General features: G+C 35.8%; 1 protein-coding gene across 4 annotated transcripts; it reads right to left on the reverse strand.

The window, feature by feature from the left end:
* Positions 1-16,795: 16,795 nt before the first annotated feature.
* On the reverse strand, positions 16,796-112,005 carry IBTK (inhibitor of Bruton tyrosine kinase). 4 transcript variants are annotated; one of them, XM_044387095.3, is made up of 30 exons: positions 111,906-112,005; positions 102,689-103,393; positions 97,555-97,651; positions 96,268-96,392; positions 91,032-91,142; positions 89,099-89,269; positions 85,718-85,835; positions 85,453-85,633; positions 83,309-83,432; positions 81,313-81,490; positions 78,441-78,615; positions 76,647-77,246; positions 75,434-75,520; positions 74,526-74,608; positions 74,403-74,440; positions 73,862-73,958; positions 66,537-66,638; positions 63,647-63,764; positions 60,473-60,533; positions 59,792-59,913; positions 58,384-58,496; positions 54,195-54,346; positions 53,411-53,446; positions 52,672-52,835; positions 51,287-51,379; positions 50,669-50,812; positions 28,051-28,200; positions 19,577-19,648; positions 19,039-19,171; positions 16,796-18,080 (listed from the first exon to the last, which is right to left on the reverse strand). In XM_044387095.3, the coding sequence occupies exons 2-30, from the start codon at positions 103,007-103,009 to the stop codon at positions 17,949-17,951; spliced, it is 4,098 nt and encodes a 1,365-aa protein (XP_044243030.1). In that variant the 5' UTR covers positions 103,010-103,393; positions 111,906-112,005; the 3' UTR covers positions 16,796-17,948. The 4 variants fall into 4 exon arrangements, with proteins under 4 accessions (XP_044243030.1, XP_044243029.1, XP_026362790.1 ...); XM_044387094.3 differs by having other exon boundaries at positions 78,441-78,618; XM_026507005.4 differs by lacking the exon at positions 53,411-53,446.
* Between the last annotated feature and the right edge of the window lie 32,174 nt (positions 112,006-144,179).

Consider the following 144,179-nt stretch of genomic DNA (forward strand, 5'->3'; position numbering starts at 1 on the left):
GAAATCTTAGAGCATGTAATCTTTCAAGATTGATTTTTTCCACTAAGCCTAAGACCTTTGAGGTCTATCCAGGCTGTTGCTTTTATCGACACTTCCTTCCTTTGTCTTACAGTATTGCATCGTACGGATGTACGAGTTTGTTCGGTTGAATGCGGGATAAGGAGGGATTATTGCTGCCATCTTGGAGACAAGTTACACCGTTCTGTAGGTAGTGAGTAAAATGCTGGCACAAAGACTGAGAACTCTTCACCCACAATGTAGATCGGGGTTGAAGATTTAAGTTGCTTCCAGTATTTTGTTGTTATAAAGTTACTATGAATATTTGTATACAGGTTTTGTGTGAACGTAAGTGTTCCTTTCTCTAGGATAAATGCCCGAGGGTGCAACCTGCTAAGCGCAGGTTTAGTTTCACGAGAAACTGCCAAACTGTCTTCCAGAGAGGCTGTACCATTTTACATGTCCACCAGCTAATGAGGCCCAGTTTCTCCACATCCTCCCCACTAGCAATTGGCGTTATCACTAGTTTTCATTTAAGCTGTTGTAGTAGCTGTGTGATGGTCTCTCACTGTGGCTTTAATTGGCACTTTTCTAATGGCTGACGTTGAAGTGGTTTCATGTGCTTATTTGCTCTCCGCATCTTCCCTATGGTGAAGGAATCTCTGTATCTTTTGCGTATGTTAGAATTCATTTTTCAGATGTCATTCCTTACTCTAGATGCAGCCTGTAGCTTGTCTTTCATCCTCTTAACAGGGTCTTTCCCAGCACACAAGTTTTAAAATATCTTGACTTATTTGATTGTCATGCTTTTGACAACCTAAGAACTTTACATATTTTTAGAGAAACTAAGAATATATATTTGTATGTGCTTGAATCTGCATAAAGGAACTGGAAAAACACCTAATCTTATTAAAGTGTGGGCATTTGAAAGTGGGAACTGGAGGATGTAGGCAGGGATAGGAGATGTGACTTTTCATATTCAAGTTTTTAACTCTATGAGAATATTATTAAAAATGGAGCATGAGCTTTGGGATAAGATCAGTTTCAATACAGGCTCCACAGATTAGCTGTTAAGAGTTTGGAAAGTAATTTATTACTTTAGTTTTCTCATCTGTAAAATTAAATGTAAAAATAGGCATAGTATCAGTCATTTTAATGAAGATTAAATAAGATTATGTGAAAATAGTTTAATAGTGAACCAATTATGAGATGGAATAATGAATCATAAACCAAAGTAAAATTTATATTTAATATAAAATAGTTCATTTTTTTCCTATTGCTTCATAGCTATCTTTTTTCTAATTTTTAAAAAAAATTTTATTATGTTAGTCAGCATACAGTACATCCTTAGTTTTTGATGTAATGGTCCATGATTCATTGCGTATAACACCCAGTGCACCATGCAATATGTGCCCTCCTTACTACCCACCACCGGCCTCTCCCAGTCCCCCACCCCCTCCCCTCTCCCCTCTGAAGCCCCCAGTTTGTTTCATAGTTATCTTTGGTGACGTACTGCTCAGTTTTTCTAGGCTTTGTATATTCTGCTGAGGAACGACAGTAGTTGCATTTGTGGACTCTGCTCCAGTTAATGCTGTTTTGATAAGTAAGCATTTTTTATTTGTGCTTATAATAAGCTATGTTCTTTACATGAACTAGCAATCTCTAATCCTCTCATTAAGTAGAAATTTTTATTCTAAATGAATAGGTGAAAACTCAGGGCTCAGAGAGGTGAAGTAACTTGGTAGTTTGTCTAATTCCAGAGCTTTTTAACTAACTTTGGCACGCCTGGTCAGCTCAGTCAGTTAAGTGTCCCAACTCTTGATCTCAGCTCAGGTCTTGATGGCAGGGTCGTGAATTTAAGCCCCACATTGGACTCCACAATGGACATGGAGCCTACTTTAAAAAAAACAAAAAACCCAAACAGCTTATATCTAACTTTGATGCCAGTATAATCCAGAATATTATCCATAGAACTCCAATCCCTTAAGGATATTGTTTAAGGGGCGCCTCGGTGGCACAGCAGTTAAGCATCTGCCTTCGGCTCAGGGCGTGATCCCGGCATTCTGGGATCGAGCCCCACATCAGGCTCCTCCGCTATGAGCCTGCTTCTTCCTCTCCCACTCCCCCTGCTTGTGTTCCCTCTCTCGTTGGCTGTCTCTATCTCTGTCAAATAAATAAATGAAATCTTTAAAAAAAAAAAAGTCATTGGTTAAATGAATGTAGTATAAATTTTAAAATAAGGTCTGTTGAAAAATTCCCTTCTTGCGAGTGCATTGCATAATCACAAATTAAAAGTTCCGAGGCATCCTATAGTCTTAAGCCCAGCATTTCCCAAGGTAACTTTACCACAGGACTTTTAAGAAATATATAGCATTATTAGAACTGCTCAGAATTAACATTCCATGGAAACATTTTAGGGAGCCCACACTGAACATAAATACTGCCCTATTTTAAAATGCTTGATAATTCTGTAAACGAATTCTAATATGGTTTCACAAGAACTCCATAGATTGTTCACTTACATGGCATTATAGCATCTTACCAATGAAAATAATAATCCTGTGGCAAACTTAATGAAATATATATGCTTCGGATTTAGGAAGAAAACCCCAGAAGAGTTTTACCAACAACTCTGAGGGCAAATGGTATTAAAGGAGAACATAAATCTCCTTCCTGATAAGCCTGTGACTTTTCACCTTGAATGGTGTACTATTCTGAAAACTTCAAGATAAGCTCATGTTGAGGGCTCTATCTAACTAATGCAAAATAATTGTTTAACATACAAAGAATAAATTTATTTTCTTTAATCTCAGTCACTACCTTTAATTCTGGTCCTTGTTACCTATCTCTCCTTACAGGCTCGTAGAAACATACGATCAGCCCAAATGTCTGTCCCTAGATAGGAGGGAATGTACTTGCTAGTCCCTGTCCTTGAATTCTTCTACCTTCTGTACCATAGTTATTTAAACAAATGCTTGGTAATGAGTGTGATGTTGATGGTGATGGTTTTAGATACATGGTTATAGATATGCATCTAACATAAAATCATATTAAATGCCTCTTTTTCCTAAAAGTTTTCCATGTCTAGTGATGGCGAAATGAGTCAAATACACTATTTTATTACTTACTAGACGGGTCACTGCTATGTTATTCTTGAAAGGCAAGAGAAAATTCGTCTTTTCATTTCAGCTTACTGTTATTTCCATTTCAGTTTTTATTGATAAGTGCAATTAGTAATTTTTTTCAGAAACTTCAAAAAAATTTTAGAAGCTTTAGAGACCTTAAATGACTTAATTGAAACCAGTGACATATGTAGCAAATAGAACTTTAGAGATAAAACATTTATAAATTCATTTTCTCTAAAAATTAATTTAAAATGACAAGTTTTACTTCCTCTAAATATTATGCAAGAAGTGAAGAATTGAGTTACAATAACACAATACTTTAATTATTTTTAATAGAACCACATGTAATTTCTACCAAGAGAATACTACAAAAGTCTAAACTAAGACATTTAATAGTGTCAGGCATAAGTTGTATATGAATTGAACTTAATTATGATGCCTTTATTTTCTATCTTATTAAATACTTTTTTTCAGTGAGGGTGGACATTACTACTTCCTCTTTGTCCTAAAGTATACAAAATACACTTTTGTAATATTCCAGAACATATTGTTCCACAGAATTTTAAGACTCACTCTTTAAAGTAAGCTATACACTATAGTGGAGCAAAATTTAGCTTGATTTGATGTTTATGACTTGATTTTTTAAAAAATTTTTATTTTACCTTCTTTCTTTTAAGCTTGCTTATTTGGCTCACAATAAGATGAAAACAGAAAAATAAATTGATGAATGTACTTTGTGTAATTCTATTTAAAAACATTTATCCACTTTAAACGTTACCCAAGTAGCAACTGTAGGAGTGCTCATACAGAATACAAAAAACTCTCACACTTCCAATCCTTAAGCTTACGATTTTGATGCAATTCACAACTAAAAATTCTAAATATGCCATCTGTTTCTATGAACCTGAAAGATAGTGCCTCATTTGGCTTTTATTACATTAAACATGAAAATTTGGAATTTTGAGCTTATGGTTACCTGCAAAAAAGCTCTAATTTCTAATTTTGGAATACTTTTAAGATTCACATGTTCTTAAAATACAAACCTCAAAATGATGATTCCAAAGAATCATCTAAGGCTGAAATGGAACACGAAATTAAAACCAATTTTTAAAATGTTTAGCTTTAATAAAAACCAACCCCAAGTATCGATAAACTTTAACTGACTTTGTTAACTTTCTGCTTTGGAGTTACTTTCTTTACTGACCCATAGTCCGTATAGGAAGAGCCAGCAATTAACATGTTTATTAGAAAGGGGTTTGACGGGGCGCCTGGGTGGCGCAGTCGTTAAGTGTCTGCCTTCGCTCAGGGCGTGATCCCGGTGCTCTGGGATGGAGCCCCACATCAAGCCCCACATCGAGCCCCACATCGAGCCCCACATCGGGCTCCACATCAGGCTCCTCCGCTGGGAGCCTGCCTCTTCCTCTCCCACTCTCCGTGCTTGTATTCCCTCTCTTGCTGTCTTTATCAAATAAATAAATAAAATCTTTCAAAAAAAAAAAAAGAAAGGGGTTTGAATATTCAAATATGCTTATCTACTACTCTATCTCTATGATATATTTTGGTAATTTATCAGAATACAGAATTTACTTGTCTCTTTGTGTCATTTATATATCACAATAGGATTCAAAATCTTTTGCTTTAACAAGTCTAAAAAACACTCTGAAACAAGATTTAATATATATAATCTAAATGCTTCCAACACAGATTTTGCCTTAAAATATTTGATAGATAAAGCAAATGAAGATAGATGCTTTACAGTGTACATTTTCTGAGACTGAAGCTTATTTTTGAAGGAAACTTGGCTGAATAATTAGAGCTTTCATGTTAACCAAGTTCAGGGGACTTGCTGTATAGTCTCAAATTTTAAGATTAAACACAAGGTAAATCAATATTTATACTGAGCAAGAATTATGTCTGGTTTTTTTTTTCTATAAAGCCATCAATCTAATAGATTTTTGAGTTTATAATTTCACAATTTTTAAATTATTATATACTTGCAGAGCTTAGAAGTCAAGCCGTGCTAAAAAAAAAAAAAAAAAAAGTGTCAAAATAGTTGCTCCCAGTTGCTCTCAAACGCAATCTCTGTCAGCTCTTTCACCTGTTTTTTCTTTATTTCAATCAACTTCTTAAACCACTTCACTGAGGTCTGACAGGTAAAAAGCTGTCCATATTTAATGTATACGACTTGATGAGTTCGGTTTTAAGTGTATACCCACGAAGCCATCACCACCTTCACCACCATCAAGGTCATAGATAGATCCTTCACCTCCCAAAGTTTCTTCCTTGCCCTTTATTAGTAGTAGTAATGCATGTGTGATAAAAATACAAGATCTGTTTTGGCAAATTTTAAGTATAAAATCGACAGTGTTAGTTATAGGTGGTACGCAGTGCGGATCTCCAGAACTTATTTATACACAGTGTTCTGGCCCTTCTGGGCCAACTAGGGAAGGAGCACAGTCACACATAATCACCACAAGGGAAGTGAGGCCATGCTTTGTGGGCTGCGACGTGGAGGGGTCTTGTGGAACCGATGAGCTGATGAGATGCTAGCGTGAGGTCAGCCTGCTGATACTGAATTGGCTTGGGCCGTAAGAACAAAGCACCACACTGAAGTCTACTGAAAGCTGAAGTCATCAGTTAATGCACAATTCCTGAAACTCATCAAAGTGGAAAATCAAATCTACTTTGGGAAATTAGAATATTGTGAGCAACTCAGGATAGATGTATTGGACCCAAAAGAGGTCAAACCAGAACCAGGTAAAGGGGAAAATCTACAGAGAACTAGAGATTTTCTGTAGTCATAATCAAGTAATAAAAGTGGAGTCCATTCTTCTGCTTGAAGTTTGATGGGATCCATACACATTCTGTCATCCTTTACTGAGATTCAGTGTTAAGGATAACTCCTGGTTTGGTCAAAGATGAAGTTTGTGTTTGCTTCTTGTTTTTCTTGTTACTTAGAGGTGATTTTCAAGAAGAGGCTGGAGATGTCTTTTCTCTGTCATCTTACAACTGGAAGTCTTACTGTACACTAAATTGTGCCTCCAAAGTCTCTTTAAATAAAAAAAAAAAATTACATCACCTCCAAATCTTTTTTATCTCATGTGCACATGAAAGGACTAGATGTTTCCTTAATTTTTAGCCTAACTTTAAAAGAATACATTTGCCATCAATTTCAAATGCCATCTGTTTTAAAAGAAGTCTATTTATAGGATTTTATTTTTTAGGAGCTCCAAGTACATCCTAAATTGAATGCCACAGCTAAAGAAATTTATAAGTATTTTGGAAAATATTTGTACTATAAATTCATATTCACAAGTTTAAATGCAATTCAGTTCTTCATTTTCTGAAAATTAAACTCAAGTAAAAGTCCATATGCACACAATTAGTATAAAGGATGGGTAGAGGGAGAGCCTGTAAAACAAAACACCTTATTACTTAGGAAATGATGATCTGTCTTGGATATCTGAAAATGAGTTTGGCTCTATAATTCTCCCCACACAGTTTTAATCTACAGTTTAACTTTTATTTTCTAACAGAGAATGTAACTAGAAAAAAAATTAATTCAGGTATAATTGACTTATATTAGTTTCAGGTATGCAACATAATTGTTATTTGTATATATTGCAAAATTATCACTGCAATAAGTCTAGTTAGCATCCATCACCATATATCATTAGTAATTTTTTTTCTTCTTGAGGTAACTTTTAAGATCTACACACTTAGCTGTGTCCAAATTTGCAATACAGTATTAGTAACTATAGTCCCCAAGCTGTACATTACATCTCCATGACTTACTTATAGCTGGAAGTTTGTACCATTTGAACCCCTTCACTCATTCTGTCCACCCTTCACTCCCCGCCTCTAGCAATTGTCAATCTGTTCTATCTATGAGCTTAGGGTGTGTGTGTGTGTGTGTGTGTGTGTGTATTAGTATAATAATACATAATAGTATAGTATATAGTATAGTATAATAATAGTATATAATACTGTATAATAGTTTATATAATAGTAATAATAGTGTAATGTATATTTAGTATAATAGCATATATCATATAATTTATATGATATACATTATATAAAATATTTCAAGATTTCACATATATTTTAAGATTTCATATATATGTGAGATCATATGGTACTTGCCTTTCCTGACTTATTTTACTAGCATAATGCCCTCCAGATCCAACCATGTTGTAGCAAAAGGCCAGATCTCACCTCTTTCCGTGTGTGTATATATATGTATGTGTGTATCACAATTTTTTAGCCATTCATCCATCAACGGATATTTAGGTTGTTCCCATATCTTGGCTACTATAGAATAATGCTGCAATGAACATGGGGGTGCATATCTTCCAGTGTGTTTGTTTTTTTTAGAAAAGCACCGAGATGTGTAATTGCTGGATCATATGGTAGTTCTATTTCTAATTTTTTGAGGAACCTCCATACTGTTTTCCATAGTGGCTGTACCAATTTATATTCCTACCAACAATGCACAGGGGTTCCCTTTTCTCCACATTCTTGCCAATACTTATTTCTTTGTTATTGTTGTTTTTAAAGATTTTATTTGTGAGAGAGAGCGAGCACACAAGCAGGGGAAGCGGTAGGCAGAGGGAGAAGCAGGCTCCCCCCTGAGCAAGGAGTCCTACGCGAGACTCGATCCCAGGACCCTGGGGTAGTGACCTGAGCCAAAAGCAGATGCTTAACCAGCTGAGCCACCCAGGCATCTCTTTGTTGTTGTTGTTAGCAGCCATTCTGATAGGTCTGAGTGATATCTCCTTGTAGCTTTGATTGCATTTCCCTGATGACCAGTGATGTTAAGCACCTCTCATATGTCTGTTGGCCATCTTTATGTCTTTGGAAAAATATCTATTCAGCTCTTCCCATTTTTAAATGTTTTTTTTTTTTTTTTGCTATTGTATGGGATTTTTAAACTTTTTTTTAAATTCAAAGTATAATTAACCTACAGTGTTATATTAGTTTCAGGTGTACAATATAATTCAATTCTATACATTACTTGGTGCTCATCACAGTAAGTGTACTCTTAATCCCCTTCACCTGTTTCAACTATCCCCCAACCCACCTCCCTGCCACCCCCCCACCCGGCAGCCACCAATTTGTTCTCTATATTTAAGAGGGGTTTTTTGTTCTTTTTTTTTCTTTGTTTCTTAAATTACACGAGTGAAATCATATAGTATTTTTCTTTGTAATTCCTTTCATTTAGCATTTTCCCCTCTAGATCCATCCATGTTGTGGCAAATGGCAAGATCTCATTCTTTTTTTATGGCTGTGTAATATTCCATTGCATGTATATGTGTGTGCGTGTGTATACTACCTCTTCTTTATCCACCTATTGATGGACACTTGGATTGCTTCTATTATCTTGGCTATTGTAAATAATGCTGAAATAAACATAGGGGTGCATATGACTTTTTGAATGAGCGTTCTCATTTTCTTTGGGTAAATACTCCATAGTGGAATTACTGGATCCTATGGTAATTCTGTTTTTCATTTTTTGAAGAACATCAAACTATTTTCTACAGTGGCCGTACCAACTTGCATTCCCACCAACAGTGCACAAGGTTTCCTTTTTCTCCACATCCTCACCAACACTTGTTATTTCTTGTATTTTTATTTTAGCCATTCTGACATGTATGACATGTTTCATTGTGATTTTGATTTGTGTTTCCCCAATGATTAGTTTTGTCGGGCATCTTTTCATGTTTGTTGAGTTTCAGGAGTTCTTTATATATTTTGAGTATTAGCTCATTTGCAAATATTTTCTCCCATTTGGTAGGTTGCCTTTTCATTTTATTGGTGACCTCCTTTGCTGTGCAGAAGCTTTTTAGTTTGATGTCCCATTTGTTTGTTTTGTTTCCTTTGCTTTTGTTGTCAAATATGAAAAATCCTTGCCAGGACTAATGTCAGAGTTTACCACCTATTTTTTCTTTTAGTAGTTTTATGGCTTCAGGTCTTTATTCAAGTCTTCAATCCATTTTGAATTAAATTTTATACATGGTGTATAATTTTTCCAACACAATTTGTTGAAGAGACTCTCCTTTCCCCATTGTATATTCTTGATGCCTTTGTTGTAAATTAATGTATGGGTTTATTTCTGGGCTCTCTATTCTGTTTCATTGATCTATATGTCTTTTTTTTATGGCAATACCATGCTGTTTTGATTACTATAGCTTTGTAATAGAGTTTGAAATCAGGAAATGTGATGCTTCTAGCTTTTTTGTTTTTTTGTTTTCCTCTGAAGAGTGCTTTTGCTATTCAGAGTCATACACATTTCAGAACTGTTCTATTTTTGTGAAAAATGCCATTGGAATTTTTATAAGGATTCCTTTGGGTAGTATGGCCATTTTAACAACATTAATTCTTCCAGTCCATGAGTACAGAACATCTATTTATTTATGTCTTCTTCAGCTTCTTTCATCAATATTTTATAGTTCTGTGTACGGATCTTTCACCTCCTTGGTTGAATTTATTCCTAGGTATTTTATTCTTTTTGGTGCAACTGTATATGGATCATTTTAATTTCTCTGATAGTTCATTATTAGTGTATACAAACAAAACGGATTTTTGTGTGTTTATTTTGTATCCTGCAACTTTACTGAATTCATTTATTAGTTCTAACAGTTTTTTGGTGGATTCTTCAGGGTTTTCTATGTATAGTGTCATGTTATCTGCAGGTAGTGACAGTTTTACTTATTTCTTTCCAATCTGGATGCATTTTATTTCTTTTCCTGCCAAAATGCTCTGGCTAGGACTTCCAATATTATGTTAAATAAAAATGGCAAGAGTGACCATCTTGTTTCTTATCTTTCAGCTTTTCACAGCTGAGCACAATGTTAGCTGTGGGCTTCTTGCATATGGCCTTTATTACATTGAGGTATATCTCCACTATATCCAATTTGTTGAGTTTTTATCATAAATTGGTGCTGCATATTGTCAAAGCTTTTTCTGCATCTATTAAAGATGGTCCTTCCCTTTGTTAATGTGGTGTATCACACTGTTTTACAGATACTGAACCATCCCTGAAATAAATGCCACTTGATCATAGCGTATGATCCTTTTAGTGCATTGTTGAATATGATTTGCTAATATTTTATTGAAGACTTTGCATCAATATTCTTTGGGGATATAGGCCTGTAATTTTAGTTTCTTGTGGTGTGCTTTTCTCGTTTTGGTATTAGGGTGATGTGGTCTTGTGAAATGAGTTTGGAAGTGTTCCCTCTTTTATTTTTTGGAAGACTTGGATAAGGATTGGTGTTAATTCTCCTTTAAATCTTTGGTAGAATTCATCAGTAAAGCTGTCTGGTCCTGCACTTCTGTTTCTTGGGAGGTTTTTGATTGCCAATTCAATCTCCGGAATAGGAATTAGTCTGTTCAGGTTTCTATTTATTCAGTCTTGGTAGGTTGTGTGTTTCTAGGAATTTATCCATTTCTTACAGGTTTTCAAATTTGTTGGTGTATAATTGTTCATAGTAACGTATGGATCCTTTTTATTTCCGTGGTCTTAGTTGTAACATCCCTTTCATTCTAATTTTGTGTCCTCTTTTTTTTTCCTTGGGGGGGGTCTTGCTAAAGGTTTGTCAGTTTTATTTACCTTTTCAAAAAGCAGCTTGGTTTCATTGATACATGTGTCTTTTAGTTTCTGTTTCATTTATTTCCATTCTAATCTTTATTTCCTTCCTACAACTAATTTTGGACTTCATTTGTTCTTCCTTCTCCAGTTTCTTGAGGTATAAAGTTAGGTTGAGATTTTTTTTGTTTCTTTTTTGAAAGGCATTTATTGCTATGAATTTCCCTCTTAGAACCACCTTTGCTGCATCCTCTAAGTTTTATTATGTTGTATTTCTATTATCATTTTTCCCAAGGTATGTTTTTATTTTTCTTTTCATTTGTTCTTTGACCCATTGGTTGTTCAGTACCATGTTGTTTAATCTCCACATTATTTCTGAATTTTCCAGTTTTCTTCCTGTGATTGATTTTAGTTTATACCATTGTGGTCAGAAATGATGCTTGATATGATTTCAATCTTCTTAAATTTATTAAGACCTGTTTTGTGGCCTAACTTATGATCTATCCTGGAGAATGCTCCATGTGCACTTGAGAAGAATGTGTATTCTGTTGTTTCTGGATGGAATGTTCAGTGTGTAACTGTTAAGTCCATCTGGTTTAACACTTTTTCTAAGTACCTTATTTCCTTATTGATTTCCTCTCTGGATGATCTTTGGAAAAACTATTATTTTCTTTATAACAAGTTATAATTAGGACTAGTGCATTTTAAGGCACCTAAGGAAATTAAACATCTTTTTAAAACTGTACTAAATATTTGAGATTTAAAGGAATTGTAAGCAATTTGTAAATATTCCCCTGTTGCTATTAATAAAAAGCCCTCCATTTGGCGGTAAAATTTAAGCTTTTAAATTTATATAGCAAGTATGTTTTCCATTTTCTTCCAGTTACTGGCCTTCTCTGTGCTATGAAAAGTAGATTATCAAACCAAGCATATCTTTTTTTTTTTTAACCTCAAAATATCTTCTGTACCATGTTTTTTTAAACTTTAGCATGCATCAGAATCCCCTGGAGAGCCTGTTAAAACACAGACTGCAGGGTTCCACTCCAAGTTTCAGATTCGGTAGAACTGGAGTAGAGCTCAGTAATTTGCATTTCGCGCAAGTTCCCAGTAATTTTGATCTTAATCCGGAGACCAAAATGAGAACCACTGATCTATGATTATACTCAATTACTCCCCTTCAGTTTAAGAGAAATAAATAGCACTTCTCTCCAAAAAATTTTACTTTGTACTGTTGATTCCATCTTCATCTTTGTTAATATCTGTAATTATTCCCTCTATTCCCAGCTCTCCAATCTCTGTATGTACTGACTTCCTTTCTGCCTTCTTGATGAGTAGACTTCCATTTTTAAAAACACAAAAAACAAGTGTGCCATCTAACTACCGTTTTTGTCTCTCATGCATTTACCTGTTCACTGACAAATTTCTAGATATCCTTGAACCAAAACCTCTACATCCTCTTTTCTTTGGTACTTGGATCATCTCTGAATCAATTAAGAGTCCCAGTAGGGAAGAGGTAGCACTCTCAACTTGGATAAATTATTAATAAACTATAAAAGTGTGGGCAGGACATAGGAAAACTACAATGGATACTGCAGTAACCTGAGCTAGAAACAATGAGATGATCCTTTGTCATTCCTAGATCTGAGTGAGTGAGAGGAAGTAACACTTAACAGAATCTGGAGAGAATGGTCCATGGGAAGCAAGTTGCCTGATAGGAGCTATGACCTTCTGGTGAGGAGTGTAGACCATAGCAATACCATGGAGGTAGGAGACGGGGGCCAGGGGGAGGTTCAGTGTCTCTCCTCTTCTCAATATGCCAATATTATGCTAGTTGCTCCAAACTGCCTACAGTAACCAGAAGCCAGAAGGAAAATGAGCTAGTTGATAAAATTCTTGAGTTCAGCCTCACCACACAGGATAGTGGAGAGAAAAATAGAGAATGGATCTGAGGTCAAATAGATGATATCCAGCACAGTCCATACCTTTTGATCTTCAGCCTCTATTCTTGTCCTTTATTTAGGTAACAATTTCTGCTCTCAATACAGAAAACAAAATTCTATAAGCTGCCATTTCATAAGATGATGTCAATTCAATATTCTTCTTATGAACACATGGAATAATCTCTAAGATTCTACATATGTTAGATGATAAAATACGTCTCGATAAATTTAAAAGGATCAAAACAATACTAAATAGGTTCTCCAAATTTAACAAAATTAAACACAGAAATAAACAAAAGGATACTTAGAGAAATTCCCAAATATTTTGAAATTAAACAATATACTTTTAAATAATCCATGGTTCAAAAAAAGCAATCAAAAGGAAATTAAAAAATATTTTGAACTGAATGAATGAAAATGAAAACACAACATATACAAATTTATGGAATGCAGGTAAAGCAGTGCTAAATGGTAAATTTATAGCTTTAAATACCTATATTTGGAAAAAAGCTCTTAAATCAATAATCTAGATTTAAACATCTAGAAAAAGAACAGTAAAAGCTAAAGCAAGCAGAAAACAAGAAATAATGAAGATCAGGGTTAAAACCAATGGGAAAAAAATAGGGGAAACTATCAATGAACCCCAAAGTTGATTCTTTGAATAGATCGACAAAATTACTATGGTCAAGGGAAAAAGAGAGAGAAAACACAGACCCAAAATCAAGAATGAAAGTGGAGACCTCACCACCAATCTTACAGAGATTAAAGGGATTAGAAATACTGTGAAGAACTTTATGCCAACAAACTAGACAATTTAGATAAAGTCCTAGACACCTAAATGATTGAAACTGACTCAAGAAGACATTTAAAAAATCTCAGCCTGCAACCTATAGAGAAAATGAAAGAAACTGAATTAATAAAGATTTTCGCACAAAGACAAGCCCACATCCAGATGGCTTCAGTTGTTAATGCTAGCAAACATTTAAAGAATAATACCAATTATTTATAAACAGTTCCAGAAAAGAGGAGGAATACTTGTCAACTCATTCTACAAGGCCGTTATTACACTGATCCTAAGCCAGAAAAACATAACAAAAGAAGAGAAAACCACAGACCAATATCTCTCATGAATTATAGAAGCCAAAGTCTTCAAGTATTAACAAATCAAATCCAGTACTTCTTTTGGGTCAATTTCTTGACTTACTGGTAAATCACTGAGCTGAATATTTTTGTCTTTCAAACTTATCTGCGTTATGGTTCAAGATTTTAAATAAAACACATAAAAGAAAGAAAGGAATGGTTAGTCTGTGCTTTCAGAATATAAATTTAGTGAAAGATAAAGGCTAATAGGAAAACAGAAGTAATGGCAGAATATGACAAGTACCCTATTATAAGGCATAAAATGCTAAGAGGAATTGGGAACTCAGTCGATCCATGTATACTACTGTTTTTTTCTTTTGAGACACTATGGGGAGGAAAAAAAAAACAGGAAAAAGTTCATGAAGGAAATAGAATTTGGGTTGCCTTAATCATGGATAAAGAGAATTTCAATAGGTGAAGAGAAAGAAAAATTTAGGGAGAGATCTGCATGAACAAAGCAAAATCTGTTTGGGAGAACTATCAGGTCAAGTTTGGCTCTCCCACCACATGTAGAATTGGGGGGAAAAAAATCACTTGAAGGCCAAACCAAGGAAATATGAACTTACTCAAACTGCAGAGGGAGTAACTTAAGGTTTAAGTTTTCAAAGTACGGACAAGACATATGCTTTGGGGCTATTAGCTTGGGAATTAACAAGTTTAATGGATTGGACCAGGCAGATGGAAAAAAGGGAGAGCAGCTGTGAGACTAAAGAAGTGGTTCTTAACCATGTTCTCAACCTTTCAGGAGGTAGTGAGATCAAAACCATTTTCATAAGTTGTCATTTGCCATTTTCTATCTCAGTCTCTCAAGTTTCCAGATATTATATAACAAGTGACAATGCAACACATTGATTGCAGAAGCAGCTAGGAGACTCTAGGAGTCCTCTATTAACCCACACAGCAAAGACCTAAACCTGAAATGCTGAGTTATATGGTTTTATATATAAAAATATAAAATGATCCCAATCTTAATTTTGTTTTATAAAACAGTTACATTTTCATTAAAAATGTTATTTAACATATGATGGTTTATGATTTTTTATAGGAACTGAATTTTTATAGTTCTAATTTTGAAAACATTAAATACAAATAGATGTAACACATATAAACAAAAGCTCTTTGGAGTTCTCAATATTTTTTTTATCAGTATAAACCTTTGGTCCTAAGACCAAAAGGTCTGAGAACTTTTGGAAAGAAAAAAGGACTTAAAACACAGTACTAGTAATGAGAATGAAATGGAAAAGTAATGATAGGAGTAGGAGAACCAGTAGATGTGGGGGCAAATGGGGAAAGAGATACAGTAGAATCCAAAAGTTCAGCCCAAATGATTTAGAAGAATGACAAAATAAGAGATAAGGAAATAAAATAGATCAGGAAGTTTTGGGGGTTATCAAGAATTCAGTTTTGACACAAATGAAATGCCAGCCAAGCAGCCAAGTAGAGAGACATATAAAAAATTAAATAAAGACTAAGATGCAGTTTGATGGTTATGTGTGTAGGAATGACCAGGTTGTTCTGGTATCTTACATAATTGAGCATCACTGCAAGCAAAAAAGATACACATAAGCAGTACCGTAAATCTTGGATCACTTGTCCCCAATTCTTTGGTGGAAGGTTGTTGTAGTTTCTTCTGAAAAGCTCTCTTAAATGGACAATTCGGGAAGCTTCTGGTTACATTTATCTTTTCTAAGTGCTTTTTATACGTTCTCAGTTTTGGTTAAATTGCTATAGACAATTAGCAATTTCTAAGAGGCACGGCTCTAGGGGAATCATACTGAAAAGACAGACTTCATTCTCATTAGTCACTTTCTCTGGAGTTCACTTTTTTTTTTTTTTTAATAAAATGAAGACAATATGCAAGGTTAATCTATTAGGCTTCTTCAGATCTAAATTTTCTGAAACCGCTATTAACACCCTTATCATGAGCAAACACATACACTCCAACCTCCAAAAAGAGTTACAGAACAAACCTAGATATTCACTAGAAATCTCAACTGTCTGTCATTCCTATATAATATAAAGTAGGAATCTCTTAAACTTGTTTTAAAAGCCACTTCTTTTGAACTTTAAGAGAGGTCCTAAACCCTATTATTTTGTCAAAAAATTAACTTTTACTTAACTGGTAGACTTGTCAATTTTGCAAGTTTTCAGGATATTCTTATTTTACACCTCCACCTCCACCAACCATCACCTCTCCAGGCTGAAGAGTTCTAGGACTGTTATATCTTAAAAACCTCTTCACTCCCCTGATCCTTTAAATTGACAATTTCTAGACTGTTATCAATTCTACTAAGTCTTGAAGTCAAGGAATTAAAGATGAATTAATTATTACTGGCAGAATAATACTGTTGGGGGGGGGAGCACCCCATCACTTTCCTGGGCTTTTTGGTGGTAAAGTATTAGGTTACTATCTTCATGGAATTGTTTATGAAAAGTTACAGTGTATAGCATGCTTATCTTTCATTTTACTAGGAAAGAATTCTTTTTGTTTCCCAATGAAATTTTATATAACACCTCGCTATATAAAATGGGCCACAAAGTACAACACTCTAATGGAGGTTAGTAAAGGTCTAAAGCCCCACAGACTCAGTCAGCCCTTCTCCCTCTCTTCACATCCTATCCAACAAAGGCTCTTTAGGGTGCTTCCCAGGCAACATAGAGTGCACTGTGAAAACCATCACTTGATAGCATCTTCAAATGTTAAAGATGCCAATATGCATTAAGAATCAAAGCTTCATATGAAATAAAGCAATTACTTCAGAAGGCCTCTTTACTGCAATTTCAATAAAACATAAAATCCATTTCTTCTCAATTTAGTTAAACATAATTTAAAACCTATCACAGATGCATCTTAGGAAAAATGACTTTTTTAAGCAGTGGAGGAATGAAGACACAGCATCAATGCAAACAATACTGGCTATAATACAGATCAGGAGGAATAATTAGTAATTCCCTCTGTGGTAGATGTCAATATAGTATAAGATATCAAAGACACATTAACAGTAAAATGGATCAAGATTATTTTTTATTGCACATTTGCTTACAAATTTGCTGTGTTAGGTAGAGTTAAACTTAACTCAAGTATTAAGTTAGTTTCAGCCATATTTCCATCACCTGAATTATAGCAGTGAATTGCCTATATATTCCCCTAGAATTATGTTTCAGAAACTAGACATTAACCTTCCCAATCTGTCTCATTTATTGGAGCACAGATTTAACATTTGTTTTTTAAAAATTTAACCACTCAGAACCAAATAGCATACTGTAAAGAAAACAATGTTTATGTCTATTCATGTAACTCAGCATCAGAGAACTTCTGATTACATACTATTGTAAAGGGTCTTCGAAACTATTCAATTCTTGTATGGATAATTAAGCATTTATTTTGGAAAATTTTAATATTTTGAGAAATTGATTCTTTCTCTAATCAGGCTTTTATAAGGTCTCCCCTCCCCACCAAAAAACAACACACAATGACTCCAAATTTAAAAAAGGAACCATATCTTGGACTAAGCTTCAGAATAGTATTCACATTCTCTTTTCACCGTACTCCGTAGTTTAATGTAAAATGGGCTGTACAAATTGAAATAATATGGTATTTGAGCAGTTCACGATTTAAATAGACCTGGAACATTGATGGCCTGATCAAAAGAGACACAAGAATGAAAACAACTACTACTGCAAACACAAAATTTTGGCCATTAATGGATCAGAAGTAATGGCTGATGCTCCTACTTTAAGCTCATCAATATCATATATATTTAAAAAAAAAAAGTGACAACAGATATTTGACAAAATCTTCTAAATTATTTATCCCAAATTCTCAAATGGAAAGTTATTTTTAATGCCTTACTCTTAAATTTTATACTTCAATCAGTCATGTTTTCCTTTGCAGACTGTTCAAAAGAAATAATTCTACTTAAACTTTTGACCTAGTAAGTTTCCTCTCACACATTTTTACATAAAAAGTGACTAAAATCACAATTCTGTGGCATTTGTTTTTAATCATTTAAACATTATATACCTAAACTGCCCTAAAGAAATTAGATCCTTTCTTATTCTAGCTAGAATGATGTTATCAAATTTGTAAGACCTCTTTTCCATAGCTCTTCTTTAGAACAATCATGATTTATGAAAAATGCATTTCAACTCCACAGCAAATCAGCATCCATGCTTATTCCACATAGGTACTGCTAGTGGTCCCTGTGGTGTCCTTTCAACAATGACAAACTCATCAGGGTTGCCAAATGCCTCATAGAAAACCAATAAATCCTGTATCGCACGCTCTTCAATCTGAAAATTAGGTGAAAAAAAATTGCTTTAATCTTTTAGCAAGATTACATTAGCTTTCCAATTTCCTTTTGTGGAAGTACCACTTTCTATGAATACAATGCAGCAGAATTAAATTAGGTATCTTGCTAGTCCCTCAGCAAGTAGAAGGCTTAAGGCCTGAAGAAGAATAATCAGATACCCACCCTCCCTTAAATTTTAATCTTGAGCAGAAGGAAAAAACCCCTGAAAATAGTTGTTGGTATCCATTTATTCCAATAACTTCAGTGAGATACTTTCTGCTCTACAAGTCTTCTAACTCTTCAGGGCAACGGTGGGTCTTATCTGTTTCCAAGCCTGGCTCCCTGGTCTTTCACCTAAATCTGTGGAATTTTAATATCCCCCTAATAATTTCTCTTTTCCATAAGTTAGCCAAAGTTGGTATCTGTGGCTTACAATCTAAGAACACTTACTGATACAGAAGCACTAGATAATGCCAAGTTCATTATTGATTACTTTTACTCTAATATACATATATATTTAGAGAGAGCATGTACGAGTGTGGCAGGAGGGGGAGAAGAAGAATCTTAAGCAAGCTCCACTCCCCAGTGTGGAGCCAGAAAGGGGGCTCGAGCTTATGAGCCTGAGATCATGACCTGACCCGAAATCAAGAGTCACATGCTTAAAGGACTGAGCCACCCAGGTGCCCCTATTGATCACTTTTAAACACTAAAATGGTCTAAAGCACCACCAGTGCTTAAAAAAAAAAAAAAAAAAATTACCCTTGTGACAATTTATTTGTTCTAAATTAATTATCCTGAATTCCTTCAATTAATACTATTGAGTGCCTCAGTTTAATTTTATATTAGACTTTAACATGATAAATATATGCACCTTTGTGATGAAGATAAACATAATTTTCTTAAGATGAAATGTAGTGTAATTCTTCTCTAAATTAAGACCATAAGGGCACATTACTTACCTGAATCAAAGCCAAGGGTTTTTCTCGACTTCTGATAAGAGCTGCTTCCTGCTGTAGCTCTTCTTCTACAATAGATGCAAAAGTGACTGGCGCTACCGTGGAAGGAGCAGTCAATGAAGAAGACAGCCAGGGACTGAAAGAATAGTAACAATGAGTTCTCATTCATCTTCCCAAATTTTTGCATATAAATTCTCTAAAATATACCTCAACAGTGTTACATTTTTATCCCAGTAACCTGCAATATAAAGGGAACTTGGAAACTTTTGCATTCTCTTTACAGAATGGTAAGGTAAGAAACAGAGGAAAGGAGAGCTAATATTTTATTTGGATCACTGCTAGAGAGAAAACTAGAAAACACCGAAAGGCTGGATGGAGCAGAAATTATATAACCAAACAGAAAGGTAACTCAAACTGCGGAGCAGACTGTAGTCAGAAAACCCATTCTATTCAATATACTACTCTCAATTTTTAATATTATCTTTCACTGCTAGACAATAGCTTAGCTTTGGAGGCTCCAAAGCTAATCAATTAGCCTTACTTGTGACTGTCTAGAAGTGATAAATCTGAAATATGGTTGCCTTCTGGTCCTGGGGTACCATGAGTGGAGCATCTGCAAAACAAATGCCAAAACTTGAGATTAAAACTTCTAATATTAGTAAAACTGTTTATTAATAGAAATACAGAGGAATAATTGTAAGTGCTGACTCAGGATACAACTTAACGCGTGGAGTCAGACTTACCTTTAAAATTGTAAGTAAAAAAAATCTATAGGGGCACCTGGGTGGCTCAGTCGGTTAAGCATCTGCCGTCAGCTCTGGTGATGATCTAAGGGTCCTAGGATCAAGCTCGGCATCGGGCTCACTGCTCAGTGGGGAGTCTGCTTCTCCCCCTCCCTGTGCCCCTCCCCCCATTTGTGTGTGCACGCATGTTCTTTCTCTCAAATAAAAATCTTTTTAAAAAAATCTATAGGCAGTTATAAAATCCTGTGTATAAAATACCATAGAGGAAGATCTTGCAAGAAATGGTCTATTTTTTCTAATAACATTCATATAACCACTTACTATTATCAAACATACATTAGGAAATACAGAAAACTTTGTAAATAAAGTTTTACAGTAATAGTTTATGGATAAAAGTGAAAAATTAGCACTAAGTTTCAAAATACATATAAACCAGACAATTAGCAGCTAAATTTTGTGAGCAACTAATATAGTACATAGTTTGATAAACCAGGAATTATAGCATGGAAATATAAGATATGATTTCTATGTTCTATGAACTCACAAAATGAGGAAACGATATGTGACGTATAGGAGAAAATAATTTAAGACACTATCTAACAAGGACTATAAATCAAAAAAGATTTGGTCATTAGGCCTCATGGAGACATCAGTAAAAGAGGTACAGGATGAGGGGTAGCAAGTACTCTTGTAGGGGAAAAAATTAGAGACTGGCCTAATTGTGGAATTTGACAGCTAGAAAGATACCTAGAGATTGTCTGGATTAATGAAATGCCCTCTTTCAGGAATGAGCAATCTTAGCCCTAGGCAGGTCGAACAGAAGTCAGAGAATGAACAAACAGGGTCTAAATATTGACTTCCTGATTCATTCATGGATCATTTGTAGAGTTAGTAGGTATGTGTAGCACCATGGTGCTGAGAACCAGGCTGATTAAAACTCTATCCCTTCAGGAGGGAAAACGGAAGGGGGAAAATCAGAGAGGGAGATGAACCATGAGAGACTATGGACTCTGGGAAACAAACAGGGTTTCAGAGGGGAGGAGGGTAGGGGGATGGGGTAGCCGGGTGATGGGTATTGAGGAAGGCACGTGTTGTGAATGAGCACTGGGTATTATAAGCAAGTAATGAATCACTGAATGCTACATCAAAAACACTGGCTAACTGAACATTAAAAACAAAAAAATTCAGTCCCTTCCCCACTAAAAACTCTGAGAGATTTAAAAATCTATTTATAAACAATGATAAAACAATGTGAGATAAAACAATTGATACTTGTACCACTTTGCACAAAGTGGTATGGATTCACAGGAGAAATTGACATGAGGGTACATGCTGTTGGCTTCACTGAAGAAATGACATTAAAGCTGAGGAGAGTGGCACGAAATAGGGTTTCTGGTTGTACTAATATATGGAATGGTTAAAGACTTTGGTGGCTTAAGTAAAGATAGGCTGTTCTTTTCAATAAATAGAATGATAGGATTAAGAGTTTGGAAGAGATTAAAAGTGAAACAAAGTTAAAATGAACCAGTAGGGCCAGAGTACAAAATGCACTGAAAGCTAAAACATTTAGAACTGATGTATGGGCAAATAAATTTACTGGCAGTATTTTTATATATATTATCTCATTTAATATTTACAATACTCTATAAAGAAAGCATGTATTATCTCCATTACAGTGATTAGGAAATTTAGACTCAAAGAATACTATATATAATTGCCTGACTCTCAAGTTGGGAAGTAGCAGAAACAGAACCCAAAGCAGGTCTTTTTCACTCAGAGTACAGTATGTTTTCCATTATCACAAACCTGCCTTTGTTTTTATTATTCCCCTTAGTTTACAATACATTCCACTACAAATGTCTTATTCTGTAAGGACTGGCTCAAATATCACCTTCTCTCTGCTCCTCTAGCACTTCAACTACTATAGCTTCCCACACTGTGTTGTTATTGTTTACACATCTGTCTTAACTGCCAGACTAGGCTCTCAAGGTACAGCACTGTGCCTCATTCATGTGTCCAATACAACACCTGGAACACAGCTGTTTGTAAAAACTGAATTAAAGAATAAATAACAGAATCAGAAAGCCAAAGGATTTTAAGTATGAGATAAAAGCAGATTTTTTTTTTAAGTTCCTTATTCCTTTGAATTACTGATAACTTTATTCTTCTAGATGTTAGGTCCTGAATGAAGTGAAGGTAGGTATAGTTATAAGTTCTCAGTTTTAAGTTCCAGGACTTGAAATCTACTAGATGCTTGACCTATGACGTCCAAATTAAGAGAAGTCTCCAGGATGAAGTAGAAGACTTCTAGCCAGGAGAAAAATGAAGCTAAGAAGATGAACTAGAAAGCTACTAGAATAAATGTTACAAGATGACGAAAGAAGGAAAGGAGAGACAGAAAAAAGGAAAGGAGAGAGAGAGTGAGAAAGGAAAATGAAAGGAAGGAAAGAAGGAAAGGGAAGGAAGGAAGAGAGAGAAAGAGAGAGAGAGAGAAAAGAGAAGATCCAAAAGTCAGCCCAAGGCTAGAAATCAGAGGCTTTCTAGGGCACTAAAGCATAACATGGAATAAACACAAATGACTTGAGTGGTGTTCAAAAATCCCTCTGGTGTCTGGGATTGGCCAAAAGTGTTTGACACACTTTCAAAGAAATGGAAAAATATTGTAGAATCAATTATTTAATTAAGCAGCAGCAGCTACAAGCTGTTTGTGAAAATAGTACAGTACTGGCTAAAACAAACTGAGTATCAGGACTAAAGTATCTTATATAGGCCTTGTTAAATCAAAAGTTAAGCAATCAGAGCTTAAGTATAACAACTTACCTGGATAACATTTTATAATTTATAAAGTACTTCCAATATATATTATCAGATATAAACCTCATCATAAACTTGCATGATAGACATTATTGTTCTTATTTCATATGTCATGAATCTGGTTCAGAAAGGTTCACAGAGGGGCTACTGTGTTAGACTGAAACTCAAATCGGTTTTGTAAGATTGTAATCCCAGAAGTCCTTCCACTAATGATTCTTCAGTGGATAATCTCATTAATTATAAATTTATCCAAACCACCAAAAGTCCATGAAAATTTCAACTCAGAATGAAGCAAAACTGTTAAATTTGATTAAACAAATATCAAGGGGCGCCTGGGTGGCTCAGTCGTTAAGCGGCTGCCTTCGGCTCAGGGCGTGATCCCGGCGTTCTGGGATCAAGCCCCACATCAGGCTCCTCTAATGGGAGCCTGCTTCTTTCTCTCCCACTCCCCCTGCTTGTGTTCCCTCTCTCGCTGGCTGTCTCTCTCTCTGTCAAAAAAAAAAAAAAAAAATCTTAAAAAAAAAATCAAAAACACGCTAAGCTTTCAGATAATGAATGCAGCATTTTTAAGCTGTAGGTATTTGCAACACAGAAACAGACATCTCAATAGACGATCTGTACAAAATTTTGCCTTCTGAAAATAAAAGCAACATTAAAAGGATGGCTAAAATAAAATATTTTTTCAGGGATTTTTGTTCAAACTGAACGTTAATCTTACCAAATTTAGACTTTGAGAATAACTAAATTACTTCTTACTCATATTGTTGACTTTTAATTTTTTTGAGTTCTGTATTAGCTTAATTACAAAGATTTTTATATAAGTTTAGAGCTGATATAATAATTTTCGTCTTACAAGTAATTTTCCTTACCGATAAGAAACACAAGATCAGTTTCTGCCCAGAATTACATAAAGGGGTATTTAAGTGGAAGGAGATGAAAGAAAACACAAGAAAAAATGAAAAAGAACACGTAAGTAACAATAAACACATAAATTCCACAAATCCCTCTTTTCTGCATTTTAACATCCCCAAATAACATTGCCATTCCTGGATTTCCCTAGCCTTGGGGAGAAAAAAAATCACATTTTCTACAATTAAAACAAGAATATATGATTTGAGGAATTTCCTAAGATGAACTCCATTACACATGCCACACAAATTCCCTGAAGGACCATAGCATTTGTCTTCCAGCTGTAATTCTCACTATTACCTGTATAATACTGTATAATATTACACTATTACCTGTATAAAATAAACTGTATAATGTATACTATTAGACACTCCTTTACAATTTCCAAACCAGTATAACAGCAGAAGCCACTTTGCCCAATTAAGAGCCTTGATGTTATAGCACACTCTAGTGATCAACTATGAAACCACAGATCTTCAATATTTTATGACAGACTTCTCCAAAGAAAATAAGAAAATTTCAATCTACAGTGTTAATATTTAAAATACAAAAATATTACGAAAATGAACTTCATGTTCATACCTTACAATTTACACACCTAAAGCATACAATATTACTTACTCATTAGAAACAAAGGTTACCTGAAACAGCTACAATTTTATCTCATTTATTCGTCTTGTTCTCACTGAGCACCTACTACATGCTAGAAAATATTCTAAGCATTGGTAATTCAGTGAGAAGCAGAGATCAATCTCTCACTGAGACAACTTTCCTCTCCTATGCTTTCATTGAACATATAGGTAGCTACACAGACATTAAAATACTTGCAGCTGAAAACACTAAACAAAGAATCACACTAATAACTGTGAAAAATACGATGAGTGCAAAGTGCTATGGGAGCATATCATAGAAAACTGACCCAGTAAGGGAAATCTGACTTCTCCAGAGAATATGACTGAATAGAGACTGAAAGAAGAATCAGAGTCAACTAGTCAAAGGGTAGGTAAGTGGCAAGAAGTAAACGGCATTTGAGAAACTGAGAGGAAGAACAAGATAATGAGAATCCAGAGATGTTAAAAGAGAAAGATAAGAGATTGGAAGAAAACAGACTATGTAGGCATAGTACCCTCTAGGTCTATCCATGTTCTCACAAATGGCAAGATCGAATTTTTCTTTATGACTAAGTAATATTCCATTACACACACACACACACACACACACACACACACACACACACACATCTTCTTTATCCATTAATCTATTGATGGATACTTATGTTGCTTCCGTATCTTGGCTATCGGGAAAAAAATGATGCAATAAATATAGGGGTGCATATATCTTTTTTAATTCATGTTTTTTCTTTGGGTAAATCAGGAAGAAAATATCAGGAAGAATTCTGGAAGAAAAATCAGGAAGAATGAGCTGTTTTGTGTTTTTGTTTGATTTTGATTTTATGAAAGGGGTTTGAGGAAAACACTGTTCGGTTTTAGGCAAGGTATTTCTGAACATTCAAGTAGGATGGAGATACCAAGAAGACAGCTGAGTAAGTCTGAAGCTCAGAAGATAGTTGTGGGCAGGCAATATTTGAGTCTTTAGTGTATAGCTGATAACTGAAAATAGAAGCTCATGAAATGGTGTAGAAATAATATAAAGTAAAATGAGAAGATGACCTGTAATTGAACTTCAAGTAGAATGAGTCATATAAAAAGTTCATGGTTTTGGCAATATGGAGGTCACTGCTGAACTTAGCCTGAACTGTTTCAGTTTAGTAATGGGACTGGAAGCCAGACTGGATTAAGAAGTGATTGGGAGCTGACAGCTCTTTTGAGAAATTTGGCTGTGAAGGGATTAGGGGATTGGTAATGATAAGACAACTGTTAGAAGAAAGTGTGGGGGATGACTGAGGGATTCATTACCTCACCCACACCACATGAGAGAGATCTAAGCATATACAAAACCAGATGGGAGGTATCCACCTAAAAGGATAAGGCTGAATATCCACAAGAAAAGAGAGGGATAATTAATAGCTTAAGGCTTTTAAAGTGGAAAGGAGTAAAGATACCAGCACAGATATAAATATTAACCAGAGATAGGAAAAATAACTCTTCCAGTGCAAAACAAGAAAGGAAAAATAATGAAAAAAAATAGAGGCAGATTTATGTGTTTCACAGTAAGAAAATAAGGAAGTTACATGTCTATTTAAAAGCCTGGTCTAGATCACTCATCACACAACTTGCAAAAACCAGTGGTATTCTTCTGTTTCTCTTATATCAATAAAAAGACTACACTATATTCAATTTTTAAAAATATTGTGATAGACGCAGGATCATTACAAGTATAACAACCAATTTTTTAAAAAATTTCTAAAAAACTTTGGAATAAAAAAACGTATTGAGATGTACAAATAATGACTTTTTAAAATATGTTTAGAATTATGTACATAATAGACACATTTATGAAATAAATACATAAATGCATGTGTATGCATACAGTGGCGCTCAAATGTAGTTGAAAATAAACATTTTTACTGTGAGAATTTAACAACACTTAAAAGCCTACCTGTCACTTAGGAATGGAATAAAATGCCCTTCCCTCAACATCTTTAAGAATACAACTTACAAAATACTGAATAGTTTTACATTGTTTAGGTTCAGTCATTTTCAGTGTATCCTAAAATGTTCACCAAACTTTGTTAGTACTTTTTTTCTGAAATACATTTTGAAACTAATTTAAAAAAAATACATTCAAATACTTTTAATACATTGAAGATCACTGCCATGTTAACTTCTATTGTCAGGTTAATTCATTTTTATATCAATTCAAGAAGAAAATTTCTTCTGCCATCTCTGTTTAAATGATGTATGATCTTAGAGAATCTTAAACATGTGTAACTATTTCCGTCAGAATTTTCTTAATATTAGGCAATTAAATGTTGAGACTAGATATAATTTTTCAATATGTTTTATATACTTAATTGTGTAAGGTTTCTCTTCTCTTCTGGACTGTGTGTTCTCTATGGGCTGGGGCTATGTTAATTTTATCACTGTAACTCTAAATATTTGTCAATTTTAAGACGACAAATGTCTTACATCCAATTCTGTATTTATGACCCTAACAAACCAGCCTTAATATTCTCACTTTTTCATAAGTAAGCATATAAAAAGTTTATCTATTTTATATGTTAGAGTTACATTTAAGATTTTTATAGTGTTCCAGTAATAAAAGTTTTCACAATAGGGACAGAGGCCAAATGATTTCTTCAGATTCTTTCTGATCTCTAATTTTCCATATTGTAAGTAAATGGCTCAAGATCTTTGGTCCCAAATGTACATTATAAGGCAGCCAGTCACAATATCAACAACAAAAATATTTAAAGAGTTCAATTAAACCAGTAATTTCCAAAGTTGTTAGAAGACTTTGACAGTTCCTCCAAGTTGCTTACAGGGCAGATATGATGAGGTTAAACTATAGTATGGCTCCCAGACCCCTCTTCTTGATTCAATCAGAGAAATTTATATTATTCTGCTTGATAATATTGGAATTAGACCTAAGATTTCACATTAAAAACAGTTTAAGGGGAAAAGGTTTAACAAAGTGTTAAAAAAGCTTTACCATTATGTAAAACAACATTAATCTGGTCACAGCTGACATTTTTAATTACATTTTTGTTTTGTCTAAAATACTTTAGGGATTAATATTTCTTTGGGAGACGTCATATTAGCAGAAATAAGAAAAAAAAAATTCCATTTAGTCAACCAACTTGAAACACAGTTCTTTCTTCCAACACTGGGCTATCTAATGCTCCAAGAATGTTCCTTTTTGTACAATGATTAAGATAATTTACATACCATGGCAGGAAAGCTATTTTTATTAGAAAATTGCTTTTAAATTATGTTTAGATTTTCATGTTCCATGTAGGTATTTAAAATATGAAACATCTTTTAAAATACATTGAATTTTAAAAACTAGTATCAAAAACAGCTAGAGAAAAAACTGGAAACACCCGAAGGTCCAGCAACAGATGCAGATATATGGGTTGCTTTGTAACAATGAAATACTACTCAGCAATAAAATAGAATGAACGATACACATAGCAACTTAGATAAATCAAAACCTATATACTGAGTAAAAGAGAATTTTTAAAAGTACAGACTAAATGATCCTATAGGTATAAAACTAGAATATACAACATAGCCTCTACTGACATAAGAGGATTTGCATAAAGAGCAAAATGGGGAAGGGAGGAAGAGATTAATTACCAAGGGGCATGAGGAAACCTCTGAGAATGATGGCTATAGTCACTGTCTTGAATGTAGCTGGTAATGGTTTCACAGGTGCATACATATGCCAAAACATCAAGCTGTATACTTTAGATATATACAATTTACTATAAGGCAGTTATACCAAAATAAAGCTTCAAAAAAAGTAGATATGTTAATTTTGAATGTAAAAGAATGTGTAAAACTCTGCCTGATAAATTTTTAAAGATTGTATCAGAATGTAAAACCACCACAGAATTTTTTAAGGTAAAAAATCTTTAACTTATTACCTTGCAATTTTCGGAGCCTGGGAATTTTCTATTCCTTTAAAACAAACTTTTTTGACATGATCTCCTGAACTATGGCCAGTAACAGATTTTTTTTCTTCTAAGAAATCCCGGAATGACTTGGATGAAACCGAATACAGAGAAGAAGATGCCCTGCAAAAGACAACAGAGATCATGTTAAAACATCCATTTTTTAAAAGGTCATTGCTAGAAATCACAAGGAAGAAAGGGAGAGAATGTATACAAAAATTTTACAGTGATGATATATAATTAGTTTTTAATGTGATGTTGGATTCCTGCTGTCAGTTGTGAACTAATCAAAATGATATGATAAAAAACAATGGAGACCAACACTGAAGATAACCCAGATGTTGAAATTAGTAATGATATTAAAAACAAGTGTTATAACTATGCCTCCGGCAACAATAAAAAATGCTCAGAACAAACTGAAGAATAAGCTCAGGGAAAAGAAACTATGAAAAAGAATAAAATAGAAATTCAAGAACTTTTAATACAATATTTAAAAAACAAAATTCACTGGATGGAATTCACAGCCAGTTGGAAAAGAATCGGTAAAATGAAGATAAATTAACAAATTTTTAAATCTGAACAGAGGGAAGAAAAGATAGAAAAAAAATTCCACCATGGGGACTTATCAGATAATATCAAAAGGTCTACCATAAGCGTAAGTGGGAGCACCAGAAGGAGAGGTTAGAAATATGGCAGACAAAAATATTTAAAGAGACAAAAATATTTAAAGAAATTTCAAAAGCCAAGCATTCCCCAAATCTGGTGGAAGGTATAAATTTAAAGATTCAAGAACTTTAGCAAACCCCAAAGAAGATCAATCTAAAGAAAACCATACTTAGGCACATAATAAGCAAGCTGCTAAAAAGCAAAAATCAAAAGAAAATCTTGAAAGCATCTTGAAAAAAATACAACACAGTATGAAAACACTTAGCTTATTAGAAACAAGGAAAGCCGAAAGACAGTGGAACATCTTTAATGTGACAAAAGGTAGAGAAAAAAGCTATCAATCCAATATTCTAGATCCATATGAGAAACTTGGACAAGGATCCTCTCCAAGCCAGGATCAGAAATGATTACAGTCCTCGCTGAACCTGGATTACAGCAGTGTGGGAGACTTGAGCCAGGGGCACCCATAAGAAATAACTCAGTGAAGCATGACCTAAAGGAACTATGAGACAACATACATTGATTGTTTTAAGCCATTGTTTAGGGATAATCTGTTACAAAGTAACAGATAACTAATATAAGATACCACTGGAATTAAAAAGATAAAGATTATAAGAAACTTTATGTAAATAAATTTGACAACTTAGATAAAATGGACAAATATCTTGAAAAAACAATATTAGGGGTGCCTGGGTGGCTCGGCTGGTTAAGCATCTGACTTCGGCTCAGGGCATGATCTCTGGGGGTTGTAGGATCAAGCCCTGTGCTGGGTGGGGAGTCTGCCCTCTGCTGCTCCTCCTCCTCAGGCACTCCCTCTCTGAAATAAATAAATCTTTAAAAAAATATTTATCAAAGATAACAAAAATATGAAATAAAAAAAATATATGGATCTATCTCTATTTCAAAAATTTAATTAATCCCACCAGTTTTTTTAATTGTAGAAGTTGACAAATTGATTCTAAAATTTATATGGGAATACAAAAAACCTAAATTAGCCAAAGTATTCTTAAAGAAATACAAAGTTGGAAGAAGATAAAACAAGTAAGAGTAATCAAGACAGAGTGGTACTGATATAAGGATTAACAAACAGATCAGTGGAAAAGAATAGCTCAAACACAGATCCTCACATATACAGTCATTTTAATTTCAATAATTAAATTCCCAAAACAATTCAGTGGTAAAAGTATTTTATCTATAATAAACAAATGGTTTATAGAAGGAAAAAAACCTTTACCTTTATCTCACACCATATCCCAAAATTAATTCAAGGTGGATCACAGACCTAATGTAAAAGCTAAATATCCTAAAGAAAACAAAACACTATCTTCATAGCTTGGTGGTAGGCAAAGGTTTCTAGGACTTATATAGGAATAATCATCAAATAATGAAATGGCGAATTAGACTTAACCAAAATTAAAACTTCTGATCAAAAGACATTGTTCAGAAAAGAAAAAAAAAAAAGAAAGAAAGAAAGAAAGAAAACAAAATATCTGCAAAACACCTATATGACAAATGACTTGTATCCAGACTGTAAAAAGAACTCCTAGAAGGGTGGCCTGGGTGGCTCAGTCAGTTAAGCATCTGCCTCTGGCTCAGGTCATGGTCCCACGGTCCTAGGATTGATCCCCATATTGGGCTCCCAGCTCAGTGGGGAGATTGCTTATTCCTCTCCACCCTGCTTATTCTATCTCTCTTACTCTGTCTCTTTCTCTCTCTCAAATAAAGAAATAGAAATTTTTTTAAAGAACTTCTAGAACTCAAAACTAAAAAACACAAGTAATAAAAGACTAGGCAATTTCAGGAGTTAAGATGGCGGAGGAGTAGGAGACACCGCTTTCAGCCGGTCCTCCGAGTCGAGCTGGATAGGTACCAGACCAGCCTAAACAACCAGGGAACCAGCCTGAGACGCAGGAAGACGCATCTGGATCTCTACAAATGAACATCTCCAGCGCTGAGTATTGAGGTACGAAGCGGGGAGCCATGAAACTGTGCACAGATATCGGAAGAAAAACGGAAGGGGGAGGGAGCCGCCGCGTTCGGGCGCTGGGAAGCGGTAGCCACTTGCATGGGAGAGCGGGCGGGGCTCGCGGACGGCACCCGCAAAACAGCACACTGAGACCGTGAGCAGGGTGCGCGCGCCACCAGGCATCTCGCGGAACACCGGAATCCCGGTGCGCTCACTGGATCCAGACTGAGACCGGGAGCTCCGGGAGCGGGAGCGGGGCGGCTGGCGGCTGGCGGCATTAGAAACACAAAGGTCAGAGACGCACCGGCCCTGGAAGTGAGGGCTGGGACGCTGGGTGTGGAGCGCACATCCCGGGACGCTGCAGGGTTGAGCAGCACCAACAGAAACAGAGTTAAAGTGGCCAGAACATCAGTGGAGAACGGGCCGCAATCCCTCTGTTCTGTGACAGAGGCTGAGATTCGGCCGCTGCTGCTCTGACTCTCAGAAGAGGCACAGCAAACCGCCAGGGAAAGCCGCCAGAGAACAAAAGCCTGGAAATACCGGCTCAGGGAGTGCCCATCCCCATCCCCCCTCGCAGGGGACATGGAGACTCTACCCAAACAGGGTTGCCTGAGTATCGGCACGGCAGGTCCTCCCCCAGAAGGCAGGCTGAAAAATCAAGAAGCCCACAGCCCGAGGCGCCTGGGTGGTGCAGTCATTGAACGCCTGCCTTCGGCTTAGGGCGTGATCCCGGCGTTCCGGAAAGGAGTCCCTCATCGGGCTCCTCTGCTGGGAGCCTGCTTCTTCCTCTCCCACTCCCCTGCTTCTGTTCCCTCTCTCGCTGGTTGGCTGCCACATAAATAAATAAATAAAATCTTTAAAGAAGAAGCCCACATCCCTAAGATCCCTATAAAACAAGGGGCACAGCCTGGGACTCAGTCAATAATTTGGGCTCTGGACAACCCCGCAACCTCTCATCAGAATGACAAAAAGGAGAAGCCCCCCCCAGCAAAGAAAAGACAGTGAGTCTGTGGCCTCTGCCACAGAAATAATGGATATGGATGTAACCAAATTATCAGAAATGGAATTCAGAGTAACGATGGTCAAAATGATGAGTAGAATTGAAAAAACTATTAACGAAAAGGTTACTGAGAATATAGAATCCCTAAGGACAGAAATGAGAGCGAATCTGACAGAAATTAAAAATTCTATGAGCCAAATGCAGGCAAAACTAGAGGCTCTGACGGCCAGGGTCGCAGAAGCAGAGGAACGGGTTAGTGAATTGGAGGATGGGTTAATAGAGGAAAAAATGAAAATAGAAGATGGTCTTAAAAAAATCCACGCCCACGAATGTAGGTTACGGGAGATTACTGACTCAATGAAACGATCCAATGTTAGAATCATCGGCATCCCCGAGGGGGTGGAGAAAAACAGAGGTCTAGAAGAGATATTTGAACAAATTGTAGCTGAAAACTTCCCTAATCTAGCAAGGGAAACAAACATTCGTGTCCAAGAGGCAGAGAGGACCCCTCCCAAGCTCAACCACGACAAACCTACGCCACGTCACGTCATAGTGTATTTCGCAAATATTAGATGCAAGGATACAGTATTGAAAGCGGCCAGGGCAAAGAAATTTCTCACGTACCAAGGCAAAAGCATCAGAATTACGTCAGACCTGTCTACACAGACCTGGATTGAGAGAAAGGGTTGGGGGAGCATATTTAAAGCTCTTTCAGAGAAAAACATGCAGCCAAGGATCCTTTATCCAGCAAGGCTGTCATTCAGAATTGATGGAGAAATAAAGACATTTCAGAATCGCCAGTCACTAACCAATTTTGTAACCACGAAACCAGCCCTACAGGAGATATTATGGGGGGTTCTATAAAAGTAAAAAGGCCCCAAAAGTGATACAGAACAGAAAGTCACAGCCAATACAAACAAAGACTTTACTGGCAACATGGCAACATTAAAATCATATCTCTCAGTAATCAGTCTTAATGTAAATGGTTTGAACCATCCCATAAAACGTCACAGGGTTGCAGATTGGATAAAAAGAAATGACCCATCCATTTGCTGTCTACAAGAGACTCATTTCAAACCCAAAGATGCATTCAGACTGAGAGTAAGGGGATGGAGTACCATCTTTCACACAAATGGACCTCAAAAGAAAGCTGGGGTAGCAATTCTCATATCAGATAAATTGGATTTTAAACTACAGACTATAGTTAGAGACGCAGAAGGGCACTATATTATTCTTAAGGGAAGTATTCAACAAGTGGATATGACAATTATAAATATATATGCCCCCAACATGGGAGCAGCAAGATACACAAGCCAACTCTTAACCAGAATAAAGAGACATATAAATAAAAATACATTAATAGTAGGGGACCTCAACACTCCACTATCAGAAATAGAACACCCTGGCAAAAACTAAGCAAAGAATCAAAGGCTTTGAATGCCATACTCAACGAGTTGGACCTCATAGATATATATAGAACACTATACCCCAGAACCAAAGAATACTCATTCTATTCTAATGCCCATGGAACATTCTCAAGAATAGACCATGTTCTGGGACACAAAACAGGTCTCAACCGATACCAAAAGATTGAAATTATCCCCTGCATATTCTCAGACCACAATGCTCTGAAATTGGAACTCAACCACAAGGAAAAATTTGGAAGAAACTCAAACACTTGGAGACTAAGAACCATCCTGCTCAGGAATGACTCGATAAACCAGGAAATCAAAAATCAAATTAAACAATTTATGGAGACCAATGAGAATGAAAATACAACAGTCCAAAACCTATGGGATACTGCAAAGGCAGTCCTAAGGGGGAAATACATAGCCATCCAAGCCTCACTCAAAAGAATAGAAAAATCTAAAATGCAGTTTTTATATTCTCACCTCAAGAAGCTGGAACAGCAACAGAGGGACAGGCCTAATCCACGCACGAGGAAGCAGTTGACCAAAATTAGAGCTGAAATCAATCAAGCAGAAACCAGAAGTACAGTAGAGCAGATCAACAGGACTAGAAGCTGGTTCTTTGAGAGAATCAATAAAATTGACAGACCACTGGCAAGACTTATCCAAAAGAAAAGAGAAAGGACCCAGATTATTAAAATTATGAATGAAAAAGGAGAGGTCACGACGAACACCATTGAAATTGGAAGGATTATTAGAAATTTTTATCAACAGCTATATGCCAATAAACTAAGCAATCTGGAAGAGATGGAATCCTTCCTGGAAACCTATAAACTACCAAGATTGAAACCGGAAGAAATTGATTCCTTAAACAGGCCAATTAATTATGAAGAGATTGAATCAGTGATAAACAACCTTCCAAATAACAAAACTCCAGGCCCGGACGGTTTTCCTGGGGAATTCTACCAAACATTCAAAGAAGAAATAATACCTATTCTCCTAAAGCTATTTCAAAAAATAGAAACAGAAGGAAAGCTACCAAACTCATTCTATGAGGCCAATATTACCTTGATCCCCAAACCAGGCAAAGACCCCCTCAAAAAGGAGAATTACAGACCGATTTCCCTAATGAATATGGACGCCAAAATCCTCAACAAGATACTTGCTAATAGAATCCAACAGTACATTAAAAGGATTATCCATCATGACCAAGTGGGATTCATACCTGGGATGCAAGCGTGGTTCAACATTCACAAATCAATCAGCGTGATACATCATATCAACAAGAAAAGACTCAGGAACCATATGATCCTCTCAATCGATGCCGAAAAAGCATTTGACAAAATACAGCATCCTTTCCTGATTAAAACCCTTCAGAGTGTAGGAATAGAAGGTACATTTCTCAATCTCATAAAAGCCATCTATGAAAAGCCTACTGCAAATATTATTCTCAATGGGGAAAAGCTGGAAGCCTTTCCCTTAAGATCAGGAACTCGACAAGGATGCCCACTCTCGCCACTATTATTCAACATAGTACTAGAATTCTAGTCCTTGCAACAGCAATCAGATGACAAAAAGGGATCAAAGGTATTCAAATTGGCAAAGAAGAAGTCAAAATGTCTCTCTTTGCAGATGACATGATACTCTATATGGAAAACCCAAAAGAAGCCACTCCCAAACTATTAGAAGTTATAGAGCAATTCAGTAACGTGGCAGGATACAAAATAAATGCTCAGAAATCAGTTGCATTTCTATACACGAATAACGAGACCGAAGAAAGAGAAATTAGGGAATCCATCCCATTTACAATAGCACCAAAAACCATACGTTACCTTGGAATTAACTTAACCAGAGACGTAAAGGACCTATATTCTAGAAACTATAAATCACTCTTGAAAGACATTGAGGAAGACATAAAAAGATGGAAAGATATTCCATGCTCATGGATCGGAAGAATTAACATAGTTAAAATGTCCATGCTACCCAGAGCAATCTACACTTTCAATGCTATCCTGATCAAAATACCAAGGACATTTTTCAAAGAACTGGAACAAACAGTCCTTAAATTTGTATGGAAACAGAAAAGGCCCCGAATCTCCAAGGAACTGTTGAAAAGGAAAAACAAAGCTGGGGGCATCACAATGCCGGATTTCGAGCTGTACTACAAAGCTGTGATCACAAAAACAGCATGGTACTGGCACAAAAACAGACACATAGACCAATGGAACAGAATAGAGAGCCCAGAAATGGACCCTCGGCTCTTTGGGCAACTAATATTTGATAAAGCAGGAAAAAACATCCGGTGGGAAAAAGACAGTCTCTTCAATAAATGGTGCTGGGAAAATTGGACAGCTACATGCAAGAGAATGAAACTTGACCACTATCTCACACCATACACAAAAATAAACTCCAAATGGATGAAAGACCTCGATGTGAGACAGGAATCCATCAAAATTCTAGAGGAGAACATAGGCAACAACCTCTACGACATCGGCCAAAGCAACCTTTTTCATGACACATCCCCAAAGGCAAGAGAAACAAAAGATAAAATGAACTTATGGGACTTCATCAAGATTAAAAGTTTCTGCACATCCAAGGAAACAGTCAGAAAAACTAAGAGGCAGCCCACGGAATGGGAGAATATATTTGCAAATGACACTACAGATAAAGGACTGGTATCCAAGATCTACAAAGAACTTCTCAAACTCAATACACGAGAAACAAATAAACAAATCAAAAAATGGGCAGAAGATATGAACAGACACTTTTCCAATGAAGACATACAAATGGCTAACAGACACATGAAAAAATGTTCAAAATCATTAGCCATCAAGGAAATTCAAATCAAAACCACACTGAGATACCACCTTACGCCAGTCAGAATGGCAAAAATAGACAAGGCAAGAAACAATTGTTGGAGAGGATGTGGAGAAAGGGGATCCCTCCTACATTGTTGGTGGGAATGCAAGTTGGTACAGCCACTCTGGAAAACAGTGTGGAGGTCCCTTAAAAAGTTAAAAATTGAGCTACCCTATGACCCAGCCATTGCACTACTGGGTATTTACCCCAAAGATACAGACGTAGTGAAGAGAAGGGCCATATGCACCCCAATGTTCATAGCAGCGATGTCCACAATAGCTAAATTGTGGAAGGAGCCGAGATGCCCTTCAACAGATGACTGGATTAAGAAGTTGTGGTCCATATATACAATGGAATATTACTCAGCTATCAGAAAGAACGAGTTCTCAACATTTGCTACAACATGGACAGCACTGGAGGAGATAATGCTAAGTGAAATAAGTCAAGCAGAGAAAGACAACTATCATATGATTTCTCTCATCTATGGAACATAAGAACTAGGATGATCGGTAAGGGAAGAAAGGGATAAAGAAAGGGGGGGTAATCAGAAGGGGGAATGAAACATGAGAGACTATGGACTATGAGAAACAAACTGAGGACTTCAGAGGGGAGGAGGGTGGGGGAATGGGATAGACCGGTGATGGGTAGTAAGGAGGGCACGTATTGCATGGTGCACTGGGTGTTATACACAACTAATGAATCATCGAGCCTTACATCGGAAACCGGGGATGTACTGTATGGTGACTAACATAATATAATAAAAAATCATTAAAAAAAAAAAAAAAGACTAGGCAATTTCAAAAAGCAAGCAAAAATGATTTGAATAGACACTTCACAAAGAAAGATATGCTAATGATCAATAAGCACATAAAACAGTGCTCATTATTCATCAGGGAAACACAAAACCACAATGAGAGGCTGTTACACACCCACCAGAATGGGTATAATTAATTGACAATCCACATGTTGGCAAGAATATAAAATAACCAATACTCTCATACATTGTTGGTGGGAGGATAAAATGGTACTAATGCTATGGTAAAGGGTCTGGCAGTTTCTTAATAAGTAAACATACATCTTCTGTATAATCCAGCAACTGTCCCTTGTATTTACCCAAGAGAAATTAAAATATATGTCTGTAAAAAGGCCCAAACAAGAATTTGTTAACAGCAGCTTTATTCATAATTGCCAAAAACTATTCAACAGGAATAAACACAAGCTGTATATTCATACCTTGGGATACTAATAAAAAAGAATAAACCACTGGTATGCACAATCCAGATAAATCTGAAAAGCATGCTGAATGAAAGAAGCCAGACAAAAAAAAGTACATTATGTTTCATTCTCTAAAGTTCTAGAAGAGGCAAAACTAATCTGTGGTCAAAAAAGAAAAATCACAACAGTGGCTGACAATGGTATGGTGGATGGAGAGAGCCAGGACGAAAGAGAACTTTCTGAAGAAAACTTCCTGGGATAATGGTAATGCTCAGCAATTTATTAAAAAGATAACAGACAATGACAAAGTGAGTTTTTTTCCCAGGAATGCAAGGCTGGTGTAACAGTCAAAAAAAAAAAAATCAATATAAAATATACATTAACAGGATAAAGCAGAAAAAATGGAAAAGGCCTATGATCCAAAATATGACCAATAAAAGGCAAAGATCTGAACACGCATCCCAAAGATATGAAAATGGCCAATAAGCCCTTGAGAAATGTGAAATAAACCACACCTCCTAGTAGCTAAAATGAAAAAGATTAAGTGTACCAAGTATTGGAAAGGATATGTAACAACAGAAACTCTCACATATTGCTGGCAGAAATATAAAACATGACTATTCCGGAACTGTTTGGTGTTTTTCTTACAAAGTTTCTTATAAAACATTCGCTTAACATATGATCTAGCAATTCCACTCCTAAGTATTTACCCAAGAGAAATAAAAACATGTCTATTATGACTTACACATAAATAATAACTTTTTTCATAAAAATATACTGGAAACCCAGTATTTCTCAACAAAAAGAAATTACAGATAAATGCAACAACATGGATGAAGCTCCAAAACTCTGAATTGAATGACAGAAAGCCAGACATAAAACAGAACATAACTATATTTACATGCCACTTATATAAAGTTTGAGAACAGGCAAAAACTAAGTTATAGTGACAGAAATTTCACCAATGGTGGCATAGGTGGAGACAGAAAAGGTACCGGGATGATGGAAATTATTTTTTTATTTCCATTGGGGTGGTGAATACACAGATATATACATTTGTCAAAACTATACACAAATTTAGTGATGTACCATATGTAAATTATAACTTGATAAAGTTACTTTAAAAAAAAACAGAAAAGGAAATCTGAACTCCTTCCCAAATGACTAAAATAAAGTTGAAAAATGCCAAGTTTTGGTAAAGAGGTGGAGAAAGCACAACTCATATACCACCGATGAGAATGTTTTGTGATAGCCACTAAAAATGAATATACACATATCCTGATCCAGTTATTCCTAGTTATACACCCAATAGAAATGCAAATGTACTTCACCAAAGATCAGAACTAGAACATCTATAGCAACACTAATCCTAACAGTAAAGAAATGAAGATACTCAAATGCTAACAAAAACTGAATAAGTTGCAGTATATTTACACAGTGGAAATTAGTACTCATCAAAGTATGAATGAGTTTCATAAATATGTTGAACAAAGGAAGCGAGACACAATTCTATTTACAGATATTAAAAGAAAATCTATGGACAGAGAAGTCAGGATAGTGGATGATAAAAAAGAAAGGAGGAAGGGACTCAGAAGATGCTGGTATTGTTACTTCTTAATTTGAGCGCTGGTTGCATAGGATGTGTTCAGTTTGTGAAAATTCAACCTATACACTTATGATAACTGTACTTTTAATAAAAAGTTACTTAAAATGTAAACCTAATTTTACATTAATAAAATAGAGGAAATAAAAATTAGGTTGATCTAAATACACAAAATTAATCACACCCAATATAGGTGTAATACTTTGATAATTAAAAGTGGAATGTATTTTAGAATAATACGCACCAAAAAACAGGCAAAAAATTAAAAATCATTTGTACAGACTAATTTAGCTTTCAAAGATTTCATACTCAGATTTTCATGATATCAATCTCTTAATTCAACAATGTTTTATTTTACAATCAATGCAGAAACAATTTGCAGGATAATAGGGTTAGGCACATAAGCTCTGTTGCTAGACTGACTGGGTTCAAATTTTAGCTCTGATCTTAGGAAGTTAACCTTTGTTTCAGTTTCCTCATCAGTAACACAAGGATACTAATACCATCTCCAACATCATAATGGTTGTTATGAGGATCAAATGTTAATTTATGAAAAAATACTCAAACCAGTAGCTGATACAGAGAAATGCTATGTAAGTCTTACTATGATTTTCATATCACTTAACAAAACATTATGATTGAAGAGAAAAAGAAGACAATGAGAACAAAGAAGTTCTGACATGAAGACATATAATCAGTTATAATAGGCTTAGTATCGCTTTCCTTCCAAAGTCTTAGAAAAATTAATTTTAAAAGATAACCTTCAGTTATTATTTAATACACTAGATCTATACCATATCCTTAGCATCATTTTCAGAACCCTTAACATTAGAGTCAAAATTATAAGCAATAATAATGTAAACAACTTCCATGCCTAACTTTAATTTTTTTTTTCTATTTTCTTTACTCAGAGAACAAAGTGGTCATCTTACTAAGTGAACACAAATGCTAACTGGATAATTCCCCAAAAAGTTAAATTCATAGTGGCAAGAAATCGTAAGGTCCATACCTAGATTAAATTCATATACTACTTGAGACATCCCATAAAAGAGCAAGGCCATCTAAAATCCTGTATTTTGTCTGAATAGCTCATTTGTACCTAACTCTGATCTAATTACCAAACCATACTTGCAAAACACTTTAACATGCATCACGTCACTTAATTCTTACAGTAACGATCCTAAAAGATAAGTATTTTAATCATCTCCTATGTTTAAAAGAAGAGTAAAACCAAAGTTCAGGAATCACTAGAGAGAAGGCAGAACTACAAACCCAGTTCTTAATGATCACAGAACTCATCCTTTATCTAGTCTACCGCTGCCTTCAGTAAGAAATCAAGACACTTCTTACGAACTGCCAAAGATAACACAAATAGGAAGAAGATACTGATGATTGACACTTTGTTTTGTTATCACATGAGCTAAGCATAAGTTTGTATCAAAACAAAAAATTTTTATGAAATTTCTATTTGCTCAGTAAAGATTAGATCCATCAGTACAAAACATCTTATGTAAGATTTTTCTAAGAAAAAAAAAAAAAAGAAAAAAGAAAAGTTCACCGAAAACTTAATACATGTTAAGGAAATCAGTTAATTGTGTGGCCATATTACAAATCAAGTTACAATTTATTAAAATATAAATGACAAACATTTATTATATATTTGATTAGATAATATTGAAGGTGCTATGCTAAATGTTTCATGCTTTAACTCAGTTTAGCTTCATACTACCCCTGTAAAATAGGTACTGTTTTTAGCTCTATTTAAGAACAAGGAAAGTAAGACAAAGAAAGATTAAATAATTGACCTATGTTTACACTGCTACCAAGTAACAGATCCATGATTTAAACTTAAACAAGGCTCACTCCAGAACCCTGGGTTAATCACAGTATATACTGCTGTGTCCACATATAAAAGTCATTTGCTCTAAGTAAAACATGCAATTTTCCTTACAGATTTGTATCGAAAAACATCATCTACCTACGTATTCATGCTAAAAATATTCCTTCAAAAGGGACTTACCTATGACTTGACCATGAACTTTTTCCCAAAACACATACATAAAACATAAAAAGTTAAACACAAATATAAAAGAATCATTCCCCATTTCCTTAACAACTCCGTCCTCCTCCCAAAAGCACACATACCTAAAGGTTTCTATCAGTGAACAAGGTAACTATGGTGTACAATATAACGTTAGCAATTTGGGAACACTGCTGGCAAATGTTCTTGCCTAAGAATCCATTCAAAGTCTAAGTATTCATGTTTCTAAATACAGAAATTTCAGAGAGATCTATAAAGCACAAGTTGTCAGATTTATCCTAGTAGTAATTTAGGGACTCCTAGATGTGGTAAATGATATACTTTTAAAAAACTTTCAAAACTTTTTTAAAAAGCTACTGATAATATCTCCTTAGGAATAAATGTAAGTAACAGTGCTTATAAAATATCTTAAACTCACATGTTCATTAATCATGCACAGTGGTTACCTATAAAGTGACTTACCAGATTTTTTTAAATGAGTTCTATTCTTTCCACTGATCATGCCATAATTTGAAACAGTGTCTGGTTTCCCATGATTTTGCTTTCTTAACTCAGGCTGTGGCTATTTTCCATCTTAGCAACCACAGTAGCTTTACGAAGAAGCATTTGTAGACATTTGTAACCACATCAAAAACAGATTTTGTTTCTTAGCTAAAGCAGCCCTGAAATTTTAGCTTTAATAAATAAAATTTCCAGCTCTAAAAAGTTAAATAATTGAATTAGTTTATAATTTATAGGTTACCTCTACATGGAATTTGGAAGAATTTATATTCATACATCAAGCCAGGCCACAAAGACTGTGCATTCTTCCACTCAAGATGACTGGTGAGAAATGTATTATTTCTCCAAGTAAAACAGGTGATAATGAAAAGTGGCCAACTCCCATATACACTTGGTGTTTTCACATTAGATTTAAATTCAGCTGATCAGAACTTCATTCTAATGCAAGAACCAATTATCTTTAAAACATACTGCCACACCTAACAGTCCACAGCAGGAATACAACTATGTATTATGAGTCATAGAAACTAGGTGAGTGAATCTGCGAACAAAATCCTTCCCACAATCAGAAGCAGACTTAGAGGGCTAATTTGTGATTTGCTAATGAGCTGTATCTTAATCTTAAGATAAACATAGCATAAAAACATCTTCCACAGAAATAAAATTGTGTTAGATGATTCTTCAGGATGATGAAGATGCATCTTTGAGAAATATCTTTAAAAAGTTAAATCACTAGAGTACTGAATATACTCTATACAAACAATTTGTAAATCAGGTTAAAATGCTAATTTAATCTTGATTTTCTAATTTATTCATAGAAAAGTAAAGTTTAAATCCTACCAACTTTCTTTAGACCAACATTTACAAGGGATATTTTCAGGAAAACAAATCTATTCCATTTTTTAATTTCTTCAAGCATATACTACATGTTTTTACACCCTATGTGTAAAAAGTATTCAAGAATCAAATGATTATTTCCATTTACACTAAATATGGATCAAAATTCATGAATTCCGAACATCAACCATTTTATATAAACATTTTTTAAAGATTTCTGACAAATACCTTGATTTGTGCCATTAACTTATAAAATTTCAATAACCAAAGTATATATATTTTATATCCTTATTTCATATATATAATTATTTTATATACATACCGGCACATATAACTCACATACATATATTTTACTAAGTTACCTCAGCCCACTGTTTAATGAGTACAAATAAAAGAAGTATATATATTCAGAAGAATTTAGCAGAAATGAACTTTTAAAAGATCCTTCAGATACCAAAAATAGTCTCAAGAAGTCATTAAGAAGGACATAAATGATTAATTTTATAACTCACTTTGATAATTCAGAATAAAGTTATATTAAATTTACTTGGTGTCCTAAGATACATAAAACTGCTATTGATTAGTCTGTATCTTTTAATTTTATTAAGTACAGCTGTCTTACATTATATTAGTTTCAGGTATGCAACATAGTGATTCAACAATTATATACATTGTGAAGTGACCACGACCATAAATCTAACATTCAAAGTTGTGACACATTAACTATATTCCCTATGCTACACATTGTATCTATGTGTCTTATTTATTTTATGACCAGATGTGTGTTATTTTGAGTATTTAATCCCCTTCCCCTCCTCCCATCTGGTAACCACCAGATTGTTCTTTGTATGTATGAACTGTTTCTGTTTTGTTCATTTGTTTTTTAGATTCCACATATAAGGGAAATCATACAGTATTTGTCTTTCTCATCCTTATTTCTCCTAGCATATAATACCTTCTGGTTCTATCCATCTTACTGCAAATGGCAAGATCTCATTCTTTTCTTTTACCTTTTTTTTTTTTTTTAAGATTTCATTCTTTTTTATGGCTCCTATTCCACTGTGTATGTGTGTGTGTGTGTGTGTGTGTGTGTGTGTGTGTGTACACCACATCTTTATCCTTTCATCCATCAATGGTACTTAGCTGCATCCATATCCTGGCTATGATAAATAATGCTATCTTTTCAAATTAGTGTTTTCATTTTCTCTGGATAAATACCGGAAGTGGAATTGCAGGATCATATGGTAGCTCTATTTCTAATTTTGTGAGAAACCTCCATACTGTTTTTCATAATGGCTACACCATTTTGCATTCCACCAACAGTGCATTAGAGTTCCCTTTTCTCTATATCCTCACCAACACTTGTTCTTATTGTCTTTTTGACAACAGCCATTCTGACAGGTGTGTGGTGATAGCTCATTGTGGTTTTGATTTGTATTTCTCAGATGATTAGTGATGTTGAACATCTTTTCATGTGTCTGTTGGCTATCTCTCTGTCGTCTTTGGAAAAATGTATATTCAGGTCCTCAGACCATTTTTTTAAATTGGGTTGGTTTTTGTTTTGACGTTGTATGAGTCTTTATATAATTTGGATATTAAACCCTTATCAATCACACAATTTGCAAATATCTTTTCCCAGTAGGTAGATTGCCTTTTTGTTTTGTTGGTTTTCTTCATTCTGCAAAGGCTTATTGGTTTAATATAGTCTCATTTGTTTATTTCTGCATTTGATGCCCTTGTCAGAGGAGACAGATCAAAAAAATATGTTGCTCAGGGGTGCCTGGGTGGGTCGGTTGGTTGAGCGTACGACTCTTGGTTTCAGCTCACATCATGATCTCAGGGTTGTAAGACTGAGCCCCATGTTGGGCTCTGTGCTCAGCGCAGCAGAGTCTGCTTGAGATGCTTTCCCTCTCTCTCTACCCCTCCCCCCACTTGCACACACACACTCTCTCTCAAATCTTTAAAAAAAATATGTTGCTCAGACTGATATCCAAGAACTTACCAACTATGTTTTCTTCTAGTAGTTTTATGATTTTGGCTCTTAAATTTCAATCTTTAACCCATTTTAAGGGTTTTTTTTTTTTTTTTTTGTATATGGTATAAGATAATGACCCGGTTTTCCCAAAACCATTTACTGAAGACACATGTTCTTTCCCCTTATATGCTCTTGCCTCCTTTGTCAAAGATTAATTGACCATATAAGCATAGATTTATGGACTCTATTCTGTTCCATTCATCTGTGTGTCTGTTTCTGTGCCAGTACCACACTGTTTTGATTATTATACCTTGTCATAGTTTGAAATCAGGGAGTGTGATACCTCCACCTTTGTTCTTTCTCAAGATTGCTTTGGCTCTTCAGGGTATTTTGTGGTTTCATACAAATTTTTAGGATTATTTGTTCTAGTCCTGTGAAAATGGCCTTGTTATTTTGACAGGGATAGCGCTGAATCTACCGATTGTTATTGGTAATATGGACATTCTAAAAATACTAATTCTTCCAATCCATGAGCACAGTGCACCTGTTTGTGTTATCTTCAATTTACCTCATCAGTTATAGTTTTCATAGTTCTTTCATCTACTTGGTTAAATTTATTTCTAGGTGTGTTTCAGTCTTTTCAATGCAATTGTAAATAGTATTATGTTCTTAAATTTTCTGACAGTTCATTATTAGTGTATAGAAAGGTGACAAATTTCTGCATATTAATTTTGTATGTAACTTATTTATTCTAATAGGTTTTGGTGGAGTCTTAAGGGTTTTCTATATATAGTATCACATCCTCAATAGGTGACAGTTTTACTTTTCCAATATGGATGCCTTTTATTTCTTTTTCTTGTCTGATTGCTGTATCCAAGACTTCTAGTACTATGTTGAATTAAAGTGGTGAGAGTGGACACCCTTGTCTTGTTCCTTATCTTAGGGAAAAAAGTCTCAGTTTTTCCACCACTGAGTATGATGTTAGCTGTGGGTTTTTCATATATGGCCTTTATTAAGCTGAGGTATGTTTCCTCTGAATCTACTTTGTTGATGGTTTTTATTATGAACAGAAGTTGTACTTTGTCAAATGCTTGTTCTGTATCTATTGAAATGATCATATGGGTTTTTTGCCTTTCTCTTGTTAATATGATGTATCACACTGATTGATTTGTAAATATTGAACCACTCTTGCATCTCAGGAGTAAATTCCACCTGATCTTGGTGAATGATTTTCTTATTGTATTGTTGGATTCAGTTTGCCAATATTTTGTTGAAGATTTTTGAATCTATATTCATCAGAGATACTGGCCTGAAGTTTTTTTGGTTATTTTTTTGGGGGGGGGGATTCTGTCTTTTTCTGATTGTGGTAACAGGGTAATGCTGGCCTTATAGAATAAATGAGTTTTCTTCCTCTTCTACTTTTTTTTTGGAAAAGTATGAAAAGAATAGATATTAACTCTTATTTAAATGTTTGGTAGAATTCACATGTGAAGCCATCTGGCCCTGGACTTTTTCGATGGGAGTTCTTTGATTACTGATTCAATTTCATTGCCAGTAATCGATTTGTTCATATTTTCTATTTCTTCCTGCTTCAGTTTTGGTAGGTTATACGTTTCTAGGAATTTATCCATTTCTTCTAGGTTGTTCAATTTATTGGCATATAATCTTTCATAATATTCTCTTACAATTCTTTGTATTTCTGTGGTGTTGGTTGTTATTCCTCCTCTTTGATGCTGTTTGAGTCCTTTTTGGTGGCAGGGGGGAGGGATCAGTCTGGCTACAAATTTATCAATTTTGTTGATCTTTACAAAGAACCAGCTCCCGGTTTCATTGATCTGTTTTTTTTTTTTTTTTTTTTTTAGTTTCTGTATCATTTATTTCAGCTCTAATCTTTATTATTTCCTGCCTTCTACAGTCAGCTGGGGTTTTGTTTGTTCTCTTTCTAGCTCCTTTAGGTGTAAGGTTAGGTGTTTGAGACTTTTCTTGCTTCATAATGAAGGACTGTATTGCTATAAACTTCTCTTAGAACTGCTTTTGCAGGGGCGCCTGGGTGGCACAGCGGTTGGGCGTCTGCCTTCGGCTCAGGGCGTGATCCCGGCGTTATGGGATCGAGCCCCACATCAGGCTCCTCCGCTATGAGCCTGCTTCTTCCTCTCCCACTCCCCCTGCTTGTGTTCCCTCTCTTGCTGGCTGTCTCTATCTCTGTCAAATAAATAAATAAAATCTTAAAAAAAAAAAAAAAAAAGAACTGCTTTTGCTGCAGCCCAAAGATTTTGGACCATTGTGTTTTCATTTTCATTTGTTCCCATGTATTTTTTGATGCCTTCTTTGATTTCTTGGGTTAACCCATTCACTGTTTACTAGCATGTTATTTAACCTCCATGTATTTGTCCTTTCCAGATTTTCTTTTTAAGGATTTGAGAGAGAGAGAGAGAGAGAGAGCGTGCACATGAGCAGTGGGGAGGGGCAGAGGGAGAAGGAAAGTCTTAAGCAGACTCCACCATCAGCAATATGGGGCTTAATCTCGCAACCCTGAGATCATGACCTGAGTGGTGTTGAACTCCTTTAACTTGGGTTTGAGAAACTCTTTCTCTCTCCTATTCTGAATGATAGCTTGTTGGATAGAGTATTCCTGGCTGCAGTTCTTTTCCTTTCAGCACTTCGAATATATCATGCCAATCCCATCTGGCCTGCAAAGTTTCTGCTAAAAAATCCACTCATAGCCTTATGGGGTTTCCCTGGTATGTAACTGTCTTTTTTTTCTTGCTGCTTTTAATGTTCTTTTTCACTCCTTTTTGCCATTTTCATTATTGTGTGTCTTGGTATGGACTTCCTTGGGTTGATTTTATTGGGGGGTCTCTGTACCTCCTGGATCTGAATTTGTTTCCTTCCCCAGATTTGGGAAGTTTCAGCTGTTATTTCTTCAAATAAATTTTCTGCCCTATTTTCTCTCTATTCTTTGGGGATCCCTATATGTGAATGTTATTACACTTGATGGAGTCACAGAATTGCCTAAGTTTTTTCTCATTTTACATAATTTTCTCTCACCTGCTCAGCTTTATTACTTTATGTAACTTTGTCCTCCAGGTCACTGATTCGTTCTACTTCCTTTAGTCTGCTCTTTATTCCATCTAGTGTATTTTTAATTTCATTTATTGTGTTCTTCATCTCTAATTGGTTCTTTTTTTTTTAATCTCTTTGCTAAGGGTCTCACTGATGTCCTCCACTCTTTCAAGTACAATGATTATCTTTATGACCATTACTTTAAATTCTCTATCAGGCATATTACTTATCTCTTTTGCTTAGGTCTCTTGCTACAGTTTTGTCTTGTTCTTTCATTTGGAACATATTCCTCTCTCTCATTTTATCTAACTTTCTGTGTGTGTTTCTATGCCTTAGGAAAAGCTGGCTACATCTCCTACTCTTGAAAGAAATGGCCTTATGAAGAAGTCATGTAGTGCCCTGAAGTGCAGTGTCACCTGTTTACCAGAATGTGGCACTTCAGGGGTGTCTCCTATGTGTGTTGCATGTGCCCTGCTATTGTGGCCAAACCACTTTTTGCTTCAGTCCAGTTGTTTGCAGTGGCTCACTTTGCCTACTGTGGGCAATGTTTGATCCCTGTGGTGTTATTGGACCAGCCTAGGGCCCCGTTGGGCTTGAGGTGAGTCAAACCAGACTTTTTCCAGAGATGTAGTAGCACCAAACTACAGGGCACTTTACCTGTGTTGTCCCCTGAGACACTTGTTGGTGGGCGGGGCCTGCTATCAGACCAGCTATCTGCCCCTAGCCCACTGTTGGGGCTCTAGTTTAATTGGTTTGTGTGGTTATCTTTTCCTCTCCCCAGGGTAGGAGTCACTTTGGAGTGGTGCTGACCCCTGTCAGGGATGCTTACACACTGACAAGCTTGTGGCCCTGGTCTGAATGGGCTCTGGCCAAGAGTGTTTTGGTGGGGGTGGATCTACAACATGGTGGGCATGCAGTAGGTCCTCTGGGAGAAGGGATGAGCCTCTGCAAGGACCATGGGCATCTGGGCTGATCAAAACACGTGGGCTGGGTGCAGTTTTAACAAATGCATACCTTTGCTAGAGGGGATGTGCTGCCGCTGACCAAAGTTGGCCAGGACCAATCTGCAAGTGTGAGTGGAGGTCACACAGTGCCTACAAGTTTTGCATGCTGGTCCTCTGCTAGGGGGACCTTGTGCCTCCAACACAAAGCAGGCCAGCTGGGCCTGTCTCCAATGCATGCAGGGGTGGGATGCACAGTTTTAACAAGGTGCCCTGTCAGGAGACGTGGTATTGGCAAGGCTTATGTTGGTCTTCTGGGGGTGGAGATCTACAGTGCTGGACTAAGGCAAGCCTGGCTGGAGGGGGCAGATCCCCAAGGCAGGGAAGGGGACTGGGGAAATGGCACCTGCCAGCTCCTCTGTTCCTGGAGGAGTCTCCCAATGATTTCTGTCCCTCTGGAATATGCTCTGGGATTAGTAAATAATTCTCCCTCCTCATATGCCCCAGGGGTTTTTCCAACTGCTGTGTCTATGATATAGGTCAGTGAGCTATTTGTTGTGTTGTCTAAGTACACAGACTTTTTTTCCTATAGCCCTAAAGGCTCTCCCAGAACCAAGGCCCTACTGATTTTTAAAATTCCATGCTTTAAGTCCTGCTGGTTGTAAGAACTCACAAAATTCCGTCCCTCTAGTTTTCAAAGCCAAATGTTATAGGGATTCGGTTTCCCCATACAGGCTCCCTGGTGTGAGAGTCTGTCTCCCCTCTCTGCACCCTCAAGTCCCTCCCTCCAGCGAAGTCCATTTAGCTTCCCACTGTCTCTGGATCATTTTCTGGGTTATTTATAATGATGTGTATGTTATCTGTTGCATCGTAGGAAAAAGTGAGCTTAGGGTCCTCCTAATCTACCATCTTCCCTGGGATCTTCCTCTATTTTTTGTTTTTAAATAATTAAACTGATTAATGGCATGGCTAAAACTATATTACTAAGCCCAAAGCTTCTTCACGTGCTTAGTTAATTCTCAAATTGCAGTGCATTTAGTATCTTGAGAGCTGATCCAAGAACTTTTTTGTGTCTCTTCCATAGTTTTCTTTAGGGAAAACATAACTCAATGTTGAAACAGTTATCCCACAAACCCTACAGAGGCAATGACCAAATTAGTCTACCATATATTGTCTCATATACAGAAGATATGCAATAAATACTGATGAATTAAAACATTCTACTAAACTAATTCTCTCAAATTTTACTCCTTTTTACTTGGGTTTTCCCACCTCTTCCTTTCTTTTCTGTGATCATGCTTTAGATCTATAAATAGCTCTGACAGACATTGATTTAGTCCCCTTGGTAGCACTCAAAATGAGTTGCCACTCTCTTCAAAATAATTTACATTTTAATTGGGAAAACTATTCTCTTACAAGTAGGAAAATGTGGCATTAGAAGCAATGAAAGGGGGGCACCTGGGTCACTGAGTTTAAGCATCAACTTTCGATTTCAGCTCAGGTCATGATCTCAGAGTCATGAGACAGAACCCCATGTCTGGCTCTTCATTGGGCCTGAAGGTTAAGACTCTCTTTCTCCCTCTGCCCCTTCTCTTTCTCTCCAAATAATAATAATAATAATAATAATAATAATAATAATAATAATAATAATAGAAGCACTGAAAGGATTCCCTCCCACAAAGAGCAGTCTCCAAGACTTATGAGAAAAATGGAGTTCAATGAATCTCTTTCTTGCCCTTCACACTATCCATAACTTTTCCTCTAGAACTGCTTTTATTATGATATAAACTACAAAGAAAAGGGAGGCTAGAAGGGAAGCAGATGGTACAACCTATTTTATATACCTCAAATTGCTAGCTGACCTTTTTGGAGGTTATTCCTATTAATGTTGCCATTTTAGGTAAACTCTAATGGAGAAAACTTATAGCAAGTAAATACCCCTGCTTAAAAGTGATGCTGGAAGCCATGATTATAACAACATGAAGATATTCATGATGTATCCAAAGGGACAAAGAAATTAAGGCGGTAAAAAAAAAATTGTGTTTATCCAATTTTTCTATGATATATATTGTTTCGAAAAACAAATGAAAAAATAAAACTGCTTCCTTAAATTACTTTAGTAATACACACTAATTAGAATATCAAGAAGTGGCGCACCTGGGTGGCCCAGGTATGATCCCAGTGTCCTGGGATCGAGCCCCATGTTCAATGGAAAGCTTGCTTCTCCCTCTTCCTTTGCTCCTCCCTTGGCTCGTGCTCTATCTCAAATAAATAAAAACTTAAAATACCACCAAGAAGACATTGTATCTATGTACAAAAAATTTTGGAAACCATGCTGTAAATAAAGAAAATCATGATGTAAATGTCAAAACAAAAAAATTACAAGGTCTAATTTTTAACTTAAAAGCAAAGAGAGGAATGAAATATTTGAAAAGATGGGAGGGGGACCCAGAAGCCAAGAACTACCTTAAAAGCTAATGCACAGATCCCTATTTTAATAAAATTTAAAGCATACCATGCATTCACTGGTTTCGGAGTTTTTGATGGTGCAGTTAAAGCTGTTTCCATGCTATTTGTTCCTGAATTGTTTTCTTTGGTAGTCATTGCAATCATTTTTCGTTGCTTCTGAGAAAGCTTAACTCCATGAGAAATCATTTTGCTAGAAATTAAATGAATTAGCATTAATTTCTACTTAATGAAGGTTACAGGTAATTATATTGCTTTGTTTATTTGATCTGATTCTACTATTATTGGATCAAAATGGCCACAAGATTCAACAGTGACAGTTAACAGTGTACACTATCGATGATCAAATAATAGCTACAAATGAGCCTTCCTACTAATATATTTACACCACACTTGCATCAAAAACAGTCCACAATGATCATTTTAGAGGCCAATTTCTAACAATCAACACCATACTCTACAAGAGCTGGACTACCAACCCAATTCAATCTTATAGCATATGTTAAAGAAATGTTAGGAAGACTAGAGTACCTAGGAAAGAGCTTATAAATTTGAGTTTAACATCAAATGTAGAAAAACAGAAAAAAGTCCACTACGTCTTTCCAATTTTTTAGGACAGAACTATAAAACAACACAGTCTTTCCTTTTTTATGATTTTTTAACCAACCCCAAATTTGTCTTTGGTGTAGCTCCACATTTTTGTCTACTTTCTTCAATTTGCATGATGGTTCTGAGATCCATGACAGGAGGGCTGACAGGACTAAAATACATATAAAAGATACTTTACAATACAGTTATTGCTCCATAAAGTCCAACCCCCAAACCTCACTGAAACTATAAATTATATATAAGATTGCTAATAAGAGGATAATTTAGGTTTGTCAGCTATGGCCAAATTCAAAAAGGATACTCTGAAGGAAAGCTATTATTATATATACATAAAACTAAAATGCCTCCAAAGTCATAACTGAAACTCTCAAAAACAAACAAAAAAACAAGCAATAGAATGATTCTCATCTAACTCAGGCAGATGTAATCAAAGTTCTGCTTAAATTTTTATCCTTTAAGATGAACAGAACTTGCAAACTATTTTTAACAAAATTCTTACTAATGTTAACAAAAATTTAACAGGGAAGCTTGGGAGTGTTCAATAATATTAGAAACCCACCTGAGGGAGTTATACTATAATGAGAAAAAAAATTCTACAATCTTCAGATATAGCCAATCTACTTTGCTGACTTTACACCAAGCGAATTATTCTTCAAACACATTTAATAAAATAGTCTAGTGAGCAGAAGATGCTTCTCAGTGTTCCCACAAACATGTTTACTTAAAGGCAAAAATTTGAGACTGATTTCTAAACTACTTTTAGAATATAAAGCAACATAAACTGGCACATCATAATCTGGTTTTCCGACTTTGCAAAATACAGCACATTTCAAAATAATAACATAAATGTGATTGGTAAGTCAATTAACAGTTTTAGCCTATGATAAACCATAGTAGGTATATAAAGATGAAACACAAGCTCAATAAACACTCTAAAAGAATACCACATTCTAATTATAGCTACTCCTTCAATTAAAAAATTTTTTTCTAGATTTAATACAGGCAAGTCAGTGTAACATTAAAATTAATGTCCTCTGAAAAATAACTTAGTAACTACATTCTGTGAGATCTTAAATACCCTTTAATGTGCTTTAAAAAAAAAAGTAAGCCTACAAAAGACAATATAGTCTTCTTAAGTGGGAATTTTAACTTAATATATACTATCAAAAAATAGCTACTAAGTCAATACATATTGAGATATAGATATCTGTGTGTTATATAGTATTTACCAGTTTTCAAAAATGACAGTACAAAAGGAACTAAATTCTGTCTGGGGAAAAAGTGCTTATTTTAGTGGGCTACTAATCTGTATGCATTTAGGTAATTTTCTATGTATTAGAAATTTACATTAATACTTTTTAAATGTGCTTCATTAAAAATTTCCATTGGACTAAAAATGAATAACATTTCTCTAATAGGTACAGAACAAAATGAAAATCCTACCTGAAAGAGCCAGCAACCCAACTGGAAGAGCTTGTAGTATCAATTCTGTTACTGGGAATGGTCTGTGGAGCAGATATGTTAAGTATTGGTGATTTTTCCCATGGTTTTAAATCTTCCCTAGAATATGTAGGAGGTGTACCATTAACATATGGTTTAATTTTCCCCTGGAGATAAAAAGAAAAAAAGAAAAATTAAAAAATGAATAATAGCAGGCACCTGGCATAGTAGCTAACATATAGTTGGTACTTAATAAATATTGGTTAAATTATATTAAAGCATGAAATCTTTTAACAATAATTATCCAGCATTCTTCTAGTTCAGTGCCTTAACCAAATCTCAAAAGTTATCAGTGACTATAACTCAATTATTATGAGCTTTGGAAATAATTTTCAGGGGAACAAGAAGTTCATGCATTAAATCCCTATTAACATGAGTATTAAAAATGTTAATAAAAGTATTCAAATAAGATATGAATCAATAACTTTAAAATTAATGTCTATGACTTTCATGCCAAACTTTCATTTTGTTTCATATTAATGTCATGTAATTCACTCTGAATAAAATTAAAGCTAAATGATATTGACAGCTCAAAAGGAACCCTAAAACAATTGCCATTACAGTAGGTCAAAGAAGTTATTAAAATGGCTATTTGCATTGCCAGGATAGATGCTTATTGCCAGACAGTCACACAGCACGCCTTTAATCTTCCTTTTAAACCTCAATTGTCTTCTGCACCCACCTTGAGGTTAATATGAATTGCCCCCAAACTTCTATCCTACATAAAAAAATAATAAAAATAAATTTAAAAAACCACATTAAAAAAAATCAATTCTGGAGGCCTAGAAAACTAAGAAGAATGGGTAACTTTTCCATTGTCTCATGAATTTCTCAAAGTTCTAATAGTTCTGTGGAGGACTAGGGGTTAGAGAAAAATGACTACATCTAATAAGTTAGACACTTTCTTGTGGATTAACAATTATGGAATAAAATGGTAAGATATGTCTAAAATATGGCCTCCTCAGAGTTTAACCAGACTAGAAATTCTGCAGCTTAATGTCAATTGGGCTAGAATAGAAGAACTCCACTCCAGATTGTATTGCTCCTAATAACATGATAGAGGAAAGAGACTATGTGGAATTAGAAGTTAGGCTTACTTTCAAAATCACTTTCCTCTGACAATTTTTAGCTGGTGTTAACTTACATTTCACAAAATAAATTTCAAGTAATTTAGCTATAAATGTATTTTTCCATATGTCTATACAGTGTTGCTATATTTTACATCAACATTATATTTTAACTGAAGAAAGAGGATTAGAAATATGTCATCAAAGGCTCAAACTACGATTAAAATCTTTAAAACTAGAAACATCATGCAAATTTGAGAAAACTAATACTACACATATTATTGTATTTTTTAATAAACCAGCCAGGAAGGTATTTTAAAGTTAGAGCAAAAAATAATAAAAAACTGTCTATAGATCTAAAATTTGAAGAAAACAGTGCATTAATAAATAAAAACAAACCTCGATTTTATCTGACTGAAATCCTGCTATGAAATCAGGGGACTGTAAATCTCTAGGACTACCCACTCCTGCATAGCTTCCTTCAGAAGAGTCTGATGTCAACAGTTCTGGAAGAGATTCCACAGAATTGGTCTTATCAGACTTTAATAATCCTGAAAGGTAAAATTTTAAAAAATATTTAAACACCTATACATTAAATGTGTGTATTACATTCAGTGAACTAAACAGAGCTAAAAACTTCCATTTATCGAGAGATTTAATAACATTTATATTATTTCCACTATAACAAATCTTGACAATTCAAGCTGATGAAAAAATCAATTAAAGTAAAAAAATGAAATGGAGGAGATGTTAAAACAATAGTTTTACCCATTTCGATTACACAGCAATTAGGCAATGAACCTAAGGAAGACATTTTTTTGGGTCTGCTTTAAGAAGTGATTCAGAATTTCCTCTCCATAAAAAATAAATAAATAAACTTCAGACCCTCCCCTTTCTCATCTCTCTGTACCAATTTATCTGCACCCATGCAAACAGGGACTGGCCCCACTCTGTGTGGAAGGAACATTGTAGCCTTTGTACTCTAGTCAACAGACTGGCCCATAGCAGAGGCTATGCTTAAGCCAATGTGGCCTATTTGAGGGTTTTTAATTCTGAAAACAAACAAACAAACAAAAAAACACTGTGGATTTAAAGCTATTTTAATTGGCTTATCACCTAAAGCAAAAGGGTTGTTATGAAATGTATATACCATTTCTTCTCCTAAGCAACCTAAATACCTGTCTCCCTGCCATACCTGGTATCCATATTCATTAGTACATCAGTCATTTCAAATACAAATAGAGAAAACAATAAACATCTGCTTAAGTTCATGTGTTTATTTTCACATATTTCAATTTTAGTAGAATCTAAATGAGGTAGCAAAAAATAAAACACAAACATGAGCTATAACTAAAAGTAACTGAAAGTTTTACAAATGACTTTAAAATAAATAAAACATACCATCTCTTATACATTCAAATATTTGTGTTTTCTTTAAACTAAATCACTTTATGCCTCCTTTGTTGCTGTCACTGCTAAAATAGTTTGGAAACAACATTCAACACCCCTGCCCCCAGTGCTTTAAATATTTTTAAGAGCAGCAAAATTTTAGACTTATTTTTTCATGTTAGAGCGAGAACATGAGCGGGAGGGGCAGAGAGAGAGAGAGAGAATCCCAGGCAGACTCCACATTGGGCATGGAGCAGGATGTGGGGCTGGATCTCATGACCCCAAGATCACAACCTGAGCTGAAACCAAGAACTGGATGCTTAACTGACTGCCACCCAGGCACCCCAGCAGCAAATTTTTATCTAGGAGAGTATAATTAATGCCAGAATGCTCCCAAAAGTCAATTAGAAATAAATCTAATGAATAAAGATGATGTTTAATAAGCAGCCAACAATTATTTTTAGTATAAAACATTCTCACAGAATGTCTTTTGTCTAATGTTAAGGATCAACAAAAATAAATTTACTTCCAAAACAGGTCTTTTGGTCCCTAGTTTAAATTTGACCTTTCAATCATTTGCTTTGGTCACAAAAAAAGTGGTACAGCACAAAGAACACAGAACTGGAATTGAAAAAATAAATTCTATTTCTGTCACTACCTCAAATCAGTGAAGTTTTCTGAGCTTGTTTCTTTAGGTTTAAAGGAAGGAACATAAACCAGCTCATTATTAATGTCTCTTCCAGCTATGAAATGCTAAGATTCTAACACATGTGCTAATAATACCACTATTTAAAGCAAACCGAATAGGGATGCCTGGGTGGCTCAGTCCATCAAGCCATAAGACTCTTGGTTTCAGCTCAGGTCATGATCTCAGGGTCCTGGTATCCAGCCCCACGTCGGGCTCGGTGCTCAGCACAGAGTCTGTTGTTCTCCCTCTCACTCTGCTCCACCGCCCACCTGCCCCGCCATGGTCTCTCAAATAAATAAATAAATTAAATAAATAAATAAATAAATAAATAAATAAATAAATAAATAAATAAAACCAAATAGCTGCTTTTTCCCTAAGTCTTTTAGGTGACTGGAAAAATCACTAGTTTCATGACTGTCTATTCATTTATTCATCTTTCCATCAATCTACCCATGTGTCCTTCTAAGGACTAGAGGTAACTGATGTAACACAGAGAACACAAAAATCACAAAATTTTACATTTTGAAAGGTCCTAAAATAGGAATCAGGAGTTGTAGTAAATGTGAAAGACCTATCTTAGTGCTTCATCAATCAATTTAGGTATATTACCTTTTTTATGTTTAGGCATATTATCTTTTGTATGTCTTTTTGTGTTATCTAACACAACTATTCTTGACATGATTTACCCTTTGAGCATTACCGAACACATCAAGTACCTCATTTGAAGATCGTGTTAAACATAAAAAGACATTCTTTCTTTACCCTGAATGACAACTTTTTTTTTTATCCCCCCCCCCACAGGGATACAAACAATGTGCACTTGTATTTTTCAAACTTATCAGGCTGATTGACTATGGAAATACTGATCAAAATTGCACCTGTTTATGTCTTACTGCTGTAGAAACACATACCATTTCTTAAAGCCATACTGTAGTCTCATTATTTTATGGTCACACTTCCATATTTTCATCTAAAGAAACTACTAAAATTTAGATAGTTTCATCTGGATCTAATCAGATGAATCTAGAATGTGGAACAGTCTAAACCACTGGCCTGAATTTTTTAAAACAAAACAAAAAGGTGTGAGAGGTACTGCTCTACTTAAAGAGACTAAACAGACATTTATTATAATAAGCAAAGGCAAGGCCTATCTTCATAGGATACTAGGTCCTTTTTAAGGTTAAAACAAAAAGTCTGTAAAAACATTCTTTGACAACTTGGGAAATCTGCACAGAGACTATAATATTAATATTAGTGAATTAATGTCAATTGTCTTAGATGTGATGATACTCTAGATGTGATAAGGAAAATCCTTATTCTTAGGAGATTCATATTAATACTAATTTATATTAAAATGTCATGCCTACAACTTCCAAGTGCATCTATAAAAAAATGTATAGACTGTCTGGTGGATGAGGGAAGAGAGCAGGCAACAGAAAGTCTGTAAGGAAAATTAAATGTGGTAAGAGGGTAACAATAAATCTGAATGAAGGGTATACAGATTTTCATTTTTTTTCATCTTTTCAGTAAGATTTTCAAAATAAAAAACTTTAGAAAAACTACATAAGCTTTACTTTCAAACAGCTCACATAATGCATAGATATGAAATGTGTTGTATTATATTACTGGATTATAACCTCCTAATGTACATGAATGGCATGTGCATTGGATTACTGATATAAATGAAATGAATTCATGTGATAACAGTATCTCTGTCATGTTTTGTGTATCTCTAAACCTCATGCCACTAAACAGAGTGGTCTTTCTAAGAACATAAATTTTATCCCACCACATCATATGCCTTAAAAATCCATCAACTAGGGGTGCCTGGGTGGCTCAGCAGGTGGAACATCTGACTCTTGATTTCAGTTCACGTCGTGATCTCGGGTTGTTAAGATCAAATCCCGGGTCAGGCTTCACGCTGGGCGTGGGGTCTGCTTGGGATTCTCTCTCTCTCCCCCTCTTTCACTGCCCCCCCCCCAGATATATATATCAACTACCCATAGTCTTCAGAATAAAATCCAAATTCCTTAGTTTAGCATAAAATGCCTCCAAAATCTGACCGTTTTCAACTACCACCTAGATGCACATATCCTATATGGCTGTGTCATGCTGAACCACAGGCATAAGAAATGTGCAATTCTTTCTAGGGCCTCTAGTCTTGGGAGCATACTGCCCCCTTTGCTTAGTATGTCTATCACCCAGTCTCCTTTTCTTGGCCAACTCCTCCTCATTCTTCAAGATGCAACTCACATATTATTTTCCTCTAAGAGGTCTTCCCTGATCTTCTCAGACTACTATGGGCTCTTCTTTTGTGTTCCCAAAGCAAACTTCAATCAGAATATTTGTTAAAATGTACTATCATTTTCTGTAACATCCCTAAGACAAAGACTATTTTCTTTACAGTAGGTCTGGCAAATGGCATACAATAGTATTTAATACATGTTAAATGAGAGAACATAGATATGAATGATTAGCTCAGGAAATATATCCTAAGACACTTTCACTAACCTGTAGATGGTGGACTCTGAATAACATCTGAAAGGTTATAACCTCCTGAACTATCTGAACGCTTACGTGGCTTCTTTTTTGCTTTTGTTTTTGCCTTCTTGAACATACTTTCCCTAGGAAAAAAGCAAATACAAAATTCATTTTTTAGAAATAAGTTATAGGTTAACAACAGAACTATGTATTTTGAGCAAAAGAATATATATATAGCATTTTCATCAGAGAACACAAAAAATATGCATGCTCTAGTTGCATTTATCTACATGGCCCAGAGCAAGTTACTCCATTTCACTGAAATTCAATGTGATAAGTCTTACTTGTTCTAACCCTACTATCTCTGTGAAAGTTAGAAAAAAGATAGTATATAGGGAAATACTTTGAAAAGTAAAATAATCAGGTATCAGAAACTTCAAGTGACCCAAATGCTAACAAACTCTAGAAAAAGGGTTTAAACAAACCTCTGGAAGACCAGTTTTTCAGTGAGCTACATAGTTAGTATACATAGTGTGTGTGTATATTAAATGACTTGAATGCCCAAGAGTTTGACAAGTCATTTATCAAGTAGAAGGAAAGTAATTCTCTAACCAGTTGATAAGTGAGCCTAAGATGCAGACTGGAAATTCTAAACAAGGTTTGTTAAATGGTTGGCCACACTATAGGGAGATAATGTAGACCCTGGGATATTTTATTGGAGGATTCCGAATGTCAGTCACTATAGGTCCTATCTCTTGAACCAGTCAGGTTCTCTATAGAAAAAAAAATCCATAGTGGGGATGCACTCCTCTTAGGTTCAAACTCTCCAGAGGGCAAATCTTTCTGTCAAGATGGATGGGAGGAGCAATCACTTGGGTGAATGGGTTTCAGAGAGAGGTCAATGCTCTTTGCAAGAATTTAAAAAAAACGCTCTTCTCCAAATCTAACCACTCACCTGATCTTCATAAACCTGCTACCTCTAATTCTTAAGCCTCTCTGGGATTCTGTTTTAGATTTTTTCTGTTCTAAGTCATTACTCCCAGTGACTGCTTTCCAACTTCCAAAACTGTACATCTCCTAACTGCTGTTTTCTCCTTTCCTGTTCTCTCTAGTGCAATATGCCTTTATTTTTTTATTATAATTCCAGCAGGGTTTGGGAAAGTAGCTAAGATAAATGCACATATTTAACCAGATATGTTAACTTGAAGGTTGTATTCCTTATATATTTACAGTTAATTTTGTTACATCTGCAAACAATTATGCACTTACTTTCTTATAATAAGGCTAAGAATAAACATAAATACATACTTCTTATGTCACGATGCTCCAATTTTTGTCTTTCAGCATAAAAGTGTTAATAGTGTAAAAGATTGGGGAGAGGGATGGAAGGGGAGGAAGGAAGAAAAGAAAGAAAAGAAAAAAGAGAAACAGAACTTACGAAAAATTTTGTTCCAAATTTATCTCTTCTTTCAAAAAGATATCTCCATCTTCTACTTCCAAATAGCTAATATCTGGTCCATCTTGATATGGTGTAATGACTCTTCTATCCATTGCTGGAATCTATTAAAAAAAAAAAGGTGTCCCTTGTTAAATATAAAATGTGTAAAGACTTTTTTAAAAAAATAGGTATATCCCACTTGTTCATATTGATATGTGGTCACATTAACAAGGAAAAGTCTAGAATGCCTAATGACTTCCTAAGTTTACAACAATGGGAAAAACTGATTCGTTTCATTCATTTATTCCAAAAAACTGTCAAAAAAAAAAAAAACCTTTTAAAAAAAGCTCTACTTTATTATCAAATACAAATTAACCCATTTCTTAGGGATCATGTGAATCCATGTTTTTGTACTGACCTGACCTTTGGTAAATTAACAAGTAATGAAAGACTCAAAAACTTTTCAAGAACTTTCACTTATAAAGGAATTAAAATAATTATATCATTAAATATTTTCCATTTTGATTATCATACTAATCCATGGGATATGTAAAAAAATTTACGTCTCCTTTTTGAAAGATCCTAGTATATTAGAATTCATTAGGACTTTATTCCACGGAGAAGTCTGACCTAACAGTACTTTACTTTTGATCACATTATTGAAAAAAACATAAATCTTACCATTTTTCTATAAAACACAGAAAGATCCTTCAAAACACCATCACTTAAAACATCAAGAGACCTAAAAAACAAGATACAAAATTCTATCTAAAGACTTAAGTAACTTAACTTACCAAGATTTTCAAATATGTAGAGACATTTTACACTGCTGAATAAGTAAGTTATTTTTTAAATCATTAATATGCCAGTTGCTACAAATTCTTTTTGCATGTATAGTTATATATTTCAAATAAACAGCAATATATATATAGACAAATATCTTCAATAAAACTCAACTCTTAAAGAAGATTTTTCTATCATTTATATTGTAGCAAAATAGCAACTACAGTTCTTCCTCGACATCCCAATAAATCCATCAAAAATTAAAAATCTCTTAAGTTAAAAATACATTTAATATACCCAGTTACTGAATATCACAGCTTACCCTAAACTACCTTAAACATGCTCAAAACACATACATTAGCCTACAGTTGGGCAAAATCAAATAATACAAAGCCTATTTTATAATAAAGTGTTGAATACATTATGTAATTTATTAATTACTGTATTGAAAGTAAAAAAACAAGTGAGTCAGCTGTTTATATCCTTGTGTTCCTGTATGTCACTGGGAACCGTGGCTCACTGTCACTGCCCAGGATCACCAGACTGTATCATACTACTTACCACTAGCACGGGGAAAAGACCAAAATTCAAAATTCAAAGTACAGTTTCTACTAAATGTGTATCACTTTCACACCACTGTAGAGTTGAAAAATCCTAAGTCAAACCATTGTAAATCAGGGACAACGTGTATGTATTCATTTTCCAACTTTCCAATCTTTAGCTACAAAAGGAACACTATACTGATAGAATTAAGGTATCCTGATGGGCCATTGTTCTATCTAGAACTATCTCTGCTACCAGTTATCTGCATGACACTGAGCAACTCACTTTACCTCTCTGGACTTTAATATGTTCATGACGCATAAAATAACGTTTGGACTAGATCAGTTGTATTCAAAGTAAATTTCAAGGAACTCGCAAGTTCCAAAGAGATACTGTTAAGGCTTATCAGTGGAAAACTTGAGTCAAAGCTTACATTCTAAAATATATTTTAAACTATTTTTTACAAATGCAAAACAACTTGCCTATTCAAATCTGTACCATACCAGTTTTTAATATTTTGATAATTAACCTGTGACGTTATATCAATTTTGGTGTAGCTCTCCGTTTTTAACATCTCTGTACATATTTGATAAGGAATGGTTAAATTTGTACAAATCTTTGTTTTAATGCAAGTTACACATACCTACTCATGTAAAATTACACAAGTAGACATTATCACAGCACATGTGCCATTCTTAATAGTTCACCTGACACACCTGTCACAATGTAACAACTGAACAATGGTACTGAGACACATCGTTTTCCAATATCATATTTTAGATTTGGTGCTTGTTTTGCTTTTTGGTTGATTCTTATCTGACAAACTGAGCTTAATTTGGCAAGGCAAAGTAAAAAAAAAAAACAAAAAAACTGCTTTGATTACAATTATTAATGTAACATCAGCAAAGAAATTTATTCTGAAACCCTAGCCAGGTTCTGATACTAAAATACCAGAGGCATTTTAAAATCACATTATCTAGGGCACCTGGGTAGCTCAGTTGGTTAAGCATCTGCCTCTGGCTCAGTTCATGATCTCAGGGTCCTGGGATCGAGCCCCACGTCAGGCGCCCTGATCAGTGGGGAGTCGGCTTCTCCCTCTCCCTCTGCTCCTCCTCACCACTTGTGTGCACTCTCTCTCTCTCAAGTAAATAAAATCTTTTAAAAAATGAAAATGAAATAAAATCACAGTGTCTAATATTCCATAACATTAATTTGCATTTGAAAAGCATTTTCATAAAATAACAAAGCATTATATTGCCAAAAGTACTATTAAGAATGTTAGTGATTCACCTCTAAAAATCAGAACACTTTTATTTCAATCACATTCTAGAATTAGTTTCATTAAAGATTATCCCGACTTTGAAAGGTGAGATATCAAAATCTGTTACCTTTATAATAAATTATATGGATCAAACTTTTATTCCTTGGACAAAAAAAAAAAAAAAAAAGGGTTCCTGGGCTTTGTCATCTGTAATATGATGATATAAACAGAATCTACTATCAGAAAGTTTCCATGAAAATAACTGAGATCTGCATAACACCTTTAGAATGCTCCCTGGCACATAGTATTAGTTGCCATTATTATGACTAAAACAAAATACAGAAAAAAATGATACTGAAGTTTCAAACCAAGTGACATGAAGAAGTCTCATCTAAAGCTTCCTCGTATTCACCAAAACACTCATTTTTCTCACCAATGACTTTATAGTAATAAAAATTTGACCTTATATTAAAAAATAAATCTGTAAATTTATTTCATTAAACAATGCCACTAAGATGGTTGAAAACAATGGGATGAAATTTCCAAGATCCCTCTACTTCTAAAATACCTACAACTCCTAAATTATTAGCATTTATCAAATTTTTTCAATCCACATAAACATCAATAATATGAAATACTAGTTTATAAAATAGGGTGTATATATTTAGCCGATTTTTTTAATATAAAATGTGTCATTTTTCAAAGAATCATTTCATTACTCATTGATTTCAACATAAAGACTTGAATATTCATACCAGCTTACAACAAACTAAACCAACTAAATTTTTCAGGCCATCTGCTGCAGTCTAAGTCTGACTAAAGAAGCAATATGAATTAAGAAATATCCAAAGAGAAAAAGAAATCAACCAGTAACAAATTTTTCACATGCTTACATGTAAAATAATTATGTGCTGTATATAGTTTCTAAAAGCCAAGGTAACAATTACATAGTTGTAAATGAGCCTAGACAAGCAAAGAGATATGCATATGTATAAATTTACTTGTAATAATATTTTCCCACAAATTTCCAACAGGAATGGAAGCTCTCCATTGAGGGCAAGGATATTGTCTGTTTTGTTCACTGTTCTATTTTAGCAGTGGCTGGCATTTATTAGGCACTCAAACACTGATGGAATGACTCAATCCCCTTACATTTTTATTTTCTACAAAGCTGTAATTTATCATTATGCCTTTTTAAATTACTAACATATCTGCTATTATATATAATTGCTTTTGCAACAGTCATATAATATATGCACCCAACCTACCTTGCTTCAAGTAAAGCAGCCATATTCAGTCCTATAAACTGTAAACAAGACAGTTTCAATTGCTCAGCATTATACATTGCTGCAAATTCCAGTACCATAGCAGCATTCTTAAGGGTAACTACAAAGAAAAGATACTCAAAATGAGATGAAAGCCATGTCCCTATAGCAAATACAACATACTTATTTTTAAAGTTGTCAGGTTTGAACATTAAGAACAAGGAAAACTGAAAGTAGTTTTTTGCCAAAATAACTTATACTAAGGCAAATTCAGAATGCTATTTTCCATCCCAGTGTGCCAAAGTAATTTTAAATGATTGCTTATGAGGAGAAATAAGCATACCAAAAGAAAATACAGATGACGTGTTACAGTGTCACCTAAAAGCAAACATGTAAGAATTGACAATCTTCCACCTAACATTTTTAGAATAGTTTTAACTTCCATCGATAAACAACTTTCTTTTTCATTTATATAGCATAGAATAGTTATTTTCTCTTCTATAAAACTAAAAAGATCTTAAGACTAAGAGAAACTAGGGGCGCCTGACTGGCTCAGTCAGTAGAGCCTGCAACTCTTGATCTTGGGGCGGGTTTGAGCCCCATGTTGGGCAGAAAGATTACTTCAAAAATTAAAAAATAAAATATGTTTAAAAATAAAAAATAAATTTTAAAAAAGTCAAGGGTAACGTTAAGGGTAATTTTTAAAAACGACTAAGAGAATCTGATTACATCAGTCTATAACATATTTACATTGAGTAATCCATCAGAATTTATGTGGGTGTATTTACATAAACATACACTATATATTTGGAAAATAATTACATTTAGATATCACTGTATTATTATTCATGCCAGTGCACAATCTGCCATACTGTATGAAAGATTCTGGATTTTATTACTATCCTAGTAAATTTATATCTGATGTGTCCTATTTTGCTAGAGACCATCTCAGAATATTCTACCTACCTAGCTATAACTTTGGCTTCCCAAACCCCTCTATTCTTTATTTACTGTGAGTTCTAACCAACAGAGGAACACAACTGTTTTCTTTTTTTTTTTTTTAAAGATTTTATTTATTTATTTGACAGATATAGAGACAGCCAGCGAGAGAGGGAATACAAGCAGGGGTAGTGGGAGAGGAAGAAGCAGGCTCACAGTGGAGGAGCCTGATGTGGGGCTCGATCCCATAACGCCGGGATCACGCCCTGAGCCGAAGGCAGACGCTTTAACCGCTGTGCCACCCAGGCGCCCCCACAACTGTTTTCTATACCTGGCTCACTCCACATTTGTTTTTCTTTCTTCCTTGTAACTCTGTCAAAAAGTATAACTGCAGTAAATAATGGTCTTTGTCCCGTTCCTATCCAAACCTAAAGTTTCAACTAATTATGAACCCAAAGTCTCCCACTTCACAAAAATGGATCATACAAAAATTTTAGAGCTGTTCAGTTGGGAACAAGGACTGCCCAATACTAGGAGACCAGACTTTGTCGAACCCTGCTCTTGCTGGGTTCTAGGATGATCAAGATATTCATTTATAGGACAGTTGTGCAGCATGGGCCAAAAAACAATACCCAAGCAATGCCAGGAAACTCAACTGAATAGCTGAAAATATCTCCAATATGTATACTTTATTCCTGTTATATTATTAAAATAAAGGATGCAACAAACATTTCCATTTTCTAGCTTAACTGTTGTTCTTTTTTGATAACCAAGGAGAAGATATTCCATAAAGCTCAAGAAAAGTAAGTAAGACACTAGAGCCAAGACAAACTATCAGCAAGTACAAATTAGAAAATTCTGACAGGAAATTCCTTCATACTTCCTAAAGTGGCAATGTGACAATGAAAATGAACAATGATAAAATCAGAATCTTTTATATCAGGCTAAGAAAACCTAACCTTTATCTTAGAGTAAGCAATTAAAAATACCTAAAGAGAGGAAGACAATAATTACTTCCACCAGAAAGATTAAAAAAAAAAAAAAAAGAAGTAGAGATACAGAGGACTTAAAAGATTACTTGTGACACTACACAGAAGGGATGGATATCAGTGACCTCAACTAGCACAGTGACAGAATAAAAAGGTGGGGAAAATGTGGTCAATAAATATAGTTAAGATACATCTGTTCTGGCAACTGAAAGAATTTGGATGTAAAAAACAAAACACAACGAACAGCTTTGGGTTTCAAAAGTTGAATGTTCAAAAGACAGCAATGCGATTAACTGATATAATGAAGCATTCATTAAGTGAAATAATGAACAGAGAAAGAAATAAGAGTTTAAGGGGCGCCTGGGTGGCACAGCGGTTAAGCGTATGCCTTCGGCTCAGGGTGTGATCCCGGCGTTACGGGATCGAGCCCCACATCAGGATCCTCCGCTATGAGCCTGCTTCTTCCTCTCCCACTACCCCTGCTTGTGTTCCCTCTCTCGCTGGCTGTCTCTATCTCTGTCGAATAAATAAATAAAATCTTTAAAAAAAAAAAATAAGAGTTTAAGAGACAAGAGATGTGTTTTGATAAAATACATAAATGAGACAATTATGTAAAAATTCCAGCAAATAGTAAGTAACAGGTAGCTAAACACAGACATATAGTCAAGACCAGGGCAAAAGGAAAAAAGTTCTTGAAATTTCAAAATAAATTTCCTATCATCTTCATTATTCAATGCTTCACAACATTTCAAAAAACTTAACATATTTCAATTATATACATATTTTCACATATTAACACTCTGAAATAATGTGCTTACAATGACACAAAATAGTTCAAATGTTTTAACATTTTTCATGATTCAAAAAAATAATGGTGCATTTTACCACAAATGGAATCATAAAGTCAGTGAATAATCCTGTATCAACCTGAAAACATAGTAATATTCAAATTCAAAAATACTCACGTTTCTCAGTTAATGCTACTTCACAAATCCCTTTCAATCGAGTTATAAGAAGCTGATCAGCCACCACAAGAACACTACAAACAAAATCCACATTTTGAGATTCTAAAAAAAAAAAAGAAAACAAGCAAAATTATTACTTTGTAAACATTATACCTATGAAAAAAGTTCCAAGTAATTAAGACACAAAGAAGAGGATTATGACTATTTTTGGAATATTGCAATGGCAATTATGATAAATAGTAATAATGAGAGAATTTTCTACCTTTTAAGTATAAGACTGGAAAGAAACACACCAAAATGCCCTGGTTCACATTAGGACATAAAATGGGCAACCGGAATTGATCTTTTTAGTCTAGAAGGCTACTAGTATGCCTGACCTACTTAAAATTTCCCAGATATTAAACATTTCTCAATCTAATACATAGAGGGGAAATTCAAATCTTAGCATCAAAATTATTATGTAGGTATATGTTAAATACATATACATATGTTAAGAACAAATATATACACATAGAGAGAGAGAGTGAGAGAGAGGGGTGAATAATGCTTAATCATTTTTGTTTTAAATAAAGAAGCCTAAGAGTACATATTTTCTTTTTAAACTGCAAGAGTTCCTTAATTTAAAATAACCTCAGTCCTGAGTACTACTAATGGCCTTGAGCAATCACCCTGACATACTGCCAGAATAACAACATAAATACAAAAACAAAACCACAACAGGAAGGAAAAAAAGACTAAGAAGAAAAAATGTAGAAAAACCATTTTTAACAAGGAGGTGAAGTCACTGAATGGCAAACTAAGGACTACTTCCAGAATTCCTCTTCTCCACAAAAGCAATGAAGATACTAAGAAAACTGTCAAAATCAACTTTTTCAGAATTTGAGAAATTAGCCAAAGGCTTGCAATAATCTGGGGAGTGCTGACTCAAGAAAAATGGCTGAATCTTGGTAGAAAACAGTGAGCGACTCAACACTGTAGCTTTTTCTATTTAAATCCTCCTCTCCCCTCCTCCGCAATAGTCTTGAAAACCAATAACTCTGCAATCACAGTGGAAACAACTACAGCCACTGAAGGAGGCACAAGAGTTATGAGGCAACACTATCAAAGAACTGTCATTATTTGACATGCTTGGCAGTTCCCTGGAAATCCCCCTCGCAGGGCTTGTCTTTATTTTGACCTGACCCAAAGCTTTACTGGTCTAAACAGCCTCTTCCCTTAGGGCATTTATTAAAAACAATCAGTAGCAATTGTTTAACATTGAAGCTGAGACGATGATAACAGATGGAGCAAAAGACAAGCAGATCAAAGAAGTGTTTTTGTTTTTTTTTTAAGAAAAGGTAGGCAGCACCTGGGTGGCTCAGTCCGTTAAGCGTCTGCCTTTGGTTCAGGTCATGATCTCGGGGTCCTGAGCCTGAGCCCCACTTTGGGCTCCCTGCTCAGTGGGGAGCCTATTTCTTTCTCTCCCTCTGCCTGCCACTCCCCCTGCTTGTGCTGTATCAAATAAAATCTTTAAAAAAAAGTTAAAAAAAATAAAAATAAAAAAGGTAGGAAAAGAGATGTTACAACTGGATGTTTGTGTTCCCTGAAAATTCACATGTTGAAGTCCTAATTTCCAGTGCGGCTGTATTTGGAGATGGGGCCTCTCAGGAATTAAGGATAAATGAAGTTATAAGAGTAGAGCCCTGGTCCAATAGGATTAGGGTCCTCCTACGAAAAGAGATATCAAAGAGTTATCTATTTCCTTCCCTCCCCCCCCAAACACACAAACATACACACACATGCATAGAGAAAAGGCCATGTGAGGACATAACAAGAAGGCACCCATGTATAAGCCAAGAAGAAAGTCCTCACCAGAAATCAACCTTGCCAAAGCCTAATCTGGGACTTCTAACCTCCAGAACTATGAAAAAATGAATTTCTGTTCCTCAAGCCCCCTGATCCATGGTATTTTGTTATGGCAGTTCCAGTTAACTAACACGGATGTCCACAGGGGGTTCTGAAAAGTTCAACACACTGCTGTGAATCTAGAAGGTCACACACATATAGACAATTATATACACGCCAAGGAAAAACTTAAGGCCCTAAAGTTTTACCTTTGGCTGGATGTGAGGCTCTGCTAAAGCAGGCAGTAAGAGCTAAAGCAGGGTCATAAATTGCCCACCTGAGAAATGAAGGCATGCCCCAACATATACAAGGACCTCCGTGGCAAAGGCTGGGAATTTATTGGTTTTAGGCATTTAAGGAAATTTCTAATTATTAGCTGACCACTAAGCTAACCCAGCAGAACTTTAGTGGTCACACAAGACAAAGAACAGAGATTTTACAGAATTAATTAGTTCAGAAAAGTCAATGAACAAACACAAACAATAAACCCTGGGGAAGGAGGAGAATCTGATTTCAAGAGTTACCACATATTGTTTAAAATATATGAAAAATTATGAAAGATGCAAAAAAACATGTAAGTATGGCCCATATATAGGAAAAAAGCAACTAAAAGGAAGCCTGAGGAAGCCAAGATGCTGAACTATTAGAGTTTAAATCAGCTATTTTAAATATGTCCAAAGAATTAAAGGAAATTATGTCTAAAAAATAAACAGAAAAGTATGTGGATAATGTCTCCTGAAATCAAGAACATCAATGAAGAGACAGAAATTATAGGTCAATTGAAACTATCCAATCTGAAGAACAGGAAAAAAAAAAAAACAATGACTACAAATTAACAGGGCATAAGAGACCTATGGAACACCATATAGCATATCAAGATACATATTCGAGTTGCATGGGAAAATAAAAGGCATAAATATTTTAAGAAATAATGGCAGAGTGGGGAGAAGTAAAATGTGGAGGTTTTGTATACAATGGAAATTAAGTTGTGATTAGTTCAAAATAGACTGTTACCTGCACACTGTTATATATGTTATATGTAAGCTTCATGATAACCACAAAGGAAAAACCAACAGTAGATACACAAAAGATTTAGAGAAAGGAATCAAAGCATATCACTACCAAAACATCATTCAATCACAAAGGAAGGCAATAAGAGAGAAAGAAGGAACTACGAAAGTCAGAAAACTGACAAAATGGCATTAAGTCCTTACCTATCAATAATTACCTTAAATGGATTAAATTCTCTAATCAGAAGACAAAGTGGCTATGGATAAAGAAACAAGATTCAACTATATCCTGCCTACAAGAGACTCATTTTCCCTTTAAGAACACACATAGCCTGAAAGTAAAAGGACAGAAAAAAATATTCCATGCAAATGGTAACAGAAGGAGAGCTGGAGTGGCTACACTTCTATCAGACAAAATAGGCTTCAAGTCAGAAACAGAAGAGAAAAAGAGGTCATTATAATAAAGGGGTCAATACATCAATAGGATATAACAGTTGTACATATACATATAATAAACATACAACATTGAAGCACCTAAATACATAAAATAGAAATAGTCATCAGTACAGTAATAAGAGAACTTGAATATGGATATTCATGTTCAAATACAGACAGACCATAGAGACAGAAAATCAACCAGGAAACATCAGACTTGACCAACTACACACCAAATGAACCTAACACATATATATGGAACATTCCATTCACAACAGCAAAATATATATTCTTCTCAACACAAATAAAACATTCTTCAGGGTGGATCATATATGAGGCCACAAAACAAGTCTTAACAATTTAAGAAGACTAAATGATACCAAGTATCTTCTCCAACTACAGTGGCACGAAACTAGAGTAACAGGAGGAAAATAGGGAAATGTGTAAATATGTGGAAATTAACACAGTAAGTCAAAGGAGAAATCAAAGAGAAAGCAAAAAATATCTTGAGACAAATGAAAAATGGAAATACAATACACCAAAACTAATGGGATGCAGCAGAAGAACTTCTAACAAGGAAGTTAATACTGATAAATGCTTTAACAAAAAAGGAATATCTCAAAAGAACAATTGAGGGTTTTTATACAACAAGGAACTACAAAAAGAAGAAACAAAACCTAAAGTCAGCAGAAGGAAGAAAATAGTAAAGACTGAGCAGAGGGGCACCTGGGTGGCTCAGTTGGTGAAGCGTCTGACTTTGGCTCAGGTCATGATCTCCAGGTCCTGAGACTGAAGCCAGCACTGGTCTCTGCGCTCAGCAGGGAGTCTGCTTGTCCCTCTCCCTTGTCCCACTCCTAACTCGTGCTCTCTTTGTCTCTCTCAAATAAAATGTTAAAAAAAAAATTGAGCAGACACATATGAGCTAGAGACACTAGAAAAACAAAAAAGATCAACAAAACTAAGAGTTAGTTGTTTGAAAAGATAAAATTAACAAACCCTTACGCAGATTAAGAAAAAAGATCCCCCCCAAAATAAAATTCTAAATGAGAGGAGACATTACAAGCGATATCACAGAAATGCAAATTATAAGAGACTACTATCAAAAACAGTAAGCTGACAAATTGGATAACCTAGAAGAAATAGATTAATTCCTAGAAACATGATCTACTAAGACTGAATCATGAAGAAACAGAAAATTTGAATAGACCAATAACAGAGTAAGGACACTGAATCAATACTCAAAAATCTCCCAAAAAAGAAAAGCCCTTGACCAGATGGCTTCATGGATGAATTCTACCAAACATCTAAAGAAGAATTAACACCAATTCTTCTCAAACTTGTCCAAAAACAAAAACAAAAACTGAAGAAGAGGGAACACTTCCAAACTTATTTTATGAGGCCAGGATTATTCTGATACCAAAAGGAGTCAAGGACACTACCAGAAAAGAAAATCATAGTACAATATCCCTGATGGAACATACCTGCAAAAATGCTTAATAAAATACTAATAAACCAAATTCAATAGCATGTTAAAAAGATCATACACCATGATCAAGTGGGATTTATGCCTGGATGCAAGGATGGTTCAATACATGCATATCAACAAATGTGATACTATCTTAACAGAATAAAGAACAAAAATCATATGATCATTTCAGTACATGCAGAAAATGCATAAGACAAAATTCATATCCATTCATGATAAAAAAAACTTTCAACAAATTAAGCAGCGAAGGAATGTACCTCAATATAATAAAGTCCATCTATGACAAGTCCACAACTAACACCATATTCAACAATAAAAACCTGAAAGCTATTTGTCTAAGATCAGGAACAAGAAAAGGATGCCCACTCATGCCATTCCTATTCCAACATAGTACTGGAAGTCTTAGCAAGAGTAATGAAGCAATAAATAAATAAATAAATAAATAAATAAATAAGCGTCATCCAAATAGAAAAGGAAGAAGTACAACTATCTCTGCAGATGACAAAATCTTATAGTTAGAAAACCCTAAATGCACCATCAAAAATCTATTAGAAGTAATAAACAAATTCAGTAAAGTTGCAAGATACAAAATCAACACAAAAATCAGTTGCTTTTCTATACACAATGAACTATCCAAAAAAGTAATTAAGAAAACATCTCTTTCACAATTGTATTAAAAATAATAAAACACTAAGGAATAAATTTAACCAAGGAGATAAAAGATCTGTATTCTGAAAACTATAAAACACTGATGAAAGAAATTGAAGATGAAAATAAATGGAAAGATATCCCATGTTCATGGACTGAAAGAATACTGTTAAAATGTCCACTCTACCCAAAACAATCTACAGATTCAATAAAATCCTATCAAAATTCCAATGGCATCTTACACAGAGATAGAAAAAATAATCCTAAAATGTATATGGAACCACAAAAATCCTGAATAGCCACAGTAATCTTGAGAAAGAACAAGGCTAGAAACATCACACTTCCTGACTTCAAATTATGTTACAAATCTACAGTAATCAAATATTAATTTATTGCCATAAAAAGCAGACATATATGCCAATGGAAGAGAACAGAGAGCCCAGAAATAAACCCTCATTTTACAGTCAATTAATCCTCAACAAGGATATAAAGAATACAAAATAGCACTCTTCAATAAAGAGTGCTAGGAAAACTGAACATCCACATGACAACAATATGAAACGGGACCTACGCTATAGACTAACATCAACTCAAAATGGATTAAAGATGTAAACAAAAGACCTGAAACTGTAAAACTCCTAGAAGAAAACAGGGTAAAAGATTCTAGTCTTGCCAATGATTTTTTGAATATGACATCAAAACGACATGCGACAAAAGCAAAAATAAGCAAGTGGAATTACATGAAACTTTGTAGTTTCATGTGGGGCAAAGCAAAGGGAAACGATCAACACAATGAAAAGGCAACCTTCAGAATGGGAGAAAATATCTGCAAACCACATTTGATAAGGGATTAATATCCAAAATATATAAGGAATTCCTACAACTCAATAGCAAAGAAAATAACTAAAAAATGGGTAAAAGAGCTCAATAGACATTTCTCCAGAAAAGACATACAAATGGCCAACAGGTACATGAAAAGGTGCTCAATGTCACTAATTATCAGGAAAATGCAAATCAATACCACAATGAGATATCACCTTACACCTGTCAGAATGGCTATTAATAAAACAAAAGATAACAAGTGTTGGCAAGGATGTGCAGAAAAGGGAACACTCCTGTCCACTGTTGGTAGGAGTGTAGAATGATACAGCCACTATGGACAACAGTATGGAGGTTCCTCCAAAAATTAAATAAGAACTACCATATGATATAGCAATCCCACTTCTGGATATTTAAGCAAAGGAATTGAGATCACGATCTTGAAGACATATCTGCACTCCCATGTTCACTGAAGCATAATTAACAACAGTGAGGATATGGAACAGCCTAAACATCCACTGATGGATGAATGGATAAAAAAAATGTGGTATACACATACAAGTAAACACAATAGTCCACCATGCCTGACTGAAGACACTTTGTAACTAAAGCATTGGTGTATTACTTGAAAAAGCATATAAATGCAATCTCTCCATAAATTTTGATTCAATTCTTAGTCTGTTTATTTTACTTCAGAGATATTATGACAAGGGGGAAAACAAACAAGAAAAAACTTTTATAAATTATTTGTCAAAACTATTCCCTACTGTCAGTTCCTCATCTCAATCATAGAAGTAGCTGGGTATGAAACTGTTAAATCTAATCTCAACCATTATATATAATCCTTACAGAGTTCATTTTCACATAGGTATTGAGAATTTTCTTTTCTACTCCTTTAATATTAGTAAACATCCCTATTGCTGATTCTAAATTAAGCCTCTGTTGATGGCTTATTTCAATTAAAGAGTAGAAGTTAAGATTCATGTTGATTTTGCCATTACTCAATTACATCTTAAATATCTAAAATGTCCTCTTATTAATACCTTTTATCACCACAGCTTCGTCAGTATAGAGGTAGTCCAAAATAACTTTCAGTATGTCAGAATGTATTGGCATTTCCAGAGCTGTACAAGTGGAAGCCTGAAAAAAATAAAGTAAAATAATTAATTTTAAACTACAAAAAACTGCACTCTGACTGGAACAGAAAACTCTGAATAGGAATCACATCAAATGCAAAAGAACGTAACATATATAAAACACAAATCTAAAATGACATACATTTAATTTTAAAATGCCTTGTAACATGGAGAGTCAAGAAAAACTGAAGCAAAAACCAATCACACTGGTGGTATTCCAAACATATGTCCAAATAATAAAGGGGAAATTCTGACCTAAGAAGCTTTTCTGTAACAATTTTTAATTCTAAATGTTGCTATTTTCCAGCAGGCTTCAGCATAAAGTTTAAAACAAAAGTAAAACTGAGTTAAAATATCAGGTTCCCATTCTAAATTTCTTTCGTATGTAATTTCCCCAAAATAAAAAGAAGTGTGATTACCAGCCACGTGGCTTCAACTTAAATCTTACCTCAATCCATGAGCTACTCAGCATACTATGAAAATATTCTGGGAAAAGAAAAAGTACAATTCATTAAAACAGTGAAACAATACTAAAACAAATAAATCAACAACTAACAAAAAGTATACCTACCAAGTCTAGCACAAAGAACACACTTATGACAAGGAAATTCCTTTCCGTCCATTGATTTCATGGTCACATCACACAGAAATGAACTGGAAAAAAAAATTTTTTTTAATTGAAGTAAGAGTGAGTTTTTTACATATTTAGCGAACAGAAAATTTATTATAGGATTTGGCTTAAGTTGATTTTCTCTTAATTGAAGATAGCAGAGAACAAAAAACTTGAGGGTATACATACAAATAAAGTACTTCATCTCCTTCCACTTGAGGAAAGATAGTAAGGGCCTTACAATAAAGATAATATTTAAAGGGAACTGAATACAGATAAATATTCAAAAAGTCTTCTAATTTTCCTTTTGCGTTACAGACCAGGTATTTAATAATGTTGATAGTAAGTGACATCACAGTCAAAGGTCTTTAATTCACTTCTTTTTCAACCTATTTGCTAAAGCACAGTCTAGATCTCTCCAGTTTCTCTTTCTCCAAAACTTTTACCCTACAAAACACAAATACCTAAAAACAAAAACTTTTAATCACATATTTAGAATAGTATATTTATTACTGAAAAAGTTTATACTAAAGGAAATCATCATCATAATGATGAAGAGGCATAATTAGTTCGGTTTTGGGTTAATATCATTTCCTGTATATTGAAAAATACAAAATTTGGACAAGGAAAAATAAAAAATTTTTTTTTCATTAGAAAATTTAAAAATGAACTGTTTCAATGTCTTATTGAGCAGTTAATATTTTATCCATTTACCTCAACATCTATCCAACATTTCTAGAAATGAAGACCAGTAAAGATAAAAGGGTATCTACTCATGTATTTTGCTTCATGTGTTAATAAGAGCTCTGTTATCATACTTAGGTCTCAAAATCTAGAGATGAAAAGTTTATCTTCATTTCCTAACTTACCATTTTTTCTGATTTAGCTTTGATTTATTACCAGTTTTCTTCTCAATAACATTGATTTTTCCATTTTCAAATTTAACTCCATCTAGCCTATTCAAGAACAGATAAAAATTAACAGTTGATGGACCAAAACAAACAACAGAAATCCAACAAATTACCTTACATATGAACATAATTATACAATTTATATCGCCTAGAAAAGTATCTCAACAAACTCTACTCTGTGATAAAGAAGTACAGTTGATCCTTGAACAATGCAGGAGTCAGAGTCACCATTACACCTCCTGCCCCAGAGCTTAAATTTGCATATAATTTTGACTCCCCCAAAACTTAATACCCCACTATTGACTGGAAGCCTTCCCAATAACATAAACAGTAGATTTGTATGTTTATACTTTATATGTTATATGCATTATATATTGTGTTTTTACAATAAAGGAAGCCAAAGAAAATGTTAAGAAAATCATAAAGAAGAGAAAATACATTTACAGTACTGTACTGAATTTATCATAGAAAGTTTTAAAACAAGTGGATCTGCACAGTTCAAACCCATGTTTTTCAAGGGTCAACAGCACATTAAATATAGTTACTGACAAAAAACATATGAAAGCCATAGCACAAAGCCCTTCAGTGTTTTTAAATAGGAAACCTGATACATGCTCCTCCTTTGCTCCGGCCCCACACATTAGGTTGTAGTGCCACAAGCGATATACATACCTTAAAAAAAGAGAATTTCAAAGAATCTGATTTATATGACAAAGCTGTCTTAGGCACTTTACATGTGCTATATGACAGAACTACACCAACAATTTGCGATCACTATTCTCCCTCCCCTTTTGTATATATATAAAGAACCTGAATTTCAAAGAAACTAAGAAGTCTGCCCCAGCTAGTCATAGTAGAGCTAAGAGGAATACATATATATAGGTCTAACTCCAAAGACAGTACTCTTTCCAGTATACCACACTGCCTACCATTCCAGATCCCTGTTACACAAACACCATAGAGAGTTCAAACCCACTAAAAGCCTACACAGTTTTAATCCAGGGAGTCCTACAGAGATAGTTTTAGCACAGAATGGAGAAAAAAACATATCCAAAAAGGAAGGTGAGGGATGGAGCGGAGGGAGGGGAGAAGAAGAGTAGCAAAGAAAAAGATAAGAATTTTTAAGAGGACATAATGAGGTTCAAGAATAGATATTAAGAAGGAGCCATACCTACTACTCAAATTACTGAAACCAAATTTCTTTGCAACATTTTGCAACATTCTTACAGGATCATCTTCCCCATTACTTTTCCCTTTATTGGAAGATTTTGGTTTGCTTTTCTGCTTTTCATTAACTGTATGAGCTTGATTACTTCTGTAAACTTCAAATGCTGACTTCTGATTATCTTCATGGCAATTCATTTTATTTGAACGAGAATTCATAGTGCCCTGATATTCTTCTGGCTTTTTGTTTAAGTTTATTCTTGGTGTGAAGCCATGAATTAAAAAGTCACAAGTATCTGTGTATATAAATTGTAAAAGGTACTCAAACAAGTCAGGATGAACCTTCTCTACCACAAAGAGATGGCACCCTGCAGAATCTTCATCTTTCCGGTAAACATCTGTAAAGTCAAAAGAGGTCCCATCTGAAAGAAACAATTTCTGAAAAAAGTCAGAATGCGCTGCCAAAATATATTTATGTGCAGGGAAAATTCTATTGCCAACTTGAAATGTCACGTCATGTATGCTGTCCGTTTCATCTGTTTCCCTTAAGAGTTTGCCAAACTCTTCAAAAAAGGATGATGAGGATACGGATGGAATTTCATAAAGGCTAGAAATGAAACAAAAATCATTTTTACTTTCAAGAAAAAGAAGAAAAAAGCATCCCTAATCAATTCTCTTTTTAAAGTACAATTTCTTTTTTAGTTATTAAACTTGTAAGATTTTAAATCTGGCATTTCCTAAAATATAAGAATATTGCGAAGTCTTAGATACTGTATCACACTTTAAAATGTATTTATTCCTTTTTATATTTTTCTCCTGAACTAAAATGACAAGACTTAAGTTTTCCTTTGAAAGCAGTGTTTTCGATTTCTATAAGGAAACACCAGAATATAAATTCAAATGACCATTTCATAGAAATTTTTTAAATGACTATAACTAAACACAAATGATTACAAAAATAAAAACATCCAAAAAAGAATACAGTTCTCAACCTTTTGTATCCTTTCATTTTAACTGAAGAAAACCAAATATACAAAGAACTGAGCAAATACTTCAAGTCAAATTCAGAATAGGTGAGAAACTCAGAAAGTAAAGATAAAGATAAATACACATACAGACATACAATCAGTCCATAACCCTGGTTCTTTCAGTACTGTAAGATGGTTATCACACCTTCCCAATCCACATTTCACCCTTCCAGGTAGGGGAAACAATCCTCCTGGTCTGCTCTGGATTGAGAGCTTTCCCAGGAAATGAGAGTTTTGGTGCTAAATATGGATAGACCTAGGCTAACCAGTACGGATGGTCACCCTACTTCTAGGACTTCTTTCCAGTAGAACCCTTGATATTTATCTTAACCTGTCATCTCTCTACTACTGTGACTTAGAAAAGATTTGCACTGAGATTACCTACCCTACAGATCACTCTATACTACCTCTTCTTTTGTTAATTATCATATTCAAGTGTTAGAAATTTTTGCAAACTATTTAATATTTATATTTCTCAGAATCTGAGAACCTAGAATACATCATAAAGTACTAAGATATAAAATTTGTGCATATACACATATATCTTCAATATTTTCAATAAATATCAGTTTACAAACTAAGAGAAACACTTATCACTCCCACTATAACAAATTCCACCTTTGAGTTATCCAGGTAACATGATTTTATGTCTAAAGCCTCTACAAGTCTTAGCAAAAGCATTTCAATTAAATTTGCTCTAGAAGCTACTGAAAAAAAAAGAAAACCCAGGGATTATTCCTTCTAAAAATGAAATTTAATATATACAAGTGTACCTTGTTTTAGGATCTGACTGCAGGATTGCAAAGTTGCATCCACTTGGATCTGTGCTGACGCTAACAGCTCTATGGGCAAAAGTAAGTTTCTCAAGTCGAATTCTTTCATATACACTATTTATATCAGAGACACAAGACACATCTGATGAGGAATTATGAAGATTTGATAAAATCTCTGCTAAAAAGAAAAATAAACTCCCATTAATGGAGGCTTTACTGAAACTCTTAAAATGGTTTAGGAGTAAAGAAAATAGAAAAACAATTAAAAATATGGAAATATCTTTCATATATAATAAGTCCTTTTGAAGAACTATATCCTCTCTCTCAAACATAATTTGCCCCCTATGTACAGGTATTGTACAGGAAATTTTGGTTATTCAATTCTCAATTATCCATGGTTTTATCCCTTTCAACAAAAACATCTTTCACATTGCAACAAAAGTTATCTTTCTAAAAAGCAAATCTGGCTTCTAAAATTCCTCAGCTTGCATTAAAAATATGTAAACTTAGCATTTTCATAATTTCTTTGCATGTTCACTTGTTTCCAAGTATTACAGTGATCCTCAGTCTGTCCCTAATGATACGGTAGTGAACAAGATAGGTATGTCCCTACCATCTCGGAGTACACAATCTAGCAGAGAAGACAGACATTTAAACAAATGATTATATCATTACAAGTCAGATGAAGGCTATGAAACAAAAGTATGAAATGTGCATGCAAAGAAATGATTCTGGCTGCAATAGGAAGAATGTTGAAAATAACTAAAAATAATGACAAAGATATCATTTAGGAAACTAATAAGAGTCCAAAAAAGAATAAATTACACTGAAGTTGTAGCAATTAAGTGGAGGAAAGTGGAAAGATTTCAGAAAGACTTGAGACAGAGTGACAAAACTTGGTGACTGATAGGAGATAGAGGTGGGGGGATGTGAGATGTCAAAGATAACCATTTACTTAGATAGAAAACATTAAAAAGCAAACGTGGGAGCATGAGATCATGAATTCAGTTTTAGACCACTAAATATGACTAAGATACAATTCCAAGACTTCCAACATTTAGAGATCAAAGCTGCATTTTGGTTACTCTCTCAAATTCACTATATTTCAGTCTTATGGGGCTTTGCTAATCTTCCCCAAACATGCAATTATTGCAATTTCTACGCTCTCAAAAAACCTAACATATGCATATTAGTATTTGTAAACTGTAAAGAGTTATATATATATATATATATATATATATATATGTCTATTGTCCTTACAAACTTATCAATGTCTGAAAATAGGGGCCCATCTTACATATATGTTGTTATCAATAAAGTGTAGCCCTATATCTGACACATAGCAAATCAATTTTAAATGTTTACAGACTTGTCTAATCTATAAGAAAAAAAAGAAGTACAGCAAATCGCTACTCACTTAACTGTGGCTTTATGATTTTGAAGTATATGTTTTTAATTTTCTGAATAATTATAAATGTTCCTTATATATGTTTTAGCATACAATAACTGATTTATTCATTCAACAGATGACTTAATAAGGGACTACTATGTGTCAGGAAATATTTTGAATGCTAAGGATACAGTGAAACAGTTAAGGTCCTTGTCATCTTAAAGTCTGATAGGAGGTAAGCATTAGAAAAGTTAATCACAAAGATAAATACATAAAAACAAGTAAAAATGACTTGCATCATGAAAATGCAAAGGGAATATGAAAAGTGAAACAGGGTACTTCAATTTAGATTGAGGGAATCTGTGAAAATATCTCTGATGAAGTAGAAATAAAGCTGAGATGTGAAAAATTAGAAAAAGCCCTGGGACTACTGAACAAAATTGAAAACCTGAAGGTCAACGTGACTGGTGAGTGGTAAATGACAGGGCGTTCAGAGACAAGAGACATAGACAAGGGTCAGAGCAGGAGCTTTCAGAACAATGTTTAGGAAGTGAGAAAACCATTAAAGAGTTTTAAACACAGGAATATTAGAATCAGATCTTAAAAGATCATTCTGATAATCAGTTAAGAACAGATAAAAAGAAATAACAGTACAAATAAGGAAACATTTTTTTGCAGTAGTCCGTTTGAGTATGGTTAGGGTGGGGTCAATGAACTGTGAAGAGGTAAATGAATTCTAGTTTTTCCAGAAGAAAAATCAACAGGTAATAATTATGGATGAAAGAAAAAAGTTGGTAACCTAAGTTAAAAAACAATGCAAGCAATCCAAGAATTTATAAATTTATAATCTGGTAAAATTAAGACTGAACTATATATGAATAACTTCTATTCTCAATGATGGCATCTTAATTTAAAGCTATCCTTTATTCATCAAGTAATGAAATAAAACTTATCTCTATTCAACAACTGTTTAATATAACTACTTTTATTTTTTAAAATTCTCAATATAAAAACTTTATTCTTCCCATAATTTCCCTTTAAGCCATGAAATGTACCTTTTAACAACTTTAATTTTATATATACAAGTGGGTAAAAAAAAAATATATATATATATATAGTATAAGCCACTCAATTCTCAATTTAGGGAAGAAGAGAAAAAAATGGAGCTTGGAAGATGGTTCAAAAGCATCTGGGAAGTTTTTTCTTTAAACTTTACACTTCCCTGGCCCTAGAGCCAAATAGTGACCTACTGTTACTGATAGGTATGCATCATGACCTCAGGATATTGAGACAGATAAACAATGGAAAACCAGATTTAAGTGAATTGAATTCATTGTTTACCTGCACACACACAAACCAAAATCAAAAGAGGAGACTTAAGGGTAAAACCTAATAACACTTGTCAAACCTAATGATAAATACTTGTGAAATTAAAGGTCAACTGAAAGGTACTTTATGCACTATTCATATATATGAACTGACCTTTCTTTTCAGAATTCTTTTTTTTTTCTTCAAACCATTTCCCTCTAAATCCTTCTCCATCTTGTGTGACAAATAAAATGTCTTTTCTATTTAAAGCAATGTCAGAAATGAAGACCTGGCGTGGATAGGCCCATCGACACTGCTTCAGAGAACTGCTGACTGATCTCCAGCAAAATACCTAAAATAAACCCAAATTACATTGGAATATATATTCCCATACAGCATCGGAAAACCAAAAACTGAAATCAAGAGATAATATCTCTAAAACAAAAGCTTTGATTAATATGTTTCCATGTTCATTCTTTCACAGAAAAAGATTACTATAAAAATCAATTTATTTTTTAAAGAACTCTATCTTTCAGAAAAAGTACATCAAGCAAACATGAAGCATTAAAAATATTTCAAAGACACTCCTCTTAAGAAGTAATATTCAGTACTACTTGTTTTTCACATACCGATCTGCTACAATGCTAGAGAAAAAAATATAAAAGCTAAAACTTAGTTATCAGACTTGGCTGTAGTACCATCTGTTTGCAAGAATGAAAATCACCCTATTGAAAATCCAAACTTCAACTCTCAAGAAAAAAAGGAGATGTATGAGTAACCCAATTATACAACTAAAACAAAATCTTAACAGAAAAATCATAATAGAGTTCAATGGCTTCCAAAGGGTTCTGCAAACCTTAGTATTCCTGAGAAATGACTTAGAACTGCTGCTCAGGGATGGACAGAATAATGAGAGGTATGGTGTTGAGATTCCCAATCCAGCTTTATCCAGAATAGTAACTCTTGTCTGCTTCATATATTTGCATTCCAAGAAAGATTTCATTTGAAAAATTAATACTGCTGATTCTTAAAAGTTCAATTCCCCTCAAATTTAAGAAAACTAAAACACAAAATGGTATCTGCCAAGGTCACTCAGAAGTTATGTGTTAAAAAAAAAAAAAAAGACTATACTGATCGATTGCTTCAGAGATCGGTTTTCATAATAAGATTCTAATTTTCCAGAAAGTAACAATCCAGAGATATAAACTAGATCCATATTAATATAAATGAAACAACATCCTAGAGTCAAATGTTTTTTATATCCACTATTTTATGTAATCCCATGCCACTGCTTCCATTAGTACAAAATTAGAGGTCTAATTCTAATACAGTTCCCTAATTAAAATGACCGACTACAGATTTATACCTATTAAGTACCAGTAGGTGGAGCTTTACGATTAATTGTTCAATTTCCAAAATGTCAAATTTTATAGCACTTTATAAACCTCAGAAAACATTCTCATTGTATGTTTCTATTTGATAAGCAAACAGCAGAAGGCAATCTGTTTTTCCAGCTATGGTGTAAAATTCTTTGTGTTACTATGTATAATATATTTTTAATTTAACAATTTCATTAGAGAAATGTATTGATATGTTTGCATAGGGAACTAAAACTGAACTCCACTTAAATGGAAAGAGATTAGAGATTCTTCCTATAGTGATCTAGGAATGTATTATCTTTTATATATGACAGCTATAATCTCTAAAAATATACATTATGTGTACATTTGCTTAAAATTAAATCTGGGAAAAATTTTCTAATTACTTATGCATCGAATTTTTAATATCGCCTGTTTAGCTTTTAATTTTTTTAAGGAGCAGTTATATAAAATATCTGTCTATGCAATTCAATATCTTCATCAGTACTCAGTATACATACCAAATAATCCATCAAAATTCCTTACTTATTTCCATTTTAAGCACAGAAAATGAAATTTTAAACTACAGTTTAATGAAGCTGTACTGTGTAACATGAGTTAAATGTCATCAAACTTTCTTTGAAATACCAGCTCCATACTAATTAGTACTGGATGTCAAAAATAAGTAGAGAAACAAAGTCAACAGGAATCATCATTATCATAGTAATACATGTTCACATTATCAGGTCCCTCATAGCTATCAACTCAGAACAAAATTACTTTAATACACTTTGGCATAAATATACACTCACCCTTCCAGCTCCATCCATTGCAAGAATGCAAATTTTTTGACCTCCATTTTCTTTCAAATTTTCAGGATCAACCTTGTACTCCATTCGCCCCCCAGAAACAAGAACTTTTTTCAAGTTCAGTTGTCTAGGTAAAAAAGAAAATTCATTAATATGTTCTCTAAAATACACATGCCCAATTTTTTTTCCCACATGCTCAATTTTAAAGAAATGACTAATCAAACAATAATCTAGGGTGATTATTATGAAAGGTGAAGTAAGATGATTTGGCCTGTGGTAACCTTAGTTCCCTCCTTCTGTAAGTTTTCCCTATACAATCGCCATTTATTTTACAGCAAGTCCTTTCCTCCCAAATGCCTCTACCCATATGTATACACACTTTCGACACCTAAAGCCCCACTTGAGAATGCACATGTTTACTCTACTTGAAATAAGTGATGAAGACTAAAAGCTCTTAAGTGTATATTTTGCATATTAACAGACAAGAAAAACTTTAAACCTCAAAATGAAATAGAAATCCTTAATTTCAAATATGGGCAACCCTAAACTACTACAGCTATCAGGAAAATCATCAGTAATATTACTAATTTAATAACTCATCCACCAGCCATTTCATTATATCTATACATGTGATATGCCTATAACACGGTGTGAAACCTGCCTATTGCTACTCCAATCATTGTCCTCCCTTTCAGATATTTTGCCTGCATTAAAAGATTTTTAGTTTTCAAGATAACAATCTATAACAAAAAAATTTCTTATTTAAAACCTGGATATAACTTACATTTATGTAATTTAATGTTATCAGGGCAAGTTCTGTAAATGTTAATCAATAACAAAACCTAACATCCCACAAATCACCTCATGCTCAGATAAAAAGCCTAGTCTGCCAGTTCTAAGAAACACTTATGTTCACATTTTCACGTTTCTAAAACTAAAATATGACCTACACCTGAGACCCTTCCAATTGTTACGCAGAAGCTGAATTGTGACAAACTGATGGTTGACACTCTCTGCTCATTAGCTTATTTCAGCTTATTTTGTGGATGGTATCTGTTTATCAAGTACCATCTCATTTACAATAGCAAAAGCACGTTCTGTTGCACTCCAATTTCAATTTAAAACCCTGACTGCTTATTTAAAAATTAGATGACTAATCTCTAGAATTCTGGCACATTATTGCTTCCACTAACTGAGCTATACTCTTCCAGGTATTTGATTTCATCTTATTTGTTCCAAGATCTATTCCTCCACTTATATTTATTACCATAATTATAGAATGAGATATTAAATGAACTAATAAAATACTAGTCTGAAAAGAATATTTTTTTAGGAAAGTTGAATACTTTGGAATGACACAAAAATGCATAACAAAAAACTGCTGTCAAATCAGAAATGGATCAATTATATAAGATTGAAATATATGAAAAGTAAAGGACTCTTACCATATTAATTTACCTCACAATTGTTTTTAAGAGCTTGCTCCTTAAACTGTTCAAAATGAAATCACAGATGACACATTATGGGTATGGTTTATGCACAAAAGCTAGGGAACTCCAACTGGCGGACCCATCCATACTTGAACCTTAGCTTTATGAGTCCCTGCATTACCTAGCTTTTTTGATGTGCCAACCAACTGCTAATTTACTGCATAGTACCATAACTTACTTTCAGGTAACAAAAGGCTACACAAATATAAAGATAAAAAATAGTTAGTTATAAACACAGGGACTGAGAATCCATGATATATAACTTTTTTCAAAATAAATAGGTGCATAACAAAAAAAGGCTACACAAGAACCAACGATGATTGTATCACAAACCCAGAATTATGATTAATCTAGTTCTATGCACCTGAAGCATAAAAAAAGAAGGAAATTTAGAGGTCACATTTAACCATATGTTAAATGTAATTCAGAAATACTGTTTTACAATTTATAGAGAACTTCTATATATGTTCCGTGGATGCATGTCAAAGACTAAACTCATCAAAGGCAAAAACTCTTGACTTTCCCTTTCAGTTTTACATTTTCTCTGTCCAGTTTTCTTCCTCTGACACTCCAGAGCATAGCATAAAGCTGATAAGAGTTTTGCTGGAACAACTGAATTATTATTAAAGTTATATTTCTTTACAAAAATACACATACCTGGAAGCCATCTTCTTGCACTGATAGTCTGCAAGTAAATAAATATCTCCCCTTGTCGTAACACAGACTGTGGCCCCATCACTTGCAGCAACCAAAGACAAAGTGATATCCTTATGATGAAGGGCAGAGACCTGACGAGGAGCGGTTACATACTTTTCTCCATTGGGATCTGGCAAATAACCTAAAAAATTACACAAGTAAATCACAAAATATCCATTTTAAAAATTCAATTTATTTTTCAGATATTGTCACCAAGATTTCTTACCCAGTTGTCCACCATTTAGCCCCATAGTGTAAACAGCTTCTCTAGTCCACAGCACTGTATGAAACCTGCCTGCTGCTACTCCAATGACTGTCCTTCCTTTCAGATATTTTGCCTGCATCTATTCAAAAAGACAAGTAAGACAGCGGTTTATTATATTATTAAGAACTAGTACAATTTTTAAAAGACCCAGTAGACCAGAGTAGCAAATACATGCCATACTAACTACCAGTGCCTCCTTAAATTCTTTTTTTCTTTTTAAAGGTTTTATTTATTTGACAGAGAGACAGCCAGCAAGAGAGGGAACACAAGCAGGGGGAGTGGGAGAGGAAGAGACAGGCTCCCAGTGGAGCAGGGAGCCCGATGCGGGGCTCAATCCCAGGACCCTGGGATCATGATCTGAGCCGAAGGCAGAGGCTTAATGACTGAGCCACCCAGGCGGCCCCCCCTTAAGTACTAATAGCAGAATTCACTAATAGATCTTAGTACTAACACTGAGATTCCAACTCTTCTCAGAACACAAGATATTTTGATGTAGCCACTTTAGTCAGCAGTTTTAACATATAAAAAATTGGCATCGTAGAAAAACCAAATCAGCCAACCTGTCAACAAGCAATATGGAAAACAGGCATTCTCATTCTATCAGAAAATACAGTACTTTTAAATTTGACATTTTCAGGGTCTCTCAACAGTGGCACTATTGACATATTCAGCCACATGACTCCTATTGATGTAACATATCACACTGATTCTTGCACGAGTATTGGACAACCTTGCATCCCAGGAATAGCCAAAGCAATCAAAATAGAAAACAAAAACTGGAGGTATCATAATTCCGGATTTCAAGTTATATTACAAAACAGTAGTAATGAGTACAGTATGGTATTAGCACAAAAACAGACACATAGATCAATAGAATATGACAGAAAATCCAGAAATAAACCCACAATTATATCGTCAATTAATTTTCAACAAAGGAGGAATGAATGTTTACAATGGGAAAAAGTCTCTTCAACGAATGGTACTGGGAAAACTGGACAGCAACATGCAAAAGAATGAAACTGGACCACTTTCTCTCACCATATACAAAAATGAACTCAAAACAGATTAAAGACCTAAATGTGAGACCTGAAACCACAAAGATCCTTGAAGAGAACACAGGCCATAAGGTCTCTGACACTGGCCACAGCAACTTTTTTCTAGATATGTTTCCTGAGGCAAGGGAAACAAAAGCAGAAATAAACTGCTGAGACTACAGCAAAGTACAAAGTTTCTACACAATGAAAGATATAATCAACAAAACTAAAAGGCAACCTACGGAATGCGAGAAGATATTTGCAAATAATATATCCAATAAAAGTGTAGTACCCAAAAATATAAAGAACTCATACAACTTAATATCCAAAAAATAAATAATCCAATTAAAAAATGGGCAGAAGACAAAATGAACAGACATTTCTCCAAAGACGACATACAGATGGTCAACAGACACATAAAAAGATGCTCATCATCATGGAAATACAAATCAAAACTACAATAAGATACCACCTCACACCTGTCAGAATGGCTAAAATAAAAAACACAAATAACAAGTGCTGGCAAAGATGTGAAGAAAGGGGAACCCTCCTCCACTGCTGGTGGGAATGGAAACTATTGCAGCCATTGTGGAAAACAGTATGGAGGCTCCTCAAAAAATTAAAAACAGAACTACCCCATGATCTAGGAATCATACTACTAGGTATTTACCCAGAGAATATAAAAACACTAATTTAAAGGGATACATGCACCCCTGTGTTTATTGCAGCATTATTTACAATAACCAAACTATGGAAACAGCCAATGCCCATCGATAAATGAATGGATAAAGATGTATGTGTGTGTGTGTGTGTGTGTGTGTGTGTGTGTGTGTGTACACACAATGGAATATCATTCAGCCATAAAAGAGTGAAATCTTATAATTTGCAACATGGATAGAGCTAGAGAGCACAATCCTGAGGGAAATAGCCAGAGAAAGACAAATACCATACGATCTCATTTATATGTGGAATTTAAGGGAAAAAAAAATGAGCTAAGGAAAAAAAGAGAGAGACAAAGACGAATCAAGAAAGAGACCCTTAACTACTGAAAACAAACTAGTGGTCACCACAGGGGAGGTAGGCTGGGGAATGAATGAATCAAGTGACAGGGATTAAAGAGTACATTTACTATATCAAAAAAAAATAAAAGAAAATGAAAAAAAAATAAAAGAAAAAATATTGGACATATTCAGGGTCTCCCAACCGTGGCACTACTGACATTTTCAGCCAGATGAATCTTTGTTGTAGGGTACTACCAAACTATAGGGTTAGCAGCATCCCTGAACTCTACCTACTGATGTCAGTAGCACCACTCCCATTCCCACCCCCAGTTGTTACAATTAAAAATGTCTCTGCACATCACCAAATGGCTCCTGGGGGTCCAAAAGTAACTGAGAATACTGAATATGTCCATATCAACCTAAAGCTCCAAGATAGCCGAAAAAAACAGGAATGAAATCTACCATTTGTAAAGAAATCTACAAAATGGTTAAATATCTTCCAACGGAAAGGTGCCACAGATTGGAGACAGAGCCTCTAACAACTTCTCAGTAATTCCTATTGATTCATTAGTCCAGAATGGAAACTGATTCATTAGTTCAGAACAGAAAAGCATTAGATTTAAAAGCTTATTAATAAAAAATGTATCTCTAATAATAATTTTAAATTCAGAGGATTAAACCAGTAAAGAAACTTCACCTCTGAAACACAAAATTTTATGAGCTGAAAACTCATTTGTTATTGAGTGATAGTTCTATCAACATATTAATTTAGAGCACCAGTCTTAGTTCTTTGAACTAGGTCTGTGAAGTCGAGTAAAGGGTACCTTCTGGTACTGGATATGCAAATGGGAGGGGGAAATTAGAACAAAGAACAGTGGCTTTTGGACCCATGTCCCCTCACATAAACTTGCCACATGTTTTCGGTGCAGAGGCAGATTTTCCATGAGGCCAATAAGCTTAGTCTTCTGGGCAACTCACTTACATGGCCATTTTGTATTTACAAACTTCATTTTTTTCTAAAGGAGGGCCTCAAAATTATTTGTTTCAAACCCCAAAACTGTGGACGCCCCTCTGCTTGTAAATACTTAAAAAGTTGAAACTAAAGCCCTTTAGGGCCTAATTTCCCAAGTGCCTTCTCTCTTACTCCAAACAAATGCTAGTTTGTACTATGCTTAATGTCTCCTGTGAAAAATAAAGTATATACCATTAAATACAAGTAAAATAAGTTGCATATCAATACGTGTCATCTTTTTGTCCATACAGGTTTTATAGCAAATAGTCACCTTGTTTTAAAAAAGGAAGCGTACCTGTCTGGGTACATTACAACTTGCAGGTGGAGGAATAATTCCTAATTGATGAAAAATATTCAGACCAAATGTATAAACACATCCATCTTCAGTCAGTACAACAGTATGATCCTTAGCAGCTGCCACTTGGGAACAATTATGACCACTCAGTCCTTCCACAAGCCTAGGGATCTACAAAATAAAGTTAACTTTAGCATACTATATTAACCATTTATACAAAAATACAAGTAGAATCTGGTGATACTATATCCAAAATGACATGACTAATAAATGGCTGATCTATCATAGGTAACTCTACAATTTACCAAGGGATAGGTGAGTTTAACAGGATGTGGACATTGGTTTATGAGTAAAATACAAAACCCCAGTACGACATTTCAGTAAAATAATTCAATCCAACAAATGATTTTTGAGCCTTTATTATACACCAAGTGCAAATTTGGTTGGTATAAAAAAAAAAGGGAGCTCTTCAGCCGAAGTATTCACTGATGTATTGAAAAAATAAAAATACAGGAAAATACAGGTGTGAGGAGTAAATGAGTTGGTAAGTATGAAAAACAACAGTCTCTGACATTGCATAAAATGAAGATAATAATGTCTATAATCTCACAGGGTTGCTATGAGGCTTAAGTCAAGGTAATTATACTGTATGAAAAGCATCACTGACGCCTAGAACATAATAAATCCATGAAAAATGGAAACTGTTGTCATTGCTCTTTCTTCTTTTTAAAGCACCCTTTAATAGATAAATATACCAGTAATCCCGTCCAAAAAATTTACCTTAAAAATAACCTACTGAGGCAACTTTATTGAATGCAATAATTATTAGGTTTCTTCTAATTAGCACCAAGTTTCAGTACCATAAGACTCAATTTAGTGATTATACAATGAAAATACAGGCTCAACTTTTATTTTAATTTTTTTTAGAAGTTATTTATTTAGAGAGAACACACACACACACACACACACATACATGCAAGAGTGGGGAGGAACAGAGGGAAAGAATCTAAAGCAGACTTCTCGCTGAGTGCAGAGCCCTATATAGGGCTAAATCTCACAATCCATGAGATCACGACCTGAGCTGAAACCAAGATTTGGAGGCTTAACCTACTGAGATATGAAAGCGCCCCCCTGGCTCAACTTTTAGACCACAAATACTTTCATGAGAAGTTAAAAAAAAAATAAACACCAGGTTTTGCAATTAGTCTGACTTATGGGGCACCTGGGTGGCTCAGTCAGTTAAGTGTCTGCCTTCAGCTCAGGTCATGATCTTGGGGTCCTGGGATCTCGCCATGTTGGGCTCCCTGCATAGGAAGTCTTCTTCTCCCTCTCCCTCTGCACTCCCCTTCCCTGTGCACGAGTGTGTGTTCTCTCTCTCAAATAAATAAATCTTAAAAAAAACAAACAATTAGTCTGACTTTTAAAATTTCAACTATGGAAATATTTTAAAGCTTATTTATATGCTCTCCCGTCTCAATATTTGCCAAATGCAAAATATAATTTTCCTTTGATGCTTTAGAATTCAGCATATCTAAATCCTTCAATTTGAACATGATATACCAAGAAACCGATTTTCTTTTAAAGATTTACTTATTTATTTCAGAGAGAGAGAAAGAGAGAGAGTGTGCACAAGTTGAGGAGGGGCAGGGGGAGAAGGGGAGAGGAAGCATACTCCCTACTGACAGTAAGCCCATATCAGGGCTCTATTCCCTGACATGGAGAGCAGGACCTGAGCTAAAATCAAGAGTCAGAGGCTTAATTAACTAACTGAGCCACCTAAGTGACACAACAAATTGATTTTTTAACTCTGCTATCAATTACTATATTATTCTCTGGTTACAGTAGATTAAAAATAATGTTTCTTAGTTAACTGAAGTTTCCATTTTATGGAAATTTTACTGAAGTTACCTAAAACGTGTAACATTTCAATTACCAAGCATGTCTGTTCATCTCCATGGCCTAAACGTCCTCCGGGACCATGACCACAGGTATAAACCTGCCCTTTCTGAGACAGAAACACGGAGTGAAATTTACAAAGCACCACCTAAGAGAAAACAAAAGAATATTAAATTTCTCTGAATAAAGTATCCTTTATTTTGTAAAAAAAAAATTATAAAATAATGCTAACTCTTTAAGCTAGATGATGGGTACATGGGGATTTATTATATGTTCTCTCTACTTTGAAACATGTTCTGTAATAAAAATTAAAAATATATATGCTTTATTTTAAAACCATGTCTACAAACACTGACAAATGGGAAAAAGAACAAAAAAGAAATTAAGACTATGTCACCCACAAAATAGACCGAAGAAAGGAAATGCAAATTTCAAATGTTCAACTACAAAAAGCAGTAGCCACATGTTTCCCAACTTTATAGAATCTCAAACAACAAGAACTAGGCAGTGCAACATGAAACACAAAGATTAATGAATACTGATATATGTTATTAAAGAAAATAATGGAAATGTCTTAAGCGTCTTTTTTAAAAACATCACCTATACAGGGATTGGTAGTTAGATAGTATGTCCTTTTAATATCTCTGATTTTGTCTAATATATCTTTAATATCATTACATGGCTTTAAATAATTTTATATTTATTTCTAAGTTTTACTCTTTCCCATTTCCTTTTCTACCTGCCATCTTTCCAACAACCCCCATACCCTCTTGACACACACAATTGTATGTTCACATACTCCTACCAAAAGATAAGGGTACTTAAATGACTGAACTTCATCAGAATGCAATAACAGAAAACCAACAGCAGTTTTAAATACAGGCATATCTCAGAGATATTGTGGGTTTGGTTTCAGATCACAATAGGGGGAATTTCTCAGTTAAATGAGTCAAATTAATTTTTGGTTTTCAAGAACATATAAAAGTTATGTTTAAATTATACTGTAGTCTGTTAAGTATGCAATAGCGCTGTGTCTTTAAAAAAAAATGATGTACATACCTTAATTTTAAAAATACTTCACTGCTAGAAAGTGCTAACCATACTGTGATCTTTCAGCAAGCCACAATCTTTTTGCTCGTTGATGGTCTTGCCTCAGTGCTGATGGCTGCTGCCTGATCAGGGTGGTGGTTGCTGGAAGTGAGGATGGCTATGGCAATTTCTTAAAACAAGTCAACAATAATCAACTGACTTAACTTTTCATGAATGATTTCTCTGTAGCATGCAATGCCATTTAATAGCATTTTACCCACAAAAGAACTTCTTTAAAAATTGAAGTCAATCCTCTCAAACCCTGCCACTGCTTTATCAACTAAGTTTATAAAATATTCTAAATCCTCTGTTGTCATTTGAACAGGCTTCACAGCATCTTCACCAGGAGTAGAGTCCAGCTCAAGACACCACTCCCTTTGCTCATCCATGAAAAGCAGCTCCTCAGCCCATCCAGTTTGATCATGAGATGGTAGCAATTCAGTCTCATCTTCAGCCTCCACTTCTAGTTGTAATTGCTATTTGTAATTCTAGTTGTCTTGCTATTTCCACCACACTGCATTTCCCCAGTGAAGTCTTGAACAAAGTCATCCATGAGGGTTGGAATCAACTGCTTCCAAATTCCTGCTAATGTGGCTATTTTGACCTCTTTCCATGAATCACAAATGTTCATGGCATCTGGAATGCTGAATCCCTTCCAGAAGATTTTCAACTTATTTTGCCCAGATCCATAAAAGGAATCCTCTCTATGGCACTATAGCCATATGAAATGGGGCTTCTTAAATTATGAGACTTGAAAGTCAAAATGACTCCTTGATCCATGGGCCACAAAACAAATGTGCTAGCAGGCATGAAAACAACATGGATCTCACTGTCCATGTCCGTCAAAGCTCAGTGGGGAACAGGTGCATTACCAATGAGCGCAGGACTTTGAAAGAATCCTCTTTTCTGAGCACTAGGTCTCAACAGTGGGCTTAAATGTATATTCAGTAAACCCTGCAGTAAACAAATGTGCTGTCGTCCAGGCTTTGTTCCAGTTTTAGAGCACAGGCAGAGCAGATTTAGCATTATTCTTAAGAACCCTAGGATCTTTAGTACGGTTAAGTGAATGACCCCTGGCTTCAGCTTCAAGTCACCAACTGCATGAGGCCCTAACAAGACAGTCAGCCTGTCCTTTGAAGCTTGGAAGCCACTGACTTCTCCCTATAGAAAGCTGTTTGTCTGCATTGAAAATCTCATTTAGTGTAGACGCCTGCATTAGCGATCTTAGCTAGATCTTTGGGATAACTTGCCGCAGCTTCTGCATCGGCACCTGCTGCTTCACCTTGCACACTGATGTTCCAGAGACAGCTTCTTCCCTTCAACTTCACGAACCAACCAACCTCTGCTAGCTTCAGACTTTTCTTCTGCCACTTCCTCACCTCTCTCAGCCTTCATAGAATTGAAGAGAGTTAGGGCCTTGCTCTGGATTAGGTTCTGGCTGAAGGGAATGTGATGGCTGGTTTGGTCTTCTATCCAGTCCACTAATACTTTCTCCATACCAGTAACAAGGCTGTTCCGCTTTCTTACCATGTGTGTGTTCACTTTTCATTTCCTTCAAGAACTTTTCCTTTGAATTCACAAAGTGACTAACTCTTTGGTTCAAAAAGCCTCGTGTTTGGCCTATGTCTGCCTTCCTCACTGAGCTTAATCACTTCTAGCTTTTGATTTAAAATGAGAAGACATTCAACTCTTCCTTTCACTTAAACACTTAGAAGCCATTGCAGAGTTCTTAAGGGGCCTAATTTCAATAATTTGTTTCTGAAGGAATTAAGGAGGCCCAAGAAGAGGTAGAGAGATAAGGGAACAATGGCCAGTGGAGCAGTGAGAACACACACAATTACCATCTTATATGGATGCAGTTTGTGGTACCCAAAAACAATTACAATAGTAATATCAAAGATCACTGATCACAGATTACCAGAAGAAATACAGTTAACTCCTGAACAACACGTGTTTGAACTTCAGTGCACATCCACTTATATGCAGATTTTTTCCAGTATACACAGTACAGTACTTTAAATGTATTCTCTTTTCCTTATGACTTTCTCAATAACGTTTTCTCTTCTCTAGCTTACCTTATTCTAAGAATACAGTGTATAATGCATATAAGTATGTGCTAATTGACTATGTTCTCATTAAGACCTCCAGTCAGTATTAGCTGTTTTTGGAGAGTAAGAAGTTATGCACGGATTTTTGATTGCGCCGGGGGGGGGGGGGCAAGTGCCCCACCCCCATTTCCTTCAAGGGTCAACTGTACAATACTAATGAAAAAGTTTGAAATATCGAAAGAATTACCAAAATGTGACACAGAGATACAAAGTAAGGAAATGCTTTTGGAAAAATGGCAATGAAAGACTTACTCAATGCAGAACTGACATAAACCTTCAATCTGTAAAAAATCCAGTGTCTATGAAGCCCGATAAAGTGAAGTGCAATCAAACGAAATATGCCTGTTTGCATGTATGTACATACTTAACCTCTACACCACACTTTGCTATTTTTTAAAGCATCTAATACTCAGTATATTAATTTTACCTTAATACTATTTAAAAATCCTTTTTTCTTACTTTTAAAAAGCACACCCATTCACATTTCTTACATCATCTATAAATATTTCTAACTTTGGATATAAAAAATGATTACTAAATAAAGAAATCTTATAATTATTTCCCAAAAAGTCAAGCTTTTATGGACAATAAGAAAATTAGAAGCTGAATTACAAGCTCTACTTATACATACCCTTTAAATACTTGGTAAGTACTGTGAATACATATACTTATCATAAGTAATACAAAAAGTCACTATTTCATTTAACTACACCACAAATACCTAAAAATAACACCCCAAATTATATTCATATTTGTAATACAAACATAGAATTTGTAAAGGAAAAATCATTTTTTAAAGCCAGAAATAATACATTTTGTTCAATTTTATATTCAATATTAGAATGCCATTCTATAATTTCTCACTTATATTCAACAACCAATACCAGAGTTTAAGTGTTCCAACCTTAAAACCTCTGAATTTTTTAAGGAGATAAGTAATTATGCCTTTTCATCTTAATTCTCTGGAATATATTATGCTGAGATTAATAATCTCTGCACCATGGCAGTATAGAATCAGCCCATTTCAGTGACTAATGGGGCTCTCTAAATAAGTGGTGTTCAGTAAATATTCCCATAAAACCTGCCTTCTCTTTTCCAACTGTAATTTACACTTTTTCCTTCTTAACCTATCCATAGTGCTTGCTTCAACCCTCAGTCCGTGGTAAATAAAATTCCTTATATCTTTAATCTCTTCACAAAATACTCACTTCGTTGCCTTAAGTGTCACTTTCTCCTTAAGTGTACTATTTCATCCTAACCAAGGATGTGTATGCTCATTTCCTTTACGGCATGTATACCTTAGGACCAGAAGGTATGATCAGTCTCTGGTTTCCTAATGCTATCAGTTATTCCTTTCACTCTTGTTTAAAAATCCTTGCTCCTGAAAAAGCTCAGCTCATGAAAGGTGACTACATCATGTATTAACTCAGAAAAGGAAAACAGGTATCTTTTGTAAATAAGCACCCCAACTGTGATCTACCGTTAGTGGCTGCTAATGGGTGGAAGAGCATTTTAAGGATTCTAAGGACCTAGTTAAACTCAGATGAACACACACACACACTGCGTTATGGAAAAAGATGAGTATGTCAACAGTAGCAAAATCTATGGAAGTGGAAGACATCATCCTACATAACGGACAAAGACCAAAGACCAACACTTCCAATTATATCAACTAAAATTTTATAACTACTTATATTTAAGAACTCAGGTTCGCTCACCTAAAACAAGTAACACTGAGTTTCAACAACAAATAAGAACTCTAATTTTTGTGAAATGAAAACAAATACCAGAAAATCAATAGAAGCTCTACCTTTAAAAGTAGTATCTCTATAGTGCCTTCTAATTTCTAACACTGCTCTCACAAACATCTCATAGTTCTATGGTATTTAACACAATCTAAATATGATTAAAGCTAACACAAAATCTAAAGTAGATTTCGTGCAGTTCTGTTGATTTCTTCATTAAAATGTTATTATCCCTTCAACAAAGTTAACATAGTCCAAATGAAAAGATAAACTATCAAATACAAAAGTTCTTTTTACTCTCTGAAAGTACTCAGACTGTACTTCAAAGTACCTGCTTGATATAAACCCCACTCCTGGAGAACAGATCCACCAACTCTGGATGATGTTTGCTATTCTGGCTTCCATGACCCAGGGTGAAATTTGTATTATCTCCCCAAGTGTAGACATCCGTAGGATCTAAAATGTAAAGTAATTTTTACACTTTTATGTTTTAAAACAAGTATCAGTTGAGTTCAATTATACATATACTCTACTAATCAATTTACCTCAAACATAGACTCTCTACAGGAACTAATTTTACCAGCATATTTAGAAAGAGGTTGCCAACATTATCTTTTACATTATGAAACTATTAACACACTATCTAATTTTAGGAATAGAAACCTGAAAATCCAAATCAGCACAAGGCTATCTCAGTGTTAGGAATCTAACACTTGTTCCTTGTTTCATTAGCGGCTAGTTTAACTGCCAAATGAGTAAAATACCACCTGCCGTCTCCACTTAGTTTCCATGAAAATAATAATTAGTTATTTAAATATAGAATGTTACTAATAGATATGTAATATATATAGTAATATTATTTATATACTATATACATACATATAAGGGTTCTAGATGAAGCAAATCTGATATTACTGTTCCTACAGAAACATTAACTTCAATAATTTGCTCTTGATAGAAACAAAAATCACACTCATGTTCAGGGTAATAAATATTTTAAAGTGGGATAAAACTTAATTACAGATAAGTTTATGATCTAAGTCTTCATTTTATTTTGGAAGGCATATAAATTTCTTGAATGGAATTATAACTGTAACTTGCAATATAGCATCCAAGGTAGAAATAAAAATGAAGAAATGTGTCCTTACTTAGCTTGCTCACTACTTAAGTACGAATTATAGAGTAGCCTCATTTAAAACTCTTGTCCTTTTCCACCAATTTCCATTTCCGAAGTTCAAAGGCAAACAAATTAGAGAAATAGGTAAAATCAGAAGGATGTGAGGGTAGAAGAATCACTTCCTTTTCCCCTCTACCTCAAGTACTGATGTTACTTTCTGGATGCACATTAATTACTTTACAGTAGTTACAATTCTGTCTTCCCACTTAGGGTGTATTTTTACTCTTACATAGTATAGATTGAAACTGAAAATGCAAAATAAATCAGTGTTCTGAATAAAAACTCAAAATTATCAGCTAGCATATAGCATACACCAAGGTAAAAGTTCTTTGCAGATATCCACACACAAACAAATTTTCTCAGGTATTTTAATAAGAACAAAGTTTCATTAAAATTTTCTAAGCTGTACCTTAATGGAATATATTTGTGGAATTTTCTTACCAGTAGTTTTGAATACTACATGAGTTGGTCTATCCTTCATTACAAGATCCAAAGCTGACAAGCCTTCTTTGTCTTGAATATACAGACTAACACCATGCTAAAAAAAAAAAAAAGAAGAAGAAAAAGGAAAAAAATATATATATATATGTTATCTTCTATGCCCACCGACATTTTTTTCACACACACAAGAGAACTAAAAAAATCAAATATCTAATTCTTAAAATAAGAACCAGAAAACCTGAAGAAATAAAATAAGTAACATTTAAAATCAAAATGAACTAGACGTGAAAATTTTCTACGGTTTAAGGCAAGTCTGGCTACCTACAAGGCCCTAGCCCTGGGTCTCTCTGTCTGTGCCTGTGCATGCACTACACTTCACGTATTTAAAGAGCCATGCTAAAGGCTATAAAGACTTCAAGGTAATGGCACAACAATATTTATATCAGCATTTATTGTTTATAAATATAATGTGATCATGTAATCCCCATCTCTTCTTGCCTTGAACTTTGTTATATCCGGTATTTATATTTAAGACAATTATATTCCTTTATTTCTATTTGTATGATATAGGTTTTCATCTTTGTATTTAAATTTTTTATAGCATTGTTTTAATTGTGGCTTCTTATAAATCACATATAATTAATGGTATCCTTAAAAAATCTGAGAATGTGTGTGTGTATGTGTTTTAAGGATGAATTTAAAGTAATCTTTATATCTTCACAGTTCAAAATTAAACACGAAATAGGACACTTTCTGTCTCACTTATTTAAGGCAGTTAGCACACCCTATCCTTATCACCATACTTTTCTATCTTTTAAAATGTAATGGAAGGGGGGCAGGAGGGAGAGAGAGCAATGTTCAATTCATATTGCTGTTACTTAACTACAGTTTTTAAATATAAAATGTTCTTTTCAAGAGTAACTTTTGGTATTTCCTGATAGTTTAATAAAACATTCAGTAATTAGATTTATCTCTATTTTAACCTGTGCAAGTCATCACTGCCTGTCTGTACACTTGGGTAGTTACAGGCAGAGAACTATGAAGTTATTAAACTCTGTGACGTGTTGGAATCCTCTGTTTTAGGTTACTTAGGAAAGAAGAATCTCCTCTTACCTTGTAACAATGGATTCCTAATAAACTAAAACCAATTCTGAGTTCACTGTGCTCCAGATGGTTATAACACTTGATTTCACAACGGTTGTCAATGAGCAAAAAATACTCAAATGAGCTAACCAGTTAAAAAAAAAAAAAAAGTGATCTAAGATGCTTAACCTTTTAAGAGAAACAAAGGTAGCATCCAGGACAAAGTGCTCTAAGCTATGAAGGTGACAAATGGGATCCCAGAAACTTAGAACCCTAGACAGTTTATTTTGCCAGTTTTATAAATTTTCCTAAACTTTATACATACCAACTGGACCCTAGTAAGACTACATACATTTGCGTTATCCTACGTAGCCCCAACTGCGTAAGACTACCTTTATTTGGCCATTAGCGCTCCACAGATAATGGTAGACTCTGACATTTTCTACTCATCTTAAACTCTAAAGGTTGCAGGACCAGCATGTAGTCTATCCTATTTAAAGATCAACTCTTTACATATCCTCAAAATAGTAGGTAAATTCATTACCTTGTTAAATAGCATCTAAGTATATGCCAGGCTTATAAGCCTGAGCATTTCATGAGAATGCTCTACAAGAAGAAGCAGATGCACTTTAGACACAGCTATTCCACTACAAACCACTAGTAACACTACTGGATAGGTCTGCCTGCAAATACAGAGAACTGTTTTTGTTTGCTTTGACTGTCTTCCTCAAAAGCAAAGCTTAAGATAACAACTGGCATTCAGGTAATTTCCTTGGGAAGAGATCCTACAAAGTGAGGACCAGAAGAGTAAATAAAGGAGGAAAAACCAATACAAGGATGTGTTATCGAGTAGGACACTGCTAAGGCTTGTGCATGATCCTGCCAGGAAATTCTGGGAACCTTATACAATATACCACAGAATAATTCTCCAGTTGAGGAATAAAAGGGGTAAGGGTTTACCCCCCAGTTCCCATTCTTCATTAGCAAAGAGTCGCTCTAAAAGGGATTTAACTCTCCTGTACTTCTGGTTGGTCGTGCGTGAATGCCAAGCTCTGGGGCATAAAATAAGAGGCAAGCAGTAGATGCTAGAAACAAGGTGCAGATTTATACCTATACAAAGCTGCTAGAAGCCTCTGAACAACTAGCTAGAATAAGAGGTGAGGCCAAAATTACATGAAGTGGTTCAAGAGAAGTATCTGATACACTAATTTTTCCAAACTGTTTATGAGCTAAATTGAATGAGTTTAATATGGCTCTCTCACTATTGCTGCCCATATACTGCCAAAAAGTCAGAATCAAAAGACCTTGAGACTGTAATTTCCAGTGGGGCAAATTGGGACGTTTCAAGCCTGTTCTTTAAAGCTTTGATAGTACTTTTGGATACACTGGCTAGATGCCTTCATACTAGAGAAAACAGAAAAATAAGCATTCTCTTCTATTCAAATAGCATGGTTTTAACATTATGAACTAGGAATAGTTTTAGTAAACTGGTCCTGCTATCTAATTATCCTGGGGCAGGGAGCTGGGAGGGTACTTCACATCAGTTCTACTTAGTTTATAACTGTTCCATTCTAGTTTGAGGAGATTTTTCATGCTTATGATTTGACAATTAACTGTATTGCTCTGGTTCACAGCCTGTTCTATTCTGTGAGGTATCTGATATCCCCCTAATAAAATAGCTTTTGCTTAGGGAACCTTAGTTAGCTTCTGTTTCTATGAAATAAGAACTCTAATACACCAACATTTACTGTTCTATTTGTTTATTTAATTATTTGGTTTTGGTCTATCTCCTTCCACTAAAATAAAAACTCAAACAAAAAAAAAGATTCTGTCTGTCGTGTTCATTACATATCCCTAGGACCTAGATTAGCACCTGGCACACATCAGGCACTCAAAAAAAAACATTTGTTCCAAATACTTTATGAATAGTATAGCATTTAATCCACACAACCTTATGATTAAGTTAGTTCTATTTACAAATGAAGAAAATTAAAGCAAGTTTTTCCAGAATAGTAAGTAAACCACGAGTATGAAAAAACAATGGTATAGCAATAACAGATACAGCAGGACCCTACAAACATAGTCTTTGCCAGCCACTCATCTTGTCATGGAATCAAGGAGCCAAAGAACACATGCATAAGATAGGTTGTCTCTCCTCCAGCTTTTGGTAGACAAGTAGTTTCTGCTGAGGTTTTTGTTTTGTTTTGTTTTGTTTTCTAATCTTTGGCAATTAGGAACTGACAGTGGTGGTGTATATTTACTGTACGATTTGTTTTGGCAATTAAAAAGTCTTATAGCTATAAAGTTATCAACTGCAATTTATTTAAAATGTGTATTTGTGTATGGTCTCTCTCTGCCAACCATAATACCTTATATGCTACAGTTGTCCAGAAGTGGAACTGACATGCACACTCCAATCAATGCAGCTCTTCCAATTAAATGATGTTGAAAGGTCAAAGGAAAAAAGGATATGCTATGTTGAGATGTGAATACTAAATGGATAGGAAAAGGTTTCTGTAGCGAAATTTTATCAGTGCAATGCATCCACTGTTAGGTATCTATCATTGATCAGTAGGACTCTGATGATAATAAAAGACGGTCAAGCCAAGCACAAGGTAGCCAAAGGCACAAATTTCCTGGCTTCTCTTAGCCAAGGAGGAAAGAATGACTGAGGATTTCTAAGGGGAAATGAAACCCCCAGGGAAGGAAGTTTCAAAATTCAGACCAGACCCTATTTCAAACTGAAGCCCCAAATCCTGACACCTGAATGGCAACTCCTATGACCACAGAAAATCCAAGGATGCTCAAGATTGACAGGACTGGCAGTCATCCAAATTTCTAGCAGAAACTGGAAAAAACTGAGATTTTAGGTGTGAGAAAGGGTTAAGAGTAGAGCTGATAAGATGCTTTAACTCTTACCAACCTAGCTTTCTGTATAAAATAAATTAGAGTAAGAGAATTAAACCATCTAAATCAAATGTTTTAGATGTAAGAGGAATTCACAGTACTATTAGTAAACTTTTTTAAAATCAAAAATAGATGGAAGATACTGAAGATAAGCTCCCTAATGTGACCATAAGTTTCCTGAGAACAGGAAGTGTTTTGTTCTTCTCTGTGTCCTCTACAAACATGATAAAATGCCTGTACCAAAAAAAAAAAAAAAATCAATTTAAAACTCAAGACTTCTGATTGTGAGTTTTTAATGTGCATTCATTAGTGAAATGACATTGGGGTATACCTCAAAACACTTCGTTATTTGTCTATACACTACAACAAACCTAGACTGAATCTACTTGATGAGAAATTTCAAATTAATTAAACTGACTCTAATTATTAATTTTTTTACAACTATAAACACTTTATCCTAGCCAAACAAGAAATAAACATACTATAAAAAAGACAGTCCCTAAATGTTGTATTTCAATAACTAGTGCCTTTTAATGTAGCTAATAAAAGTTACAGAAAAGTAAACCATTTTTCTTAAGAATACTGAAAGATACATAATACAGATTAAATGATAATATATATGGGATTTACTTCAAAATAGTGTGAGATAAACAAAGGCAGTGGGGACATATATAACACATAATTAGCCAACAGTCAGTTATGTATTGTAAACTTTGGTATATGTTTAAAACTCTATATCATAAAAAGTCCAAATGAAATATATATTGGATTTGAATTCTAAAGATGAGTCAGTTACAATAGTAAAAGATATCAAACAACTGATAAGAACAAACGCAAATGTTTGGAAAATAAATGGGGTGTTTGAAAAAGACTAAGAAAAACATATGCCAGACCAAATAGTTTTATTTTTTTTTATTTTTTAAAGATTTTATTTATTTATTCGACAGAGATAGAGACAGCCAGCGAGAGAGGGAACACAAGTAGGGGGAGTGGGAGAGGAAGAAGCAGGCTCACAGCGGAGGAGCCTGATGTGGGGCTTGATCCCATAACGCAGGATCACGCCCTGAGCAGAAGGCAGACGCTTAACCGCTGTGCCACCCAGGTGCCCCAGACCAAATAGTTTTAAATAAAAAATGACACTTACCTTCAATAGGGACCAAACACAATCAATATGTCCATAAAAAATGCTTCTGTGCAAAGCTGTCCATCCTGATTCCTTGTCTTTCACCAGCAGATCCACTCCTTTCTCAATAAGCCAATCTAACACTCCTTTCTTTCCACAGGAGGAAACAAGGTGGAGGGCATTTCTGCCAAAAGCATCTTTGATAGTTGCAGCATTGTAACAATGACTGGAGAGAAAGGCCTTAATCTGGTTTTCATTCCCCTTTGTTACCACAGAAAGGACATCCAAAGCATGCTTCAGGGATCGACACTTTGATGTGCAGTCAGGGATGGAAGAATTCATCCTAATGGTTTTTATACTGCTTAGTTTAGTTCTTCAGAGTAGTCAGTAAAGACTAATTCTTAAAAATGAAAAAGCCAGGACAAAAAGGTGCTATTCAGAAAGATTTATAGAGAATAAATGACCTGTTTAGGATTATAATTTAAATCCTCAATGGCAATAGTATAAAACTATAGATCTTTGTACAATTTATTTTGGCACTTAAATCAAAAAATTATAAATAGTTCTATAAAGTTTATATCAAATACAAGTTCTTTATTAAGGGAAAAAAACAACTTTCCACAGTTTATAGATTTTTCCTGGAGTCAAGCACCAAGGGGGAGTGAGGAGGGGACTCCCCCTCCACACTGTCTGATCCTTTCAAATATCCATAATTGCAAGGGTGACCTATAAAAGAAAGGGAAAACAAGAGACTGTAAAAAATACAAAATCTACCTCTTGCTCTCCTCAAGTACTTTACCATTACCTCTATATTTAAGTGCCCCCAAAATCAAATAAAGTGCCCCTAATTCCTATTTCAAAAAAATAAATAAATAAAAGTGTATCAACTCTTCATCTTCACATCCACCGTATTCTAGAACTATACTAATCATCTTTACATCCTTTTTTCCACTCTCCTGCTTAAGGTTAACCTCTGTACCTGTACTCTGGAGTCCACCTGTTTCTTTCCAAAAGCTTCATTCCTTCTCCCTTGTATTTTTACACTCTAGTAGCTATGTCCCCACAAGATATAAGCACACTTAAATCTACCATCTTTTTTTTTTAAGATTTTATTTATTTATTTGACAGAGAGAGGCAGCGAGAGAGCGAACACAAGCAGGGGGAGTGGGAGAGGGAGAAGCAGGCTTCCTGCTGAGCAGGGAGCCCGATGTGGGGCTCGATCCCAGCATTCTGGGATCATGACCTGAGCCGAAGGCAGACACTTAACGACTGAGCCACCCAGGCGCCCCTTAAATCTACCATCTTTATAGCAATCCCATCTCAAACCTTTACCCTCTAAAATTATTTCATCACCACCACTACCCAACACCATCCATCACCACCCACCACCACCACAATAACCAATCCTCTCATCATTCAGTTTTTACTAAGAGCCAAGCACTGTGATAATGTTCTCTGCGCCTGGAAGTCCTTCACCATAGGACTATAGAAGGAGATGATAATTAAATAGCAGGTATCAAAATAACTAGGTATCAATCTGGGATAACAATAACTTTAGACACTTACTTTATACCTTACATCAATATAAACTCAAGATGGGTCAATGACAAATATAAAAATAATACCAAAAGTACTAGAAGAGAGGATGGGAGACCCTTTTTTACAATTTCAAAGTACAAAAGGCCTTTCTAAGTATGATCTGGAATTCAAGCTTATAAAAGATTAATAAATTTAATCTGTTTAAAGCCCACATTAAAAAAAATACTAAGACAAAAAAGGAGAAAAAGCTTCCTTAACATATAGTCTCTATAAATAAGAGACCAATAGAATAAAAATCAAAGAATATGACATTTCTTAAAAAAAAAAAAAAGGAAATTTAAACAGATTTTTAAAAAGAGACTCACCTCATTCAAAAGAAATGTAAATTAAAACTATAATGAGATACCATGCAACAGCATGAATGGAGCTAGAGAGTACAATACCAAGTGGAGCTAGTCAGTCAAAGAAAGACAAATATCATATGAGTTCACTCATATGTGGAATTTAAGAAAAAAACAAATAAGCAAAGGGAAAAAAGAGAAAGACAAATCAAGAAACAGACTCTTAATTATAGAGAACAAACTGATGGTTACCAGAGGGAAGGTGGGTTAAATAGGTGACAGGGATTAAGGAGTGCACTTGTCAGTGAAGAGCAAAGAGCAAATTCATGGAATTGTTGAATCACTACATTGTACACGTGAAACTAATATAACACTGTATGTTAACTAATTGGAATTAAAATAAAAACTTAAAAAAAAACTATAATGATATCATTTTTTATCTATCAAAATAGCAAAGATCAAAAAAGTTGATATTACTACGTACCAACAAGATTGTAAGAAAATACGTACTCTACTCCATTGCTGGTAAGCATATAAACTCATACAATTTCTTTGGAGAGCAATTTAGTATAGTTATGAAAATGTAAAATAACCTTTTTTCTGACCCAAGCAATTTTACTTCTAGGAATTTATCTTGGAAAACCATATCTATGTGTGGAATGGCATAAGTACAAGAATATCCACTGAGTCATTGTTTGAAATAGTAAAGTGTGGAAAAAACCTAAATAGAGTAATTATGTCCATGCAACAGAATATTATTCATGTATCAAAAAGAATGAAGCAGCTATATATTTTCTGATATGAAATCATCTGCAAGATACATTGTACCATGTCCTTTAAAATGAGATGTATATGTAATACCATTTACGGAAAATTTGTATATGTATTTACATGTTTATGCTTGAATAAGCACAAAAGATATCTAGAAGAATACACAAGAAAATGGTTAAGAGTGGTTCCTCTGGAGAAGAGCACCAATGGCTGGAGACAGAAATGGAAGGCAAACTTACCTATATTTTACTTCAAACCACTTTTGAATGCTTTACCATGAGCACGAATACCTATTCAAAAAGTATCTAAAAAATATAAATAAATGCTAATATATTGATTAGAGAGGTTATAGGAAAATATAGAAAACTCAGCCACCACATAAGAGCCTCTAGCTTCCTTTTTTCCAATATGCTACCCTGTCTGCTTTGCCCTGTTCAGATCTGGAGAAATGAAATACAATTTGTCAACTATTTGATGAACTACTATTCTTCAGATTTTTTACTTCCTGTTAGAAAACTAACCACCTATATATTAGAAATTTTATATCTAGAGTAGACTACTTTACACTCAACATTTCCCTATCATCTTTTTATTTATCATCTCCTAATTATTTTTCTTTCAGTATTTTTGTACTCTGGATTTTATTCTATTTTATTTTAGTCCTCTGGATTTTAAATAACTAGTCAATCCATTTCATAATGGTTAGATTTTAAAGCTTTTATAATAGAAATTCTATGTAAATTTTCTTCTCCAAGGTATTGATCATAAATACTTAATAGAACAAACAATCCTAAAACCACAAAAGACCCCAATAGCCAAAGCAATCTTGAGAAAGTAGAACAAAGGTGGAAGCATCACACCCCCTGATTTCAAACTATATTACAAAACTAGTAATTACAACTGTGTGATACTGGCAGACAAAGAAACACATACATCAATGGAACAGAATAGAGAGCCCAGAAGTAAACCCATGCATATATGATTTACAACAAAGGAACCAAGAATATACAATGACAAGGAGACAATCTCTTCAATAAATGGTATTGGGAAAACTGGACAGCCACATGCAAAAGCATGAAACTGGACACCTATCTTAAACCATACTCAAAAATTAACTCAAATGGTTTAAAGACTTAAATGTAAGACCTGAAACCATAAAATTCCTAGAAGAAAACACAGGCAGTAAGCTCCCTGAAAAATTTTTGCAAATCATACATCTGATAAAGGGCTAATCTATATAAAATACCCAAAGAATTCATATATTCAATTCAAGAATTCATATTCAAGAGCAAAAAAATAAACCACCCGATTAAAAAAATGGGGAAAAGATCTACATAGACTTTCCAAAGACATACAGATGCCCAACAGGTATATAAAAAACGCTCAACGTCACTAACCATCAGGGAAACGCAAATCAAAACCACAAGGAGACATCACCTTACTCCTTTAGAATGGCTATTATCAAAAAAATAAGAAATAATTAGTGTTGGCAAGGATGTGAAGAAAAAGGAACACTTGTGCACTACTGGTGGGAATGTAAATTGATATAACCACTATGGAAAGTAGTATGGAGGTTCCCCCAAAAATTAAAAATAGAACTACCGTATGATCCAACAAGTCCACTTCTGGGTATTAATCAAAAGAAAACAAAACACTAACTCGAAAAGATAATATGCACTCCCATGTTCACTGAGGCATAATTCCCTTATTCTGACTTCCCCATCTACAGGTGACAGCACAGAATTAGAGGATTCCAGTTAGCTCCAGTTGTTTCTACTAGTTTGTATGTTTTATAATTTGATATAAGCCTTGTAACATTCATCGCCACCTTAAACTGTTGATTGGTATAAAAAACAAAGTGTTTCTTAGTTGACATAAAGAAAAACGTATGAAAGCCTCAAGCAGTTTAAAATGTGAAAACTGGAAAACAAGATACATGGCAAAATAGTCAATTGTAGTTAATTTCATTCTTTTGAGGCTCTAAAATTTTTCCACCTTTGTATTTTCAGTGTATTCATAATACTTGGAAAGAACTATTTACTAGCAAATAACTCAAACACTAAATGAAAGAATTAAGGTAAACCGAAGAAAATTCCCTAATTGTTACTATACATTAACAATTAAAATGGAAAAAAGGGGGAATATGAAATATAAAAATGGTAGCATACTATAATATATAGAGAAACATACAGAATACTATGAACATAAATATGGAAGTGACTAAGAGCTAGTGTTTCTTAGAGTCTTAGATATTTGGATTCAAATACAGCAATGCTGGCTGTTACTAGTTACGTAACTCTAAAAATTACATAATCTCTCATTTCTTCATCTGAAAACGGAGACAATGTCACCAACCTCACAGGGTTACTGTAATGATAAATGAAATTGCTTAGCCTTGTACCTGGCACAAAACAGACACTCAACATACAGTAGCTTTTATTACTATTATTTCTTCAGTAACAAAAGGGTAACAAATTTAATCTCAAAATTCACATTTGAATTTGTCTCTGCTACCTGGTTTCCACACCTATTTCTCCAATTAAACCATATACACTAAGGTGACCAAAATGACCTCCAAACGTACAAATACTTTTAGATACTTTCAGTTCTTATCTTACTTTACTTCCCTGCTTTTGTTCATTAACACCGCATTCTCCTAAGGTATGTAGGAAGGGATATTGAAAGCATACAGAACTACTGAAGCATTTAAGCATGGGCTCTCTCTCACCCCTTCTTCCAAAGACATTATCTCTTCCCCTTATCTTCAAATTTTGTGGTTCTCTCAATGTCCCACCTTCAGTCTTCTCTTCCTCTCTACTTCATATTTTCCCTGGATAATTTCAATCTCTTTCTAGCTTTTAACTGTAACCTACATGCTCATAACCCCAAAATATGTCTTGTACCCTCACATCTTTCCTAAATTCCAGCCTATATTTCCAATTACCAGTGTAAATATTTATGCATTCAACATATGCTTACTGAAGGCAAAGAAAGCACTGGAAATAAATATTTATTAAGCACCTAATATATACTGGATATGTTACATTACAGAGAGGTTAAGTAAGCCACCCAAATCATAGCACCAATAAAAGAGGAGTTAAAATTCAAGTGCAGATCTGTTTAATAACAAAATCCAAGCTATTTCTACTATACTACAATGCCTCTCCAGTACATCCACAGTATCACAAGGTACTAGGAATACAAAATAAATGATATAAATATTTTAGATAACATGATAAAAATACAGGTTCATGGGTAATACTTAAGTGAAAACTATAGCTCATTTAACATCTGTATTCAATGAACAAAATTTATTATTATAGTTTCTACCATCAAAGGGTCACAGTTTGATAGAGGAGACTGATTTTATTTAAGTAATAAAAACATTGGATTATAAACCTATGGTAAAGATAAAACAAGTGACTCAGAGAAATAACAGAGTTGACCAGAGAGAGATAGGGAAGACTTCCCACATCAGGATGAGCACATGTTTGCCTGATAAATACAGGGTGGGTGGGCATTCAAGGCAGAGCAAAGAATAAATCTAAATAAAAGCATTAGAATCATTTTAGTCTATTCTGAAAATTCCAAGTAATTCAGAAGACAGAAAACAGTGAGGCCTAACATATACACAAGCATGGGCCAGATTATGGACAGCTTTCAGTGCCTTCCTTTTAGGGATAAAGAAAGTGAGCAATTCAGAGACACATTTAGATATTTAAGCTTTTGAACTGACAAGATGTGGTGATAACTCCCAAATTTCTAGCCTGATTATATATAGGGCAGCCAAGAAGTAGAGTAGGGAGTAAATACTTTGGAAACTAGAAAAACAAAACAAACTTTTTAAAATGCAACAAATAAAAATTACAGGTGAAAAGCTGTTTTATATGTGATGAATATGAAATGCTGGTGGGAAACTGAGTTGTAGGAGTACAGCTAGCTACAGGCAATTGTTCAACCTTGGCAACTGGCCCATCACAAAGGCGTTAGCCAGTAGAGGTTGAGCCCTCAACAATGACTCATTATTGTTCCACTTATCCTTGGTTAGGAGTTTAGGTATCTTCCTAAAACATAAATCTGATCATGCCATTCTCTGACAAATCCAAGCCCAATATCTACATTCCATGTGTTAAGGTTAGCTTTGTGACTTCAGAAAGAGGATATCAATTAAGCCTGGAGACCATGTGGCATGTAAAATTCAGACTCTAAATTCAGAACACGGGAGGTAGGAGCCCAGGTACACCACTAACCAAATGATCCTAGGCATATCACAATTTTCTAAGCTTCAGTCCTCTCACTTAGAAAAAAAGTGGTAACAACTATTTAGCTATTGAGCTGTTCTGAAAAATAAACGAGACAGTTCATTCATATGTAAGCACCCAACAAATGTTTTAAAAAGGGGGGGGGGAGAGAGAAAGCGGTATATTGGTGTATAGGTCAGAAAATGGCACAACTTTAATTAGAGTCCTTTCTGCTTGGAAAGCTTTTCACCCAAACCCTTACAAGACTGCCAATGTGTCCATGAGTCAGAGTATCTGTCATCTTTTAAATTCTGATATGGACAACCAACATAAATTTCAGCCTCATACTGCCCCTTTATGTATGAGCACCTTCATTTTACACTGAGGAAATGTATGTGAAAGTTTAAGTAGCCTAGCCAAAGTTACAAATATAAAAAATATACTCTAGATTCTATCGATTCTACTCTACCCAAATTTCTCTCTCAAAATGCAGTTAGGAAATCCTAAATGAGAAGTAGAATAGAGTAGTACAAAAAAATTACCCTTATTTGTAGTCAAAAGAATGGAGTTCCCACTACCTAAAACCTTGGCCAAATAACTTAATCTCTCTAATCCTATTTTACCATCTGCAAAGTTGATGATAATAACTTGCCCTGTTAGCATGTACCTTGCCTACACAAAGATTTTAAGTTATGGGGGAGGGGGGGCGGGAGACAGAGAAGTCATATTTCTTCATATTTCTCACTATATATATGTGTATATATTCAATAAGTAGATTTGTAAAAACACTAATACCAAAATATCTTCCTTTTAAACTTGTATCTGTATTAAATTAACTGTTACAAAGCTACAAATTATAACTCATAATTGAGTTTAAAAAATTTTTAATTCCTTCTGTAAGCCCTGAAAATAGTTCACTTAACAATTTTAAGACACAGCACTTACTTCTTTAGGAAATTAGTAATTTTGCTTTATCACTATTGTATTTTAGTCAAACGTTATCTTAAATACTCTCTTGGTACAAAAGATAGAAACTTCAATACTTCATCGGTGCAATACCCTTTTTCACAATAGAAAAATTCTGCAAATTTTAGGGGGCAAGCACAGCTCTACATGTAGCAAAAAATTAATGACCTATTAATAATAGTAAACTGACTTTGATATCATTTATAATAATAAACCAAATAATACTGAGCTCCTTTATATAATAGATAAATTTATTTTTGGTCTATTGAACTTTATATGGTCCTAAAGCATAATGAGAGTAAAAGAATGTAGTAAGTTCCTTCACATAATTTAGCATCCTAAAAACCCTCAATACAAGTGTTTGTTTTTTTTTAATTTAAATAATGGAACAGTCATTTTTTAAAATTTCTTGAGGTAAACTCTGCTTTGACTAAAGTTTCTGCAAATATCTGTAACAAATTCTTTTTAGAAAACAGACCTTTCTGCCCTCATCTAACCTATGTCTGTTTCCAAAACCAATAAAAATCAAGGAATTCAAAACAGAAAAAGGAGAAGATCAAGAAGTAGCTATGCAAGGATGTGAATTGGTACATTATGGGCGGAGAAACATTACCACTCATAAAAGTCACATTCTTTCAGTAATTCTGATACATTTCGAATTTCAAACGTCCTACTTCGAAGCATGGGGGGAAGGGGGGCAAGGGGAGTGCTACATCAATTTCTGTTTCCTGAAAAATACCTTGAAATTTTATTAACTATGTTGGAGAACAGTAGTCAAGGATGTCCGGGCTTACCTATTTCGCCACTGAACTAAAACTTTTTAAAATCCAGACAACGTGATACAATAAAAAGCCTCTATCCTGTCTCCCCCACCCCCAAAAAGAACAGGTTCCTTTTCACACAATGGTCAATTCACACAGAATTTCCGAGTTAGTATCCCCATAGTGGAGTAAAACTATGGGACCCCACGAAGGGATAACGCTTCAAGGAACGGCTTCAAATTCAAGGCTTGAGGGGAAGTGACACCGACAACTACTGAAACTAGCAAGGCAGCAACGCTGGAGGGCGTGTCGGACACGACAGCAACGTAGCACGTCGCCGAACAGACCATTCATAAGCTGAGCAAGGCTGCGGGAAAGCGGATGCTGGAACCCCGGCCACCTGGCCCGCTCTGCGCCGTCTCGCTCAAAGCGCGGCAGTCTCGGAGCCCCTGGGTTCCCTCCCCACGGTCCATCCGCGCCACTGGCGTCCCCGGTCGCCCGCACCCTCCGGAAACTGAATACTGTCCCCTCGCCCCCCCCACCCCACCCCCGGCCAGCCGAAGAGACACCGTCGCCTCCGCCGCTGCGCACGGTGAGGCCGCGCAGAGCACTCCCTCACCAGTCGCTAGATGAAAGTGCGCCGGTGTACTCCGCGAGACGGGCACACAACTGCGCAGGGACTCATCCTCAGTGAAGACAACTGGAGAAATCGAACAGTGCCAGGGGGAAGCGGGTCCCCAGAGCCGGGTCAGCTGTGCAGGCGGCTGCAGCTTCAGCCGCGACTACAGGCAAGGGGAAGGGGGGCAGGGAGAAAAGGCCGGTGCGGGCGGTACCCAGGAATAAGACATGCGTTGATTGGCTGGGGCTCGTGTATGCCTCATGAGGATTGGCGGATGTCTGCCCAGAAGGCCTCGCGTGGCAGCACCTAAGCTGTGGCCTTGCCCGGGATTCCTTCGGGAACTTGACCCTGCGGGCCTTCGGACCACCGCAAGCCGGGGGAGGGGAAACGCAGCAGCTGAGGGCTCTCAGCCAACAGTGGTGGTGGAAACGTCCCTTTCAGAGTCAGCTGTCGCCCAGGTGGAAACGTCAGCTGCAGACTTGGAATTCCGGATCAACACGGGTGGAGAGAGAACCGTGGAGACCTGGCTGAATGCCTCGGGCAGCCGGTCACCATGCAGCAGAAGCTTAGGCTTCTTGCACGGAGTTCTCCCATTGCCCTACCAGTGGGGTCACTGGAAAGCCAAAGGCGTTGTCCCGCAGAGACGCAGCATCGCCCTTCCCTTTCCGCTCGTACACCCGGATTGTCTGAGAGTCACTCCCTTGGTCCGAAGGCGGCACCGCCTTCTTAGATTGCTACTGGGACTTGCTGCCCACTGGGGTCACGTCAGTCAGTGCCTGACGCCAGGCTTGCACTCTGCTTTCCCCCATTTAACTCCGCATCCAAGGCGGGTTTAAAAGTGCTGGAGTGAAGAAAGAAAAAGCGGGGGCGGGGAGGGGGAGTGGCAATATTAAGAGGAGGAGGAGGAAATCAGTGCTAGTATACCAAATGGGAATCACTGCGACCAAATGCCTCATACAGCAGGCATTCAGTAAATGTTTGTTCAAGGAGGGGTAGTTTGACTCAGAACAAACAACACTAGCAGTTAGGACTTGGCTGTACACTCAGCCACGTTGTCAGTTATACACGCTACTTAGTCTCTGCCATCTGTAAAACGAAGGCGTTGGACTACGTGTCTTCTTAAGGGCAGCCAGTTCCGCTTTATTGTCTTTTTGTAGCCTTCCTTGTGGAAGCTCAAAGCCCTACAGCTGGTTGGTGAAAGGGAAAGGGAGAATAGCTCCCCTGCTGCCCTTCCCAATACAATGGTCTGTTTCCTTGCCCCTTTTCAAGGTGTCCTGTATCCTACTTTGATGTAACAAAAACCAATTTGTAATGTAAAAAATTAAGTGATTTTGAGAATGAGCTATATATGATGACTTTTATATTAATGAACAAAGAAAACAGTAATGGCAAGTAAGGATAATAATGTAAATAAGTGCATAGGCCTGAGTTCAAATCTTTTATTGATCTCTTTTATTTGGCAAGTTAATTAGCTTTTCTGAAGACTTACTACCCTTGTTTGTAAAATAGGAGAAATAATGTATTTTAGAAGCAAAAATGCATTTACATTTGTGAAAAATTGTATAGATACAAATATACAGCACAAAGAGTGCCTAGCACTTCATGAAAAAGAAATCTTCCTTTTATAAATCAAAAGGTATTTCCAGGAGCACCTGGCTGGCTCAGTCAGGAAAGTGTGTGATCTTGATCCAGGGGTTGTGAGTTCAAGCCCCATGCTGGGTGTAGAGATTACTTAAAAATAAAATCTTAAAAGAAAAAAAGCATATTTCCATAGCAGCAGAATTATTCCAAGGAGTCATTCATTCATTTTAACAATTGTCAAGCTCAGATAATCCCAAACTTAAGAATAGATTGCAACCTTGACAAGTACTACAAAGAATATTATCAGTTTAATCTGACTTCCCAAAGAAGTGACACTTGAACTATTTTCCTAGGAATGAGTAGGTGATAACTAAATGAAGCAGGAAAGAAAGAACATTCCAGTCCAAATGATGTGGAATTGCTCCTAATTTCTCTAGAAAACTGAATGCCTTCAAAGATATTGGTTATTTGCAAGAATTGCTGAAATGATTAGGAATTAATGCAAATTAAATACAATTAAATAAAAAATGCATTGCAGATGTTATTAGGGGAGGAAGAAATCAAAATTAGCCATTTTGTGAGGCTTTTTAAACATGTTTGTGTTTACACATAGAAGAAAGAAGAGCAATATACCAATGATTATCTCGGTGTGGTGGAATTAGGGGTGATTTTTAATTTCGATCTCTTTCAATTTTATAATTTATTTTTCTTTGCAATAATTAAATGTTGATTTAGAAAATCAAACTTTACCAAGAAAATTGACTGGAATTTCTGAAGTAGACTTAAAGCAAGAAATACATCCAGAGATGGCTTTAGAAGAGTACAGTGAAGTGAATGGGGAGAAGAAGGAGAATAGTCCAAACATCAGGAATGGAGTTTTAGATGAAGCCAGAATAGAGCACTGCAGAAATGTTTTTAAGCAACACAGCATTTGAAATGCTCCCTAAATGCCATTTTTCCAAAATACATTAACAGTGCTATCCTTCATAATCAAAATATATTGTGCTGTCATTCAAGTTGTATATAGGCAGTGCTGCCCCTTTGTCTGCTGGTAACAAGAATGTTAGAACTTGTATGGTTGCAGTGGATCAAAACCCAAACCCAATGAGGTTTTGCAAAAATGGTTATTACTATAAGAAGGTCAGCAGTGCAGCTGGCCTAGAGATGAATGGAACCTTATGGCTTGGCCCCATTCTCTTCTGCTCCAGACCATTTTCCATGGGAGAATACTTGGCTGGCTGCAGCTTTCTAACACACACCTCAGCTTTTCCATTAGGGAACACAGCACTGTGCCCTCTGTCTTCAGCACAAAAATTCCAGAGGCCCTGGTGGGTTCATATTGGCTCAGATTAGGTGGGAAGTCAAGGGTATAATGCTTGACAGCCTCTATGAGAGTCATATGTTTGAAGCAGAGTAATGAGTAGCTAGCTCCCTCAAAGAAGGCAGGGTATGGGGCAGGCAAAATAACAGACAAATAGGGTGTTTCTCTACTATTAGATCCAGGGGATACGGTGCCAGCTACATTCTTCCTATGCAATGATTATCCTTCAAATCCTCATGTAGAGGAGGTTACCTCCTTAAAAATCTGTGAAGACTTCCCTGATGCCCCTTCCTAACAGTTATCCCATGATCTTTAACTTCTATAACTTATTAATATTATTGTGTCACACTGTATTATTCTTAAATTTATTATTTTACATGTGGATGCAGTAAAAGCAGAGACTCCAGAGGCATACTGCCTGAATATAAAATTTTACTCCTCTTCTTATGTGAGACCTCAGGCAAGTTACATAACCCATGTAGGCCTCAGTTTCCTCATCTCTACCGTGTAATTAATAATAGTTGATGCATAAAGTTTTTATGAAGTTTAAATGAGATATCTGTCAAGCTCTCAGGAGAGCTTTTAGCACTTAATAAAAGTTGACATATCTCAACTCTTCTGGTTGTACTTGTGTGAGGAAGCATTTGAGGGGTGGGATGGGGAGACAAAAGGAATGACCCACAAGGTGGCAGTGTTTGAATATAACTTTAGAACTGTATAGGCTTGAAAGCAGAGTCCACCAATGAATCTAAAACTTAAGACAATTCAAGGCAAATTCAAAGCCTACATGAAACAAACAAACCTGTGAATTTGGCAAGGTTAGCATCATTTCATAACCAGGACAATGTGAACTCCCTGAACTCTCTCTCACCTTTACAATGACTAAGAATTCATAGTGTTCCTTCCTTGGAATTACTTGTATTCCTTCTTTACCGAACTACATAATTAAATCAAGCTGTTAGCACCACTGCTTCCTTTTTTAAAAAGGAGAAGAAAAGCAAGTTTGATTTAAAATGGCAAAGTGGGCACATAATACAACCTTCTCTTCATGCCACAAAACCCTAGACCTGGCAGAAAACACGTATTTTTAAAAATTAAATTCATAAAGGCATTGGAAAACAAGAAGGTTAGCTGCTGATGATCCAGAAATTATGAGAATTCCCTGAAAAATGGATAGGAACCTGGACTGGACAGAAGAAAGGAGTAACAGCCCCAAACAACAAGACAGAACTGCTACAAAAGGTAAAACCAGCACCAAAAGTGTTCCACATCTAGAAGAGACCAGAAGCAGAAAGGAGTCCAGACTAAACCACAAAGTAGAGTCTCACAGCAGGAGCAGGTGAGCCAATGAAGTCCCCATCCCCCATCCCATGATGGCAACAGGGCTATCTATCCATAGGTAGAATATAGAGACCCTTCAGTTTAATAGATAGGCCAGCACCCATGTGGCTGGTGAAACCTGGAACAATCAGTCAGCGGTTAAACCCAGAACACCAGCTCCTAGCTCTTCCTGTTCTGCAGCATGCCCCACCCCTTCCTCACACATCTGAAGAAAAGACAGGTATTCAGGCAGTGGCCACAGGTCTTAATCCTCCCCCTAGAGACAGTGTGCAACAAGCCTCCTCCCAAAATAAATGAACCAAAAAAAGAATCTCAGTACACAGATGAGCACAAAAGCAAGAACTACGAAATATCTGCGGAAGGCCAACATACTGAGAGACACAAATCGACAAATGCAAGAAGCTCAGCAAACCCCAGGCAGAATAAATTAAAAAATAACTATGCCTAGAGACATCATAATCAAATTGTTGAAAACCAAAGATAAAGAGAAATCTGAAAGCACTCAGGGAAAAAAATGTAATATTATGTAAGGAAGAATGATTTGAAACAGTATGGAGTTCACATGGGAACTGTGAAGGTGACCATAGAGCAGTACTTTTAAAGAGCAAAAAAGGGAACTGTCAACCCAGAAAATCTTCCACAATATTAAAGCAAATGAAGATATTTTCAGAGAAACAAAAATTAAAAGAAATAGTAGCCATCAGAACTGCCCCCACCAGAAATCCCAAAAAAAGTTCTTCAGCCTGAGGGGAATGCTGCAGATGGAAACTCAAAATTTCAAGGAAGAAGAAAGAAGATAAGAAATGGAAAACACTTGAGGAAATAAGGTCAATCTCCATTACATGCACACCTCAGAGAATATTGCACTTCTAGACGACTGCGGTAAAGCAAATATCACAATAAAATGAGTCAAATAATTTTTTGGTTTCCAAGACCATATAAAAGTTATTTTTACATTCTACAGCAGTCTATTAAGTATGAAATTATGTCTAAAAAAACAAACTATGTACATACCTTAATTTAAAAAATACTTTATTGGGGCGCCTGGCTGCCTCAGTTGGTACAGCATGCAACTCTTGATCCCAAGGTCATGAGTTCAAGCCCCATGTTGGGCATAGAACTTCCTTTAAAAAATAAAAAAAAATTGAAAATGTGTTATTGCTAAAAAATGCTAACCATCATCTGATCTTTCAGCAAGCCACAATCTTTTTGCTTGTTGATGGTCTTGCCTCAGTGCTGATGGCTGCTGCCTGATCAGGGTGGTGGTTGCTGGAAGTGAGGATGGCTATGGCAATTTCTTAAAACAAGTCAACAATAATCAACTGACTTAACTTTTCATGAATGATTTCTCTGTAGCATGCAATGCCATTTAATAGCATTTTACCCACAAAAGAACTTCTTTAAAAATTGAAGTCAATCCTCTCAAATGCTGCCACTGCTTTATCAACTAAGTTTATAAAATATTCTAAATCCTCTGTTGTCATTTGAACAGGCTTCACAGCATCTTCACCAGGAGTAGAGTCCAGCTCAAGACACCACTCCCTTTGCTCATCCATGAAAAGCAGCTCCTCAGCCCCTCCAGTTTGATCATGAGATGGTAGCAATTCAGTCTCATCTTCAGCCTCCACTTCTAGTTGTAATTGCTATTTGTAATTCTAGTTGTCTTGCTATTTCCACCACACTGCATTTCCCCAGTGAAGTCTTGAACAAAGTCATCCATGAGGGTTGGAATCAACTGCTTCCAAATTCCTGCTAATGTGGCTATTTTGACCTCTTTCCGTGAATCACGAATGTTCATGGCATCTGGAATGCTGAATCCCTTCCAGAAGATTTTCAACTTATTTTGCCCAGATCCATAAAAGGAATCCTCTCTATGGCACTATAGCCATATGAAATGGGGCTTCTTAAATTATGAGACTTGAAAGTCAAAATGACTCCTTGATCCATGGGCCACAAAACAAATGTGCTAGCAGGCATGAAAACAACATGGATCTCACTGTCCATGTCTGTCAAAGCTCAGTGGGGAACAGGTGCATTACCAATGAGCGCAGGACTTTGAAAGAATCCTCTTTTCTGAGCACTAGGTCTCAACAGTGGGCTTAAATGTATATTCAGTAAACCCTGCAGTAAACAGATGTGCTGTCGTCCAGGCTTTGTTCCAGTCTTAGAGCACAGGCAGAGCAGATTTAGCATTATTCTTAAGAACCCTAGGATCTTTAGTACGGTTAAGTGAATGACCCCTGGCTTCAGCTTCAAGTCACCAACTGCATGAGGCCCTAACAAGACAGTCAGCCTGTCCTTTGAAGCTTGGAAGCCACTGACTTCTCCCTATAGAAAGCTGTTTGTCTGCATTGAAAATCTCGTTTAGTGTAGACGCCTGCATTAGCGATCTTAGCTAGATCTTTGGGATAACTTGCCGCAGCTTCTGCATCGGCACCTGCTGCTTCACCTTGCACACTGATGTTCCAGAGATAGCTTCTTCCCTTCAACTTCACGAACCAACCAACCTCTGCTAGCTTCAGACTTTTCTTCTGCCACTTCCTCACCTCTCTCAGCCTTCACAGAATTGAAGAGAGTTAGGGCCTTGCTCTGGATTAGGTTCTGGCTGAAGGGAATGTGATGGCTGGTTTGGTCTTCTATCCAGGCCACTAAAACTTTCTCCATACCAGTAACAAGGCTGTTCCGCTTTCTTACCATGGGTGTGTTCACTGGAGTAGCACTTTTCATTTCCTTCAAGAACTTTTCCTTTGAATTCACTAAGTGACTAACTCTGGTTCAAAAAGCCTCGTGTTTGGCCTATGTCTGCCTTCCTCACTGAGCTTAATCACTTTTAGCTTTTGATTTAAAGTGAGAAGACATTCAACTCTTCCTTTCACTTAAACACTTAGAAGCCATTGCAGAGTTCTTAAGGGGCCTAATTTCAATAATTTGCATCTCCAGGAATAGGGAGCCCTGAGGAGAAGTAGAGGCTTGGAGGGAATGACCAGCTGGTGGAGCAGTCAGAATACACAGAATAATTTACCAATTAACTTCACCATTTTGGTGTGGTTTATGGTGTCCCAAAGAACTACCAGAATAACATTAAAGATCACTGATTACATATCACTATAACAAGCATCATCATCATCATCATAAATAATAATAATAATAAATAATAATAATAAAGTTTGAAATATTACAAGATTTACCAAAATGTGATACTGAGACGCAAAATGAACAAATGCTGGTGGGGAAAAAATGGTGCCGATAGACCTGAAGGGTTGCCACAAACCTTAAGTTTATAAAAAACACAATGTCTGCAAAATGCAGTAAAAGATAAAATAACATATGCCTGTATTCACAGATTACATATTTGTGAATTATCCCCCTTGCTAAAATTTATCTGTAATTCCGAAGTCAATACTCACAGTGCTTTTGCAGTCATTCAGGGACATACGCAGAACAACGAAAAATTTGAGTTGCCTAGTGCACACACAGCATGTTCCCAGTTGAGTTCCTACAAGACAATACTCTGCCTCCTTGTTTCAGCTGTCATGCAAACAGCTATCTTTTCCTGGTCTATTTAGTGCCATGGTTTTTGCATTTGTGTGCTTTTCTTGATGATTTCACTCTTTGAAATGGCCCTCAAATGTAGTCTAGTGTTTCTAAGCCCAAGGCTATAATATCTTTTTGGAGAAAATGCATGTGTTAAATAGCTTTGTTCAAGCATGAGTTGTGCTACTGGCCACCAGTTCAATGTTAATGAATCAACAATATACATTAAAGAAAGTGTCTTCAAACAGAAACACACATAAAACAAGGTTTGTATTGATCACCATTCACTCTCCTGGGTCTCCATCTTGCCAATTGCAGATGTTGGAAATTATCATCCTCAGTAATAATGCAGGCCAATTTCTTATAATAAATAAGTATGTATATACAATAATAATATATATAAATTATATATGTGCATATAAAATTATATGCATGTATAATATATGCATATTATAAAATATGTATACACATATGTGTATATATATATTTCTGTTCTATTAGCTCTGTTTCTCTAGAGAACACTGACAAATACCTCATTGATGTTTATAGGTCCCTACGTCCAATGACTGTAGAACACACATTCTGTTCAAGTGTGCATGGTCAATTCAGTAAGATAAATCATATTGTAGATCTTAAAACAAGTCTTGATAAATTTAAAAGGATTGGAATCACAAAGGAAGTTAGTATTTTATGCTGAATGAAAATAAAACTATATTAACATCTTTATGATGAAGCTAAAGCAGTGGTTATATACCGAATATTATGGCTTTAAATACTTATATTAGCAAAGAAAGAGAGATAGATCAATGACCTAAGCTTCCACACTAAGAAGCTAGAAAAAGAGAAAAGTAAATTCAAAGTGGGCAGAAGGAAGAAAAAAATAAAGAGCAAAAATCAATTAAATTGAATATAAAAAAGCAATAAAGAAAATCAGCTAGTTGTTGTTTGGAAAGAAAGCTGAAGTTGTTCTTTGGAAAGATTAACAAAGCTGAAAGTTTTTCTTTGGAAAGATCAACAAAATTCATAAACTTCTTGCTAGAGTTAGTTGTCAAGAAAAAAATGAAAATTGGGGACTGTCAAAAGTTTCAACGGTTTAAGATTGTACCCTATTTGCAAAGCTAACAAGTTAGCCTGCCAGTTTCATGGATGCTGGTCAACCAACAGAGATTCCTGGGTCAGAGATAGGACTTTATTACTCATGGTGCAGCAAGCAGCACGAGCTTTATGTTTGCGTCACTTCCTTTTGGCCCCAAAGGCCCTCAAGAATGACACACAGTGGCCTGGGTAGACATTGCAAATGTGGGTTGGCAAACCAGCTGAGGAACTCCAAACATAGGAAAATTAACATTTTTAAATTGACTGCAAACAAACCTGCCTTTTACCCCAGAAGTAACAATTCTCTTTATTACACTGGACAATAAACAAAAGTATCCTCTGCTCTGGAGGGAGCCACAGTCACTATTTACCAAGGCTCTTTGCTGGAACAACATCCTTGAGAAGATAGTTGAGGACAAAGTTGTCAGTGACTGAGCTCACAAAATGTGAAGAAATGTGAAGACGCCCATGGGTAGTTGTGTCTCAAAAAGAATTTCAATTACTAGTGTCAGGAATACAAAAAAGCAGTCATCACATTGAAAAAGAAAAGGAAAGCAGGAGGCATCACAATTCCAGACTTCAGGTTACATTACAAAGTAATAGTAATCAAAACAGTATGGTACTGGCACAAAAATAGACACACAGATCAATAAAACAGAAATAAACCCACAATTATATGGTCAATTAATCTTCAACAAAAGAGGAATGAGTATACAATGGGAAAAAGACAGTCTCTTCAACAAATGGTGCTGGCAAACTTGACAGCAACATGCAAAAGAATGAAACTGGACCACTTCCTCTCACCATACACAAAAATAAACTCAAAGTGGATTAAAGAACAAAATGTGAGACCTGAAACCAAAAAAATCTTAGAAGAGAACATAGGCAGTAACTTCTTTGACATTGGCTGTAGCAACTTCTTTTAGATATGTCTCCTGAGGCAAGGGAAATAAAAGCAAAAATATACTATTGGGACTACATCAAAATAAACTGCACAGTGAAGGAAACAATCAGCAAAACTAAAAGGCAGCCTACTGAGTGGGAAAAGATATCTGCAAATGATATATCTGATAAAGGGTTGGTATCCAAAATATGTAAAGAATTGATACAACTCAAGACCCAAAAACAAATAATCCAATTAAAAAAATAGGCAGAAGACATAAACAGACATTACTCCAAAGAAGACATACAGATGGACAACAGACACAAGAAAAGATGCTTAGCATCACTACTCATCAGGGAAATTCAAATCAAAACCCTAAGGAGATATCACTTCACATGTCTCAGAATAGCTAAAATCAACAACACAAGAAACAACAGGTGTTGGTGATGATGTGGAGAAAGGGGAACCCTCTGGCTTTGTTGGTGGGAATGCAAACTGGTATAGCCATTGTGGAAAACAGTATAGAGGTTCCTCAAAAAGTTAAAAATAGAAGTACTTTATGATCCAGCAATTACACTACTAGGTATTTACCCAAAGAACATAAGAACCTTAATTCAAAGGGATACATGCACCCCTATATTTACAGCAGCATTATTTATAATAGCCAAGATATGGAAGAAGGCCAAGTGTCTACTATTGATGAATGGATAAAGAGGAAGTGGTAAATATATACAATGGAATGTTATTCAGTCATAAAAAAGAATGAAATCTTGCCCATTTGCAATGACATGGATGGAACTAGAGAGTATTATGCTAAGTGAAATACATCAGTCAGAGAAAGACAAATACCATATGATTTCACTCATATGTGAAATTTAAGAAACTAAACAAACAAGCAAAGGAAAAAGATAAACAAAAATAATAAAATATCAATGCTATAATCTTGATGGATATATAGTTGTTCACAGTAAAATTCTTCCAAATGTGTTACATGTTTAAAAATTTCAAACTAAAAGTTAGAGGAAAGACACTTAAAAACATATAAATGAATTATGCTCTTTGGACTTTATTTGGATCATGACTTGGACACATAAACTGTAAAATACTATGAGATACTGGGGGAAATGTGGACACTGACTAGTTACTTGTTTATTGTTTTTCGGCCTGTGTAGGATATGCTGTCAGTTCCTGGGCCCCACAGTCCTTCACCCTTACCCTTCGGTGCGTGCTACACAGAATTCAGCTGCCAGCACTCGCATGTCCTTGCCTGAGGACGTTCTCTGCCTGCTTATATGGCTGCCTGCAAGTGCTGAGGAGTCCATGCTTTCCAGAGCAGCCTTCTGCCCACGTCTAACTTCCAACCTTCCTTTTTCTCTCTCACTTCCCTATTGATGTCTCCTCTCTGAAACAGATTATTTGCCTTCAAGCTTTTGTTTCAGTATTGGCTTTTGGAGGAACCCACAGTAAAACATTGGGATAATGACATTTTTGTTATCTTTTTTAAAGAGTTCTTAATTTTTGGAGGTACATATTAAAATATTCACAGATAAAATAACATTATCTGGGATTTGTTTCAAAATAATCAAGTGTTGGTAGGAAGAGTAGGCAGAGGTAGGAATGGAAATAATGGCAGACTGCTGATAACCACTGAAGCTCAGTGATGGACATGGGTGTTCATTATTTACTACTGTCTACTTTGTAAACTTTAGAAATTATACTGAAAATGACCTGTAGGGGCTAATGATGATAAAAGGAGATCTATTGAGAAGCTGGAGCAAAACTCTGGTCTGGGCTTAACAAGCCAACTCACCTGAGGAAGATACTGGTTTAAAAGTTGACCAGAGAATCTACACTAGAATATTCACAGCAACCTTATTTATAATAGCCCCAAACAAGAAGCAACCAGAATGTCTTTTGATGGAGAACAGTTAAACAAGCAATGATTCATCTGTACCTTGGGGGTTACTATTGGACAATGAAAAGGAACTAACTATTGGTAACACATAATAACCTGAACGGATCTGAAGGGCGATATGGTGAGTGAAAAATGCCAAACTCAGAAGATCAAATATGATCCCATTTATATAACATTCTTGAAATGACTGAAGTATAGAGATGGAGATAGATTAATGATTGCCAGGGGTCAGGGACAGGAGGAAGTAGGTATAACTATAAAAGGGTTGCAGAAAGGAGATCTTTGTGACGATGCACCAGTTTCATATCTGGATGGTGGTGGTGGTTATATGAATCCATATATTTGCATAGACCTGTATACACAGACATACACGCACATATACACAAGTTCATGTAAAACTGGCAAAATCTAGATAAGTTCTATAGATTGTACCAATCAATTTCCTTGTTTTGAATTTGTGCTATAGTTATGTAAAATGTAACTATTAAGGGAAACTGGGTGAAAGGTACAAGGGACCTTCCTGAACTACTTTCTGCAACTTTCTGGGAATCTCTATCACAAATTATAAAGTTTTTCTAAAAAGTAAAGAAATGGAAATAAAGTTTTTAAAAAAGGCATGTAGAGTTTTTTTTTTTTTAAAGTAATCTCTACACCCAGTGTGAAGCTGAAACTCACAACCTCCAGATTAAGGGTCAGATGCTCTACCAACTGAGCCAGCCAGGCACCCCTTGCATCCAGGTTTCAAAGGTATCTAGGATGAAGGCACTAGAGGTTGAGGCCCATATCCAGTGTTGACAATGCAAAAAGTCCAAAAGTCCTTCCTTCATCCAGAAAGCAGGAGGCGTAGAGCCTTCACTGGAAAGCCCAGCCTAATTACTGCAGGCCGTGTAGCCTGTAAGCCTGGCGATAAGGCCCTCTTCCAGATTGGTAAGGTATCCAACATCTTAATACATTCCCTTTCTGCTTAAACTAGACAATATGAGCTCTGTGTTTACAGCTTTGAACACTGGCTGATTTTTATTCTCATCGCTTTAATTGCATCCGAATTTTCTGAGGCATTTAAAGGAGTGATAAATAAAGCTAAAATGTATCTCTACACACTGAGCCCACTGAGAAATCATTATCAGGCTACGCATTAATAAATGGATATATGATTCTCCTCAAGAACTTCTTTGTTATGAGCCTGATTATAGATGCTTGGTTACCTCGAGAAGGAGAGAGAACTGGAGCTTATGTTGCCTTGCAATTATTAATGACCCTCTCTTTCTAAGGTTTTTTGTTGTTCTGAAATCCCTAAGAAGCCAGAACTCTTGTGTGTACTTCTGTGTCCAGAACTTGGATTTTTCTTCTCTACTTCATTGATGATAGGCAGCACTGGCCCTTTAAACCCCCTAAAAGTGGCTCATACTGGTTCTTAGATGGAAGGAAAACCCTGGAAAACGCTCCTGCTTCAAGCACACCTTAAATGAGTGCTCTGCAAAGGGGATGTTGAGGGCTTTACAATCACCCTATACTGTAAGCAGGTCAGGAATGGACATGAGGACAGGCAAAGGACCAGAGAAGAAAGCAAGAGAAAAGAATGAGCAATGGAGTTCTGAAAAAAAGGAATAAGACTGACAGAAATGCTCCTGGTCTAAGTAAAAGGAGAAGGAGGAAGAGAACCAGGGTGGGACCTCATGGTCACAATTTCCCCTTTTTATTGCTTTGTATCAAATGCGTACGTAGGTTTGGATCTTTGCTAGTGTTGGGACTTTGTACCTAATTTACTTAGGATATAATGTGAAGAAGTGAATTTATAAAGTTTACAAGAGCAGAACCATGCAGACAACTTCATTTGAATGGAATTTTTATCTGGTCCCAAATGGAGACGGCCAGTTTTATTTTACATCTGTCTCTTGATCTCAGTTTTACATTTGTGGGTAAAATGTAGCCAAATAAGCACCCTCTAAAATTTAATGTAATTGCCCCATGAGGCTCCCCCAAATGGAGAGGATAGGATCATCATTGGTACACATGCTATGATGTGTATAACAATTTCTTTTTCATAGCTTTGTCACTGTTTCTTTTATATCTCCTAAGATTTCTACCATTCATTATTTAAATTTTTAACAAAAACCAAAACAAACCAAAAAACCAAACAACTGGGAAGTTGGTAGCTCTGAGTCAGCCAAGGGCCGCCATTCCACCATTAATCGTTATTATCGCCTCCATCTCTTCGGTGCTTTCCAGTTGAGAAGGTATTTTGACATCCTTTGTTTCCCATTATGACTTTGCTTCTCTACAACAATCCTGAGAAAGAAGTAGGGACTTAAACTATTATCAATAGGTTTAAAATGAAAAAGATGATGCTTAAGGGGTTAAGTGACTTTCTCAAGGTCACAGAGCTAGTAAAGAGATCCTTCATCGCTGGCATCAGAAACAGTAAGCCTGCTGCCCTTTCTAATGCTAGGGGATTAAATTAGAGAAAAGAGAGCCCTGGGGAATTTTCTCTAATCACCCCACATTAGCCGAAAAGCACAGATTGCCTTCCACTTCCTCTCAAATCCCATTGCACTTGCCATCTGTAAAATTCACTTGAGCTCTTCATATTTTGCCTGGTCTTGCTTTTAAGAGTTGAATAAATGTATGGATGAATTGTGTGTGTGTGTGTGTGTGTGTGTGTGTGTGTGTGTGTGTGTAATAGAGTACAAATATATTTAGTACATATATTGTATTTGTACTAAATCATATAGTATAAATATTATATAGTACAAATATTAGATAATTATATAGTACAAACATTAGAAACAAGAACCTAGACTTTTGTATTCTCACAAAAGTTAGCACAATGCAATGCTTATAAATAACTTTTTATTGGAGTTTAATTAGATTAGAGAATAGCACGGAAAATACAGATTTTGCCCTAGGAAAGTAAGATAGAAAAAAGGACAGTTTTAGTGGAGGTCAACCAGGTACATTCATGGCTATGGAGTCAATCCCCAAATGATCAGTCTAATCATTCTTTTGCCAAGACATTTAATTCCCTTGACCTAATTGTACATGCTCACCTCAGTCATAACCCTGGATCAACCTACAAATCAGCTTTCTTCACTCTTTACTTTGGTGAGGCTAGAGTCAAGTTTACAAGGAATAGAATGATTAACATATACTTGCTTAAATAATAAAGGGTATTTGGATGGAAAAATCCAATGTAATACTGCCTTCAAATGAGGCTTGATCTCGCAGCTCAAATGATGTGAGCAAGACCGAGTTTCTTTTTGTCTTTTCACTCTGCCTTCCTCAGAGTTGGCTTCATGCTCAGACCAGGCATTGCTCCATTGCCTTCTGGTTTTCAGTAGTGCTATTGCGAATTCTGATGCCATTCTTGTTCCCAGTTCTTGGTATGTGATCTATTTTTTTTTTTTCCCATTGGAAGGCTTAGGATTCTAAAATTTCAAAATAATCCTTCTTCATTCATATCCAGCAAGGAGAAGCAAATATGTGTCCCAGTATTCACAGTAAGGTCCTAGGTTAGGTACAACCATTGAACCAATCACTCTAGCCGGGTAACTTGAATGGACTGAAAAGTTTAAACTCAGTTCTGTGTTCCATATTAGAGCTAGCAATGGAATCAATTTTCCTGGGATCATATGGGTTCCCAGTGGGAATTAGGAGCTGCTGGAAAGAAGAAAATAGATATTATAGAACTAACATGTTCTTCAATTTTCTTTGTCTTGATTGATAGGTGTAAATAGAAGAAACCAAACAAATACATGGAATGCACACATGAAAATTGTGCTGTCCAACTTCTGCAGGATTATCACATTAAGTATTCCCTCCCTCACATTACACTATTACGTGCTTTTCCTCAGTTTAACTTGATGAAGTATCTCTCTTCACAAAAAAGAATAAAACTCAAACCAATGAGATTTAACTACTACCTTGCTTATCTGCCCTCACAACCAAGATGAAGTCTACACACGATGTAAAACATAATAAAGTGAGACAAAACAAGGCCACTGAAACCCACGAAATATCAAACACTTCCTCTCTCAGCTAATGTGAGTGATTGCTACTTTTCTACCAGTCCTCCCTCTAGCCTGCTCTCCCTGTAGGTACTATTTATTGATACACCTTGCCATAGAATTGCCCTTTTTGATAGTGAGTAAATCCCCATTTTGTTAGGCTCGCCCCCAAATTACCCAACTAAAGCTCAAATCTGATAAATAGGGTTCAAACGCCGTCTTACTGAAACACCTCTCAGTTTCTCATGGTGAGTGTTCTCCCCCTTTGCAACTGAGTAATAAAATCAAGGTGCTCAGTCAAAGGTGTGTTTCTGGTGGTCTTTGGCTGGAGCGTGTTGGCAGTCCTTATGCAGCCACTGGAGTCCATTGAAACATCCTTCATTTCTCTTCTGAATTACTTCAGCATTCTCAAAATGGCTTTTCCTGTCCCCCATCTTATTTCCTCTAATCAACATTCTAGCGTCCTTTCCAGGGTGATCTTTCTGAAACTCAAATAGGATCATGTCACTTCCAATTCCCCATACGCCTAAGAGTAAGGTCTAAATATTTTAGCCTGGCCTGTGACAGCTTCCTTACAATCTCACCTCCCGTCCAATTAGTCACCACCTCCCCAAATCCAGTTCCATGCAACAGTCTTGGTAAATTTGCTTACAGTTCTCCTAAAGCATTTTTTGAATGCTGTCATGGCCCTTGGACCTCTTCTGATGTCTAGAAGCCTTCTTCATCTAGTTAATTTTTACTTATTCTTAAAGACTTGGCTCAATCATTTTCTTCTCTGAGAAACCTTCTTGAATATCCCTGAGTGTCATTAGTGTGTATTTATTTCTCTCATAGCACGTATCACACTGTACTGTATGTGCTTACTTGTTTTCCCCACAAGGCAACCAACTTCTTGACGTCCACAATCTTATTTTATTCTTCCCAATATCCTCTGGTAGTGGGTCATACCCAGGATTCTTCTCCAGTGATGTTTGGAAATGGAAGGGGGGGGGTAGGGTTAGGTCGCTCAGGATTAGACCTACTTTGTGGATATGGCCCAGAAATAATAACTGTTTTGCAATATATTGGACACTCCTGTACAAAGTATTATCTCAAAGGATTATTTTGCCCCAAATGTCTATATCATCACCATTAAGAAACACCACAGGTTCTCAGTAGGTGTGTGTTTATTGAAGGAATGAATAAACATGAATGATGTAAAAATAAAAGAATAAAATAATGAACAAATGAAGAGGGAGAAATCAGCCTGAGCATGTGAGTATACCCTAAGGGGAGGTATTGACTGGGAAATTCATATTTGACAACTTAAAATTTTTTCCTGGTCGTAATTACTGTCCCTTTCCCCCGTGGTTGTGAGTACGAGGTCCAACCTGAGTTGAAAGCACTAACCAAAGTGAACAGATTCATATGAAGATATGTGAGGTGGGAGATAAAACCAGATGTGAGAGGGGAGGCATTTCTGTAAGGCTTCTTCGATCATTTGGCCTATGGCATTTACCTCACCTTTTCAAGACAAGATCTCTTAATTCTGATTTGAACTTTATATTTAACCATTTAACCCAAGGTCCATTACTTGCAGTTTATTGTTGCTGCAAATTAAAATCCACAGGGAGCAGACATGCAGTGTGGTTTTATTTGCCAGTGTAAGTACTGTGTGACTCACATCCTCCTTCGGGGGAATCTTAGCTGGGTAAAACTTTTCCAGGGCTCAACTTTTCCTGGAATAACTTTGTCATTAAAGATATAGGCACTGAATCAAAAGCTAATTGAATCAAAACTGTGGATAATTTAATCTGGAACTCGAGACCCATTTAGTGCATAAATAATTGGTATCAAGTGTCTTTTATGCAAGGATGCCAACTGTTTCTGGGTCCCAATGCAATCATTTCTAGTTTTGAAGGCAGTATTTTAAATTCCCTCAATCTGTTCACATACCCAATGTCATAAAAAAGATTTCAATGTAACACCAACCTATAAATATTAGCTGATGATCGTGAGCTAACCTGTATTTCAAAAAATAAGACGCATTCTTAAAAATGTCTTTAAAATTTTTCATTCACACTTTACATGGAAATATTTTTTCTAAACTTCTAATTTCACTGGAGAAAAGAAAAGCAGGTTCCCATAAGGATGACTGTGAAGGATTTCTGTTCATCTTCAGTCATTGCAGACCCAGTGCATCCCCAACCACAGGTGTTCTATTTCTTCACTTACTGTTTAAAAGAAACGGGGACAAAAACCTTCCTTTTCTTTATCATTCTTTTGAGACCTATCAAATTAACAAACTATTCTATGTCGAACTGTTAATGGGAGCTAATGGCTAACGGGGTTTTCAGTACTGAGATAGCCTTTTCAAGATGATGTCTTAATTCACCAAATTCACTAGTAAATCCAACGATGGGAGTGTTTTTAGGCACTCATAGTAGTTTGTGAGACAGATTTGGGAATAGGCTGCATCCAAAGCAAGCATGGCCTGGAGTTATTCAATTTATATTAACGCTGTGGAAGATGATTCCATATAAAGCTCAGCTCCTAAGATCTTACTTTGCAGGAAGCTGCCATCTTTACCTATAAGAAAGCCAATCAGGACTAGCTGAATGGATGTTAGAATTACATTAAAATCAATGAAACATATCTATTGAGCACATGACATATTTAGGCACTCTGACAGCTACTGAAGAGGATTTCTAAAAAGCAACTTAAAATCCACTATGGGGAATTAGATAGATACATATTATCACTAGTGGTAAAATGAAATACCGCCATGAAAGAGAGACAAGGGCATTGTGAAGCTACAAAGGGGAGATCACAGTCAGTTGAGGGGATCAGAAAAAGGCTCGAGTTATCTATGAAGAAATTTAGGGATGAATAGGATTTTGTAGAGCATCTGAAAGCAATCTCTTGTTTTCATGATTGCCAATGCGGGGAAAAATTACAGAAGACTTTGAAATGGACTCAAAAAGATGACTGGATGACTTCAATGGAAAACTAGGTGAATCGGCTGATTCTGTAGGGTCACTGAGCCTTTCATTATCCTTGAGCCATTTTACCATTTTATAATTTGCAGATAATCAAAGGCAATGCAGATGACTCCTATTCATAGATATTCAAATCTGTTTTCTGGCAGGTAGTCCCGCCTCCTCCCATTACCTATGTTCAGCCCACACACCTCATATAGAATCCTGGTGCCACAGCCCTAGCACCCAGATTGTCAGCAACACTTCCATGTCCTCTCCCACTGAGGTCTCTCCTTGCAGAACATTGTGTCCAAGCAGGTTCTGATCTCTCTCCCAGTGGAGCCCATGATATCCACCCTTCCCAGTTCCTGCCCATGTACCTTCCTCTCGCTTCTGTCCCTAACACACAGGAATCACCCTATCCCCTTTTTTAAAAAAACATACAGTTATATTGCCTTTCAACAATGTAACTATAAACCATGGATTCTAGACTGCCAAGAGACAAGTATCTGTTTATGTTCATCCCCATGTCACTGTCTCTTTAGTACCTGAAGCATTAAAAACCCCTTTATAGGGGCGCCTGGGTGGCACAGCGGTTAAGCGCCTGCCTTCGGCTCAGGGCGTGATCCCGGCGTTATGGGATCGAGCCCCACATCAGGCTCCTCCACTATGAGCCTGCTTCTTCCTCTCCCACTCCCCCTGCTTGTGTTCCCTCTCTCGCTGGCTGTCTCTATCTCTGTCAAATAAATAAGTAAAATCTTTAAAAAAAAAAAAAAACCCTTTACAAATAAGGAGAACTGTTACAGAAGGGATCATGGGCACCTTAGAGTTCTCTGAGGTTGTCTCATAAGGTGAAATGTTCTTTTGCCTTTTAATTATGTCCATAAAAATCCATGAAATTTTAATGGAAATCCATACATTCTAGAAATATTATTTGGATACCACAGACATGCTTTTACTTTTATTTTTTTATTGTGAAGTGGAGTAAGGGCACGAAGCCCACTGCCCAGTGTCTGTACCTGTTGCGGTTGTGTGTCATTAACAAGAGCGGAGCAGAGATGAGCAGACACGTGCTGAGGAGGGTCTTCTCTTGTCTGGCTGTTATTCCATCCTACTACTGGGTCTCATTCTAGTTTCAAGAGCAGCACAAAAGAGTGTCGTATTGGTCATTAGAAAGTTCAAGAACTAAGAGAAATCAGAATAATATGGAAGGAAGGCTTTTCTTACTATATCACCTCAAAAGGAGAGAAAGAGATGCCAACACAGATTATGTATTACTTTAATTGAATCTCTGTATGTGATTTGATTAAATTTTTTTGCCATAGGTAAGGTGGTAAGATAGACATTCATCACAACCTTGCATCACATCATGTTCTGGTTATGTAATTATAAAATAATTAAACTGCCTTCATGAAATTATATGGAAATTAAGATTACATTTTAGAAGTGGGCTGCTAGATCCTGTTCAGCTTCTAACCTATAATAAACTTGGCACCACTAGAGAGGGTTGGAAGTGAGACATAAAGTGAGCATTGCTTGGCATTCTTCCACTAAAATTCCTGCTGTGGAAGATTGGCCCTTTCAAATAACACCAGATACTAAACTGGTATTTAATTTAAAAATCTTTAATCAACAAAGATCTCAACAACCATTTAAATTTCACTGCATGTCAATTCTAAGTACCAATTATAAAATCACTGCTAATGCCACCACTAAAACAGGAGCCTTTGAATTGACGGCTTCGGGGATACTGAAACCATAGAGATCAAGAGGTCACTATCCTGTTTCTGAATGGAAAATTCTATGGTAGCTTAGCTGAAATTAAGAACAGAGGTTTTGAGCCTTTTTGAATTGAAACGGCTTAAGGCAGATGTACCTCTTTCAATTGCTCTCCTTGTAATTAACATGGTAAAAGTGTAGCATGCTTAAATCGGCCATCCTGAAAAATTATGTTCATTTTCCCAGTTATGAGTATCTTAATGAAGAAAAAATTAAGGCCAAAGAAACACTTTCGTAAGTGTCAGGGAACCACGAGAAGACGATCACATTTATTTACGGAGAAATTTCCAGATGACGGGTTGTATTGGGAAATTACAGATTTAGCCCCTCGACTCAGCAGGTACAACAATATCTCAGCCAATGTCATATGATGTCTGACCATCATCCTTTTAACCACCTCCTACTATTCAAAGCATTTTAGATTTGCACAGCATGTTTTATATTTCAATTCAAATTCACGACTATTAGTTTATCCACACGCTCATGACAGAATGAAAGAATATACAACAGGAAGAGGTCCTAAGAAACTCAAATCTCTGAGGTCAACATGCTAAGACTCCACCTCCGTCCCCACTGCCACTTGGGAAGCAGGTGATGATTGCCACAGGCAGGTGAGGAGAGCCCTGCTAAGAAAGGGGGAAGTGCGTTGGAAACAGCAGCCGGTAAGTGTGGGGCAGGAGACAGACTTGGTCCTGGAAGGATGTCACAGTCAGAGGAACTACAAGTTAGAGATAGGTCTTTGAAAGGACAAGACAGATTCTGGGAAACAATTAGACAGTAGTTTCTGACTAGGCTATTGTTTTTCTAAATTTTGTTTTCCTTGGGGCGCCTGGGTGGCTCAGTCATGAAGCATCTGCCTCTGGCTCAGGGTGTGATCCCGGGGTCCTGGGATCGAGCCCCTTGTCGGGCTCCCTGCTCAGCGGGAAGCCTGTGTCTCCCTTTCCCGCTCCCCCTGCTTGTGTTCGCTCTCTCACTGTATCTCTCTCTGTCAAATAAATAAAATCTTTTAAAAAATTCTTTGTTTTCCTTCTTCATGTGGAGGGGGAGGATTTTTTATTGATTCCGACCTTCGCTAACGGTGGGCCAACTTCGAAGTTCTGTTAATTGTCCTTATAGATTGCATCTCTTTAATAAATGCAACTGAAGAAACATTTGCTTCTTCATACTCATAATATTTAAAATTTCAGAGCTACAGATTTAAGACAGAAGAGGGGAGCAGAGTTCTATTTTAAGTAGCATGATCATTGCAGTTTTCTTAGATTGTTAACATTTCCTATTCTTAGCAGAATCAGTGTTTTGTTTTAGCAAGACAGTCAGAGGTGGGGTGGCAAGGAAAAACTTAGTTAAAATACTAAAGCCGTAATTGCTCTGGATTTTCAGATTTTTCATCTTTTTTGGCTCTCCACAAACCAGAGTAAAACTTTAAATTCTCAGTGGCACCAAAAAGAGGCCCCAGGATTGCATTTTCCTCACAGGAGGCAAAACAAAACTAGAATTAAACCTGGACTGGACCCTAAATACCTCATAACTGATTTGCCATTTGCTTCTTGCCTCCCCTTCCCAGGAGCAGTCAGCGATGTTTCACAGAGCTGAGGTGCCAGATGCTGCTTCCTCCCTGCAAGAGACAAGCAGACACTGAGGCAGAATTTTAGACACCAAAGAGCCTGAGCAGACGACGTGTCTGCAGCTGGCATTCTACTAGGCCAGTGAGGTCAGGGAGGAATGGAGAGATGAAGTTGGGACACTTGGACGCTGGTAGGAACCCTATGTGAAAGGGTTCCTTTAAACAATCCCGAGAGGGAACCGGGCTTTTTTTGGATGTATCTGCCACTAGATGGCACTATATAAACACCTTTATTTTTATTTTTCCCATCTTCCCAAAGTAGTCAGGAAGGAGGCAAAACATTTGGTAAGGTAATCCATTTAGTCTTTTAAAAATTGCTACAGTTTATTAATTTAACTAAATCTTTAAATTATAAGCCTAAATACCTTGTAACTGATTTGCCATACCTTAATTCCCTATCAGCACATATAGTTCAATTGATGAGCAAGATTGGCTCAAAGTCAGCTTTAGATGTGTTGTTTCCTATTTCAGAGAGGAAACCGAATAAGAAGGCAAGAAAACCGATAATATGTGAGAAAGCAGACAGGAAAAAAATACATTTACACGAAAATGTATAATCTTGAATTTTATTTGATTTCCATTAGAACTGCCGGTGCTTCAGAAGATTGTCAGTTTAATGTTCTATCAGTAGTACCATAATTTATTCTTCTGGTACACCACGAGGATTGGAGGTGAAGAGTCCCAGGCTAGCAGGAGGCACAGGGCGAGATTACATATGCAAATAATTTTATAGCTCTTGTACCAGGAGAGGGTTTTGCTTGTAATATTTCTTTTAAGTCGCACAGAGAAATCTTTGGTTGGTTGCCAGAAAGCAAAATTGTGAGGTTAAAAAAAAAGAGAGAGGGAGAGAAAGAAAGAGACTATGTGAAACGGGTATGCAAAGCTGTGATGAGAAGTCAGAAGACGTGTGACACCTGCAGTGTCTGTGATATTTTCTTTAAGAGCTAAGAATGGAGGAGAGAAGGGGTGGGTAAGGAATATAAAGCAGCTTGGAGAAGGAAGGTTAAGTGCATTTGGGCCTAGGGAACTGAGGACATCTGGTCATATCCAGAAAAATGTAATCTGTGTGACTGGCAGGAGGTAGGAGTAACCCAGGTCACTTGCCTTCCTAAGGCAGGTCGGCTGCTTCTTGCCTCCCCTTCCCAGGAGCAGTCAGCGATGTTTCACAGAGCTGAGGTGCCAGATGCTGCTTCCTCCCTGCAAGAGACAAGCAGACACTGAGGCAGAATTTTAGACACCAAAGAGCCTGAGCAGACGACGTGTCTGCAGCTGGCGTTCTACTAGGCCAGTGAGGTCAGGGAGGAATGGAGAGATGGAGTTGGGACACTTGGACGCCGGGAGGAATAGGGCTGGAGGGGGTGCTGCTTGGAATGAGCGGTCTTCCTCCAGCACACAGTCAGTAAACTCTTTTTCCCTTCCTGCATATTGTAGCTTACAGACATTGGCTCCTGTCTGAAAAGGTCACCCTCCTATTCAGACACAATGTGTGACTCTCAGCAGCTGGGAATACCTTGGAACCAAAGAGAACTTATTAGGAGAGAAAAAAAAAAAAAAAAAAAAGCCAGAGTCATGGCTAAGCCCAAAAATGGGGAAAAGATTAACCTCTAAATTTTTTTTTAATGACAACAAGAGCACACAACATTTCTCTTTGATTCATAACCTTAATAAATTCTACTTATTGTTTACAATAATTCTAAGGTGTTCTAAAGACAATTTTGTATTATTAGGAAAGGATTTCACATTAGTTTGAATTACTTTAGGGGAAAAAATGCCCTATTCCAGTACTAACAGTTACGGAAAAATCTATAGGGGGACATTTTTTACTGTCACTAATGAAGAAAGAACCCAATAAGGATTGCTGAATTTTGGAGATCAGGGAGTTGTGGTTATACCCATAATAAAATGTTGGGCTATTACATCAGGAAAGCCTTGGTTCATTTACTTTGACACAAGTATTTGAAATAATTTAGTTTCCTTGGTAAATGGTCTGTAGACTCTTCAAAGTGTTGTTAGCTAAAATATTAATGTGAATGCACTCTACACATCTCATAATTTTGCTGAGAAATGAGACATGAACACTAACTATGTTTTGTGGTAGCAAGAGTTGGAGGAGGGGAACCAAGAGAGAAGCAACCGTGAATGGGGTGGTTGAATTTATGGGAGTTCAGAGCACTAGCAACTGGGAAAAAGAAATTGGGAAACTTGGATTTTGCTACCAATTATCATTCAGAATCAGCTTGAAAAATAAACTGGTTAATAGACACATTGGGGATAATTATTACAGCGTCCATAGCCTGTTCAACTAAACCCCGTTAGCACTGTAGAGAAAGCTCTCAGGTAACAAACTCCCTAGTAAATTGACTCTACTTACCAAAAAAGTATAACCACAGTCCAACTAACTCCAAAAGAGCATATTTTCAGAGTTTCTGGGAAATCTTTTGCAGGAGTGAGAGATTTTGAGGGAGACAAAGTTAAGCTTGTAGGAGAGTGTAGACAGAGTTTCTCTGCCCCACACTTCAGTGGTTCTGCTGGGGCCCAAGGTGTCAGGTGAGTTTTTTGCTTTGCTTCTGTGGAGGAGCTCTTGCTTCTTGGCCTGAGAGCCTTCTTTCCCATCCTCTCTGCTATTTTCCTTTGTTCTCCCACACTCATCCCAGGCAGTCATCCCTGAGCCCTCCAGAGGTACTCCTTATTGGAAATCTAGATATGATTTCAGGTTGTTCTCTACCTTACGCTATCATGATTTTTATACACAGCTTTATCCTTTATCGAACTGTAAGCTTCTTGTAGGCAATGACTTTGTCAGAATTGTCTTTTCAGATAACAGGTGCTCAAAAGTATTTAAATCACCTAATCTTCATACAGCTCTAGGAACTGTGGGCACCAGGATTTTCCTAAGCATTTAATGTCATGTAGTTCCCATGTGCTAAATTAATTCACTTAACAAGCGGTTTCAAAGTCCTCATCCATCTGGTATTTTATTCAATGTATGCTGGACGTCAATTCTAGTATGACTATACTCCCATGTCCTACCCCAGGCTGCATGAGGGGAGCCCACGCTGGCCTGGAACTCAGTAGACCAACTATCCCAGTTTGTACAGGACTGAGGGGTTTCCCTTTCATTGCTAAAATGGGGACAGAAGGTGAACTGGAATAGTTGATCACCCTAACACTGCTCCCCCAGTACCCCTGAGTGTCTTTCTCTTAGAGCTCTCATCAATGTACTATAATCTTTGATTGTCTTGTTTGTCTCTTTTCCTAGACTGAGTTTCTTGTCTCTTTCTGTCCCTAGCATCTATCACAGTGTCTGGTACTTAACTGATGCTCTATAAATGTCTGCTGAGTAAAGAAAAGCGTGGAGAAACATGCATGAATGAGGGAACTACAACAATTTTATTTCCCCACAAGGAGGAGAAACATCCTTTCTGTGCTTTAGTCCTATCACAGAGGGGTTTCCGTCCATCTGAAGAAAGCAGGGTTTCACCTCCAGCCCAGAGGTTCATGGATACCTTGGGCACCCTCTTCATAAGGAAGAGGCCTGAGGAGCACACCATGAGCTGCCTGCACTCTCCCCATTTGTGCAACTCAAGTGTTTTCTCTTAAAACGTCTTCATTCACCCTCCTTCCACTCTGGGCAGACTCGACCGCTCCCCATTCTGGGCTTCTGCAGCATCTGTCTTCTCTGCTACTTTAAGGACATTAGTAGGTGCTCTGAAAAGGACTTTAAAAAAATGTTGACGGGGATGTACTGTATGGTGACTAACATAATATAATAAAAAATCATTATAAAAAATGTTGAAAGTATGGGGGAATTTATTTACAAGTGTTTTATAATTCAGAAATAGAAATGAGAGGGGCTAAGGAGATACTCATAATAGAAACACAGACTGACTAAGCACTCAGCACTCTGTATTCATTATTTTATTTCATCCTTGAAACAAACCTCAAGAAGTTTGAATTATCCCCATTTTATGAAGGAGAAAATTAAAAGTCAAAGAGATAATTGCCTAGTCACACAGTTCGTGAATGGTACAGTTCAAGCTGGCTTCCCATTCAGTTCATTTTATTTGCTTTTATCTAAGGATAGACTTTTTTTTTTTTAAGATTTTATCTATTTATATGACAGAGAGAGAGCATGAGCTGGGGGAGGGCAGAGGGAAAAGCAGATTTGGGGCTCCATCCCAGGACCCTGAGATCAGGACCTGAGCAGAAGGTAGATGCTTAACCCACTGAGCCATTCAGGTGCCCCAAGGCACAGAGGTTTTTGACACAGACGGTGATAGTTCCATGTGTGAAAAAAGCAGGAGTTTGGGGAGCTGGCTACCAGTATATATTAGGGATGGAGAAATACTGAGAACATTTTATATTATCATCAAAAGTTTGTGGAACCAACCACCAGCAAAGTTCCCTTTGGAACGGGATATGTACACATGACTTCCTCAAAGATCTCACTTCCTCAGAGACTCTAGATTTGGGGATTTGTAGGGAGAACAAGGGCACAGGCCTGGGCCCAATTCTGTTTTTATATTTATTAGAGAGATGTGAATGAATACAATTATGTGACTGTGAGGGACTCAGAAGAAACAAACCCAGGGCCAGATCACATTTCAGTTGTGACCCCAAACCCTGGAGCAATTTCACTTATAAAACCTCTTAAAAGAAAGGATAGTTTGAAACGGGTCCTAGGATGGAAAGCCTTATAAATTTTAATAGAAAGTTTGTGTGTATATCTCTTTGTGTGTGGGGGGGGTGTGTTCAAGGTTAAATTATAGTTGTTTTATTAGCTACGTGAAGAAGGATAACTCCTTTACTTCCTATGACTGCGGTGGGAAGTTAGGTGAAAGAACAATACACTTTTAAAAAATTTAACTTTTAATTTTTAAAAATTGTGGTAAAACACACGTAACCATTTTTAAGTGTGTAGTGACAGAACAAGAGGCACTTTAACTTGCCAGTTAAAAGATCTTCCAGATGAAACAGTTGTGTTCGGGTAAATATTTTGTTGAATCAAAGATCAGCTCCTTACAAGGGATGTTCCTTGAGTAGAAAAACTCAAGATAAGGTCCCTAGGAGAAAGCGCCTTTCTCTTGGCCTTTGCCCTGGTGGCTAGTCTGAAGTGGTGTCCGACTCGCATGTAGTGAAGTGTAACTGTGCCCCTCGTGCCACTCTAGCCAGTTCCACCGCATCTTTCCTCAAAGTTCCACGCCAGGAGCTGAACATGCAACCTCTAACTGTCTTCCTCTGGAAAGGGAGAGACTTTTTCCTTCTGTTTCCTCCCTGGAAGAGACCTCTACATCATACCCCACAGCACGGAACCCAGTGGCACAGCCTGAATTGTAGGTGAATTGTCCTCTCCGCCCCTTGAAAGAAACACTTGATTTGAGCACATACAGCTCTTAATGTGGGAGCCTTGTCAGAACTTGGAAACAGGAATTACTGACGACCAAAGAGCACCACAATATTATTCTTTTTACATATATAAATAAAACTTCAAAATTGACAACCTTGGATCAATGATTGTATGACATCTTTTCTCGATCCCATCAAAATTCAAACAGTAAAAAACAGTAGAAAACCATTTTTTTTTCTTTCAGAAAACAAATGGAAAGAAAACAATTCACTTATTTAAATATTTAATGTGTCCCTTAGATGTGCTTGCCATGCATCTGGCTGGCTATATAAACAAGGATTAGATTTAGAAGCCGGGGGGGGGGGGCAAAAGTGAGTTATGATTCCACACATGCATGCACAAAGGCACACATACACACAGGATTTGATTTGAAAAAACATGTGATTCTCCTACTTTTGAGCTTATTTGAGTTAGAGAAATAATAGAAGCCTATAAATGAGTCTACAGGTTTCGAGTAAAACCATAGAATACATGCTCTTTATTTCTCTAAGAGAAACTTTTGAAAGAAGAAGGAAATATCTTGCTGGGCTCTTGAATAATTTTGGAAGTTTTTCTCATTTCAAAAACAGTACTCAATTATATTTGGAGTCTTTGCTTTTAAAAATTTCCATGAAAGTTTCCCCTGACAATGAAATCATTATGTTCCAAGGTTTTAAAAAATTATTAACCTTCCATGTTTGATAATTACATGCTGATAAATACTGTATTAAGTATATTAGGAATAAAAGCTTTCTTAATATTTAATATCCACTTTAAACATTTTTGTCTTTTCTGGGATAAAATAATGTGAACTAAAGATAGCTATCAATTTAATTAAAACTGCAATATGGTTGAATTTTTTTTTTATATTGAGATCAGTTGGACATTGATATCTCAGGCATAGTTAGTTAATTTGCATTAATATTGGAACAAGAAAAATCTTTATAAACAACATTTATACTTCTGATTTTTCCAGAGGTCTTTTATTATGGAAAGGGAAAGAGATCAAAAGGTAATGAAAAGAACATAAGTTCTAACAGAAAGAATTCATCTGAAAAGGACTGTAAGTATAGAGATATGGCTAACCCCAGCTGCACCAACCCACATTGCATGGTAAAAATGTTAACACTTACTTTTGCTTAGATTTATACAATTTTCCTTAAATTTACTATGTTTTTACTTGTTCTGACTTGTTCTGCTGCTAGTATAACTCATACAGTCATATTTTGGGTGTTTTTTAGTATAGTTGACACACGATGTTACATTAGTTTTAGGTATACAACATAGTTGTTGAATATACTCCTTTTAATTTAATGTAAGCTCCTTCTATCTTTATTCAAGCAGTAGTATCAGTCGGGCAAGGAATTAGGCAGGGCAGCTTTCTAAAAACCAGGAACATTTTTATGGTAGCTGCCTGTGAATTTCAAATGAAGCTGTCTACAAAACTTTAGTTTTTCTCTACCCCCTCACATTCTCCATCTGACCTTACTCACTTCACAATAGACTACAAAAAAGGGGGGGAACTCTCTGATCTTTCTCAAACCTATTTCAGGTTCATGGATCAATATATACTGAATACCAACTCTGAGAAACTACAGAGACCTTTACTTTCTTTTATATTTCCCCAATATTGATCTTTCTTTATTTCCTATATTCAGGGAAAGTGTGGGATGCATAGAAGGGCACAAGCAAAGTGGTTTTATGAGGTTAAGATAAAATAAAAAAATAAAGCCCTGGTATTGGAACACCAGTAGAGAGTGCACAGTAGGCATGAATAGAGTTGATATCTGGAATTGAGGGAATTGCTATGACCTGAAGATCTTTAGGAAGCTATAATTGTATTAGATGTGCTCTAGTAAAATTACAAGAAAGGCAAATTAGGCAATAATAACAGCTAAGATTTTTTTAGTACTTTCTATGTATCAGGCCTTTTCTAACAAGTTTTATTTATTTAATCTTCACAATCCCATTCTGCAGGAGGTATTATCATTATTCCTGTTTTACAAATAAAGAAAGGAAGGCACAGAAAGGTAAATTATCTAACATTACACAGTTAATAAATGCTGGAGTACTTACGCTCATGCAGACTGATACAAGAAGGTGTGCATTTCATCCATATACAAAGACTTGACTAGTTGTGGTAGATTTGAGTTCATTGAGAAATAAACTGGAGTACAGAAATAAACTCTCAGATATATGGTCAAATGATCTTTGACAAAGATATCAAGGACACTTAATGAGAAACAGTCTCTTCAACAAATGGCGATGAGAAAACTGGATATCCATATGAAAAAGAATGAAACCGGGGCCGCCTGGGTGGCTCAGTTGTTAAGCGTCTGCCTCTGCTGGGAGCGTACTTCTTCCTCTCCCACTTCCCCTGCCTGTGTTCCCTCTCTCGCTGGCTGTCTCTCTCTCTCTGTGTCAAATAAATAAATAAATAAAATCTTAAAAAAAAAAAAAGAGAAGGATGAAACTGGACCTATATCTTATACCATATAAAAAATCACTCAAAATGGATTAAAGATCTAGATGTAAGACCTAAGACCATAAACCTCTTAGAAGAAAATATAAGAGAAAAGCTTCATGACAATGAATTTGGCAATAATTTCTTGGATATACCAAAAGCACAGGCAGCAAAAGCAAAAACAGGCAAATGGGACTTTAAATCTGTGCATTAAAGGGCACAAACAGCAGAGTGAAAAGGCAAGCTAAGAATGGGAGAAAATCTTTGCAAATCAGGTATCTGATAAGAGATTAATATGTAGAATAGAGAACTCCTGCAACTATAAAGAACAACAATAACAAACAACAAATAACCTCAATTTAAAAACAGGCAGAAGAGTTGAATGGGCCTTTCTACAAAGATAATATAAAAATGGTGAACAAGCATATGAAAAGATGTTCAACATCACTAATCATTAGAGAAATGCAAATCAAAACTACAATGAGGTGTCACCTCAGACCTATTCAGATGCCAACTATTGAAAAAACAGAAAATAATCAGTGATGGTGAGGATAAGGAGAGATTGGAACATTGTGCACTGTTGGTGATATTTTAAAATGGTTTAGCTGCGAGAATACAACAGAAACACTTCCTGAAGTGCCAGGCCCTGGACAGTGTATGACCCCTTCTTACTACAGTATTACTCTCAGGAGGAGGAAATATAACAAGCTTTCATAACACACAAAAGACAGAAACCTAGATATAATGATAAGACAGGAATTCTTTCCAAAAGAAAGATCAAAGAGAAATCACAGCCAGGGATTTGTTCAAAAGAGATATAAGCAATGTAGCTGAACCAGAATTTACAACAATAGTCATGAGAACACTAACTGGGCTTGAATGAAGCATAGAAGACATCAGAGAAACCCTTGCTGCACAGATAAAAGACCTAAAAACTAGTCAGGTGAAATAAAAAATGCTATAACAGATGCAAAACTGACAGGATGTAATCACAATGAGGATGGAAGAAACACAGGAACAAAATGATGATAAAGAAGATAAAATTATGGAAAATAATGAAGCTGGAAAGAAGATGGGAAGAAAACTACTAGACCACAAGTACAGACTTACAGAACCCAATGATTCCACAAAGTACAATAATATCTGTATCATAGGAGTCCCAGAAGAAGAGTGGGAAAAGGGGGTAGAAGGTTTATTTGAACAAATAGCTGAGAATTTCCCTAATTTGGGGAAGGAAACAGGCATTCAAATCTAAGAGGCATGGAGAACTCCCCTCAAAATCAACAAAAGCAGGTTGACACCAAGACATAGCAGAGTGAAACATGCAAAATACAAAGAGAGAACTCTGAAAGCAGCTGGGGACAAAAGGTCCTTAACCTACAAGGGTAAACACATAAGGTTAGCAGCAGACCTGTCCAAAACTTGACAAGCCAGAAAGAGTGGCATGATATATTCAATGTGCCAAATGGGAAAAATATGCAGCCAAGAATACTAAATCCAGCAAGGCCGTCATTCAGAATAGAAGGAGAGATAAAGAGTTTCCAAGACAAGCAAAAATTAAAGGAGCTCATGAACATTAAACCAGCTCTGCAAGAAATATTAAAGGGGACCCTTTGAGTGGGAAAGAGAGACCAAAAGCAACAAAGACTAGAAAGGAACACAATCTACAGGAATAATGACTTTACAGGTAATACAATGGCAATAAATTCATATCTTCCTTTTTTTTTTTAAGATTTTATTTATTTATTTGAGAGACAGAGAGAGAGAAAGTGAGACAGAGAACAAGGAGAGGGTGGGGAGAGGGAGAAGCAGGCTCCCCACTGAGCAGGGAGCCTGATGCAGGGCTCGATCCCAGGACCCTGGGATCATGACCTGAGCCGAAGTCAGACACTTAACCAACTGAGACACCCAGGTGTCCCTAAATTCATATCTTTCAATAATTACTCTGAATGTAAATGGACTCAATGCTCCAATCAAAAGACATAAGGTATCAGAATGGATAAAAAAACACAAGACCCATCGATATGTTGCTTACAAAAGACTCATTTTAGACCCCAAAACATCTCCAGTTTGAAAGTGAGGGGGTGAAGAACCATCTATCATGCTAATGGACATCAAAAGAAAGCTGGAGTAGACATACTCATATCAGACAAACTAAATTTTATTTATTTTTTAAGTATTTTACTTATTTATTTGAGTCAGTGAGAGAGAGAGCACAAGCAGGAGGAGCAGCAGGCAGAGGAAGAGGGAGAAGCAGACCACCTGCTGAGTAGGGAGCTTGATGTGGGGCTCGATCCCAGGACCCTGGGATCATGACCTGAGCCGAAGGCAGATGCTTAACTGACTGAGCCAACCAGGTGCCCCAGACAAACTAAATTTTAAACCAAAGA

The sequence above is a fragment of the Ursus arctos genome, unplaced genomic scaffold (genome assembly GCF_023065955.2).
Source record: "Ursus arctos isolate Adak ecotype North America unplaced genomic scaffold, UrsArc2.0 scaffold_29, whole genome shotgun sequence".
Lineage (NCBI taxonomy): Eukaryota > Metazoa > Chordata > Mammalia > Carnivora > Ursidae > Ursus > Ursus arctos.

Excerpts from the sequence above, each read along its gene's own strand:
- IBTK (XM_044387094.3), bottom strand. The coding sequence starts at position 103,009 with ATGAATTCTTCCATCCCTGACTGCACATCAAAGTGTCGATCCCTGAAG. Across the intron at positions 91,143-96,267 it reads GTGGGGTTTATATCAAGCAG|GTGGTGCTTTGTAAATTTCA; the intron begins GTACTTTGAAGT and ends GTTTTCTCTTAG. Across the intron at positions 18,081-19,038 it reads AACCCTTGGCTTTGATTCAG|ATTGAAGAGCGTGCGATACA; the intron begins GTAAGTAATGTG and ends CCTAATTTTCAG.